Source organism: Furipterus horrens, unplaced genomic scaffold (genome assembly GCF_987537825.1).
Source record: "Furipterus horrens unplaced genomic scaffold, mFurHor1.1.pri manual_scaffold_17, whole genome shotgun sequence".
In the NCBI taxonomy this organism is placed as follows: Eukaryota; Metazoa; Chordata; class Mammalia; order Chiroptera; family Furipteridae; genus Furipterus; species Furipterus horrens.
The window spans coordinates 117095389-117236960 of NW_028327187.1; the positions used below are offsets into that span (position 1 = coordinate 117095389).

The 141572-nt window shown below is 58.9% G+C and overlaps 2 protein-coding genes across 2 annotated transcripts; one reads left to right on the plus strand and one right to left on the minus strand.

Moving 5' to 3' along the window:
• Positions 1 to 33838: 33838 nt before the first annotated feature.
• Positions 33839 to 86379, minus strand: STS (steroid sulfatase). The gene is made up of 10 exons (XM_090265362.1): positions 86271 to 86379; positions 61860 to 61997; positions 59704 to 59825; positions 59496 to 59618; positions 56767 to 57190; positions 55895 to 56031; positions 47235 to 47372; positions 44695 to 44854; positions 39828 to 39949; positions 33839 to 34578 (listed from the first exon to the last, which is right to left on the minus strand). Exons 2-10 carry the CDS (start codon positions 61991 to 61993, stop codon positions 34202 to 34204), a joined length of 1737 nt encoding a protein of 578 aa, XP_090121488.1. The 5' UTR covers positions 61994 to 61997; positions 86271 to 86379; the 3' UTR covers positions 33839 to 34201.
• On the plus strand, positions 85784 to 100577 carry PUDP (pseudouridine 5'-phosphatase). The gene is made up of 4 exons (XM_090265361.1): positions 85784 to 85853; positions 91113 to 91331; positions 95919 to 96148; positions 99351 to 100577. Exons 1-4 carry the CDS (start codon positions 85784 to 85786, stop codon positions 99525 to 99527), a joined length of 696 nt encoding a protein of 231 aa, XP_090121487.1. The 3' UTR covers positions 99528 to 100577.
• Positions 100578 to 141572: the final 40995 nt, after the last annotated feature.

Consider the following 141572-nt stretch of genomic DNA (forward strand, 5'->3'; position numbering starts at 1 on the left):
CTCCTTGGGCTGAGGAGGGACGCAGAGTCTCGGGCCAGTCCCTCATCCGCTGAGTCCACAGGAGAGAGTCCTGCCTCCATCTCCTGGGGTGTGACGTCTGCTCTCTCATCCCCTTCCGACAGGAGCGTGCATGGTGGGGCCCTGATGTGGACAGCCGGCCCTTCCCCAGTCCTCACACGCTGCGTTTCTGTCCGTCACGAACACTGTCTGACGTCGATCGGTCTGTCCCGAAGGTTCTTTGAACACCACTGGGGGCATCCCTGACCTTGCCAGGCAATCGCAGACCTCGGGGGAATTTCTCCCATGACGCGCCCTCCCCCGTATCCAACGCTTCACGGGGTCTCAATACCTGTCGAGCCGACAGAAACAGCAGGTGCCATCAATCGTACACAGCGACAGATCTCTCTGCGGTGTCGCTTCCTCTCGCTTCCATCATTCATGCTGTTATTTATCGGGGCTCACACACGTGTTCCCAGATGCATGGCCACCTGGTGAAAACAAATATTTGTGGTTGCTGTGTGTGATTAAACGCTCGAGGTAAAATTGAGTTTAATGGCTTCTTCGTTTTCGTACGGAGAGGGAGGCTGAATTTTAATCTAGCAATACATCTTCCAGGAAGTTCTATCTGCACAGGAGCATGACACGTATATACTGAAGTAGCTGACGGCAATGAAAAGGATGGCCCTCCACGGTCCTCATGCTCTGGGTGCCAATTTCCCTACAGATTTAACAAATACAATCTCATGGCAAAGGCCTGAAATGATGCTATGCTTTTCCATTAACAGCCTTTACGTGGTTGATATTTTTAGGTGGTCGACATTTTGTTTCTGGTCTTACAAATTAGTATTCTTGCAAGTCTTAAATCCCATGTTCTTACCACTATTGATTAAATGCCATTTTTAATGGAAGAGATGTGCCTGGTAATCCTTTTGTGATAATGTGTATTGTAATTCTATTGTTAACATGAGTATTGTAATTTTATTGTTCCAATGATTATCCAAAAATAGGATAAAGTATAAAGGGATCAACATAAATACATAAATAAATGTACAGATTTTGTTTTTCGTTTTGGCCTCCAAAGCTGGGTACTAGTATAATTCACTCAACACTGCGTTTTATTGGGCACTAAGAGAATAAAAATAAGATATGAGACCCACTTCAAGATCTCACGGCATGATTAAAAATTCACAAAGCAGGATGTGTTCCAAAGAGCAAGCTCTCTGATCGCAGATGACAGAAAGCACCAGAGACAAGAACGGCCAAGAAGGCACCTTGTGCCTGAAATTATAGCTAGCCTTGGAAAAAATGAAGACGTACAGGGGGGCGGGGGATGGAAGGAGACATTTCAGTAAAGGGAGCACGTGTGGCTTTGAAGAAAAGAGCTAGAGCCCACAGTTGCAATTACGTGAGTAGCCCAGAGAGCTCTGATTTTAATTCTAGGGAACCAAAAGGCAGGAGGAGGGCGGAATAGGGAAAGGCCTGTCTCAGTCCCATTTCCTTAAGAACCGCCACTTAAGTCTGCCACTAAACTATGAACGGCACGTAAAGCCGTGGCAAATAAGCCGTGTCCAACCCGTAATCTAGGGACAGAAAACCGGAACACTTCATTACGGAATAAAGTTGGATGAAAATGATATCGACACACGCCCACGGAATCTCTTCCCATTTGCTGCGTACGCATTAGTTCGTATCTTGGCATTTTGAGAAAAATGATAGCGGGAAAAAATGATGGGAAATGGGCAGACGACAAAGGGCGTGAACTGTCTCTTTCCCAGTTTTGCTCTGTGTCACCCGCAGAAAATTTAACTGCAAGACACCTCACGGGGCAGTAGGATCACGCCTCCCTCCCTGGGCAGGTCCTGCTGGGGAGCCACACCCCCGGCATTTAATTCTTCAGTGAAGGCTTCTCTTTGCCCGACGCAAGCCCTGACCATGGTTAACACCTTTGACATGAGCCATCACCAACCTCAACAGAGCACATCACCTTGTTCCCCTCATTGTCCCCCACCCGTGCCGTCTTCCTGAGGCTCCCTCCTTAATCCCGAATGCATTAAAGAAGCTGCAGACCGTCATCCTCGGGGGAATGTGAGGCCTCGTTGCCCAACGCCTGTCCGTTCGGCTCCAATAAACGCGTGACAGTTCTGCGCAGGTGTGGATGTCCTGACGTCTACAGTCTCAGGTCCCTGAGAGTTTGCTTCACCATCCACATCGGCACGTGTTATACACGGATCCCGTTCCTGATGTCCTGCATCTCACATCCCTTCACCGGTGTGATTTTAGGGAAATGAGAAGGAATTTGGTCGTGGCCACCTGCAACATGGAACGATCTTACCTTCTTCTGTTGAGTTGAGAGATGACTTATTGGATGGCCTTTTGAGTGAGCTTTTTTAATTTTAATTTCATTTATTTGCTTTATTACGCTTTGCAAGGGCATGGATGGACCTAGAGAGCATTACGCCAAATGAAATCGAACGAACAAACTGAACTAACAAGCGACATTGAGTGACGTTGATACATGACATCTGCCGGGCGCATTTGTGCCCCTGACTGGGTCGTACCGTCGTGGGGTCTCTCTGCCCCCACGCAGCTCCCCGCGCATGAGGAAACGGGGCAGGAAATGAAAACGGATTGAGACTAGAGGTAAACATGCCTACACAGAAATCTGTCAGAGGCGAATCAAACATGTGTATACAAATACGTGATTCCAACCTGATTCCACAGGCACGGTGTCCAAACTCCCATCACGCTCAGGAACGCGACGCGTTGGGAAGCAGCGGCCACGGAACACAGATCTCTACCCGCCCTGCCTGCCGACTGTGATATTAAAGACGGTTTCTGCGCGGAGCCGTAAGGCCACAGGGAGGTGCACCTTTTCCAGCGCCGGCTGTTTATTTACCAGCCTGCAGGCCGGTACGTCCTGCCTCGTGACTTAAACAAACGGGACGCTACGCTGTGGGCAGCAGACGGAACGAGAAGGAGTTTCTGCTCACGATCAGAGCAGAAAGTGCAAACGCACCCCACGAACAGACGGTTCTGCAGGATCAGAAGCGGGTTCAACGAAATACCGCAGTTTTCGCACTGCAAGACGCATCTGACCATCAGACGCCCCTGGGTTTAGAGGAGGAACACAAGAAAAAAAATATTCTGAACCCAATGGTGTACTCAAATATATAATAAAATAGAGCAGAATAATATTTCAACCACGTAACGTGAACAGCAGTCAACAGCGGTATTAAGAACCATCATCGCTGTCATTAACAAATGAGGAGAGACTTTAAGGTTCAAGTGCTCTTCTAGTTTTCTGGGAACCCCAAGAACTCATCATCGCTGGTGTCAGAATTTACGGGGGCCTTTAATAACAGGTGTTGAAGGAGTGAAGAGGTATCACTGGTTGTAACAGCCACTGAGAGTGTCACTGTCCTAGTTACAGGTGCTGGCGGACGACCCCCAGGGCCTGTCACGGCTGGTGATCCCCTTAGTCCCCTCAGTGCCTGTGTTACTACTAGAACAGTGACCCCACCATGACTCCCTTTATATACACAAACTTCAGCATTCATGGCTGCTCACCCATTCACTGCTGGCCTCCTCACACAGAAACTGGTGAGCACTGGAAACAGTATGGAGTAGACGAGACAGCTGTAGCATCTAAGGGAGCCAGCAGCCAGCTGAGAACACGTTACTTCAGCCCCACCCACCTGCCTCTCGTGATTGGCAGGGCTTCAGACACAGTGATTGGTGATCGGAGGTGGTTCTGCCGACACAGACCCCGCCCCGCGTCAAAGACAATTGGCACCTGGCCCTGTGCCTCATGCCCATTATTAGCCTCAGCTGACTTGACAGGTCAGCGGTTGTAGCTGGGAGCGTCAGGTGGCTCCCTGCACTGTCTCGGGTCCTGGCTCATGGGCAGACGTGGATGGCAGCTGACCAGATGCCCTGAGATTCAGCAGGAAAGCGGGACAGGTAAGCGTCCCCAGGGGTTGCACGTGGGCCCACCGCTTCCTATTCTAACAGCTGTCACCACCGCTGACAGGTCGGGTCATACACATCACGGTCTGTGACGCAGTATTCGCTCCATAAGACACACACACACTTCCGCCCACTTTTTTTTGGGGGGGGGGGGGGGAGTGTGTCTTATGGAGCAAGAAATACAGTAATTATTGGGTGTTTCAGAAAACTTCTCAATCAACCATTTTCAGCGGGTGTGCCGCAGCGCCCTGGTGGGCAAGACTTTAAAACATGCCACAGCTGAGTATTGAGTCAGCGGCACTGACCTCTTTTCTCTTACATTGTGAAATAAAAAATGATAACTGCCAACACAGTAGCCGCCCACTGTGAATGAATTACAATTATACCTATCAGCCAAAAATATGCCTTCTGGTGCGCCGCAGAATTATAGAAATTAGTGTACGTGCACCGTGAGATGGAAGAGGATGAGGAATCACTGTTCGCACTCAACATTGGACGGTTTTCCTTGAACTACAAACAGTTACTTTCGGGTACGGGCTACTGATTCCGCGAGGTGGTAACTCAAGGGCATGAAAAACTCGAAACTCTCACTCTTTCCCGCATCATGGATATGAAACTGACATGCGCAGAGAATAAACCCCTTCCTACGTTTCCTCGGAAAAGCAGTCATTTTGACAGTACACGGGAAGGTTCTGGACATGGGCCCGTAACGTCACTGGACGCGGGTGTTCAGAGAACCCTGCAGTTGGGTAGCAAGCAACACAGGAACTATAAGAAAGTTGACAGAAACAATACCTTTCCTGGACTGTGGCTGACCTAGTTCTCTGTTTTACTGTGATGACACTTTATGTTTGGGTTTATGCCATTTCATTTAACAAAAACGTGCACACGCCTGGATTTTCCCAAGACTCTCCTTATAAAGATTTACTCGGAGCTAAGACATGCCAGAGAACGGGCTAATTATGTGGTCCGTGTCCTGCGTTCATCAGAACAACACCAGATTTTAGTTTTACTGACTTCTTTATTGCGTCCATAATCTACCTGTTTGTCCATCCTTCTATCTATCCCTGCTTTCATGGGAACAACACCGGAATTCTCTGTATCCCTAGTGCCCCTCTCAGTAGCAAACTCAGGAGCAAATTCCGACTCTCTAGCATATTCCAAAGATGTAATAAGTGGTGACATTATTAAGAAACAGTATGCATGTGCTTTGTGTGGACATACAAGTCACCTGTTCTCCAAGGAGATGAGTCTAAAGCAAGCTTTCCATCAACATTTTGTTAGCGAATAGAATCACCCATGAAGCACAGCGACCTCTGTAACTCACATTATACTCCACGTGCACTTTGAAAGGCCGACCGTATGGGCGATCGGTTCCTGAATAGCAATGTATGGCCCGAATTATTTCCCTAAAGACACATACGCTCAAAACGTTTTTCCCATTATCAGTGTTCATGACAGTCTGTTTCAGAAAATGTTTTTGTGTGTGTGTGTGTGGAATCTTCTGAAGCCATTGTATCAAAGTCTCTCTCTGACCTTTATAAACAGACATGGCAAGTTGCTTCTATTCTATTTATAACCCACACCCCGATGAGCTCGCCCTTGCTGAAAATGTAACTCTAGGGTTCTAAATCTCCCATTCCTGCCCGTGGCCCCCGGACTCTGAGAAGGAGGCCGGAAGGGAGGGCAATGGATGAAGAACGTGGCTGCGTGTTCTGTCTGGGTTTGACGGGCAGAAAGTTATTCTGCCGTCTCACGTCCTACGATACTGTCACGAGGGCCCTGCTGCATAATTATGTTTCCTCAGCTCCCAGTATTTTCTCCCTGAGTCTGGGAGCTGGCCTCCCTGCCCTTTATTCTTTGACATCGACAATAATTAACAAGGCATTGGCGGTGTCTCTCTGCAACAACGCTACATAAATTACATCTTGGTGGTGTCGAGAAGCTGCAACGTGACCTAGCCCTTCCAAGGCGTCACCTGATCTACAATTCAAATTGTATTTGTGTGAACGGGTCCCCTTCAAGTGCTGTTAATTGGAAACTCTCGGATTTGCATGGAAATAATGGAAACATATTACTTGTTATGAATGTGGCAGTTTCCAGATGACCTTCCATCCGAGGAAACATATTAATAGGTAAAAAAATAATAATATTTTCTCGGGCAGCTACCAGAGTAGTGGAATCAGTATTGGCATTTCAGAAGCTGAGTAGGTCACTGTCTTGCCTTGTTTTGGTAGCAGGTAGGTCTTTCATCGTTATAATTTCTGGCAATGCTTATCAGACAAAGAGGATTTTGGTCGTTTTTTCGGCAGAAAGAACGGAGGTGGGAAAGAAATGAATTCGGGGCGCTGTAGCAACAGGCTCCAAGGCCTTCTAGAGCGTGCGCAAACATCCCCTCAGACGTGCACTCACGCACCGACTCTTTCTGTGACCGAGTGACACACCTCGGTTCTGTGCTGTGCAGACAAGACCCCAAGTTGAACAGGAGATTGTTTTTTTGTGTGTGACTGAGTCACATGGCCTGGTGGACACCCAAGTCCCACAATCAGAGCGGCAGCAGAAGGGCTGGGTGCAATGGGAGCAGTCAGCCCTGGAGGCCGTGGGCGCACGTGAGAACCGGGCCTCGGCCCAGAGCGCGCGAGGCCGTGAGGATGAGGAGGGATGAGCGCGGGGAACAGGCAAGGAAACGCCTTTCCCAGGAAGAGCAGCAGGCAGATGCGGGCAGCGTCTGGCCAACGCATGGAGCCCGGGCAGCAGTCCCGGACGCGGGGAGACCGCCCGGGGCCCCAGCACCGCGGCAAACAGGCCGGAGTGTTCTGTCAAAGGCACTGGGCGGTGTCTCCAACGGGGCTTTACACGGGGGGCCGAGGACGCTGATGCCGGACCGGAACAGAGCGTCCAGAGGGAACGTTCGTTTCCATGAACGCACTTCAACTAGACAGGAGCCGGGAGGAGAGAGAAGAGGGGGAGGTCCGCGGGATTCTGAGAGCGAGTCTGTCGCCGGCGGTGGTGGCTGATGGGGCTGAGAAATGAAGACAAGAGGGACTGAGGATGGCGGTGCGGTCCGATGGCCACTCGGGCTTAGGATGGGGAGGTGATGCTCTTCATCCACATGGGGGAATGAGGGGGGACGGAGGGAGGGAGAGAGAGCGAGAGAGATAACTTTGTATATAAAAGCGTCTAAGCATAAAAACAAGCCATGAAGCCACCAGACAAGTTCTAACCAATGAGCTACGAAAACCGCCGTGGAATAGGCAGGACATGAAAACCACGCATCAGAAGCCGCTGAGGACACACAGACACCACGGCACGCGCTGGTTTGGAAACGCTCTTCCTTACTGAGACGGCGTGGCACTGGCAGCCCCCCGAGCCATCTCTAATCGGACCGTTGGAAGGGGGGGCAGCACTGGAGAAGGAACCTCCACGTCTCAGTCCGGGAAATAAGGAGCAACATGCAGAGAAGGGCTTGGCGATTGGAGTTAAGAGAAGAAACAGTGTCCGGCCACGGGCGTACGGGCCACTCCGTCTGGTTGCTGCGGATTGGTGACGTGTGGATCAGCACACGGAGTGAGGAGACCCCAAAGTGCCAGTGAGGCCCACGGCAATGACATGGTGGGGTCCCTTCTCCAAATTACTAAGGCTTTCAAGGGATAACAGAACAATCCGAACCCGGGTCCTTCTGAGCGTGGGGCCTGCGGACAGCCCAGGCCGCCCATCCACGCATCCAGCCCCGGCTCGCGAAGAAAGACGAACTTGAAGCACGCTGGCCACCGGTGGGTCCCCCTGCAGGAGACCGCAGCTGCGACAGCACCCCCAAAATACAAACAGATGCCTTGTCCCGATGGACAATTGTTTCGTGGGCATTTGCAGAGGTTGAGGTGGAAAAGGAGAGAGAGCTGGTTAAAAAGACGCATCTGAGACTAATTTCTGAGTCGGAAGATACAGACAACCTGACCATAGGACGTGAACATCAGAACAGGAGCAAAGGGAAGAGGAATTCAGAAATGCAGGCGGTCTGAGAGACAGGGTGGAAGGAGGATTCCCAGGGAAGACACTGAAGAAGCGAGGTCGGGGTCTCCAGGAAACTCAGACGACCGAGGAGAACGGGGAGTGGGTGGGCATGGATGGCAACACGCGTGTCCCACTTTACGTGTGGAACACGGAGGGGAGAGAGGAGGGGCGGGAGTGCGACCAAAATCGAGGGCAAAATCTGCCTTGCCACATGCCGCCTCCCACGTCATTATGTTCACAGCACTGTTCTCCAGAAAAAGAGAGAAAGGCAGGATCTTCATTCAAAACGTACAACAAAGGAGAGAAGCCACAAGTCCCGAGTGAAACGGAGCTAGAATAACGCAGTAAGACAATACTGTCACGGTCCAGTGAAGCAGGGACGCGCTCATTGTTTCAGGGAGAGGCTCTTCAAACCCGAAACGCATCGCGATGCGAAGAAACCATCAACCGTGTCAATAGGCCGATTATAGAGTGAGCCGGGGGTGCTGCTTTGGGGAGGAATGGGGGGTTCCTTCTTCACATTCTTGACACACAGGACACCCATCCACAGTAGGCACGCAACAGAAGACGTTCTCGTAACAGAACGTGCCATGAATAATTCTATACATTGGCTTTAGGTCTCCATAATAAAATTACTACGGAAGATTATTATAAAATTATAGGGCAGAATTCGACGGTGTCCTATTTCTGCTGAGAAGTCTGCCCCTACCACGCACCCCACGAGGTCTGCACCCTCCCACGACAGCGTTCTCTCCTAGGAAGCCCACCCTGATTCTGCACATCCTCCAAGGTAGGCGCACCTGATTTCAAAATAGGGACCAAACCTTCCAGCTGCCCCTAGAGCAGTGTGGAGAGAACTCACGTAGATCAGCACAGAAAGACGGAAAATTCATCAACTCATCACCCTCTCAAAAAGTTAAAAATTAGTAACTAACCAAGAAGAATGCAGAGGAAGAAAATGCAGGGATCACAGCACCATTTCACTAAGTAGAAAACAAATAGGTAGAAGTACAATTTGGCAAAAACACAAATCGGTTATTCAAAAGGACCAAGGAAAGGAGCAAACTTGTGATCCTGAGCCCTAGGACAGGGAAAAGGGGGACATCAGCAACGTTAGGGACAGAAAGGAAATACCTGAGATCTCGCAGCATGAAAAGAAACAATAGGAAAAGCGGACAGCAGTAAGTCCCTGGAAAGATGTAAGCTAAAAAGCGAGAATAGAGAGCATGCCTGCAGTCACACACGTGTGAGGAAAGCTGCGTTCCCAGCCAGATCATCTCCAGAAGGAAGAAGGCTGGGCCCACGTGGCTTCATCAGGGAGTGAGATAAAGCATGCAAGGGACACGCCATTCAAATTGTATTCAAAAACCTCACGGAGAGCACACCAGAGATCGCTCAATCAATCATTCTGCAATGCTCACGTGATCTTCATTCCCATACCCGACAAGGCAGCGGGAGGGAAAAGATACTTCCCAGCGAATCCCCCTCCGCAGATGCCAAGGGAGAAAAAGCACTAAACAGAATTTGAGCAAATATCTCCAGCGGTGTGTACGAAAGGAGACAGACTCCTTCACGCCCAGGCGGCTCTAATCCCAGGATGGCCAACACTGATTTAGCATCTTACTATCGCTCTGCAAACCTTTCGTGACCGACGGGTTTTTCTGGCATATACGTGCATGTCAATATGACATTAATAACTTCACCGGACTTCTGGAATTAAACAGAGGTGGCAATACAGATACAGTGTGCTGGAAAGGATGGGGTTGTCTGGAAAATAAGCGCGAACCTAGGTCGTGCTGATGGTCGTAGCAGACCCGTGGGATTCCTAAGCAAGAAGTTTAAAAGAAGCAAGGCTAATGTATATTTTCTAATAAACGACCCCGTTCCCATGAGTGTCCCTTCCTGATAATATTCCTGACTGGGTGCTATTATTTGGCTGCCACGGTTAACTGGGTTGAATGCACCAACAATGCTTCCCAGATTTCAGGGACACGGAAATGTGCTCCCACCTCCCCCAGGGAGTCCTCCAGGGCTCGGGGGATGGGAGAGATTTCCTGTCTTGAGTCCCGGTTCGCGCTGCCTCGGAGTGTGCGGGGACTGGGGACCTCACACGGATAAAGCCGGGCCTCCTTCTGTCATGCTCGCCGGAGCCGGGGCACAGGGGCACGTAACCCACTGCCTCTTCTTCTTCCTTCTTAAGACTTCTGTCTCTTCGCGTCATCGTGCCCGAGCGGCCACTTCCAAGTCCCCTGCCTGCCCACGCCGCGGACGCCCCTTACATACTCCTCGTCCACGCAGACATTCCGAGGTCCTCTGTCCCGCAACAGCGCCTATCGCATTCAGGGCCACGTTCGGTCTCCGCAGCTGGGGACGCCGCGCGGGGCACGTCCTGACCGCTCCCTGCGTGTTCAGCACTCACGCGCTGTTTCTGCCGATTATACAGAAATAACGTCGACGCTTTCCGCATTTCACACCACGGGCATAACACGATGCTGTTGCTTTGCCAGAAAGAGATTCTCGCCGTCCCTCGTCTAGCGAACGGCCGCTTAGACACGTGGCCACGGCCTCACCGCCCCTGTGAGTCGTCCGGTGCTAGCGTGTCTGCTCATGTCCTCAGCGGACTCTGCCTAGGCTATTCGTCCTTCGAGGGAAACAGCAGATCTCATTCGGCTCCGTGTCCTCGGGTGTTAGCTTCTATTTGTTGTTTGTCACGTCAGACTACGAGACTCCGTACTTAGCGTGCGTCCGTGACAAACACAAGAACGTCTACTTTGCAGAACGTGCTGAAGGGGCGGGGGATGGGGGCAGGCCAGGCATCGGGGGGCGGATAGTAAATGTCGTTCATTGACTTAAAACATGTTACAAACTTTCCGTCTTCAGGAGAAATGCGGTAGGAAACGCAGCTGGATAAAATTATCCGATGAGTCAATGCTGACTTGTCCTTGGGGTTCCCCACGGTTGCATTCTGGGAGAGAAACATCAAGGGCCAGTGAACGCAAAGCTTAACTGGGGGGCTGCCCACAAAACAGAGCCACGTTCTCCTTGTCATGGAATTCTTACCTAAAACCAGAGAGAGAGAGATTTTGAATCAACACTCTGGCCGAGCTGTGGACAGGCTCACCTCCGAGCTTCGTCTACGTGACATTTCAGGATGGATTCTCCCGAAAACAATCGCCTTTAAAGCCGGGGCACCGCTTTCCTCTAAAAGAACAAGCCAGGCACGTCCTCAGAGCACGGGCAGTGTGTTTGACTTGAACGCAGTTGGAAAGGAGAGTTATCAAGTGTCCTTAAACAATGAATGAAAGCCAAAAGCATCGTCATTTCCGCCTACCCGAACACCGCGGAGCAGAGGAGGCAGGCAGGTCCAGACCGGAGGCTCACATTCCAGGTTATCAGTCTGGGCAGCGACAGTGTGTTGTTTATAAAACGGAAGCGCATTTTAAAGGGACTTCTCATGTCTCGGTTGCCAGTGTCCCTTGAAGGTCACGGATACACGGAGCATTTATGCACCAACAGCAAACGAGAAGACACCCCAGAACAGCGGGGTGGGCAGCCCTCGTGATTTCTTCTATCCGTAGTGACCGTGAGGTTGGAAGCCGGGAGGGGCAAGTTCAAGGGCGATCTCTGCTCGGTAGTTACCATCACGTCATGTTGGCTGGGACCACACAGATAAAAAAAAAGAAACAGGGGACCCTCTTAAGTAAATTGCTAAGGAGAAGGGTCCCCGTCCGTCCCGTCTTGCTAAACTGTAGTGAAAGTTGGGATATTTGTTTATCTTGCTGCTATTCATTTTTGTGCACGTTGGGATGTGCTAAGTGAGAGCAGGCTTCTGTGGAAGGTATCCATCTAACATGCCCCCACTCGATAATCTGCCTCCTGATATTCAAGTCCTAGTCTGACCCTCTGCCTTGGGGTGTAGGCTGGGACCTAGTGACTCGCTTCTACATTTTTTATTGATTGATTTGAGAGAGAGAGAAAGAGAGAGAGAGAGAGAGAGAGAGAAGACATAGATTTGTTGTTCCACTTATTTATGTGCATTCATTGGTTGATGCTTGTATGTGCCTTGACTGGGGATCAAACCGGCAACCTTGCTGCATCACGACAAAGCTGTAACCAGCTGGGGTACCGAGTCAGGGCTTTTTTCTTAATTTTTTATTTATTGGAGAGAGAGAGAGAGAGAGAGAGAGAGAGAGAGAGAGAGAGACTCACTCCATCAAACACTATTGCAGAAGACATGGATGTCCCTCCCAGGGCTACGTCCCAAAGGAATGACTTCCGTCTCTGCTAGCACCCTTTCTGGCTGGTACGGATGGCACACGGAATCATGACGGAGACACTCCACTCCGTGGTGGCTGTTCATGGGCAACAGCGAGCAGAAGAGCTGGGGCCCTAAGTCCGACGACTCTCGAGACACTGGATCCCACCAGTAATCACTGCGTGAGCTTGAGAGGACGCCGCTCCTCAGTTTAACCTTGACCCGCAGCTGAGCTTCGGGGCTCCGTGGAGCCACCCTCGGACTCCCGATGCGCAGAAAGGGGGAGGTCACAAATGAGCGTTGTTTGAAGCCACTAAGTGTTTCAACTCTAAAAATCTCGCCTGCTGCACCCGTGTATCTATAGCAACCTTCTACGTCTCCCTGATGCCAACAGATCTTTCAACCTCTGCAAATAGAAGTGGAAACAATAGGATGCCAGAAAAGGACTGATGCCTCTCCGCCACGATCACGTGCGCCGTTGCCCCACATCCTGGGTAACGCAGAGTATTTTCCAGGATTTATGACGGGTAATGCGCAGATGGGAGCCGCCACATAATTTCGATGAAGTCGCTCGACTTCAGGACTTGCAGACATGCCTTAAACAGGGGAAAAAATGAGTTTTCTTTTTTCCTGTACAGAGAAAATAATGAAATTATCTGCAGGCTCCAAGATCTGTAACTGCCCAAGCCCTTTCTTCACCATCGAACAAGGACCGCGCACGAGGCCGAGCCCCTAACGGGACAAGTCCGGTCACCTCCCGTCATCTGTCCTCGGGGATGGGAAAACGCACCGCGCCATCAAAACGGGCTTGGCCATTGCTTTATAATTATTTGCTGCTTATCAGTGTTCCTCTGCCTTGTTTTTACGTTTCAGAGACGCTTGGTTGGTTCCCTCTGAGACTTGGCTGCGGTATTTGGTGCGTGGGCCCACCGTTCCTGTCGTGTGAACACTGATGAAATCTTCGAGCGCTTCCTGAAGTCACGTGACGAGTGGCAGTGACCGTGAATTCAGGGCCCTGTTCAAAACACCCGCTCGAGTCTGGAATCATGAGCCATCTCTCTGCTGCCCAGCATGGCTTCATGAGAGACTCCTCAGCTTCCTGTTACTCAGCGGTTTCTCCTGTCGCAGGTACACTCTGTGTTCCCCACCATCCGCGCGCACGCCAGGCAGCCGTTGCGGACCGCTCCAGCGTGCCTCCGCGCTAGGGCTGCAGAGTTCCTTCCGTGACGGTTCTTTCTTGGCCTTTCCACGCCGACTGCTCATCGGTGAGGAGACAGGACAGACATCGCAAGTCCTGGTTTCTAAGTCTAACCCTGGTCTGTAACCTTTGAAATAATCAGAAACACATAACATTCAATTACATCGGTACTAGTATCCATGACGTGGAAACCTGCAAGCGTTTCGGAAAGTGTCAGAATGTTAAAGTACTATTTCCAGAATCACTGTGCTGCTTCCTGTGTAAAAAGGGTCCTTCTGTTATACTAATGAGCATAAAATGGATGGCGGCCACTGACTCAGCTTTTATACCTTTTGAATATAAACATACGGGGCTTCTAAAAGTTTTAATTACTTAATGGGTGCAAGGCCATGGTCAGATGAGCAGATCTAAAATAGATCATCCCTGGGGATTAGATGAAATGAATGCAGATACCCAGAAGGGCAACTCAGACTCCCCTAAAATAACCCCGAAGAACCCTGAAATGGCACCACTTATTCCTGTCAAGCGTGTTAGATCTGTGACATGACGTACTGTATCCTTGGTTCCTTCCACACGGATCGGCAGAGGCATGGCCATACACAAAATCACACCTCTCCAACATCCGTATGCTGAAGCTGTAATATCCAATGTGATGGAATCTGGAGATGGGGGTCTTTGGAAGGTGATTGGGGTTTCAGTTCTTGAGGCTGGGGCTCCTGCAATGGAACAGGGGCCCTTATAAGAAGAGATACTAAGCATAATCCTCTCTAGTTCCATCCATGTTGTCGCAAATGGCAGGAGTTCCTTCTTTCTTTCTGCTGCATAGTATTCCATTGTGTAAACGTACTACAGTTTTTTGGTTCACTCATCTACAGATGGGCACTTAGGCTGTTTCCAGCACTTGGCTATTGTAAACAGGGCTGCTATGAACACAGGGGTGCATAGGTTCTTTTAAATTGGGGTTTCAGGATTCTTCAGGTATAATCCTAGCAGTGGCATCTATTTTTGAGTTGCCTGTCCCAAAGCTTCGGAAGATGTGAGCAAACAAAGCCCCGGTTCCCTTTTGGCACGTGGATGGTATTTGTAAAATGTGTGGAATCGTTTTAGACTCTGATGACAGGGCCTGGAATAGCATCAGCTCTCCATTCTAAACAGAGAAAATGAATGTTACATCGATGAGAACACAGACCTTTCATAAGTATCTCTAACAGGTGCCACGGACTCTGTGCGCACCCAGCCTAATAGAAGGACTCACTGCCAAGGAATGATACCAGAGGCAGAACCTCAATTTACAAATAATTTCTCTTTCTTAGATGTCTGCGTCCTCCCACGGGTGTCCCAGGAATTTTCTGAATGTCATGCCTTCTCCTGTCATCTTAGAAAGGCTTCTGGATGGATTCCAACATGGAAACAAAGCGGTAAATGCTTGAAAGTGATGAACCACCAAAATAGAGTTTTCAATTGCACGCGTCTCTCTATCCCTGTGGTCCCCCAGGAAAGCTAGAAGATGTAGATTTCTGTTTGCGTGGCTTAAGAGGGGAGCAGGGAAAGGCGGATGGAGGGCCTTGCCAGAGCACTGTTCGCTTTAGAACAGCCATCTGCCGACAGGAAGGGGTCTCGGCGGAAGAACCCCAAGTAGCTTTGCTGCTCCCTAAGTCCCATGCAGTCGTGGTCCAGAACAACGCGGCTCACCACATGGTTTTCCTTTTTGCCCTTATTTTACACTGAAAGCCAACTCTGGCCCTTCTTAGGAGAGTGCTTACATCCCTGCGAGGAGGTACCAGACCGTACGAACAACGCTCCGCATTCCCAGGACGGCAGCGGGATTAAGGGTCCCCACGACACACAGTACGTGGCAGAGCCTTGCACACAATACAAGTGATTCCGGAATCTGCAGACTATTCCTTCCTTTCCTCCTCTCTGCCTCCCTCCCTCCCTGCTTTCCATTTTTCCTGCCTGCCTTCCATTTTTCTATCCTTCCTCCCTCCCTCCCTTCCCTCCAGCCCCACACCCAGGGGTCAGCAGCCGGAGCTGTACTGAGGCGCTGAGATCTGACCAAGCAGCTCAGAGAAGAGAGACCGACGGCCACCGGGCGCTGGCTGAACTCCCCCGCTTGCAAAGCAGTGACATCTCTGTCGTTCACAGGGCGGTGTGTGCTGGACACGTCCCGAGGACCCCATCCTCACGGGCTCGCTGCCCGGGAGTGACGTGCCGGAGAGAAGGGACGGGACTCGGCGTTCCATGCGCGTCTGACCGGGACACTTGGAACGGGTCGTGGAAGGACCAGATCCAAGCTGCGACCCCATGCGGAGTCTCCTGCCTGCTTTTTACTGCTTTGTGTGCATGCCTGCCGGTCCGTGTGTGACCGTGGCCCTCCTCCTCCCTGTCCTGGGAGCCCCGCTGCTTTATTCTGAATCTGGCTTTCACGTGCGTTCCCCATGAGCCGGATACGGGTGTCCCACGAGGGGAGGAACGGCGCAGAGGACGAGGAGCTGCATTACACGTGTGTCATCCGTGACACAGGGAGCGAGTGAGGACGCAGCTCTCCCGGGGGAGGCGGAGATACGGACCAAGGCCTTTCGTGCGGCGTGATTGCGCCTCTCACGGACACAGTCACAGGGACGGGTGCGCAGGGGCCGGGAAGGACCCAGAAGTGACTTCCCAGCTTAGGGCTGTCTAAGGACAGACGGTCCCAGTGAGACGCAATGGCCCGAGGAAAAACCCCACAAAGTTAGCCAGGAACATGGAAACCATACTCTTTTCCGAAGGCCATTTGAGAAAGGATCCATGACCCGCATCCTTCTTGCTGTCCCACACCACGCTCTCCAAACCAGGACGTCCCACGGTAAAGAAACCTCTTTATAAGAATCAGCTGACGAGGGTCATGAAAATAAAACCAACTGTGGTTTGGGTTTTGGGTTCTGCTCACTGCATTGTTTTGGGTTATTTTAAACACGTTCCTCAGGCCCTGTGCTAAACGGCCGGTCAGGCCCTACAGCCTTTCGGCACCAGGTATATCGGCGATCTTGGATGCTCTGGAGAGACGGTGACGCGCTGCCCCGTGGGAGGGTTACTGTGACCGTAGCCGGGAGGTGTGACGTGCAGGGGAGTGGCCCACACAGACCGAGTGCCTGGAATCCGGCTCAGCCTCCGCCTGCGTCGCGTCTGCGGGCGCCCCGGGAACCAGGAACGCGGGCAGGTCCCTGTGCAGCGGACACGGCACGGCGAAGGAGGTGAGCCCAGGGCAGGTGCACCCGCGCGTGGGTCGGGACTGGGCACGGAAGGGCCGACCGCTGGAGTTCACCCAGCAGGAGCAATCCGATACTGGAAAGCAGCTTCCGAGGTGGCGGAGTCGTTTAACAGCAGAAGGGTTTTCGGGTGGCTGGAGACGCTGCCATCCCCAGGCCGGGCAGAAAGAGGAGGCAGCGTGGGCTTCAGAGACCTGGAGTCACGGGAAGTGGGGGGACCGCAGGAACGGGCCTCAGACCTCAGGCAGGAGACGAGGCTCCGCGGGGACAGCGCAGCTCAGGGACAGCTGTGACAGGCTCATCTATCCGAAGGATCTGAACTCGGCAACAGGACGGTCTTGCAACAGAGTGTCTGGCTGTGCCGTAGCCTTTGCTGGGCTTCGGGGTGCAGCTGGGACTTCCCCGACCCGGTTCGCAAAATAATGAGGAAATGAAATTCGGGCGGGCCCTTTGAGGCTCCCCAGCAATTTTGGGTCACTGTATCGGGGTAGGGGAAGGTTTCAGAGCTGGGCACGTATTCCTCGGATTCACTGGTTACCTGAATCCCTCTCCATCCCTCTCTGTCTCTCTCTCTCTTCTGCGTCTTTCTGTCTCGGTCTCTCTCGTCTGCTCTCCTCTCCTCCAGAGCACGCCCTTGGGGTCTTTCCTTTCACCCATGCGTTACATTACACCTTTTAAACTCAAACTCCCGGGTTCCACTAGAACACACACTTTTCCGCCCCCCTCTGCGTGAAAGCCCAATCCCACTAGCGGAAATTGCATTTTGTTTATGGGCATGAGCAGAACGGCCCGGCCCGGCAAGACAGGTGGTCGATGGATTTTTCCACACACGTAACACGTTTCAATCATGCTGCTGTAACCACTGCTCTTTGACACGTGCCCCCCATTCTCCCCTTCGTTAATTGCACAGGCATGATGCAGAAACAGTTGATGAAGCCAAAAACCCTTCACTCTAATCAACCGGCATGAGTCAACGTCGTTCTGCACGGACCTGCAAACCCATGACTGTATTGAGGAATTCACACTGAAATAAAGGTTTGAAAAATAAAAAGGTTTGGGGGGGGATCTGGTTTGCATGTCAACCTCTAGGTCAAAGGACATAGACTGTAAAGGGATGCTCCGTAGAGTCCACGTGGGGCTGACATTGGGGGTCAAGGTCAAGGTGACCTTATCCTGACTATAAATATGTAAAACTGGTTTATTGAATAACAGAGGCAGTACTGCACAAAACACACACATGTATTCATGTAGAAAGGGAATAAATAGCCCCTCTGAAACATTAGAACCCCAATATGTTTCACTCCCATAGATGAGGAAGCCCTGCCCACTGTACCCAGCCAACCAGGGGACTTCAGAGCAGGACCCGGGTCTCCAGAATGAGGAACGGACGCTCCGTGTTGGGCTGCAGAGTGGATGGCTTCCGTCTGTACGGAAACCGTAGCTTTGCACATCGGGGATTGAGTACAAGGGGAAAGGCTGTCTACGTTCCAAAAGCTTCCCTCGGTCAGTCAGGAGCCAGGCTTGGAAGGATGGGCCTGGGACTTTGCTGTCGGCCGTCCAGCAGAGAGGCCCCGCAGCTGCAATGCCAGGGACCGCCTCGGCGCACTCAGGGCAGCGGGACAGCGTCCTGAAGGTTGAGAATGACGTCTAAGGTACGAGAAGCCCAGCAGGACGCCCTGGAGCGCTGCACTGTCTGGGCGAGAACACGCTGAGAAGCGGCACCACACACGCCTCGCAAACATCTGCCGGCCGTGGCTCTCCACACGTCCCACGCTTCCCTCGGGTGAGATCTGCTCGTTCCCTCCCGGCTGAGAGCGGAAAGGGGCGGTGGAAAAGCTTGTCTCCCAGGTGGAGACACAAGTGACTCCATCCGGGGGGACCACGGAACCGTGTGGGCCTCACGAGGGATGAGGGGGCATCGTGACCGGAACGCAGAGCCAGCCGGGGCGGGGGCCCTGAGCAGCCGCCCAGGGGTAGTGGGAAGGGTGGCTGCACCCAGAGGACCGGCCCGGGCTGTGCCAACGCCTGGGTGGGATGCAAGGACAGACCCGTCCGTCCCCCGGGCCACGGACCTGCCTCTAGGAAGCTACGGCGCCCCCCCTGCACCCAGACACCGGTAGGAGACAAGGGTGGCGGGCAGCCTCTGAGACGGAGTCCAGGACGATTCCAGCTGGCGGGGAGTTTGGATTCCAGATTTTACCCACAATGTAAGACTGACGGAGGCTGCGTCACCCCGAAAGGCAAGGTGAAGGCCGAGACTCTTCTGCCCGCAGCACCCCGGCACGTGGGAGTGCAGACAGTGGGGCTGGGTCACAGAGAAAACCATGAAAGCGGCTCCCCTCCCGCGCCCCGGGCTCTGGAACTGTGCTCTGAAGGGCTTTGACGTGTTCTGTCCCAGGCCCCTCGCTGCGGCTATTGGGACAAGGCTTTCTTCAACGTTTGCTGATCGTTTTCTGAATCCATCCAGCAAACTGGCACCCGAGCCGCAGAGCATTGCGGAAGCAGGGGTGGCACCCGGACGCTGCCTTCCCCTCGGACTGGTCCTGAGACTGTCCCACCAGCTGACGGCGATGCGTCTGTGTCTGCCAACCTGGCACCCGCGCTTCGCTGTCAGTCCCTTCGGTCCATTGTGCGCACGTCTGACGGTCCCCGGGCGGCCAGAGGCTGCACATGCTGCTAACACGGGGGTGCAAAGAAACTGGACGTCCGTAGGGAGAGTCCGGCTGTCCCCGCTCTCACGCTGCGTTCCTACACCTGGCACGTACGGACACACCGCTCTGTGTGTCAACGGTGTCTGTGCACATATTCCAGAACCACGTCAATAACCACATGTCTGTTCATAGGACGGCCACGAACGATCATCAGTCATGAGATCCAGATACGATGATCAACACACAGGTGATAGTTTTGAAATTAATTCAGGGGGCAAGATGACGTGGGTTTCCGGATGCTTTGCCCGGTGGCCTAGCTTCTCTCTCAGTCTCCCTGGGGACGCGTAGTTGGAACCAAGCAGCAGACAGCCCTTGGTGTATATGAGAACCCGGCACCGCAGAAGAAGGACACCATGCAATGCCTCCCAAACTCTGCACGGACAACTTGGGGGTGACCGTGGAGATGACCCTGTGGGACACTAGTGACATGTCATACTTAGAAAATACAGGACATGGTGTTTGAGCGCCTTGTATATAAAAATTTTATGTCTGATTTTCAAGGTCATGGGCAACGACGGAGTCTGTAATGAGATAGCAGCCCAGACTTGCCTGTGAATAAGTCTCTTACGGGCAATAAGCTCCCAAAACATCCTGAGCACGGCAGCCAGGCATCTCTGGCTGTGTCTGTGCACGTGCAGACGGCCAAGGTCAAAAAACCCTAATGGAACCCTTTGGGTCATGTCGGGCATATTCATTGAGCATCTGTGCAATCGTGACTCCCCGGAACGGCAATGGCTGCCCGTGGGTTGGAAGCATGGGGTTCCTCTCTACCTTTGCTGCTTTTTGGATGGGATAGAATGGACCGGCTCCTTTCCCATGTGCACGCAGGTCCTGAGTCGTCCCCTTACCCCACTTCAGGGACATCTGAGAACGTGGGATCGAAAAACAACGTGCTCATGAAAAAGCACGCTGAAGGGCGAATTTATAAGATGAAAAAAAGTTAAAATGGCCAGGCTCATTAGTATGAAAAAGAGCTCCCTCATTTCATTACAATTAGGTTACCGAGTTGAACGATTTGACACATATTTATTCCAATTAATTTCACTTAGGAAAAACAAGTGGACATGCCCATGTAGACATACAGTTCCCAGGCGGCCTGTCTGAGGTTATTAGACGTGAGGACCGTGCGTAACTCGGCGCGCCTAGCAGCCGGCACGTCGTGCTCCTCAACAGTCTGTTCTGTCGGGTGCAAGTCGTGGTGTGACGGTCCTTAGATTAAATATCCATTAAGGATTCTAATGAATCTTGACGTGCATAGGATTTTTTGGTTAAGAAAATTAATAACGCAGAGGAATGACAGACACCCAGGGAAGCTGTCTTTCACTCCTCTCGGGACGCTGGCCACAAAGCCAAGGCGAGAAGGCGTCTGAATTGGTGACACAGGCGTTGGTGACGAATGTTCAAGGCAGATGCTCAGCAGAACCGCCCCGTCACGGCACACGTACCCGGGAACTTGAGATCTATAGGAACGGTGCGCAGAAAAGAATTATCGTGGTCACGGCAGCAGGGAGCCCTGCTTCTTTTGAGGGTTCCAAGCTACATGCCATGAAAAGGCACCTAAAAGGAATCCAGATGTGTCAACTCAGGAAGACTTTATCAAGAAGTGACCGTGACACACCATGAGCTCCGGCATGACATCAGGAGCCAGCACGTGGGTCTGAATCACAAGGTGTGTGAAGAGGAGAGGGAGAAGTCACTGCGCATCTCCTGCGTGAGACACGGGATTCCTCGGAGAATGCGTTTTCCAACAGGCGAGTTATGGGATCATTGCATGTTTAGGGAAAAACGTGTTTGAGAGAGCCGTGAAATAAGACGGTTTCTGTGAGTATGCAGATGAGGCCTTACAAAAGCAATGCTACCCGCGCTGGTACCTGGGACACGCAAAGTGTGTGCACATATTCATTCTCAGTTTTACAGCAGGAGCGAGCAGTAGATGCTTCTACGCCCATTTTACAGGAGAGGGAACCGAGGCTCGGCGTGAAGTCGGGGAACCCCCATCATCCGTGCCCCACCCGTGACTGCACCTCCCAGGCTCTCGCACGTCTTCCATACCGGAGAGAAGACAAGCACAGAGATGCCGTGTTACCGACGCCACGTGCAGAGTGAGGTCTGGGGAAGCCGTGGACGGATAACGTCCAGGACAGACAAGGCCCAGGATGGGGACTGCATCCAAGCCTCGCCCCCCCACCCCGCAGAGCAAGCTTCGCCGTGGGACGGTGGCACGCGGAAAACCACAGCCAGGGGTTCGGAGGGCTCCGCTCTGCAAAGTCGACTGATTAAAGCGCAGTTACGACCCTCGCTTACCGGACAGGTGCCCCCAGTGTTGCAGGTCATGGATGAACCACGCACGGATGGACGAAGCTGCAGGCAGGTGAGTTACATTCATGAAACCCAGGAGGCTCTGCAGACCCAGAGGTGGCGGATGAGGAAGGATCTCGTCATCAGCGTCTACCCTGAGAAGTGTTGCTTGGTTCTGGTGCCCAGAGAAGTGGCTGGGGCGGAAGACGATGCCCGGTGGCGTTTTAGCTGCAGCGCGGGTGGCAGACAGAGCCGGAGCTGGGGGAGTGAAGGGAACCTTCACTTCTGTGGTCTCCAAAAGCATCATCGCTCAGCGATGCTGCTTGGGACACCCTGGCTCAGGGCTTCTTGAAGTGGGGACCTCAGACACGGGGGACTGCGGGAGATGTTTGTCAGCCTCCCTGAGAAAACGTCAACCTTCATAATGACACAGAAGTGTCAGTACCGTTTTTGTTTTTCAAACGCTGTGGGGCAGGTACAACGGCTGGCCGGCCCCTGGGCGCCCACCGCGGAGGCGGCTCCGGGCTGTGCCGATAGTCACGCCTGCAGGCACAGGATGCCCGTCGCCCTGAAGAGTGTGGCCGAGGAAGACGTGGAAATTAATTCCCTGGAGGATCTCTTGAGTAGGTCTTTGTGGATATTCCGCATGGTGAGGCGCACACGAAGCCCACGCACGATGAACGTGGATGGCTGTCTCCGGGAGAAACAAGGGCTCCACGGTTTGAGCCGTGACGTGAAACGGCAGCGATCACTTGGACTCGAGAGACCGGCAGGCGATCTGCCGTGACTCAGCGCTGGGTGCTGGGCCGACGTTGTTACGGAAACAAACCAAGTGGGCCTGTCAGCCGACCGCGTTTGTGGTCTGGGGCCAACACCACGACTTCAGGAAGAAATCAGAAATTTAAAACTCCTTGTCTCCCATACTTAAGATTGCATTTAATTATACCTTCTGAGAGGAGAGGTTCTGTGAACAAAACAGACCGAGGGATTAGATCACCTGTCCAAGGTCACGGGCTTGTAAATGCCAACGCTGGGATTTAAGTCTAGACCCCTGGTCTGCACGGCCCCTGCCCTCAGGCGCCCACCCGACATCTCTGCCAGAGCACAGCTCCCCCCCGCCCTGGTGGACGGCACGCTGCTTTAAAACCGGCAACCCAAAAACAAACAAAAAATAAAAATAAAAAAAATAAAACCAGCAACCCAAAGTGGACTGCTGCTCAGGGAACACAGTCCATAACACCGTAATAACCGTGTCACGGTGCCAGAAGGGGAACAGCCTTATTGGAGCGACTGCTCTGCAAAGTGCACGCATGTCTAATCACCGTGTAGAACTCACACCTGCCACCATCAACTTGATGGCCGCCCCACACTGAAATTCTCCCCCAATACAATGAGCGGCGATATTAACAAGCATGCTTTCAATCTTGGATCCTGAAGGGCGCGCATACCTGGACATCCTGTATAACTCTGTGAACTGGTATTTTTCCAAACGGCCGATGCCTATTATGACAAAGCCACGCAGCGGGAAAAGGTGCGTGCCAAGGGCAAGGTAAAATGACGATTTTAATGTTACAGAGAACAAAATCATTCCTGATATGGGTTCAGATTATGCTTTCTAATTACCCTGTAAGAATCTATCGGTGTTGAGTTTCGGTGTAGAATTGGAAAATCTACAGTTCTTGAAATATCTTATTTCGTCCAGTGATGCATGTGCGGGAGGCCACGTTTTCTCTGTCCACAAAACAATATATTGTTCTAGACCGAGTGCACCAGCTGCTGCGAAAATCTACTGTCTACCATTAGAACCAGACATTGAAAGATCTGGAAAAACATCAAGTGATGTTATATTTTACTAATTTGTTTTGGGACATGCAGTTCTTTTTATTAAAAGGTTTTTAAGTTAATGTCAAATAGCTTTCTTGTTTTACTTCCCTAGGAACATGTAAGCACCTTTAAATGTCTCCATGGTAATTTCTAACTTGGAACATCAGCGGATGTGATGTGTGTCAGTAACCCCTTTGTGGGCTCCCCCATCATTTTTATAGCTGAGAGGGAACGCCGAGGCCAGACCACTGGAGAAGAGTTATTCTAGAAGCACCCCGCTTTCTGCGCGGAACTGGGGGTTACGCTGTGCCTTCCTACGCTTTGGAACGGGCAGGTGAGGTTGTTAATTGGGTATCACAAGACGATCAACTTGAGTCCTGAGAAAAAGCATCCGAGATCAGGAATTCTATCTCTTCTCTTCCCATCAACCGGTCACATCCCTCGGAAGAGCAGCCCTTGACAGAACTTACTGATAACCACCCCCAACTCTGCAATCCCCAGCTCTTGGTCTCTCCCCCCGCGCGTACGTTCTCCCACCTGCAGACCGACGTCTCGGGGTTACGCACGCGTGTGTCCCTATGTGGGCAGACTCGGCGGGCAGCCTCTCACGTGCCCAGCCACGCAGCACCCACCCCTCGGAGCGGCACTGTCCTCGCTGGGTGGGCTGATGCTGTCGCTCGCCCGTAACCGACAGACATACAAAGGCGGTGAGACGTGACCGCGCTCACGGGCTTACAGAAGACGGGGACTCCGTCTTCCTCCCGGTCCATCTTGCCTTCTCAGCTCACACGTTTTGACACTGCACGTTGCCAGAGGTGATTCACCCGCAAACACAAAAACAAAAGCAGGAGAGGCCTCTAGTACACACCTGGGAAGGAACCGAACTTCTCAACGCCCACGTCAGCGTGGAGGCAGCTCTGCCCTGGGGTGAGCCTTCAGAGAACACCGCAGTCCTGCTCACACACTGAGGGCAGCTTCATGAGGGACCGGAAGCAAAAGGCCCAACTCACCGGTGCCTGGGAGGTCATCACTGTGTGTCATGGGAGGCCAGAGGGTTGTGGCATCACGTGGCACAGCGACACGCCACTAATACGACGAGCGTATGTGGTCTTTCTGGTTCTGTGTTAGCCAGAGTGTGTCGGGATATGAGTCACACGGAGGAAGATTGACCATCACGTGGCACACTCAGGGGTGCCTCCCAATTCCCTACGATCTGGAGGCCCATGCCTCCGACAGAATAATTTAACACATGACTGTAGAATAGATTCGATTTACGTGACAAATGCAGCAAAGGCACAGGGCTCGATGCTGCACATGAATCTCAGGGTGATGGAGTGCATTTCCTGAACTCATGCGGCTTATCCTGGCTGGTGGGAGACAGATGAATACAATCCTACCATAAAACGTTGCATAGCTCAGGAACGGAATCAGAGGGCATTAAAAGGCAGAACACTAGGGTACTCTCTTGAAAGAAGCAAACTCAGTGAAAGTCACTTTACAGAGAGAGAGTTTGCATTTTGAATAATGACTGAGCTCTTGGGGTGAGCAGAACACCCTGTGAAGAGGTCTACACTCTGACCCCTTGACCTTGTACACAGGTTAAGTTACACAATTACATCTGCAGGTGTAAGTCAGGTGACTGACCTTAAGATAGGCAGATAATGCTTCATGCTAGGGGCTGGTCCGCTGCCGTCACGGGAACCCTACAGACCGGAGGGGTTTCCCTAGCTGGCCCGGGAGGGACGTGGTGGAGCAAACGGCAGTCATATCGGCACCGTCAGAACGACTCAACGTGCTGTGGACCATTTGAAGATAAAGGGGCCATCTGGCAAGACACGCAGGTGGCCATAAGGACCTCAGAATGCGCCCTGAGTGACAGCCACCAAGGAAAGAGGGTACGCAGCCCCACAGCTGGAAGCAACTGAATTCTGCTGACCACCCGAATGGGTCTGAAACGGGGTTCTCTCTCGAACGCCCCATCACCTCGAGTTAGCATCGTGAAACCCAGAGCAGAGAAACCATCCGAGACCCCGCCCCTTACCCTGACCCACAACACTGAGATGTTTGATGGGTGATGTTTTGAGCTGCCACGTCTGTGATAATTTTTTCTTATGGCAGCCACAGAAAACCAATACCGATGTCCCTGGGGAGAGGAGAAAATTGATTCCAGGCGGCAGGATCTGTTAGGAGCCCAGACGCACGGCCATAACCGAGGCGAGGAAATAGTGAGCTACCCAGTGTTGCTAGCACATAAAACATCCGGAGAGACGCGCGCATGGAGATGGGACGATAAGGGCAGGGAATGAGCCTGGAGGAGGACAGTCCTCGCATTTGTCTGTAGAGCCGAGTGGGCGAGAAGCTGTAAGAGGGACCATCGATCTGAAACCACCCGGAGAAGACATGACAAGGCCCTCAGCTCACAGCGGCGCTCGGAATCGATAAACGTGTACAAGTTCAAGAGATCTTTCCAAAGGGGACTCGGCCACACTCGATAAAAATTAAATGACGATTTCTGAAAGAAGCAAAAGGTGACCTCAATAGTTGGAGGCCACCTGGGTCAAACTCTGGTAATGCGATTAACCCAGAGAAAGAGCAGGGGTCTGTGTCCCCCCCCACCCCCCGGGGAAAAGAGAGCTTCATTCATTCTGTCCGGATGCACTGCCCTGACTGTGTCCAGCGGGGAATTTGTAACACTGTGAATTCCAGCAGGTCAGAGCCGGTGAGAGGGCTTGGGAGTCGTCCCTAAGAGGAAGTAGTTACAGACAGGACATGAGCGTACGATGAGAGAAGAAACCAGCATGTACCTTATGGCGTGTTCCCCTGATATTCCCGGCACCCAGCTGGCCCCACCCATGGTTAGTGCCTGCATCCCCTGTGCTGGACTTTACGTCCCTGTGACAATCCTGGACCTGCCGGTTTGTACTTCTAAATCCCTCCAGCATCTTCATCCATTCCATCTGGCGAGGGGCTGGAAGACCAAATATTGCTCACAAGCTGCCTCAAAACTAAGGGCCCAATCGTCGGCAGCCGTCCGTCTCGAGAGACGATGGTGTAGCTTCTTAAGAGTCTATCTGCACCGCCGAGAATGGCTGTGCAGTCCGACTCGGGAGTGACACGGTATCTGTCTCCTCCCGTGTTGAATCGACATCTTGCGATGACGCTGAAGCTACAGAGCCTGGGCAGGGTAATATGGAGGGTCTGCTGTTGCCCATGCAGCAGACCCCCCCTCTCTTCGCAGCTGAAGGGTCCAAGGGAAAGATGGAGTCAATACAGCTTGGCTTCAGGTGCGCCGCAGGAGTTGCCGGTGTTGACTACAACGTCAAACCGCCTTAGGGACTCCGGCTCCGGATTTTCTGTCGGGGTTTACTCCCTTAGCCTTTCCCCTGAAGAGGTATGCCGCAAGGCAGCGGAGGTTTTTTGGAGTCAGAGTTTTCCTTCTCTGATGTGCCCTGACTGGAAGATCGAACCAGCGACACTTAGCTCGCAGGCCGACGCTCAATCCACTGAGCCAAACCAGCCAGGGCTAAGGGCCCAATAATGAAATGGAAATCAACCCTTGCAAGGAAAGGTCTGTTCTGAACCAGAGGCACTGAGTGCCACCTACTCAAAAGGATGTGAATGTTTGCACAAATTAACCACATCCTGTGTCCCTAAGAAATTGTTCTGTTTGACGTCACCAAAATGATGGCGCTCACGCATCGGCCCTCCACATGTCGTTCGTCCTCCCGGGATATGACTTGCGGGTCCATCAGCGAGGGAAAGGCGCTCACGTCATTCCGAAGGCCAGCCTTCGTGCGTGAGCCCAGAGCGCGGGAGAGGGTGGGTCGCTCTCGGGACACCCACGCCTTCTTCAGAACACCCAGCCTTAGGGAAACCATTTCATGCCTCTCGCCCACAAAACGCAAAAGCAGCTCAGACGATAAGGGAATAACGAAGCAATCAATTTGATTGAATGGGTAGAGCAAACGCGTACCACTGTTTTTCTCTTTTTCCAGGCTTTCCTCTAATGACTACAGTTTAATTATCATCGACAAACCCCAAGTATATAATCTCTTGGGTAACGGAGAGTTGAATGGACGTTATAGATCATTTGGACTGATTTTAATTAGGCCAAGGCCCTATTCCTATTATTATTTTCCCACTTCAGTTAAAGCTATTTTAAGACTGCGTTATCTCCAGAAGAAAAATAATTACCTTTTCCTTGGTGGGTGCAGTATTTTATTCCTAGAGCTAGCTAAGTTTGCATTTTGATTTTTTTAGGGCTATAAATCTAGCTTTCCAAAGACACCAATATATCATTTGGGATTTGAGACCCAAAGAAAGTTCCAAATCTGTTGGGATAGGATGCCCCATGAGATAATTTGTTTATTTCCAAGTTGCTGGGACAAAAAAAGAGAACTTGTCCTCTAAAGAACATAGTTGCGCTTGTCCATGACGCAAAACAGTTGTCCCGTTGAGATTTTTAGGTGCATGACGAGTTAAATAAACGTGTTGGAGTTATAAAGGTAGATCATGACTCTTAAGGAACAGTTACTTGTAAGAGAGTGATTTTGGATGGAGGGAATTCACACCTGTTTGAATAATGGCTCAGCGGATGTCCGTCTTGCAAGCGATGGTCGCTTTCTGGCTGCCTCAGAGGAGGAGAGGGCCCCCCAAAGTGGGCTTCTTTGCAAGATCATGTCGCCAGCTGGATGTCTTAAGGATGGGTCCGCAGGGCTTTGCAGAAGTCATCGGATCCTAGGGAGGGGCTCAGAGAAAGACTCAGGTAAGAAGGCGGGGTTGGGGGCGGGGGCAGGGAGGCAGCATCGGGACGGGCAGCTAATCACAGCAGCAGGTGATGAGTGGCGGGGAAGACACATTTCAACGTGCATCCCAGCGGACACACATAACCATGAGCAGTGGGCCCATCTCACCACAGGATTTTGAAGACGGAGCCCAAGTGGGGGAAGCCATGAGACCCAAGGTGAGGGGCTGGGTGAATGATTCGGGGTCACGTCATGAAGGGACACACACAGAAGAGAGGCCGCCATGTCATCTGACGTTATTGGCTGCAGCCTCACGTAGGACGGATGCGACTTGGAGAAAAGGCAGAAAGGGACGCAGGATGTAGTTACGGTGCACACGTGCAGGGGGCACCGCTCACACTTTCCCAAAAGCATTACTGAAATAACGGACTCCGTTATCGGAATAACAGATAGCATTCACATCCCATCATGGCCAGCGCTGGAATGCGCGCCATGGGGTGGCCCCCAGTGCGGTCCCGGAGTTGGGTGAACGCTGCCCCCATCTAATACCAAACCATTCCCATCTGTGCACAAAGAAACCTACTGCAGATCCTCCGCTTCCCTGCCAGCCCGTCTGAGTTTGTTTGCGTTGTTTTCTAAAAAAGCCCACAGCCCGGGTGGTTCAGACGACAGACGTGCGTTTGCCACAGCTCTGGAAAGTGGGGGACCCGGCGTCTAGGCACGGCAGATTGGGCGCCTTCCCGGGTCCCAGACCACCATCTCCTGGTGGTGTCCTCACGTCACACAGGGGAGGCAGCTCTCTGGGGTCCCTTCTACAGGGGCACTAACCCGTCACTGGGGCTCCATCCTCACAACGTACCCCCTCCCCAAAGCCCCGCCTTCTAGTATCATCACGTGGGGGCTGGGGACCAGCCTGCGAATTTTGGGGACATGCAAGCATGCAGTCCACTGTACCCTGGCCACCAGTTTTCTGCTTTCTGTCCCGAGATGCATGTATTCTGCAGCTGTCATATCCATGGATGCCCAGACCGTGCGGTCCCGTGAGTGTGGCCTTCCACTGTGAGCATCCCTTCCCAGCGTCCATCCACGCTGTCGCACGGCTCGCTGCTTCCTCCTCTCAGGGGAAAGGCCTTTTGTGCCCGGCAAGCGCCAAGTCAGGTGCAAAACACACCCATCGACCACCCCTCAGGGGCGAGGAGTGAGCTGAGCTCCCGGCTCATGCGGCCCCTCGGCTGTCTGCCCGGGAAGCTCGGCTGTGGCCCCGTGGAGGCCACCAGGGAGCTGGACAGTGGGGCCCTGCCCAGCCAGCGCGAACACCGCCGAGCCCACTGTCCCTCCCGAGCGTCGGCCACCTCCCCCGCACGGATGCCCCCTGCCTCGCTCCGACCCTTGGGTTCACATCCAGATCCCCACCAAGTTCTTTCTCACGACTTTGCCCAGCAGCGGAACTGATGTTTACGGAGAAGAGAAATTTTGGACGTCCCTACTCAGCCACTTTCAGTGATGCTGACACCATTGTCTTTGGCTTTTATTGATAAAAATGCTTTTTTAATGTAAAAAATCTTATTGGGTTTTAGAGGAAGAGGGAGAGAGAGATGTGTTGTCCCGCGTATTCATGCATCATGGGCTGCTTCTTGCAGGTGCCCTGGCCGGGGATCGAGCCCGCAAACCCCACGTATCGGGAAACACTCCAGCCGAGCTACCTGCCCGGGGATAGAAACGTCTAACTTTATGACCCAGACCGTAATGTTAAGCACTGATTCTCCCCTCCGTCCTCTGCACATCCCCTTGAAACGGGCCGTTGCTGCTGCTCCCTGTAAGGGCCGAGGGGTACGCATCGACCTCTTGTTCCCGGGTCAGCCCGGTCATGCGTCCGGGCCCAAGAGAAAGCGGCCGGTAGAAACACGCCACGGGCCTCCCTGCACACCGGTCCGGAACCAGCTGGAACCGCCGCCGTGGGAACGCACCCAGAGGATGTGCGCGCCGTGGTCGGGGGGGCCAGGAGTCGCCCCGTTCACAGGTGGGGTGCCGCTGCTCGCCCCCGACCAGCACTGCCTCCCCAGCGGACCCGGACGACGGAGCCAGGGCAAGCCTCCGAAACAGGAGCGAACCAAGTGGGCGGTCCACCCCCCGCCGGGCTCGGACACGGTCTGACGAGCCACGAACCCTGACACGGTTCCTGTCTTTGTGAAAGTCCCCTTCGTCACGACTGTCCCTAGGGAAAACGCACACACTGCAGAAACAGCAGAGCCGCGGATGCAGCGTGCCGTGGGGCCCCGACTCGGTCCCCTTCTGCTCACAGATGACGAGGCAAAGTTCACAGGACGGCGATGACGCTGTGTGACGACCGGCACCGCGGGGGCCATTTCTGAGGCTTGGGGGTGCCGGCGCGAAGGGTCCCAAGGCGCGTGCCCTGCCTCCTGGCCCCTGACCCCACTACATGCCACGGGGACTCAGCGTCCGGTCCTGCCACTTCCGTGTCTGTCGGAAATGGTCTACCACACAATGTGTAAACACGTATATTCTTAGCAACGACAACACATTCTTCCTCACGTGCGTTCCCATCTGGAAGGGCAGAGATAAGACTGAGTTTTAAAATTTAAAATTTTAACCCGGGCCTCTGTCCAGGAACCCAAGGACACGGTTTATTCTCAGCTTTCGTTCCCACTTCCCGAGGCTTCCACAGGCAGATCAGAAGCATGTCCCCTTCAACCCAAGTACAACGCAACCCCAGGCAAGTTATACATAAGTGCTGGTCTCTGCTAACGTCACAGGTCACGTACACACGCCCAAGTCACGGGGTCTGCTGTGGACACTTGTTCGATCTTCGTGTTTGATGAAGGTGCCTTGCTCTCGCCACGCCGGAGGTATCGGCCACAAAAGCGGAGCACAGAGCCATCAAGGGACAGAGCTTCGTGCCGGAAAGACGTCTGCATTTCTCTGCCAAGATAAAACGAACTCAGGGGCCACGTGATGACCTCCCCACATTGGCAGATACATAGTTGCGGGTTCGATCCCCAATCGGGGCAGATACATAGTTGCGGGTTCGATCCCCAGTCAGGACAGATGCATAGTTGCGGGTTCGATCCCCAGTCAGGACAGATACATAGTTGCGGGTTCGATCCCCAGTCAGGGCAGATACATAGTTCTGAGTTCGACCCCTGGGCGTGTACGGGAGGCAGCTGATCAATGGAACTCTCTCCTTTCAATGTTTCTTTCTCTCTCTCCCTTTCCACTGTTTCTAAATTGCATGAACCTATCCATGGTGGAGGATTTAAAAACAAATAGGGACCGGCAGATGGTTGCCAGCATGGAAGGGGCTGATGAAGATAAGCAAAGTTGTAAAACAGAGACATTTGGGGGAGCCCCGGAAAAGACCAGAGGCCTGAGGGTGACGGGCGCCTGGCTTTGCCCGGCCCGCTCCTCGCGGGGCCCGTGGCTGCTTGCTTTCCCGCCGACCCCTGCACTTGCCGCGCCCACCCTTCGAGCCTAGAGCCTCCAGATACATTCCTTGTAGCGGACACGCCACACACATGCCGCACGGGGCTGCATTGGAGACATCAGCGCAGGACAGCAGAGCATCTTCACAGCCAACGGCAATTTTATTCTGACTTTGCCTGAACAGGACGAGGTTTTAAGAAACCTCTGCCCGACGAACGCGTGGTACAGACAACATTCTGCAGACGCAGGGCAGACCCGTTCCCCGCGCTCCTCGGCTCCCCTCCCGGCGTGGCCTCCGGCGGCGTGAGCGCGGGCCCGCTTCTCCTCCCGAGGCCGCGCACACCTGACGTGCGGGGTGCGAGTCTGCGTTCCGGGCCGTGTGCCCGAGCCTGTGACATAGGGCCCGTCTCCACGTGCGCGGTTGAAATGCTAGGAATAGGGAGGGTTCGCTACGTGTTTAAAGCACCCAAATCCACTAAGACTTGGACATGGAACCGAAGCATCAATACCCATGTGTGCGTTGAAGGCCAGTAGCTCAAACGAGGTCTTAAACAAAAGAAAAACACACGAAAGGAAAGATCTCAGAGACACAGGCCACCGTGTGGTGATGACCAGAGGGACAAGGTGGCGCAGGGAGAAGAGGGCAAAGGGGGGTAACAGTGATGGAAGGAGACGTGACGTGGGGTGGGGAGCACACGAGAGCACACACAGAGGACGTACGCCAGAACTGTGCACCTGAAACGTACATCATTTTATTAACCAACGTCACCCCCAATACCTCCAATACAACTTGTTTTAAAATAGACTTTATTTTCACAGCAGTTTTAGATTCCAAAATAGAGAGATTTCCCGTCACCCCCCCGGCTCCACACACGCGCGGCCTGCCCACAAGCGTCAGCGTCATGACCTAGATTGGTCAACACGCTACCGCAGACGACCCTCTGTATTCCCCCGAGTCCACGGTTTGCAGGACGGTTCCCTCCTGCTCGTTCCTATCCTGTGGGCGTGGGCCAATGACTCATTGCATGTATCCACCCTAACGGTGCCACACAAAAGTCTCACGGCCATAAACATCCTGCTATTTACCTGTCTGCTGGCCCCTTCCCTCTGTCCCCGGGTAACCACGGACGCTTTCATGATCTCGACCAGTGAGTCTTTCCTAGCATGTAGAGTCATACGGCACGCTGTGTTCTCAGATTCGCTCTTTTCAGTCCGTAACGTGCATTCACAGGTCCGCCACATCTTTGCCCGACGGGACGGGTCATGTCTTTCTAGCGCCGAAAGGCTACTCCATCGACTGGCCTTCCTACACGTGACCCCTCTGTCTAGCGAGGGGCGTCTGGCTCGCTTCCAGGTTTGGGTAAAGGGCGAATAAAGCTGCGGTCAACGGAATAAAACGTTTTTAAAAAGTAAAAAAAAAGAAAAGGTAGGTCTCCCCTGAGCAAAATAATGCAATGTTTCTATTGTGCAATAGGTCTCCTTCATGTTCTGTTAAATTGTGCAGATTAAGCAGTGAGTGCTATGCATACATATATGTTGCTATCATCTGTATACATGCTTCAAGTTATTCAATCCCCCAACACGCAGTCCCACATCATAAAGAGTCCGTACGTCCATACGCGCCGAGCATCTTAAATTCCGGGTGAACAGGATCATCTGAAAAAAGAAGCTCCTAAGAGCAGCTCGCCATAGTTTCTGTACAATAACATCAGCCATAATGCTAACACCTTATCAACATGCCGCTGCGCTCTTACATGAGAACATTTTCTTACACAGTCTGAGGAATTCCCAGCCAGTTCTGGAATGAGAAATCCACATGAAAAGTAAGAATCTATCCTGAATGTCTAATGATTTGCGGTGAATAGCGATAACCATCTAGCGTCAGAGTTTCAACGGCTTCGCCTTGTTGCGGAAAGTAGTGATCTGTGCGTCTGTAAGTGCATGTATTTGGAATACCAGGTTGTGTGCGCAATAATACTGATAGCGCTCGCCTTGCCACCACGAGCCGGACCCGCTCAGCGTCCGTCACTAGGAAACGAGAGGACTCTGCCTTCGTGAGCCCGTCGCACGGGGTAAGACTTGCCCAACGCTTGGTACACGGTGTTCTCCGCCCACTGGCGTCCCGGCAGAGCGGAGCCCCCGTGGAGGCTCAACCCCTGCCCTGCGGGGCGGGGACATGCGCTGCTGCAGCACCCCAGCATCTGCCTGCACGGGAGCTGCACGGGCTCCCGCTCGCGTCCTCGCGCGTTTAGACACGTGCGCGTCCTTGACCGTGGGAGGCGTCCGTCTAGAGCTTGTCCCTCTCCCTGCTGTTAACCTGGACTCCCACCCCGACGGTGTCACTGTGGGGCTCTCAGCGGGGCCTCTGGGGACCAGAGAGAGAGCAGATCCCAGTCTGAGGGACCAGCCACGCGGGAACGGCGTGGTGACGTGCGCTGTGGGCCTGGGTCACGGGAGAGGTGGAGCGGGCGCGGCGTGTCCCTCGTGTCCCCAGAAGCACACGGCTACGGGCTCCGTCCCCGGCCCTGCTTCTCCCGCGGACACTGGCAGGACAGGCCGGAGGAGGAGGAGCAGCACATCTGAAGCCACGGCTTCCAGAAGAGGTTCCGCGGGGACAGCTGGTTGGGCACCTCCTGGACGGTGTGCACATGGCGGTCGGCCGCCCGCTGCATGACGTCGAGGATCTCCCAGAAGCGGGGCTCGGTGCTCGGGGTCACCGGGGCGGTCTCCCGGGGGTCCCTGGAGAGGTCGAAGAGCAGCGGTGGGCGGTGGCGGGTGACGAAGTGCCCGTGGCAGAAGCACACGTGCGTGGCGAAGCAGCCGTTGGCGCCCGCGGGGCTGAAGTTGGGCGTGAAGAAGAAGGCCTTCCAGACGGACGAGCCTGCGGGGGACAAGGGCACAAGACGGTGTCACAGGGAAAGTGTCGTGCGCGGGGCCGCCCGCCAGGCCGTGCACGGGGCTCTCGCTGCCCCAGGCTTGGAGCGGGCGCCCGCCGCCGGGCGATGAAGGACGGAGCCTGTGTGTGGCTCACATGCGGGGCGCAGACCTGCCCAGGGCCCCACGGACGGGCCAGAGCCGCAGCCACCACCGCGCAGACCTGGACACGTGGCGGCCCCGGTGTGCCCTCCTTACGCCCAGTCACGGGCAGGCCCTCCCCCGTCCTCTGCATCTCCCTGCCCCTCTCTCCGCTCCGTCCTTTCTCCCCGTAAGAACGGCCGCACTGGGACGGGATGGTCTGCATGCGACAGCTTAAAGCAGGTGTGAAAGCGTCCACGTTAGCGGCCGTCACTGGCCCCGCGGCAGGACGCTTTGATTGTTTCCAACACGCAGGTTCTGCGTTTCCAGGAAATCCCCGCGTGTGACAACTTTAGACAAAGATGTTTGGAACGACGACGGAATGCGGGTTACGTTTCCCGTTTACTCCCCAGTGTTCTGACTGCTGAGCAGACGTCCCTGGGAGGAGCCCGGCAACGGTCCCCTGGGTCTGCAGCGCGGGGCAGCTACACACGGACCTCATGGGCACGGGCCCCGTGGGATGAGCTGCGCAGGACAAGCGTCCTTTTTCATGTTGTCCCAACTGGTTATGTTACATAAATTGTAGAATGCCACCCATGAGCTAGCGTCACACCCCCACGTCATTCGCTGGGGGATCCGCGTCTATTGCAGCAACGGTGGCCATGATAACGACAGGGAGTTCGCAGGGAACCGATCCCAATGCAACATGGATCCGTGGCATGCACGACAAGCCATTGCTGTGTGTGTGAGCCGTCCCATGCAGCCCGTGACCTCAGACAAGCGCATGCCAGTGAGCGGAGCCTGTCTTGGGCCCGTGAGGGAAGAACGAGGAAGCAGAAAGGGAATATTTTTGCTTAGACGCGGCCGGTCTGGGGGGCGTTCGGAACTTAACATGCAAGTCACGCCGCGGTGCGTTTAAACCCTGAGAGCGCGCAGGCTCCTGGAGCAAATTCATTCCACGGGCCTGCACTGCCCTGCCCACTTGTTTGCAGACCCACGTGCATGGATTCCGTGGCTGCTGATTCAGCGCCGTGATGCCCCGACGGGACGTGGGAGCCGGGCCACGGCCGCGGCAGAAGCCTCGGTCACCTCGCCCGGGAGGGGCAGGCGCTCGCTCGGGGGACGCGGGCAGAACAAAAATACATTTTTCTGCGCCGACGCTCCGTAGCTGGACACAGGTGTTTGCCCTTCCATCTTCCCATTTCAGTGTTTAAAACGCTTTCTAACAAGGTCGCTGGCTCCTTCTCGGCGCCACGTCTGGGCCACTTTGGATCTGCTCCAACACCGGTCATTTGAAACAAAACAAAACAAAACAGGAGACGCTTGTCTGGCTAATCGAGTGCTGTCTTCCAAAAAAAAACCATAATGATGTTCACGCTTACTTCAGACTGGATTTTTCTGCCCACGCTAGGAAAGGTAGATTGCAAACTAAACATGTTCTCCGATGGAACAATCTTGGGCGACTGTCTGATGGAGAAGAGCGTATTTCCCGCCAGCGGCTGTCCTGCGGGTCCGGGCGAGACCCGCAGCGTTTGCACGGCTGCGTTCACGGCGCAGCTCCGCTGGCCCTGCGGTGGGCACTCCCTTCCGCGCCGGGGCCCCACGCCGTGGGCTGAGTCCCGGCTCCGCGGGGCTGGGCGGGGCTGTCAACCCGCCCGCATCCTAGCGCCCTGTTCTGCGTGAGGACGGGGACCCTGCTGGACTGCCCACGGTGCCTTGCTGGGCCTGCAGCGGTCAGGCCGGTGCCCGGCGCACAGTGAGACCACGCGCTTCCGCTGTGGATATAAAACTGCCGTGCGTCTGAGCGAAAACATCACGGTCGCCATCGACGGTCCTGGAGAGGCGTAAGGGCCGCGTCAGACACGGTTCTGTTTTCCGTGGCGAGGGACCCACGCCCACGCGACCCGAACGCGCCTCGCAGGCCTGTTCACGTCATCGAATGAACGGACGTCTGAGAATCCACCTGCGGTGCCCCGGCGTCCACAGCATTGCAGACGATCCCTTATCCTCAGGCAGCGCCCCCGAGGGACTCCCCAGTTCTTCTCTTAGACCCACGGGGCCCCACCTCGACCCGCCCGAGACATCCTGTGTCCGCACACGGGACCGCAGGGCGCGGTGGGCCTCAGTCCCGGTCCTGACCCTGACATGCACTCCCCCTGCGCTCTGCCGCCCAGACACATGAACAGAGTCCGTCTCAGCTCACAATGCCCGTTCCGGGCAACAGAAGCGGTGCCAGTGACAACCATGCTTCCGTGCACGGTCAAACGTCATGGGCACGGTCCTATCAGGTCCGGACGGAGCGAGGCGTTCAGCTGGTGCAGACAACTGAATTACAGAGTTTTTGCAACTGTGGGATTATTCAGTGATGGGGAGACGTGTCACGTGAAAGTTCTAAGGGACTCATGCTGTACAGGCAGACACAGCACGGTGGCTGTAGCGTGTTTGGAAAATAAGCATTTAACGGTGAAATGCAGGCCTCCCAGTGGTCCGGGCCCACGGGAACGGGAACCTGCCACAGGAATTGGAACTCGATCCGGGCTCGCGGGTCGCAAAGCCAGCCCCGCCGGAGGGGAGCAGCAGCCGTGGGCCGACGCTGCCTGCCCGTCGCCACGCTGTGGCCCTGCCACGTGGCGGACTGCGCACTAGCAACGCGGCCCGAGCTGACCCGTGGACCCGGTCCCGCCACGCCCCGCCTGCTCCTCAGCCTGATGCGGGTCCCTCCTCCCTTTTCTCACGAGGGTTGTGAGGGCAGATGGCACCCCCATCAGCTCTCGGACACACGGAAAGAGTCCCGCCACGCAGTCCAGTGATGACGGGCCGCCCCGAGCCACGCGGGCCTGAGAGGATCTCAGCCGACTCCCGCCACGAGCACGTGTTGATCTGTGTTCTCTCGCTGACAGGTGGCTCTGAGCCCACGAGAGTCACCCCTGGCTCACGCTCGTCAGCACGTGCAGCTCTGTCCACAGCTCGGAGTGCAAAGCGACCTCCGAGGGACACAGCGTGGAGATGCGGCCGCTGCTCACACAACCCTTGTCCGGGCCGGAGGTACACGTGCAGGTCAGACTTCCAAGTCCCTCGTGAGACGCAACTGAAACTTCTGCCGCGTTCACAGACGGGGGCCACTCTAGCACGGGGGTGGGGGGCACTCAGTCTTTGCTCAATAAATATCCGTAGAGAGAATACACGTGCAAAATACTAGGTAACGGACCCCAAGGCCAAGGACGATGGCCAAGACCGCCACCGCTGGGCCTGAGCGTCACGGACAACCTGACACGCGCCCCAGGGCCGATTCCCGAATCCGTGGCTTCTCCCGGGACCCTTGGGCTCGAGGAAGGATCCCAGCACTGCCTTCCCTGATTCCTGCCCTTGCGCCGCTGGTTTGAGGCACACGATTCTAAGAAATGACGTAAGAGAAGGGATGTCTTGAAGACGCAGGTTTGATCCCGGGGCAGCTGCCTCTCCGCATCCGGGCCCCCGTTTCCACATTTGCACCTCTTTTCTGCCTCTTCCCCTCCAGCTCCTCTCCACTCCCCCCCGCCACCCCTCGTCTGCAGCCCCGGGACGACCTGCTCCTTCCGGCTTCCCGGCTGCGGGCTGGCCGGACGTAAATCCCGTGTGGCCGAGTTCGGGACCCGATTATCCGGCTTCTGTAAACACCAGAGCATCACGGGAATTTCGCTCCTGACACGTTCCCTGGGTTCCGTGTAACCAGAAGTGTGAAGATGAAGGCCCAGCTCTCCTTTATTCAGCGGCTCCGACCTCAGGGCCGTCAGTTCACCCACAACGCGCGGCGGGAGTCCCACGGCCGTGTGCGTGTCAGGCGCGGGGGCGAGACCGGGCGGCACGGGCCCTCCAGGCCTAGACCCTCGGGCGGCGCTGTCTGTCCAGCCCCCAGCAAACGTCCCACAGGGACATACTCCGTGGGGTAAAGCCGGTGTGATTTCTGGGGGTCCCTGAAAGGGGGCCGTGTTCCACTTTAAAACAAATGAAGGGGACGCTGTTGAAGGAGGTGTCTCTGGAACGCTGGCCGGAGACGCGGGGATGGGAGAAGGAGGTGCAGAAACGGGGGTGAGCCTCCACCTCAGGCTGGGATGCAAGAATGAGCCACTGCTGGGACCCCACAGGGCGTCCTGGGTGCTGGCCTCCAGGAGCCGCAGCCCCAAATACAGCAGGGAAAGGGGAGATGCATCTGACCTCTGAGGAGCGCACCGAACATCTAACAGCCACGCCTGCCCCTCGGAGACAGAACGGCCGTATAACCGGTGTCTGGGCTTCCGCAGACTCTTAGCCGCCGTAGCGACCTGAACGTGCCTGCAGTTCTGCGCTGACGCAGATGGAAACAGCACGTGGCGCCGACCACTGCCTGTGGGATTCCCCCCTGGTCCGTGGGCCCCGTGGGCTTCTCAGAGGACAACCCGACATCAGGAATCAGAAAACCCCAGTTCACCAACGGAGGGCACCACGGGCAGGACACGCAGTGGGGGAAGCCCGAGAACAGCGGAGCGTGGGAACCGGGCGTGAAAGACCCACGGCTAGGGCATCCGCGGGATCCGCGCCGGAACAGAGACGGCCGGGTCCGGGCGCGCCGCCTCTGCAGGTCAGGGGAGGACGCAGGGAAGCATCTCGGCCCCGCTGGGGCTGCAGCACAAAGCGACGGGGCTGCCCCGGCTCTCGGGGAGCAGGCGTAGACGTGGCACGCAGGGGGTTGGGGAGGTCGAGAAGCGACCCCCAGGAAAGAGAGAAGGGAGGGCCTCCCGGGGGCGCATGCCACCAGCACACGCCAGCCGTGCACGGAGCGGAGGGCTGGGCTCAGGGGCAGAGGGAGGGCGGGGACAGGCGTCGCTCGGCAGGTGAACGCAGCGACCGCGCGGAGCACCTGCAGCTCCCTCTCCGGAAGGAGGAGCGAGGCCTGGCACACGCGTGGCAAAGGCCACGTCCGCTGCTTGCCCGCCTGCCCGACTGCGGGACCGGGAGGAAGCGGAGGGGAGAGGCGGGAGCGCTGGGAGTGAAGCAGGGTGGCACCGCAGCCCCTCCGGGGAGCCAGGCCCCGGGCGCGCACCCCCCCACGCGGCGCGGGACGCTCGAGGCCGCGGAAGCGCAGGCGTGCTCACTCACTGTTGCGTGGGTGCCAGCGCACGGCGTTCAGGTAGTAGTTGCAGTAATGGAAGAGGAACTCGTGATCCGAGCGCTGGGCTGTCCCTTGCAGCAGCGGCATCAGGTCGCGGCCGTCGATGACCCTGCGGGATCAAGCGGGCGGGTGTGAGGCGCGGACGGCCACGCTGTCCTCGCAGTAAAACGCCACGACTCCCGAGTCCCCCTTCCCGCGACGGACAGCGGGGCGGGGCACCGTCGCCGTAACTAAGCGACCGGCACGGACACATTCGCCCGCCTCTGCTGGGGGTACTGTCCCAGCCGGGGGGCTGGCGGCGATGCTCACACAGACACCCACGGAACCCTCCCAACAACGCCGTGAGGGGACACCGTGCTCATTCCGTGGTGATGAGATAAAGGAACACGGGCCAGAAAGCACAGCTCCCGTATCCACCGCGGTCCGGGGGCTACCAGCAGCCCCTGGGGTGGACACGGATGGGCGTCTTCACTCTCCGCTGTTCCCGTCCTGCTGCTGCTCAACCGTATCGTCTGCCTACGGGCGTCGCGAACACAGAGCTTCCCTCGGGAACCGCGGGTCTATTGGAAAGGAGACCGTCTGCCCATCGGGCTTGAAGGGACAGAACACAGGGCCTGGGACATTGAGGACCGGCCAGACGCCGGGGAAACCAGACGGAGTTCACTGGTGAACAATGACGTGGGTGTGCAGCTCCCACACACAAATCCCGTGGGCCCCTGAAGAACGGGAGCTTGAGGTGCGCGGAGCCGTGTATGCCCAGGTGTTTTTCCATCCACCTCACAGGTCCACGGGCCAACCTGCACGTCCACTTGGCTCAAGGGTCAACCAGCATCGGGAAAACATGCGTCGTGAGGACAGGCCTAAGTGGCACCTACGTTTTCCGCTGCACCTGTGGCCGGCACCCCTAACTCGCTGCTAAGGAACCGGACGTGCGCTCCCGGGCTGCCGGCCGGAGTCTCTGAGATGTGTGCACCTCCGCTGGTCTCTAACGTGCAAAGGGAGAGTCCTCCCTCCGGGAGTGGACTCCTCGCAACAATTACGATAGGAAGGATCTGTTGCCAGGGAGAGCCGTTCCCGACGTTCGGGTCAGACTCTGCAGCCAGGAGACGCGTCAGAGAACGGAAAAGAGCATGTGTGGGGACTTGCCTCCCGTGGCCGCGACCTCCACGCATGCGCTGTCTCTCTCGCCGCGGAGCCCGTGGGAAAACCTGACCTGCCAGGGGCTCCCCACCTGCCTCTGCCTGGCCCACGTGGGAAGGATCTGGGATCCCAGAATAAGAGGCCTGGAAGAGAAGCTCTGGGGGACTGGCCCAGAGGTTAACTTGGGGCACCGGGCTTGTATGTTACCCGTGTGATATTCAGAACAAAGCCACGAAATCCAAACCACAAACTGGAAAACATACACGCATCCCTACGTTCCCTGCAGCGGCATCTACAGTAGCCAAGATGTGGAGGCAGCCAAGTGCCCACCAGCGGCTGAGCGGGTGCAACACTAGGGGCCATTCATGCGATGGGATGCTGCTTGGCTTCAAAGGAAAAGAGAAGGAAAGCTTCCCATTTTCCACAGCCTGGATGGACCTAGAGACTATTATGCTCAGTGACCTATGCCGGGCAGAGACAGACAAGGACCACATGAAACTTCACTTCTAGGTGGACTTGAATGAACAGAATCTGTCTTTAAACAAGACAGAAACAGACTGGGAGACGCAGAGAATAGACAGATGGGGGTGCTGGGTGAAAACGGGGACGGGATTGAGAACGGCAGATGAACACATCCGTCGTGAGGATGTAAAACCCGGCAGCGGGAACAGCGTCGATAATATTGTCATAACTACACACGGCGCCAGGTGAGGGCCACAGATATCAAATGTCACTTTGTAAAGAAACTACGTCAGCCGGACAATGATGCTGGACACTGGAAACTAACGTGAAATAACGGAGAAATAAAAATAAGCAAAATAAAGCGACTTTTTCCATGTAGAAAGTAACAGGAAAACTACGTTTAGAAGGAAGTACGTATCTGTGATGAAAGGGATCCCCAGTATCCAGAACGTGGTTTCTGTCATTAAAATGTTTCCGCCTGTGCACAGTGAACTGTGAGATTTGCATTTAAAGCAGACCCGTGACACGTGCTTCCGTGGCAGGAAGATGTTTGCGTGTTATCCCGCAAAACACAGGTGACGAGTGTGTGGGGTTTCGCTGAAGGTCTCTGCCCACGTTGCCAGAGGGGAGCGGCACGCGCTGGGCAGCCGGGGTCCCTTCCTCGTCGTCCTTGGACAGAAGCGACTTCAAGCATTAAAGCAATTTCTGTTCCTAACTGGAAAGCTTTTAAACATCACATTTAATTACGTGACGGGAGAGAGAACCTATGTGGTTCTTGCAGATGCGGGACCCGGTTTTTCCCTCCCAGATGCATGCGCTGCGGCCGGCATTTCGACGCCTTGCGACGGGGTCACCCGCTGCGGCAAGCTGACGTCCTCTGGGCGGGCGGGGACTGACTCTAAAAATATTCACTCTTCTCGCAAAGACGGGACGGAGAGGTTTTCCCCGGAATGCATTCACACATGTAGCTGTGACGGGCTTCCCGGGGCCCGCCTTTCCCATCAGAAGAAAAGGCCGCCCTCCACTGATTTCCAGTAGCAGCTCCTTTGGGGGTACAGGGGGAAGGGTGCTCCTGAGCACGCCCGGGGTGAGGGCCGTCAGAGGCTGTCCTGCAAACCCGTGCTGCCAAACACAACCGAATCGCTGCAGAGGCGGCGGGAACACTTCCCTGGGGGACGGATCTCACGGCGGCGTGGCGGGCCCGCGTTAGCCGATGACTGTCACAGCGGCGCGGAGGCTCTGCAGCGTAAGACTCTCTCATAGGCGACCCCGGGATGCTGCTGTTTTGACTGAAGTCCACACCCTGCGTGGAAGGCCCTGCCGCCTCCTGTGGGGCTCCGGGGGGGTCACGAAGGCGCCCACGAGACATGGCCGTGCTTCCTGACAACGGCGGGGCTGCCGGGGACGGCGGGCGGTGTCCTGGACACAATGGCTGTCCGGCCGACAGAATACGCAGGGAGGAGGGCGGGGCCCCGTGAAGTGCGTGCCACGCGGCGTGGGTCCAGTCCTCCGCGTGGGTTTATTCTCCTGAAAAACGCAGCTGCGTGTAGCTTACGCAAGAGACGAGGGACGCGGACGCCCGCCGACGTAGCGGGGACGATCTCGGGCCGCGGTGTGGAGTGCAGGTGCCGGCGCGTCCCAGCGGTGACGCAGGTACGTGAAGAGCATGGTGTGCGGGCGCTTGCCTTGCAAAGCGGCCCAGGGGACAGCCATCTGCGCTTTAGAGGTTCAAGGTCTGCAGGGCAGGCACGAGGGCATCTTTTCCTGCCCCTGTTGGTGACATGACTTGCGTACGACCGTGTGTCATCATTTTCTCTGCTAAGGGGCTCAGAAGTAGACTTCTGTGTCCTCCTCGGCGGTGCCTCCAGAATGATGACCACACGTGACAGGGCGTTGGACCCTCACACAGCGTCCTCACCGCTGCGTGCACTCGGTCAGTAACGCAGCGTCCTCGCCACCGGATTGACGGCGTCCATACACACCATGAGATCCATAAACAGGACCCTCGGTCTTGAGAACGGGCTCCACCGATGACGCAGGCTCACGCCCCAAGTATCCGGGGTGCCCGAGTGGGAGCCGGACTCCCCTTCTGCCGGGGGCCCCAGGGAAGCAGGCCGGCGGCAGGGGGCGAGGGAGCACCCCCGTTCCCCCACACGCATCCTCTCGGCCCGAGAACGTCTTCCTCCCCTCGCCTCTCCGCGACGTGGAAGAAAACAGAGAGATACTGAAAAGCAGAGTCGTGATGATGTTTACTCTCCCGAGCCAGGCGACAGGAAGGGGACCACGCCATCGCTGGAGCGCCGTGTGAGAGCAGAGAGGCCCTGAGGTTTCTTCCGGGGCCGCCATGAGCTCCAAGGAGAGAAGACACGGGCCTCCCACTGGTGTTTCTCTCTCTCCTTTTCTCTTTCTTTCTAACTCTCTACAATGAATACAAATACCCGCGGGTGACGCTTTAATAAAAGAATCGCGCACGCCGGTCCTGAGACCGCGTCTGAGAAGGGCTGGACCATACGGTGCTGCCTGTGTGCGCCCGTGTGTGCGTGTGCGTGTGCACGTGTGTATGTGTGTGAGCTCGGGCGCCGGGAGGTACACCTACAGTAGAGACCTGGAAACCACGAGGGCAAACATGAACCGTGAAAGAAGCCTGGGGACCACGGGAGGCGGGCACAGCTCCCCAGGACGCGGCTCCGGCTGCGCGCGGTTCTGCGCCGGGGTCCACCCCGCCTCTCCGCTCGCGCGACGGCAGCTGAAAGGGGACGAGACTCCCAGCCCGTCCGCTCGCAGGACACACGCCTGGCTGCCGCCCGGGGAATGAAGACGAGCCCTCAGCGAGCTTCCCTGACAAGCCTGCCTGCAGACGGCCCGCACCGCTGCCGAAGAGGCCACCGCCAACGTCACAGGGACGTGGATTTAAACACGAGGGACATGTGTCCTTGAGAGCCTGCTGGATGAAGCAGGGCGCTCAGCTGGGGACCCGGCCACCCTCCCTGCTGCTGCTGCAGAGGGCTGCGGAGTGCAACCACGGGCACCGGTGGCCGGCGACACATGGCCGGGTCCAGGGGACTGTCCCAGGGGACTGTGCGCAGCGATGGGGGGCCCGGACGGGCGACAGGACGCGCTGGCCGTCCCACAGCCGGGCGCGGAGAGGCATCCAGCCAGGGGGGCGTGCACCGTGCGGGGGAAGCGGAGCACAGGCAACCGCGACATCGGGACAGGACCCGCCCGGTGCCCCTGAGCCACGGGCCCACGTACCTGTCCTCGGGCAGCGCCGCTCCCGCCAGCCTGACCACCGTGGGGAAGATGTCCATGTTGCTGGTGGGCTCGTGGATCTGCAGCCCGGCCGGGAGCACGCTGGGCCACCGCAGCAGGCCTGGCACGCGGATGCCACCTTCCCAGTTGTTCCCTTTGCCTCCTGCAATGCAGAGCGGGGGCAAAGGCGGCGTCAGTCCTCGGGGCGCACTGGGGCTCACGTCAGCACACGCTGCAACGTCTGCCGTGGGGCGGCCCGTGTGGAAGCATGGCGTGGGAATGTAGAAAGCATGGTGGGAGACGAGCAGCCCAGGAGGCAGTCAGACTGTGCGTGACGCGTGCCCAGCACGGCCTGCGGTCACGGACGAGGGAGACCCGGCCACGGAGGACTCCCAGCCCTGACCTTGGAGGCAGCGTCCCAACCCCACGCCCGCTGTGCGCCGGCCGCCGTGAGCACTACAGGGGCGGCCACACCGCCCACGCCCTGTTCCCGACAGCTGCACCCACAGCAGTGGGTGTGGCCGCAGGGCAGGCTCCCCAGGCTCTGTGCGTGGGTCCCGGGGCTGTCACGAGGGACAGCGGAGAACGCGGGCGCAGCAGAGGCAGGGGCGGTGGGGGGTACCCTGGAAGAGGCCGCGCGGGTGGCTTTGAAGGTGGAGAGTGGGGAGACCGCCCGGGGCCCCAGGGGACCGGACCCTGGAAAAGGGGAGTGAGGGCAACTCTGAACTCCCAGCCGGCAACACAACCCACGGCCTGTGAGTCCCCCGGTGTGTGTGTGCCGCGTGTGACCACAGCCGCAGGACACGCAGACACCCGCCGTGTGGCCTGGGACCGCCGGCCAACCGTCTGTGCCCCACTTTCCCGGGAGGTTAGGGGTCCGCGTGACGTGGGCGTGTTCCCGAGGACCACGTGTACTGCCTGGAAGGGAGACCGAGCCCGGGGAGCGGCCGTGACAGTCACTGCAGCGGTTTTATTACGTGGCGTTTGCTCAGGTGCCTGACGTCCCGGGAGTGGACACACGCGTACAGAGAACCACTCTGGAGACAGAACGAAGCCCCTGCAGACGTCCCCACCTGTCACACCGCGAGAGGGCAGGGCGATGGGCTCCCCCAAGGTCACGCGGGTTTTGGGAACGGGAGCTCAGGCGCGGACCTGTCCAGCAGGACGTGCCCGCAAGCACCCATTTCCCATCTCCTGTGACTTGGGGTTCCGATGAGGAGCCAGGGCTGTGTTAGGGGGTTACCCGTGCTCGAATGCTGCCTGGTCATGGGCTGGGAGGACGTCCCATGGGGCCCGTGGGTCGACAAAGAAAGAAGCGGCCCCCAGACAGCCCCGGAGGTCGGAGGAGAGCAGCCAGCAGAGATGGTGACCAGAGGCTGCCCCGACTGCACCCGTCTCTGCGAGGACAGCGCCGCGGGTAAACCCCGACTTGGGCATCAAGGGGACGTGGGTGTGGGCTCCCGCCGCCGCCGCACGCGGACGGCATTGGCAGGACGGCAGCCGTGAGCTCCCCGTCAACTGCACGGGGGCAGAGCGGGTGGAGGGTGACGAGCCTTCTGCAGGTGTCGCCGGCCCCCAGACCCGCGTGGCCGGACACCTGCCCCAGGTGTGACCGCGCAGCCTCGCCGCCGGAATCTCTGTGTCCCGGACACGGTCCACGCAGGACGGCGAGGGCATCGGACGTCTCTGGCCACGTCCCCTGGCTAGAGGGAACTCTGGCTTTCTTTGAAGGTGTAGCATGTTCACGTTTCGTGCTGAACTTGACTTGCTAGAGATGGGACACACGGAGATGGCTCGGGCCCTGGGTCGCAGCGGAGACGGCCAGACAGGGCCCTCCTGGGCGGACGGCGTTTCTAGCTCTCACGCCGAAGAGCCTAAAGTGTCTCACACGCCCAGGACATTTCTTACAGAACACAAACGACGGGCGTGCTCCTGGCCTGTGTTTAGGGTTGTAGGGTGACACCCCCGGGGCCTAGACCGTCTCCTTGGGGCCCACTGCACTCGTGCCTGGGAAAAGGCCGCTGTGGACACAGAAAGCAGGGCCCAGGTCCTCCTGTGTCTCGTCAGCCATCCTTGGGGGCAGTGGCCAGGGGCACCGGGTCCCCTGTATCGGAACCGAGGCCCTGCAACATGGGGGTGTCCCTCCCTTGAGCAACGGCTGGCTCCCGGGCGACCCCCGTTCCTGTGACGGACGGCCCTGCCTCTCCAGCAGTGACACAGCAGCCTGGGGACCTCACAAGCCCTGGGCAGGGCACGCGTGAGCCGCCGAACCAGCGCGGGAAACGCAGTCGGGGACGACGATGCCGTCGTCGCTACAACAGAACAAAACCGACTCTCTCCGCGCAGGCCACAACCTCGTGGCCCGTGGCGGGACGTCTGTGTGCTTTTCTGTGCTGTGGGGGCCACCGCAGAAATGGCCACGGTCGCCGCCAGATCGATGTCGGAGACCCAAGGGCGTCCCGAGTGCCCATAGGCGTCAGGGGAACGGCGCCAGAGCGGGAAGACCGGGGACAGCGGGGCCCAGGGCGCAGGCGCGGGCTCACCTTTGTAGATCCCGTTACTCCCTCCGTGAACCTCTCCTCTGCTGGTCACCTCTTCCACGTGCGCGCCTTGGTCCGACGTGAAGTAGACGAGGGTCTTATTGGTCAGCCTCAGCTCCTCGAGGACGTTCAAGATCTGCCCTGGAGGGAAGGGAAGACTCCATGTTACAACAGCGCGACCTTTACCAAAGAAAGGGAGAGCGTGGGCCCGCGTGGGCGTGTCTGCCTGCGTCCTGGCGGAGGAAGGAGACCCTCTTGTACACACAGCTCTCCCATGCTGAGCCCCAGAGAGCGTGGGACGTCATCACAGGGACAACGGGCGGGGGTCTCAGCCAATCAGGGGGACACACGGGCGGGGCTCTCGGCCGATCAGGAAGACAGCTGGCGGGGCTCTCGGGCCAGACCACAAGCAGGTCCGTTCATGGCATCAAGGGACACCTGTCAGCATCACTGGGACCAGCGGGCCTCGGACAGTCACACTGCAGAGACCCACGAAAGGGTTCCGTGAACACCGGGCTCACGGTCGTGCGTCAGGTGGAGGACGTTCCCAGAAGGGAGACCAGGCAGTTGTCCACGGTCCTCAGGGTATAAAGACACCTAGCAATGTGTCCCTACAGACCAGGAAAATAAAACCCAGCCAACCACTGATTTCCCTCTCGTACGAGAACATCCGTCTACAGATATTTTATGATGAATTACTTGGCTTAATACTTACAGGAGACACCCAAGTCCAAAACCCCCCAACATGGGCATCCATACTCCCATACGTGGCGTTTTCTTGTCCTCACCGTCTTTCCCCAAACCTACGCTTGTGTTCCACCCCCAAACCACAGCACTTCTACACAACAATGCCCACGTGAGGAACCGCTGCCGCCAGCATCTGAGCTCTGTCTACGTGCACAGGGCATTATTCCGTGTGCCCTTGTTTCGACCACATGGAAGCCTATGAGTCAGTAGGCGTTTTTGTCATGCATCTGACAGGTGACAGCAGCAACGCCCTGCAAAGGTCACACAGCGATGCACGGAGAAACCAGAAAGCAAGACGGAAGTCTGACTCCAGCACCCAGGCTCTCAACCCTGCATGGCACGTGGATGGACTCACTGAGCAGGAAGAAAGGCATTAGGGGCCAAAAAACTCAGAGCTATGCACGGGATTACCGTATAAATGACAGGATGGCCACCGTGTTCTTCCCGTCCATGCAGGACGAAGGCCAGCGTGGGGTATGAGTTACCTAAGTGTGCACCAAGAGCCCATGAGAGCTTTTCAACTTTCCTGCCTATTTCCACGGAAGCCTACAACTTCCCCTTTGGGAAAGACAGAAGCCAGACGAAGACCCAAGAACGGGGTGAACATGGCCTCTCTGACGGGGACGCTATCACCAGGTCTCAGACCAGACGATGAAGATCCAACTAGAGGAACACAACGTATCATTTCTGCAGAGACCGATACCCTCAGAGGTTGCTGGTTTAATTTGGTCCGGGGAGGCACGCAGGTAGACATCGGGGTGTTAGACCCTGACTCCGTCTTTGGGGGACGTGTGACAGCGAAGAGCTTTTCAGCGTCCCCTGCCCTTTTCCGCTTGTGCTCCATCCGCCAGGAAGAAGTCTGAGCGCTGCCTCCGGCCGTGACCGGCAGCCCTTACGTGCCCCCGCTCCTACCCACCGCTGGGCGCAGTCAGTCACCTTTCCCACGGCTCTGAAGCTCTTTTCAGACCTGCTGGGTGCCACCCTGCTGTCCCCACAAAGCCCTGCTCCACGAGTAAGAAACCTGCTCACATCCCCGCGGCCTCGGGACACCCCCAGCGATGGGAACTCTGCAAGAACAGCGGGGGGCCTCTGCCGCAGACATAGTGACTGATGTCCTGTGCGTCCTACCCGACACACAGAGCGTGTGCCATGCAGGGACTCCTCCACCCACGCCCACCTGCCCCGACCAGGAGAGGAGGAACACGGAGGGGCGCTGGTGACGTCCGATGCCACCACAAGACCACGTCGCTGATGGCAAGACGTAGCTTTGCTCTTTTCCTGCCAAGGCCGCCAGCCGGAGTGCGTCCGATCCTTCTCCGTCGTTCACCTCCTACCGCAAACATTCCTGGCAGGCTCACCATGTCCGTCCACGTCAGGCTCAGAACCACGGACGCAGACGCACACGCCCAGGGGAGGGGTCCGTGCCCTGCGCTGCTCCTCACCAGGCTCACGGTCAGTGTGCGGTCGGTGCAGCTGAGCAAACCCGCCGCGCACCCGGGCTTGCTGGGCTCCGATCGGATCTAAGACCCGTCCCTCTGAGGTCTGCAGTCCGTTCAATGACATGAACGAGGAAGAACCAATAGGGCCATAGGATACTTACATTTTGAGGAAAAAGTGCCCCTTTGGGCTCATATATGTGTCATTTCTAAGCGAAATAGCAGACGAGGCAAGGGGCAGAGTACTGAGGGTCTCGCTTCCTCGGGTTGTCACCAGTATTTTGCAAAAGGGCACTCAGCCAGGTACTTCCAGGTCCGGTGGAGGCCCCTCCCGTGTATCTAGAAGCATCTTAGCGTGCGCAAAACCCCGGGAACAAACGCCTTTCTGACAATTGTGGCGTCCGCGATAATGTCTATAGACACGGAAACGTGCCCACAAATATTTATAGCAGGCTTAGTCTCCATTGCTGAAGCCTTGGAAGCAACTAAGATACGTTTCAGCCCTGGCTGGTGTGGCTCAGTGGATTGAGCGCCGGCCTGTGAACCAAAGGGTCGCCGGTTCGATTCCCGGTCAGGGCACACACCGTGGACCGCATTCTGCTTCGCTCTCATGCCAGAATCGCATCCATGAAGCCCCAGGGCCTGTGAACCTTTTCATTCTTCCTAAGATGGATCGCGTGGGGTGGGGCAAAAGCAGGCGGACGCTTGTTGGTAGGGAAAATAACGCGATCAATGCCAACACAAGAACCAAGCTGCCCCAGGGTCTAACCTATTTCTCCTCCGAAAGCTCTGAGCAGAACTCCCGTGGGAGCAGGTGCTCCCGTGTTATTCTTGCGTCCGGAGCAGCGTCGCGCAGAGAGGTCTGCGAGCATTATTTTCCAGGAAGGGTCTCCGGGTGTAATGATGCCCATTTAGCCCGGAGGATAGTTCTGAATTATCCGTGGCGGGTGGCAGCATCGCTTATCAGTGAGATGCTTTCTTTCCAAAGCTTTCTCACCTTGTTCCCCGAAGGAAACCCACACAGAAAATAAGCCATTTCGAGGGCAATTTGTGACTTAACTGCAGACAAAGGGAGCAGGCGGATCAAAACATGAGTCTTTCTGACGAGACGTCTGCGATCCTCAGAGAAGAAAACTTGGAAATGGGAACACGGGGCTCCTTTCTCCTCCAGGGCTGGAAGGTTAAATTCTGGAGCGTTCCCTGTTCTCTGTGGCCGTGGGGCCCACGGGGGTTCATGAAGCCGTCGTGGAGGGCCCAGGGTGTGCGCAATTTGCCACGCAAAGGGCGGGTTCCAGGTCTTGGCTTGGGGGATGGGGGGCGCAGCCACAGGAAACTAAGGGCTCCCACCGTCTCTGGGGCCTGCTAGAATCTGCCCGGGTTTAACTGTGGGTCCGTGGCTCGCTCCCCGGGAATATTTGCACCCACGCTGCGGACGGTGACCTGTACTAGCAGAGGGGCCCGGGGGAAGAGAGAAGAATCGCATCTCAGACACGTCTCCCGTGGCCTGTACGGGGAGCCTCCCGCCGCAGCTGGCCGCAGCAGCCCGGCGCCCGTTCCGAGACCCTTCGGGCCAGGCCGCAGGCGGACGGCGGGCTGCCGGGCGGAGCGGGCGGTCCGGGGGGCACGGCAGAGACGTCAGGTGCGATCGCGCACACAGACGCGTCTCCCGTCCGTGCGTTTTCTGCTCGGGATGACGGGCCTGGCGCGCGTTTTAGGCCAAGATGCCTGACTCATCGGGCGGAGGGAAGACAAGAACAGGGACAACGACCGCCTTTGCCAAGCACGTGTTGTAGGTCAGGCTGCGCGCTGACGACTCCATACGCGGCTTCGTCTCAGTCGGACCCGTTAACTCAACTAATTCCAGCAGGGGCGGAAATCTGCGCAGGGGCTCCAACGCCTTTGATTTTGGGGGTGCACCCCGGCTGGGCCACGACTTCACCGCAGGAGGTCCTCCCATGTCCTCCTGACCCCCAGTTGTGACCTCACCATTCACAGATACACTGGTACCCAGCGGAACGTGATCTGCACACGGCTTCCATGTCATCTCTCAAATCCTAACATATGTTTTCTTTCTAGGCCTTGAAACACGTCACGAGCAAGTGAGCTGTGTTCTCCGGAAGAGGCCGAACGTGGACGGTCATCCAGAGCCACCCCGTCGCGGCCCCATCCTCCTCCCGCCGTGCCCTGCGCCGTGGGGACGTTGTCACGCAAACGTCCTCCGAGCCGCCGAGGCTGACGCAGGGACACGGGACAGGGAGGAATCCCGGAAGCTGGAAGAACAGCTCAGGGGGTCCCGTCTCCCAACAGCCTGGTTTCAGAGACACCCAGCAGCTGGGGAGCAGCGGGCAGGTCTGGGGACCCCGAGTGGGAACAGCCCGGAAACCTCGTCCCGTGCGGAACGGCCACGTAGCCTCTCCAGCGTCCCTGTCGCACCTGCAGGCTGCAGGGGATCCTGACGGTACCCCACGGCATGGCCAGGGCAGGGAATGAAGTCACGCACCTCCCACGTTTCCACAGGCGGCCAGAACATGCCAAAGGCTCTTAGGGCCCAGCCGTGTCTAGGCCCCACGTGTTTGACTCTTACGGCGGTGACGGTGGCTGCCAGGCTGTGGCAGCTGTGACTCTGATTATTAAGATGCTCCAAGGCAGCTATCTCGTTAATGCTGTTCGCATGGATCGGCCAGCTGCTGCTTTGATCACGTAGGACGCTATCTTCTTTATGCAAACGAGGTGTACACCAGCGCTCACAACGATTCGCTTTCCTTGGAGATGTGAATTCAAGGTAAAAGAATATCTGGAGCCCCCTCGAGACCCTGAAATTAAGCTCCAGGCTTTGTAAAAACGGGAACGTTATCACTGAGTCTGTGAAACCCAGACGTGGATGATTTATCTGCTGTGCTCGGCTGGAGCCCCCAGATCAATATTCCGCGCAGGCGATTTCCAAATACACATCACGGCCCCATGCAGGGACCGGCCCGTCCCCGCTCCCAGTCCTCTTTGCCGACTTATTATGGGCCGCAGCATCTCCAGGCGAACGTCGCAAAGGCCTCTTTCTGCACAAGATGCACCATTTTGTCCCAAACACACATTGAGCAGAAACTCACGTTTAAAAAATAAAAGAGAAAGAAGAACATACAAAACGCCCGCTGCCTTCCTTCTCGCTGCCCCGCCGCGGAATCGCCTGAGACCCCAGTTTCTGTACATGTTTCCAGAGGTGCGCACGCGAAGGACACGCTGAAAACCAAGAAGAGGCCGACGGAGGAGGAAACACATGTGTGAAGACAGGGCTCGGTCTGTGAGCACGGGCAGTTTACACGAAGGCGGGCGCGACCCCCGCCCGGGACTGACCCCGTACGTACGCCGCGCGTCAACTCCAAGGGCACGCGGTGGGTCAGACGGGGGTTGTGCAGCACCAGAACGGAACATGGCTTCAGTGCTGATGGCCACACAGGACAGGACAAGGGGGCAATGCATGCAACACCCTCTCCTCTCCACGTCCCTGTGGCCCCGACTGGCCTCTGTCCTTCACCGCAGACGAGTTCTGGGTGTCGTCTCGGCACGAGGAATTGCGTTCTCTACGCTGGACAGCATTTTCCGCAGCACGCGTGGGAAGAGGTGACAGGACCCCGCCCGGGGACCGGCATGTCCGGCGTCACCGAGACCCGTCCGGCAGCAGCAGAGAAGAGCAGTCCTTCAAGTGAAGAAGGGCTCCGCGGGGGACTTTGGGGCGACGGGAAGCCGAGGACCTCAGAACCGTCCTCCAGGAGAACGAAGACCCCCCCGCAGGCGGGGCTGCCCCTGGCGTGTGCGCAGACCAAGGTCACACAAGACACGCAGGAGCATTTGGGGTAGGTACCCAATTATTATTTCTGTTTGGAGCAAAGACGCAGGAAGAAGGATGTGTGTTCTGCCATGTGGATGCTGAGCACACTCACAAACACCGTGGCCACACGGCCATCGGTGCCGTCCCGGTCAGGCCATCCCTGCTGTTCCCAGATCTCACGGGCTGCGACGCTCCCCGACCGAGGACTTCTTAGCCGCTCACACTCCTGTCTGGCAGAATCTCACGTGCCACGAGGACGAAAGCACAAAGAACCGGCGAGACAGAAGTGTGCGCCTCACTGGTGACGATGACCGTTCCTTCTCCTTGAAAATAAACCGCGATGTCCTTTCCCGTCTGTCTTCCCCTTCGCCGCTCGGAACGCATCCGAAACGTCACGTTCCGGAAACACGGCACAGCGTGCTTCGTCCACGCCCCTCCCCAGGGCGCCAAGGACCGTCAAAGGAGTGTCTTTTCGGCAGGTACTGCTCTTGGGAACCCCTCGCAGGCTCTTTTCCGAGAGAAACGTCTTCCCAGGCAGGGCGAAGCTTCCTTACCACGCGAAACGCAGGTCTGCCACACGGCCCAGCAAGCCCGCTGCTGCGTGTGTATCGGAAGCTCTGATCTGGAAAGACGTTGGCGAGACCTGTGTTCATGACGGCCTCATCCACAGGGGCCGAGACCCGGGAGCGACCCAGGCGCCCATCCACAGAGGAGCGGAGACGCGTGGGGGGTGTGTGTGTGCCATGAAATAGTATCAGTGACTGACAAGAATGAACCCGCGACGTGAGGGACGGTGTGCACGGACCTGGTGGGGGGGTGACACTGAGGGAAGTCAGCCACACAAAGGCCAACACCAGATGGTGTCGTGTGTACGCAGAACCTAAGAGAATACACAGCAAGTCAACCAGCAACACAAACACACCGAGCCACAGAAATGAGAGGGAGGGCCCGTGGCCAGGCGGGGCGGGGGATGGGACAGGGCACGCAGTCCATGTCCTGACACGCTGGACGGAGGACAGACGGTGCCCGGGTGGGAAACGGAGCGCAGCTCACACATCGCTGGCTCTGCCTTCGAGAACGCGCTACCGACGTCCTCCGACGGTCCCTTCCTTATCGTCCCTCTTCCCACTGCAGCAACCGCCAGAGCGTGAACACTGGTCTCAGCAGAGTGTGGCAGCAAGAGCGTCACGCCCCAGCGTCCGCTGCTGACCCTGTCCCAACTCTGCCTGCAAAGGGCCGCCCCTCACCCAGGAGGAGCGTGACTGACCAGTGCCCGTCAGGCGCACGCGGCGTGGGCCGGGCACTGACCTGCAGTTTGGGGGTGCAGGGGACGTCCCATGGCGGGGAGCAGGGCACCATGCTGCCTGGACCCGTGGCTCCCCTCTGCCCACGGAGGCATGTGGGAGCAGGGCAGGGACCTCTCCCCAGGGGCTGCAGGGGCGTCATCCCTGGGAACGCTGCAGAGGCCGTGCAGGAAGGCCCTGGCCTGACACCGGCTACCCAGTCCCCAGCTGCGCCACCAGGCCACCGACATCCGCGTCCCTCAGCTGCTCAGAGGCCCCAGCCGCGGAGGGTGTGACCGACCACGGCCAGCGTCCAAGGAGCGGAGCCAGTGGCGTGTGAACATGGAGCTTGTCTGTCCCCTTCTCTCTCTCAACCTCTCTCTCCGACTGTCTAAGCCTTTGCGGTTTACCGGAAACTAAAACGAACACAAAATAACAGCAAACGGAAACTACCGTCACCAACAAAAGCAAGGTGGCCACGGTCATGTGTTTCTGTGACGCTGAGATTACAAAGTTAAAAACAATCCATGCCGTCCACGGAAGCAACTGGAAGGAAAAGCAAGAGAGAAAAAAAAGGGACAGAAAGCAAATATCCAAAGCTCGTCAGCAGCCTGGGCAGCTAGTGACATCTGGACCTTTTTTCCAGATGGATGGAGCCCTGTGCACACACGACCGTGTCCCTGCAGAAGGCCGGACCGCAATGGGACGGGCGGAGCCCACGGGTTTCCATGGCTGAGCGTAACCCACCTCCTCCTGCGTCCCGGACACGATGGAACCGACCCGAGACCGCGGCGCGGCACGGCAGAACCCCCACGGAAGCTCGGTCACGGCTCCCCCTCTGGACGTACAAGACGCGTTCCTCAAAAAGCCTGGCTAGGAACTCCTCCCAGAAGCTCTGGGAAAAAGCGCCCCATCCCTCGGAAACGGGGCCTTCGTCCTCGGCAGGAGGAGCGGGGACGCGGAGAACAGGGCTCTGCAGCCCTCGGAGACGTGCAGGAGGAACGCCAGCTCCGGAAGACGGAGGTTGCCCCGGGCCGTCCTGAGGGCAGGCCTTCTGCACCCCGCATCCACCCCACGTCTCCAGCTTTGTGAAAGACAACGCGCCACTGTCCCTCGAGTCAGCGACGATACAGACTACATGCTTCGGCCCCTTTCCCCGTGCATCTCCTGGATCGCCCGCCGGGAGACCCAGACTTGCCCCGGCGACGTATGCATCCCCGGTGCCTTCGGGGTTACCCTCTCTGGGGGAATAAATCCACAGTCGCTGTTTAAAAAGGCCCCAGACACGAGGCTGAAGTCCCCAGGAATGCCGCTGGAAGGACGGCCAGATTCAGGCGCATCTTAAGGACACAGTGGAAATCAAGACTCACGTACCAACGCCCCAGTCCATTTCCTCGGCTGCGTCCCCGTAAGCTCCGTGCTGACTTTTCCCGGCAAAGTCTTTGGAGGAAAAGAGGGCTGTGTGCACCTGAAGGCAGGAAAACACGAGCAGGAAGGGCCTCTCGGCGTTCCTGGAAAAGACCCAAGAGCCGTATCAGCCCGTGTGCGTCACACCGAGCAGCGTCCAACTATTATTGCGTGGCGGCACGCGACAGTTCAGAAAACCCCAGCAAAGGAGGCGCACGGTCGCCAGTGTTCACGTGGGGGACGCAAGTCTGCAGAGCGTCTCTGCGGAGAGACTCCCCGTCACCGTGTGCGGATCAGCAGAGTGCAGGGCGGGGCGGCTCCCAGGGACATCCCCCAGCGAGGAGGTGCCGTCGCGGAGAACGGCCCGATTCTGTCCTGGATTCCTCGCTCCCCCGTCTCTATGGCGACGAATATGAATTCAGACGCCTTCCAGAGCCTGCTCTTTGTGGAACACACACGCACGCACACCCCTACTCCCTAGCCAGGAGGGCACCTGCCCTTGTCACTCTTACATCAACAGCTTCCTAATGTCCATCCGTCTCTACCTTCTACCACCGGACAAGCCCTCACTGCAGCACAGACCTCCGGGAATTAACACTCGGTTGTCAGCCCTGAAACTCAGGAGGCTCCACGGGACACGGGCGGACGTCCACAGCCTAGAGTCTGTGGTATCGCCAGCGTGCCATCGCGGCGACGGCTCAGAGCTGTGTCAAGCGCCAGGAGCGGTGCGTCGGACAGAGGACGCGTGGATGGAGAACGCAGGTTCAGCGAGAACCGGGAAAGAGCGGAAGCGACTTTCCGCGCGGCCCCGGCTGCGGGAGCCCCGCCGCGGTACCCACCGTCGGATGAACCGCGCGGCGTCCGCCGTCAGCATCTGCGTGAGGTTGTCGTAGGACAGGGGCTGCTGCGAGATGGCGCGGTCGCGCATGAGGAAGCAGTTGAGGGGCCGGAAGAAGTGCAGGAAGGCGAGCAGCGCGCCCAGCAGCCCGGCGGCCAGCAGCAGCAAGCCGGCGAAGGCCAGGGCGGGCACGTGCACCAGCCGCAGCCAGCGCAGCAGCCCGAGCGTGAGCAGCGTCACGGCGATCACCTGCAGCGGCAGGAACACCAGCAGCCGGATGCCCGACGTGAACACGCTGCCCTGCCCCGGCTTGCAGTCCCGCAGGTTGGTCACGGGGATCCCGTGGAAGTAGTCGAAGCCGTGGCTGGACGGGTGGTGACAGAAGTCGCTGTTGTTGTGACAGTGGGTCCCGAGGTGCCACTTCCCTGAGAAGACAAACCGGGGATCTGTGGACGCCCCAAACACACCCCGACGTGAAGGCTGGCCTCTGCTCTCCGCACACTGAGCGGGACGCGCTCTCTGCCTGCGGGGCGGCCCCCACCCGCCTGCGGGGACCCCACAGGTTTCTGCCCCCTTTGCCACCAACACTAGAGAACTCACCGGTCGCTCTGCTGGAAATCAAGGAGCATTAGTGATCGGGGGAAAAACGGAAACAAAACCAAAGACAAAACCTGATACGTTTAACAAACAGATGTCAATACATAGAAGACGTGCTCTTCTGAAATTTAAAAAGGAAACAAAAAACCCATTTCCTTAAAATTAAAGTCTTGGACCTGCCTCGATGGTGTTCCCTGAATGCTGAAAGTGCAAATGAATTCTTCAAAGAACTGCCCCCGAGGCGTGAGGAAATCATACTCCTAACTCAGCAAGTACAAAGACCTGGGGACGGTTCTTATAAAATGGTAATCACACCACCACATGCGTGAGCGCCGCCCACACAGGAACGATGGCTTTATGACCGCAGGTGAGAAGAAGGACAAACGTGCTTCTGCTCCCGTGAGGTTTTCCGGGACTCGTCTCACGGACCCAGCTTCTCAGGCCGAAAGGGAGAAGCCACCGTGAATGTCAGCGGGATAAAGTCGATGTGGGAACAGCGAGGGGGGCAGACTGTTCTCTGACAGAGGTGTAACATTGCAAAGCAAAAGGAAACTCTTTATGCACAGCATGGTGTGTTCATGGGGGTTTGCAAGCTCTGCGTGGTGTAATTATGCATTATTTATCGTCTGTTCCACGTGTCTGTCTTACTCAGCCATGTCCCTGTCATCCATTTCTCTATTGATCTACCTATTCTGTGTGTAGTACTTATCTATTTTTTCACCTACCTGTCTGTCTATCCATTCATCCATCATCCATCCATCCATCCACCCAACCATCCATCCATCCATCATCCATCCATCCATCTGTCCATCATCCATCCATCCATCATCCATCCACTCATTCACCCATCCATCCATCCGTCCATCATCCATCGATCCATCCATCCACCCATTGATCCATCCGTCCATCATCCATGCATCCATCCATCCGTCCATCATCCATCCATCCATCCATCATCCATCCATCCATCCACCCATCATCTATCCATTCATCCATGCACATATCCATCCATTCATCCATCCATCCATCCACCCAACCATCAATCCAACTATCCATCCATCCTCCCATCCATCCATCAACCCGCCCATCCACCCATCCATCCATCCACAAATCCATCCACCCATCGATCCACCCACCTATCCATCCATCCATCCATCCACCCATCATCTATCCATTCATCCATCCACATATCCATCCATTCATCCATCCATCCATCCACCCAACCATCAATCCAACTATCCATCCATCCTCCCATCCATCCATCAACCCGCCCATCCACCCATCCATCCATCCACAAATCCATCCACCCATCGATCCACCCACCTATCCATCCATCCATCATCCACTCATCCATCCACCCACCCATCCACCCACCCATCCATCCATCCATCTACTCATCCATCCACCCACCCATCCATGCATTCACCCATCTGTCCATCCACCCATCCATCCATCCATCCACTCATCCATTCACCCACCCATCCATCCATCCATCCATTCATCATCCATCCATCCATCCATCCACCCATCATCTACCCATCCATCTATCCACATATCCATTCATTCATCCATCCATCCATCCACTCAACTATCAATCCAACTATCCATCCATCCTCCCATCCACCCATCCATCCATCCATCCATCCAAATATCCATCCATCCATCCATCCACTCATCAATCCATCCATCCATCCATCCATCCACTCATCAATCCATCCACCAATCCATCCATCCATCCATCCATCCATCCACCATCCACTCATCAATCCATCCACCAATCCATCCATCCATCCATTTACCCATCCACCCAACCATCAGTCGAACTATCCATCCACCCATCCATCCATCCATCCATCCATGCATCCACCCATCCATCTTCCATGTAGCAATTCATTCCTCCTCGCATCCACAAACAGACACATAAACACACACACACACAATGGCACGTATCCATCTACACGTCCACCTAACCCAGGAGGGAACACTGAGCTTTCACTAAGAACTGAAACCATTCTGTTCATACGTAAACGTGTCCCCACTGTCTCGGCCACGCCCACCCTACGAGGCTGCCCCCCCTGCCCACTCTCCCCCACAACCCGCCCAGGCCCGCCGCGGCTCGGCCGTTGTCCTCACCGATCAGAGCTGTTGCGTAGCCTCGGCTCTTCAGAAGTGTGGCGAACGTGACCTCACTCGTGGGGAGCCCTCCGGACGAGGCGGAGAAGAGGAACACGCCCACGCGGGACTGAGAGGCCATTCCTGCGGCCGCAGAAGCCGAGCGTTAGGACCGGCGCCCGTGACGCCCGGAGCCAGAGGCCGCCCAGGGACGCGGCGCGGAGCTCACCTGAGCGGATGGGGTAGCGGCCCGTCATGAAGGCCGCCCGGCTCGGGGTGCACAGGGGCGACGCGGCCAGGTGCTGCGTGAGCTTCACCCCGCCTTCCGCCAACCGGTCGATGTTGGGGGTCCTAGGACGAAGGAACAATGCTGTTCACGGTGACGCTGAACACGCCGCCTTCTCGGCGGCCTTTGATGACATGTCACCCATCTGTCATACGGGTGCGTGGCGTGCAGAGAGGGGAGCGGAGCGGGAGAGGGGACACAGAGCCGAGACCCCGGACGAGGAAGCAGCAGCACATGCCGAGGCCGCGGGGCCGGGTCTGACTAGCTCAGGGGCCCCCAGCGGCCCACGGAGCGTGCCGAGCGCACGCCGCTCCCCCAGCCCCGGCTCAGCACAGGGGAGCAGGCGCGGAAAAGGGGCTTCTGTGCGGAGGGGCTGCGAGGACTCGCGCCTCACTCTGTGTCCCCCCCACGCCCCCAGTCACCGCGTGCTCCCGCGCAGGAAAGCCTTAGGGACAGCTGGGCCCGTGTCCTTCTGCCACAGCCTCCGGGGAGAAGGGAGCCGCGGGCCGCGCGCACCCACGGGTCCCCCATCCGTGAGTTCAGTTTCTGGACTGAACGGCCGGCATTTACACTTGGCTCTTGCCGGACACTGCACGGCGCAGGGAGGACCGGACGGTGTGTGGACCTCGCCTTCCCGGTGCCGACGCGGGCCCACGGGAGGGTCTGGCCGCTGCAGGCGTGATGTTAACAACACAGAGTGGACGTGTCATCCAGGCACGACCGGAATCTACCACGGACAGCAAGACAGATCCCGGCTGCCCCCCCACGCGGACGCCTCCTTGGGAGTCTTACAGACTTTTTCTCCTTCTCGTAACTGGTAGAGACTGAACCTTAAAGGCCGAAGGGCCCCTTGTTAATTAAGACGTCACGGCAGGAACAGGGACCTCATTACCGCAGGGAACTTTAGGAGCACTATATCACACCCTCTATTAATAGTTGCCATTACAGTTAATATTGTAGGACGTTAGAAATAACACGACATTAAACACGGAAATTACGACGGGGATGAGAAAAGTTAAATGACTAAATTAACTAGACGTGTGGCCCGGAGGTCAAACAGTGACGTTTACGGTTTCTACGAAATGAGGCAAACGCGAGGGCGGACGCGCATCCACGCAGGGAATTAACACTTTCAGAGACCACGGGCCACAGACACTGTCCTTGCCCGTGAGCGTGAAAATCCAGCAAGGGTCCCAGGAAAGCACACGTGTTGAAAGCAACGTGCGACTTCCGGTGCAAAGACTCAGGGCGGGACGGAGACATGGGGGGCCGTGTCCTGCCGTCGGATGTTTCTCCGAAGGGAGATGCAGCTAACGTTTGCTTCGTCTGGCACGGACGGATCAAACCCGCTGCTGCAGGCGCCGGAGGCCTGGCGTGAACAGCAGCCAGGTTCCCGTGGCCCTGAGCGCTGGGTGCGCCCCGTCCTTCAGCTCCGTCTGGGAGGGCGCCCTCCCCAGGCTGCACCCCGAGAGGGCCGCGCGGCTGCCCATGTGGCGCCCAGCAGGACGGAGTTTCCTCGTTAAGCCAAAGGGACCTCCAAGCCCGTGATCTGTGACGCCAGCTTGGCGCCGGGGCGGAGAAGCCAGCGCCCCCCTCCGCCCGCCTGTGGTTCGCGTGCGTCTGTCCGCCGCTGCGGGCAGCCCTGGCCCTGCAGAGTCCTGGCACCCGCCCCTGGGATGCTGTGCCCCTGGGGCGTCGGTCCCCGGCGGGAGGGGCTGGCTGAGGACCCAGAACAGCCGGGACAGGAGGGGAAGGCAGGTGTGCACGTGCGGGCCGGAGCGGCAGGTCACACGCTGGGCTGGGGCGGGGGCAGCCACCGAACCGAGCCAGAGGCCGAGAAGACAGGATGACATGCGGGCGAGAACCAGAGGGAGGGAAAACCAAAGATCCGGGGTGGGGGGGTCCGCGGGGGAGCAGGAGAGACGCGGCCGGTAAGAAAGGGCGGCCGTGACCTGTCCCGAGTGCGCTCCCCGAGCGCGTCCGCCTGGGAACCCTGGTGCACACGCAGCCCGTCTGCCCCGCTGCCGCCACGGCTGTGGGCACCTACGTGACGACGCACACCGTGGAGGGTCCCCAGAGCCACCGCTGCAGCGCCCCACCTGAGGGTCCTGTTTCCATAGCAGCCGGGGTCCCCGGTGCCCAGGTCGTCGGCCATGATGAGGACGAAGTTGGGTGCCGCGCGGCTCCGGGCCACCCGCAGCAGCAGCAGCAGCAGCAGGAGCAGGCGCCTCATCTTCCTGCGAAGGACAGAGGCAGAGGTGAGGGCCGGGTGCCGGCCGGGCGCGGGGCGGGCGCTCCCCCGCTTCTCCACTGCCCGCCACCCTCCCCGCGCGCGGGGCAGACGAGGCCGCCTGTCCCCAGACACACCCGCTCAGAGACGTCGCTGAGCAACAATCCGCCCTCCCTCTGCTGCGTGTCCGTTCCCCAAACAGCCCTCTCCTTCCCCCTGGACAGCGAACGCCTCCGCTCGAACCCAAGGCCGAATGTGGCCTCTGCTTAGAAGGGCACCCAGCCCGCCCACCCTCCCGCCGTCTTCTTATGGAGGGGCCCTGCGGTCCGCGCCGCGTGCTCTCCCGGAGCCCCGGCACGACAGCCGTTCTGAAGACCCCACGGCCGGCGGGCATCCTTTCTAACGTCGGCTGGCAGCGTCGGCGCAGCGGCGTTTGAAAGGTGGACATAGAAACACGGGCGCATCTTTCAAAACGCAAGGAGCCAGGTGTCCAGAGCCCAGGGGGGTGGCCCTGGGCGCCGGCAAAGGGGTCCCAGGAAGGGAGTCCACGTCCTGCGTGGCTGCCACCAGCACACACGCTCACCCGGTGGCCTTCTGTTCAAGCGCCCCGGCTGCGGGGCCTCAGCCAGGACGGCGCATCGGCACGCGGGCCACAAGTCCCTCCCCGGGGATGCCCGCGGGGGTCGCCGGCCACGTATTAGAAGGGCAGCTGGGGGCACGAGCAGCCGCAGGCCCTGTCACCTTGGCTGCACAGTGACAGCACGGATGGGCCGGAGGGCCACACAGACGGGTGCGCCCACGCGAGTGTCGTGCCCCCGGGCAGCGCGCGGGGACGGCTTTCCGGACCGCATCTGCTGGCCTGGCTCCACGCAACAATTCCTGCTGGTGACGCGCATGCACGGACGCCCGGGAAGCTCACGCGACGTGCGCGGGACCGGCTGTGCTCTGGAAGGGAACATGGTCTCAGAGGCACCTTGATCAGTGGAACGGAGGACGAACACTAACGGATGAAACCCAACAGGGAGACGCTGAATGCAGACGCAGCATTGCCCTGGCCGGGGGCTCCCTGGGTGGCAGCGCCGTCCCGTGTGCCGAAAGGTTGCGGGTTCGATCCCCGGTCAGGGCACACGCCGGGGTTGCGGGTTCGTTCCCCACTCGGGGCACGCATGGGAGGCAGCTGATCAATGCCTCTCTCTGTCTCTCTCTCTCCCCCTTCCTCTCTGAAATCGATAAACATGCCCTCCCGTGGGGGTGACACAAACAGTCATTGGCACGCAGAGGCTATTATTAATTATTCCGCGGTGGCCTAGCGGCAACTCTCTGAACAACATTTTAATGGACGGCGAGGTGCAAGCCAAGGCAGCGGCAGAGGGACGTGGGGTCACCAAGAGGAAAATCAGGGCTGCCGTGGCGCACGGCCACCGGGAGGCACGTTGGAGACCAGGAAGATCGTTCCAACGGACTCCGCACGCCGCTGGCCACGGCTGGAACGTTTTCAGCTCGGATCACCGCGATGGAAGAGGGACAGACGCAGATTAGCTCCCCAAGGACAGAAGACACGCCATGTCTGGGGGGGAAAGCATGATGCACACATGATCACGGTTTTCCCTGAGAGCACGGGGGCGTGCTCAGTGCCTTTCAGGCGGCCCGACGGGCTGTCTGCAGGATGGAGAAGAGACGGAGCTCCCGTCTCAGGGCCTGGAGCCAGGACCGTGTGCAGAATCAGGAACACGGTGTTCGCAGGGCCGCCGCACGGAGCAATCAGCCCGTCCCGCCGCATGTGTCTCCTGCCAGCGGGACTGGGCAGCAGCAGAGACCCCACTTGTCCGGGGCTCGGCAAGGGGGTCACTTCTCAGCGAGGCAGGGAATGCGAACCAAATGGCCGCTGTCCTGCTTCCCAGCCAGGGGTTCCCACCCGCGCCCCGGCCAACGCCTCCTCTAGCGTCTACGGAAGCAGAAATGAGAAGCAGGAGCGCACGCAGCGAGGAAGCCACACGGCCCGTGATGCGTCCTCAGCCCCGCAGCCGCCTGAGCCCATGACCTGGCCGCGTGACCTGGGCTGACATCGCCCGACAGACTCACCGTGATGGGAAGTGATACTTAACCGATGCCGTGGCAGGCTCACGTAATGACGAGCCGTTCCCATGTTTTGAAACATCCATAAAGAGCGTGTGCACCCCACTAATTAGTTCCACTTATGACCCCTCTTCCGCCTCGCCTGGCTGACCCCAGAGAAAATCATCATCGTCCACAGAACGGACCCGGCAACCACAGATTTGCCGGCGTGGACACAGTGGTCCCACGGAAGGCCCCACGTGCCCCGGGTGCATTGAGAGAGGGTGTCTGATGCGCGGCGAGGTCGCCGTGAGTGACCCGTGAGCCCCCGAGTCCGGGCCCTTTTCCTGAGCACGTTGGCTCCGGCCCAGACAGACACGCCACCTGCCCTCTGGTCTAAAACCACGGAAACAAGGACGGGCACCCCCTCCTTGCAGAACGCACGGATCTTTCTCAGAGGAGTAAGCCGACGACGGTGCAGGGGCCTCCGGCTCGGAACGCTGGGTCGGAAGCCAGAGCTGCCTCCTGCGCAAATGGGAACGCAAGGATGGGAGCGGCTGTGTAAGACGCGCGCAGGGTTGGCTTCTGGGACGGAGAGAAGGCCCTCGCGACGCTTTTCAGGAACCCGGGACAGCGACCCCGGGGGCAGGGAGTCGGGTCAGCGGCTCTCTGTGGCCAGCAGACGCAGCTGGGGGGCAGGGGGGGGCTGTGACCTCCGCCACCCCCCGTGAGGGTTCCCGGGCGGCAGGGCTCCCGCGTCACCGGGACACTACGCCCTCGATGCTCACTCTGGTCTCTGCGTCCAACGCCCCCACCACCCCCTGGAAGTCGGAGCCCGCGGACTGCTCTCAGAAGGAGACGGGGAAGGTCAAGTCTGCTGCTCTGTACGTAGGGTGTCCCCGCCTGAGCACTGTCCACCCTTGGTGCGGGGCTGGGGGGTCTGGGCCAGACGTGCGGGGAGCTGCGGAGACCCTGGGCCTCCCCCCACCAGATTCCAGGAGCAACACCCGCTGAAGCCACGAGACCCCCACTGCCTTCAGCCTGGGCCCAGCTCCCCGGGCGGGGAACATCGCCGTCACGCAGCGCTGCCATCAGCGACCCCGCCGCGCAAGGCCGGCGTCCGACATCCTGACATCTCCCTGAGATCCTCGCTTTGTTCCCGGTCCCCTGGCTGGCAGGCCCACCCGGGAGTAGATACGTGTCCCCAGGGACGGTCACGCAGTGCTGTTCCCACCAGCCTGGGCGCAGAGGTGCAGGTGCTGCCTGAGAACGTGGGGCCGCAGCCGGGGACGCGCACCCACGGCTGGGGGCGCCCTGAGGCACCGGCCTGGCTCCCCCTCCGGGGCTCTGCTGACAAAAGGGAGCCCCTGCCTCCTCTGGGCGTGTCTGGGGGCCCATGTCTCCCAGCGGTGGCCAGGGGAGTAGAGGGTGTGGCCTGGTGACAGAGGCGGCCACTGTGACATCACAGTGACTCACTGTCCCAGAGCGGTGGCCCCTGCTGAGGGAGGGGTGAACCGCAGGGTTCTTGCACCTCAGGCTTTTCAGCCATTGCCCTCCTGCCGTCCCCAATACCACACACACACACACACGTACATACAAATGCGCACACACCTCCACAAGCGGCAGGCACTCCTCCTCCAGGACGTCCACCTGTTCTGCTTCCCCGACAGCCGCTGCCAAGGCCCAGGGTAGGCACCCAACCGTGTCTGAAGCACCCACCCTGGCCGTGCGTGGCGTCCCGGGCTGTCCCTCCAGCACCGGAACCTCCCAAGCACATCCCACAGGCGGCCTGCCTCGCAGGTAGCATGGCCGGTGAAGGCCAGCACGCGGGGACGTTTTCAGAGTGAGGGGACCCGCGCAGGCGCCCCTTCCACTCACACGGGTCCCAGGGTGGAGGTGGTCTTGGGCCTTGTCCACAGAAGGTCTGAAGCGGCAGAGACCAGCATGCGTGGAGACAGCGAGGTGCGTGCTTCTCGGCGGAGACGGGGGATGGCGGCGGGTTCGTTCTGGGAACGCACGTGAAGGAGGAAGGATGACAGCCTGGACGCGCAGACCCGGAATGCTGCAGAGAGCTCTTCCGTGCCCACCGGACCCCGACGCCTGCAGGCTGCTTCCTTCCAATCTTGGCCGAACTCCTGCCGATCTGCAGGTCTCGGCTGCGCGGACACCACCTCCGTGAAGCCCTCCCTGATTGCCTGGCAGAAACACACCGGTTCCTCCTTATTGGCCCTCACAGTGCCTTCCCCCTTGAGAGCCTTATCACTCTGTGCAATTGTGTATTGACTTGCTTTCTTATCACCTGACATCTGTCTGTCCCACAGGCTCTGAGGATCAAGAGGGAGGTAGACACCGTCCCCCGCTGCAAGCCCTCCATAGTGACTTTCTTCAGAGAGCTGGGGTCACAAGCACCATTCCGTAGGACCGGGCGCCCGGCCACCACCACCCACCCACGTGTCCTTGTGGCCCAGGAAAAATGTCTTCCTTTTGTGTTTGAAACGGTTCAAAGAAACCTAGTTTGCAACATGTGAAAAGCACAGGACATGCATAGTTCCATGTTGGTAAACACACGGCACCGGAACGCGGCCACACGCACGGCGTCCTTGTCATGTGTCCATCTCTCCGCCGCCGTGGCAATGCGGTGTCCCTGCGACACACGGTTTGTCCCGAAAGGCTGAGAACTCCCGCTGCCTGCCCCTTCACAGACCGACGTTCTCCTCGGGCTGGCAGCCCCGCACAGCCATGGAGACCGAGCTGAGAAAGAGCCACCACGGTGGCTCTGGACATTTCTGTGGAGAGCACCGCGTTTAGCCCCTGACATTTACACAGAACCTCGCACGTGCCTTGAAACAGCGTATTTGTGTCTGAATCCATCGCTGACACTTTCCAAACGCCACGTGCAGTCCCGTCAGGTGAAGGTGTGCACGAGAGAAAGGGACGTTTTGGGGAAATGGCCGTGGTGTGCTTTCAGAAACGTGGGTCTTGCTTTGCTGCCGGTCAGCTCCCAGCAGCCATGCCCTGGGGTCAGTGTGTGTCCCAGAAATGTGATCCCACACACCCCGCCCCCGCCCAGAGGTGGCATCTGAAAGTGGAGTTCATCCTCCGGCACAGCCTGTCACGGTCAACCCGTTGCAACGGAACGGCACGCTGTCAACGTGGGCCTGCACCCCCGTCCCCGGGCACGGTAGCCAACACGGAGCTCCCGGTGGGGCGCCCTCTTCTGTCCCTCATCACACCCCTCTTTGTCCCGATTAAGACCCCACGGACGTGGATGTGAGCCACCCGGCGGCTCCCGTGGTGCAGCAAGAACAATTCCAATCGTGACCCTTGTTCTTCCTCGTGCCTTTCATTTACAGAAAACAGGCAGCAGAGACCACACGGCGGCCTTGGAGGGATGCCTGATATTTTGCCCTCACCCCGCGCCCCCCAGGCCAGGCAGGAAATGAAGCAGGAACACGTCTGTAGGGATCCGGTCCCCACGCCTGTCGTGTGGGTGTGGCCACGAGAACCCGTCCCTGCAGAGATGCGAGCACACAGGAAAACGCACAGGCCCGTGCTCCGGAGACAGCCGCCAGGCCCGTCCTCACAGCCTTATTGTTTTACGCCAACCAATGGCAGCGTGTTACGCACATAAAACGGTGCAGAATCTCAGGCGCACAAACGGCACTTCTGTTGGCGGCTGTACCAGAGGACGAGTGCCCTGTGCTTTGCTGGGCAGAGCCGTTGGCGCCCGACGAGAACCGGAAGGACGCGCCTTGGGGACCATCTGCAGTCCCCTCTGCAGGCTGCAGGCCCGGGGTTGCGGGACGGCACCGGGAAGCACGCCCCCCCGCCGGGGGAGACCCCGGCCTTCGGACCGCGTGGCTGGTTACGGCCCGGTAAGTGGCGTCTGACGTATGACAGCATTTGTCAACTTTGGGGCCTGGGTGTTAAACTATGATTTAACGGCAGGCTCGTAATGACTCGCGCTCCGCGTAAAATGATTCATCTTGATAGCTGGGGGGATTTACGGCGCGTGCTGGCTCTCTCCGGGGAAGACGTTTATAAATGACCGGATCCCTGATAAACAAGCCCTCGCCCCCACGCCACACTGGAGCAACCATGGGACGGACATCTGTCACCGCCGCAGCAAAGCTCGGGACACCGCATCTCAGGTCTCAGCCAGGCAGCCTGGGACGAGACGCGCGTGTGGCCCAACCCGCAGGGCTGACCGGCTGCGTCGGGGGGCGCCGTCCAGGAACGAAGACCTGACGGCCGTGACGTCCAGTACAGAGGCAGCCAGTGGCCGCCTCGCGCCAGGCCACCCAGCCCCGCAGCGGGCACCCCAGCAGAGCGCACGCCTGCGGACCCCTAGCCCACGTTGTCCGTGTGACCCAGACCGCCCTGCCCACAGCGCGCACCGTCACACCCGCTACCGCGCACCGGGCACACGGGGCGACCCATCCCTGGGGCCCTGGGTGGGACCTCTGCGGCCGTTCCCCTGCGGAAAGCTGGACGTCTCCTGCCGCTCGGGGAGCCACGGGATTCAGAAAGCAGCGCCTCGGGGTGAGGGGCCTGCGCGGCCCCGGGGGACCGGGCGGACGGCGAGGAAGCCGGAGGTGCTCACCGTGCCTTCCCGCAGAAGTTTCGCCGCTCGGGGACGGGGACAGAGGAGGAAGGGTTTGCTGAGCTGCTTCGGGACCAGAGCCCACGGCCCCGGGAGAGCAGGGCGCTCAGGCCCCGTCACGGTGCCCACCGCGGACGGCCTCCCGCATTCAGCTCAGCTGAAAGTGATGAACAAACGCTCCGAGCCGTGTCATTAAACAGAGGGCGCACCTGTGGCCGTCGACGCTCCAGTAGAAAACAGGAAAGGGCGGAACGTCTCCGTGTTTTGCTGATGCCCAACGAGGACGGGCTTTCTCGTTCCGCGGAAGGGTTCTGCGCGGGCAGAACGCATTCGTTTACCGTGCGATAACACTCCGTCTCTCTCGGCCAGCAGCCCGTGTCTCTGCACCGGCTCAAGGACACGTTCAGGAGGGGAAAGAAGTCTGTTCTGCCGTATAAACAATCAGGACGGGACGAGACCGCCGGTGGGCTGGACACTCACGCAGCTGGTCAGTAGACACACACGTGTGATGAGTTCTACAGTAACCGTGTCACGGGAGCCGGCCGGCCGTGGCTCCGTGGTGTGCGCGCGGCAAAGCCCCACGCAGCTCTAGTTTCAGGGCGACCTCAATGGGAGGGGCCCCCGAACACGGCCACGTGCTGGGCCCCAGCAGCTGTGCATGTTCCCTCCCGGGACGCAGGGACGTGGCAGGTGCCATCCATGAAGGACCTTGAGGTGAGCAGACAGCGCGGATGACCCGGGGTGGGGTGGGGGCCAAGGTCACCCGCGGTCCCTTTACGCGGCGCTGGTCAGCCAGAGCCCGAGACCGGGGTGTGAGCCCCGCAGCGGCCATTGGAGCCGAATGAGGACAGGCCTGGACGCCAGGAAGGCAGGAGGCCTCTTGGCGGTGGGGACAGCGAGCCAGCAGGCCGTGCCCTAGAACTCCCAGGAAGGACACGGATCTGGGGACACCCTGAAGTGACCACGTCTGCCCCAAAGAGGGCCAAGATCCCCGCCGTCGGCAGCACGGAGCCGAATGCCCACGACACTCCCAGTTATGGGAAGGGTGACCGGCCCCGAGAAGGTCACTGTTCCGGACGCCACTGTCATTTTTATCAGGTCCGTGGGTCCCAAAGCAGCGCCTGCAACCATGTGTATCCAACAAGGCGGGAAGGAGGATTCCTAAGCCAACGGCTGAGTCTTCCAGCGCCCGCGTCTGACCCTGAAACACGAACCGCGCCGTGAGTTACCGGCAACGGCTGAAAACCGCCTTCTCTGCGTCCGTGACGCGCGTCTACAGCTGAAGGTCTGACAGCTCCCCCAGCAGAGGCCGCCCCTCCACGGGCGTCTCGCGTCCCTTGTAGCTCAGCTCCCGGGACAAGAGGCGCATGGCCCCTTGCAGGCGGCCGCTGGAAGGGGGCGCAGGGCCTTCCGGAGAGCGTTCCTGGCGTCGGTGAGTGGGCAGGCTGGGCGTCCGGGAGGCTGGGGTCCTCGAAGGGAAGGGTCCCCGTGGCGGGGGCGGCGGGCAGGGCTGATACAGGCAGACACGGAGGGCCTCGCGGGTGAGGACAATGTCCTCAGACGGGCGGATGGGGTGACCTCACCAGGCGTCCTCACGGTCACGTTCACTCCCACTACCCTGCGGGCCGCCGCGTCCCCCTCCGGTGCCCGGTCCTCCGTTTCACACGCTCCGCGGGACACGGTGCACGGACGTCACCCAAGTCGAGCTTGACATCAGCCAGCTCCCTTCAACGGCTCTGCAGAACTTCAGCAGAAGCAGATGAATGTGTGCAATTATTGGAACCGTTTGATGGCCGTGGAATATGTCTGTGAAGAGACATAGAGATCGCGCCCAGGGCAAGGGGACCCACCGTCTGTTTCCTGAATTCAAATGTCCCGTGGAAAACATGTCTAGGATCTGTATCGGAGCCTAGAATGTAGCATGAGCCACGGTCACAGGGCGTGTTTTTGCATCAAAGCACATTTTCCTTAGATAAACGTTGCCGGCAGCTGTTCCTTCTTTTCGACCCCATGCTCTGACACTCCATCATTCCCGCATCATACGTGGACAACGGACGGCCCGTTTTCTAAACGTGTCTTCACGGACGCGCAACGGCGTAGCAGCTCTGATGTTCAACGGCATTGGGACACCTTCCACGCATGCAGCCCTGTCCCTGTGCCATTCCCAGAGGAGGAAGCGGTGCATCTCCTGCTGGAGAACCAGAAGCGCTCCTGCCTGGGATGATGACGATGATGAAGGTGAGGGTGTCGTTAATCATGTGCTCCAGGCACACTTCTTTCCGGGCATGGGTGCCACATAACACTGGACACGTCTGTGATGCAGGAAAGCCTAAAAAGCCTTAAGAGGTTTCTCAGAAAATCAGAAATGGAGCGGCCCATGGCCCGACCATCCCACTTCTGGGAGTAGCTCCGAAGAAACTGCAAACACGGATTCCAAAGAATAGGGGCGCCTCTGTGTTCGTGGCTCTGTTAGTTACGAGAGCCAAGATCTGGAACCCACCCAGGTGCCCACCAGCAGGCGTGCGGATGAAGGAGAGGCGGTACGGTCGCACGGTGGAATAGTACGCAGCCAGGAAAAGTAATGCGATCTTACCGGCTGGGACAGGACGGATGCATCGGGACAGCGTTCTGCTAACGGAAATGAGCCCGTCAGAGAAAGGCAAACGCAATATGATTTCACTTCTATGTGGCATCGAAAGAGATGCAGAGACACAGAGCGATGGTCACCAGAGGGGAGGGGGTTGGGGGCCTGGGTGGACAAGGGGAAGGGACGGAGAAGCACAGGTTGTCGTTCCAGAATCGTCACAGGGACAGAATGTGCAGCCCAGGGAAGAGACTCAGTAATAGGGTCGTAACTGTGGCTAAGACCAGGGGGGGACTAGACTTATCTGGGGGACCCCTTTGTAAAAGACACGATGGTCTAACCCCTAGGCTGTGCTCCTGAAAGTTACACAAAATAATATTGACCGTCACCTGGAACTGCAAAGTGAAATTAAGAAAAGCCAGCTCTAGGACGAGCGTCGCCAACTGCAGGCGCCATCCCAAGCACATTCAGAGAGCGTATTAATGACCAGCTGTTAGGGAAACAGGGAAGGGCCCCGGGAAGGACCACTCACACCCCCGGACGCACGCATCACAGGCCCAAGGGGCCCTGGCTTCTCCCTTAGGTCCCTGTCGGCGCCGAGAGAAGCTGCCGGCGTACAAGGGACGCGCTGCACGAAGACATTGCAGGGGCGGACGTTCCGTGTGAGGACGCTGGGGGCAGCTGGGCCCTACGGGTCCCTGGAGCCCTTTCAAGGCTGCCAGGGGTCTCCGAAAGGACCTGTGGAACGTGGGTCCCCCCAGGGGTGTCGTGAGGTACGACCTGGCCTTGTCCGAGCGTGGAGGGCAGTGCCCTTGCCTGACCCACAGCTGGGCAGTCGCCAGGCGCGGTCTCCTTGCTGAAAATGATTTCTCAGCTCTCACTGGGCCTCTGCGGTGCTGCTGTTCCGTCCCGGGAATCCCGTCCTGTCGGAGCCTGTCCCACAGGGCAAGCTGTTTACGGAGGCAGATAAGGCAGGACTTGGAAGGGAAAGGTTAGCATGTGCCGCCAAGCCAGAGATAGCGGCTCCCGATAGGGCTGGAATTCCAAACATGCCTCCGTTAATGCATCGCTGACTCCGCCACGGGCCCTGAGGCCCCCCAGCTGCCTGCCGACCACACCACGGCAGGGGGGGCTGGGGCGGGGGGCAGCAGGTGACACTGGGGGCCCGGTCCTGCAGAGCAGGCCGGGGCGGGTGACCTGGCCTGCAGACCCCGCCTGCTCCTGGCGCCGCGCCCAGTCCGAGCGGCGCAGCCGGTCCCACTCACCACGTCAGAGGCTCCCGGGGTGCTGGCCAGACCCCGCCACGCGGCACGGATCGCCGAGCCCCGGAAACCACCTTGAGACCCTCGTCAGGCGGAGGGGCTGCAGGACGGCGGGACAGGCCGGCTGGCCGAGGCCCCGCGCCAGCTCTGCACCTTGGAGCCATGTGACCGTAGGTGTCAGGTGACCTGCCTGCGGGGGACTCCCCCGCCCTGGTGTGACATTGAGTCACAAGGGCCTCGGCCGCGCTGTTCTCCAAGTGCCGCAGGGCACGGAGGAGCTAAGTACCCAGGGGACCTCCACGCTGAACGCACGCCCCTGAGCACAGCGTCCGGCAGCGGGTGCCACTTTTCCGCCTCCCAGGGCGGCCGCCAGAGCAGACACCCTCCTCCACGACAAAGGGGACACAGAGGAACACCTGCGTGCACAGCAGGTCGGGGGACCTCAGAAAGTGCAGCCAAGGGGGCCCGTGGCAGCCAGCCCATCTACTGCTGGGTAGCCCCCCCACCCCGAGCTCAGTGGACGTTCCCCAGACATGTGCACACCCACACTGTTCACGCGTGCCGAAGGTGGAAGCAAACAGAGTGTCCACCAGCAGCCCGGGGGTCTGTCCCTACACAGGAGTACTATGCAGCCGTGAAAAAGGAAGGTGCTCTGATGCCCGGGATGAAGTCGGCAGTCCCAGGCGGCGTGGCGGGGGGCCAGGGCCATTCCATGACCACAGAACACCCAGAACAAGCAAGTCACGGCGTCAGAAGGAAGGGGTCCTCCGAGAGCGGCCCCCGCAGGCTGCGTGCAACAGCGCTCGCCCTGCAGAGACGGGGCGGACGGCAGAGCCGGTCTGCACACGCAGCGCTTCCCGCCGCCAGCCGGCCCAGGCGGCAGCCACGGCTCATGCCAGGCAGGCTGGCAAGGACCTCACAGCTTGTCTTGCAGGCCGGCCGCCCGGGGCGCCCGGCCTTCCCTTCGGTGCCGGGCCCTCCCCACACACGCAGCGGGAAGAAAGCCCCCTCGTGCCCGTGAGCGGGGCGGCGTGCGCCTGCTCTGCCCGGCAGCCCGGAGCCCGTGAGTCAGGAACCCTCCGGCTGCAGGCACGCGTGGCTGCACCCTCCCCGGTGAATATGCATTTGTCACTCAGGCTGACTGGCGATGACACCTCCCTGGCAGCCACCCACGTTGCTGACGGTGGCTCCTGATACGTCAATCATTTGCTATGACCTGGGGTGCCCGCGGAGCCTTTCCACATCCATGTCGGTGACTCACCACGTGCTGTGTGGCAATACGGCGGGGAGGAAACGCTGTCGGCGGTGACCCTCTCTGAAGAAGGTCGGCATCGTTCCCCGTCCCCTAACATGGGACCCAGCGTACAGACAGCCCAGCCTCAGCCTGCGCCGGCTGTCACGGCAGCGTGACTCGGCCTGCCGGGCACACCGGCAGCCCCTGGGGGCCTTTCTGACTGTCGCCGCACTGGGCGGTGTCCCTGCACCCGGAGGGTAGAGGCCGGGCACCTCCTCACCACAGAGCAAGGCAGCAGCCCATCCGTGCCCGGAGAACGCGCCGGCCGCCAACATCAGCCAGGCGGACCCGGGGACACTGCTCTCCGCCCACACCTGTCTTCCCCATGTTTACATGCTTTCCCACACCAGCGCTCGTGCACGGGGAGGTGGGGGGTGGGGGACTCCGTTCGCTCCCCGCCCGCGCCCAGGAGATATTCCAGGCAGCCCGGAGTCATTTCCGTTGTGACAACGGGCAGGAGCTCCGGGCATGTCCGAGAGGCTGCTGCAGGGTACACTAAACGTCCTACTATGTGCAAGAGCCAAGCCCCAGGAGCGCATGCTGCAGGCCCAGGACGCTGGTGCTCACGGGCGGAAACCACTCCCGAGAAGCACTCACGCTCCCCAAACCGTGTTCTTCCTTCTCTGTCAGACACGGGCTTGGGTCTGGCTTGCTGTTTTGAACTGAATTTACGGGAGACACGTGGGTGAATCAAACCACCAGGTTTCAGGGGTACAGTCTGTAGCACGTCACCTGCGTGCTGCGCTGTGCGTTCCCCTCCCCCCGCCAAGTCTCCCCCATCCCGGCGGTGGAGGGCTGACAAGGCTCTGGGCGCTGGGGGCCGGTGGGGGTGGGCGGCACCTCTGACGGTCCTGCGGGTGTCCGGGACACTGTGACCGCACGGCGCGACTGTCCTGTGCGGACGCGGTGACTGGGGGCCGTCCAACCACATGCTGGAACCGTCCTCGGATGCCCAGAGTGACAGGACGCAAAACCACGCCGCTTCCTTCCTGCCACGACCGTTGCAGGTGCGCGGCCGCAAACGCCAACTCCTGGGGCCAGAATTTTCTGGACTTGACAAGGTGATGGCTTTAAAAAAAACACCAAAAAACCTCCAAAGCAACGTCTGGAAAGTATTCAAAGACCACGTCGCAGCCTGACTGCTGCAGGACGGCTTCTGCCACGGACAGCGCACACTGTGGCTTCCTCCACCACGGCACGCGTGGGCGCTGCTCCCTACGCCGTGTCATGCCTCACGCCACAGCATGTTCTGGAACGGTGTGGCGTGACACGCGTGAGCTGGACTCAGTGTGGTCAGCGCCTCCCGCTCCCTGCAGACGTCCACGATGGGCTGTTGTACGTCCTTCGAGCCCAGCCACGTCCCAGGGGATGCACAGGCTGACTACGCCCTTCGTTTTCCTATGTTCTCGGTGTGGGGACAAAGGACTGTCCGTCTGGGCTGCGAAAGGCAGTGCTTGGGAAGCAGCGTGACGTCAGGCAAACCAGAAGTAAAATGAGGCAGGTCGGGATATATATGTAACATACATGTTACACACATGGGTGGCTCTGCCCTGAAAGGACACGGACATTCATTCACCTTGCGTGGGATCTGGGAGGCCTCAGCCCTGGGTTCTGGGGGGCTGGGCCTGGCTTTGGCAAAGCCCCCACAGCCACTGCTGGTCCCAGGGGCCGCCTGCCCCCCAATAAATCTGCTGCCTCTGCCGCCTGTGACCGCCTGCGGCCTCCAAAGGAGTCCTCACCTGCAGCAGGAACGGAGCCCCTTCTCCGTCCTCAGCACCCACTCCCGCTGCGCCCCGACCTGAGCCTCTGCAGAAAGCCCCGTCCCCTCCCCCGCCCCCAGCTGCCCGGGGCTCAGGCCGCTGTCAGGAGGTGGCCGCTGTCCACCCACCAACCTGCTGGCTGTACACGGGGCGGCGTGGCCCGTCCTGTGCTGCAGACGTACCCCAAGCCTCAGGGCTCCTTAAAGGGGCCCCCTGCCCCGACCCCAGCCCGCCGCGGGGCGTCCTGAGTACCCAGCTTGTTCAGCACGTGGCTGCGGGCCCCTCGCCCTCCGCCGGCCCCCGAAACCTAGCAGGCTCCGCAAGGGTCGCTCCAGCTGAGCTCCGTTTCACACTCTTTGACTTAGAACCAATGTCACTGCCCAATGGGTGACCAAAACAATCAAAAAAACCTACCTAGTTTCCTATCTTCTCCTTTCTTTTCTCCTTAAGGGTCTGCACAAAGGGCCGGCAGCCGGTCCGCAGAAACCAGGCCCAGAAAGGACGCGTGCGGCCCAGGGAGCCACGTGCACGCTGGAGGGCTTCGTGGCCAAGTCGCTTAAAGATGCGTCCCTGCAGCGACTCGTCCCAGGGGACGGGGGTGCAGGTGAGGACCCAGGAGACCGCGCCCAGGGACCCAGGTGGACTAGGCTCTGCCGCCCAGCCGAAGGGCCGAGCCACGGGGAAAGCTGGAGGCAAGAGAACGGGGTACGAGGGGCGGCCTTCAGGCTCCTTCCTGGTCGGCTCGGGATGGTTTTCCCTCCAGCATCCACATGCCCGCGTCTGGGGGTAACTGCACGGGGGTGGGGCTGAGCGGGGGCACCCTGAGGGCGGGGAGAGCCTAGCATCCCGCACGTCAGCAGTGCCCAGCCCAGGACCCTGCCCTGGGTGGGAGCTCGGTCTCACGCACGTGACCTGCTTGTTCCAGGTCCCCGGTGTCCGCGCGGCTGAGGGGACGCGTGACATCTGGAGACCCTTCTGGTTGTTGCTCTTTGGGAGGGGGTCCCGCTGGCTCCTGGCGGGTGCATGCTAAGCGCCCCGCAGTGCCCAGGCCCGTGTCTCCCGGAGCAATGGGGCCGCTGGGGGATTACCGCTGAGGATGTGAACTCCGGGACAGACGGAGGAGCGACGGAGGAGGACCCGCCAGCCGCCCTCTGCCGGGGCGCCAGACACCCCAATCCTGGAACCACCTGGAGAAGCGCGGGAGCCCGAACGCCCGCCTCCCGTCCAGGCTCCCTGTCGGCCTGGAGGTCAGAGCCCGGCCCTGAGAGTCCCCGTGAGCCCAGGGGAGCGCGTGGTTATTACTGCCACTGGCTGCCAGTGTTTAACGACAGGGAGGGGTTGTGTTCCTTCCGGCACAACTGGGGCGGGAGCCTGATTTCTGGGTCACGGCTGCTGCCCGTGTGACGAGCTGGGGCGGAGGGGAGGGCTCGCTGACTCAGGGGCCCGGCTGTGCGGGGTTAGCGTGCAAACAGGGCAGCCGTGCTCACAAGGGGAGCAGACGGGAACAAAGAGCGGAGATAAGGGGCCGGCTCTGCGGAACCGGTCTGAGGGACCCACCCAGAACCGTTCCCTGCCCGCGGGGCTCATCCGGCCGTGCCGGGGACCTTCTCCGGGGAACCCCAGGAGGCGTGCTCGGTATGCTTTCTGTTCATGCACTGAGAGCCTGCACACGTCTGGACCCTGCTGCCACGGTTGTGACGCCACCCTCTCAGGGTACACGGCTACTGGGCCGTGTGTCCGCTGGTGCATAGGAGCGCCCTGCACACCCCGAATCGCAGACACGGAGTGTCCTGTCGTGTGGAGCGAGGCCAGAAGAGGGCCTCTGGTCCGTGGCCATACAATGGGCGGTCCTTCAACACAGCAGTCTCCCCGTGTTTAGTGACAACCCTTCTGATGGCCAGTCTGTTCATGACGCCTCTCGTGGACCCTGTGAGCTTAGCCCAGAGCACGCCATCCGTGGGGACGTGACAAACGAGCAGGAACGGGAGCCAGAGCGGGACATCTTAATTAACGAGCATCAGTCACGCGAGACCATGGGAAGGGTTTACCCCCAGACAAGCTCACCCCCTCTCTTGGGGAGGACAGAGCTGGACGTCTGGGGGGCTCCCAACACGCAGCGTTGCCACGGCAGGCGGGGCACCGTGAGTGGTCACAGGGGGCCCTCCCTTTGCACGGAGGCCCATTTGCAGAACAGAGAGGTTGTCTGTCTCTCAACCCCATCCTCACGGCTTGCTCAGCGCACCCCCTTTACGAAACTGGTCTATACAGCCAGACAGCCCCCCCATCAAACATGGGGTCCCACACACGCCTCTGAAACAAAGCCCACGCAGGCCGTCCGGAAACGTCCCACCGCGCGGCGTGTGAGCCTCCAGGAACACGCGTGTTTCACGGCACACCTTGGACGTGGCGTGTATGTCTTATGTACACTCACTGTATCCAGCTTCGGAGCAGGGGGTCTAAGGGTGGTACCTCAGTTTAACAACCTCAACGGCTCTTCAGCTGAAAGTCAGCCAAAGCCTCCTCTTAGGGCCCCTGCCCTGTCCGGGGTCTGCTCCCCGGGGCCTCCCGCGGCCTCAGACTCCCGTTGTCCTCCAGACACAACGGGGGCCAGAGCGTTTCTCAGCCAATTAACCACGAAGAGCATATGCAGCCAATGGCTGCAGGTGGTTTTAAACTTTTTTTTTTCTTTAAACAAGGGACCCGGAAGGTAAGAAGGCACCAGCATTCCCTGGGCTGGCGGCTCAGTGGGTTACGGCGTTCCACGCTGAGACACCCGGGCGCTGGGTTCCATCCCCAGTCGGGTCCCCGACAAGAAGCCGCCCACGCACGCACGTACCAATCACTGAAACAATACATGATGTTCCCGTGTTCCCCCCTCTCTCTCTGTTTCTCCAATCAATCAATAGCAGTTATGGAAAGAATGTGCAAACTCTTCTTCTTCCCGCAGAAGAGAGTTGAAAACTCCAGCTGCCAAAGCGAAGACGTGGCCCTTCCCTTATTTTTTCGTGAACCCTGACTGTGCACACGCCTGATTCCTGTAGGACAAACACGTACAAGCCTCTGCAGCTACGCCTGCACCGCGTCCACGCAAGCGACTCTTCCTTCCCAGAAGCCTCTGCCCGCATTTATCTGCACATCTCGGCTGCCGCAGAGAAGAAACATACACGAACCCTACTCACCGGTTCCTACGAGGGGTTCAGACGGGGGGCTCCTCCTGCAAGGCCCGGGCCCGGCGTCCAGCTGAGCAGCCCTGGCACAGGTCCTGGGGTGTGAGCCACCCTGGCCCGGCCCGGGCGGTTATATGGACCGGCGCTGGCTGTGCGGTCATCGCTGGCTAAGGGGTGAATCTATCATAAAAAACTTATTTCAGTGCCTGCGTGTCTCCGCCTGGGCTTCCCTCACTCCCCACGTGTTTCAGATATAAATCAGAGGGCAGCAGACTTCCTGAACGCAGTCATCACGGCGGCAGACACGTGGCCGCGCGCTGCCTCCTCCACTGCGACCTTTCTTTGCCCGGTGGAACCCGGACAGGGGAGCCACAAAGAGGGGAGAAGAGGCCAGCTGAGGGGGGCGCTTTTCTGAGCGCAGAGAACGGCACCAGCCTGGCCCCCAGGGAGCCGTGGGCGGGGCGGGGGGGTGGCTGGGCGCCTGGCCATGAGCACTGGGGCCCAGGGGCGGGTTAGATCGCAGGGCTGATAAGAGGTTCTGTTTGGCAGGCGGCCGGGCAGACGCCCACGGGTGCAGCACACAGAGCCCCGAGGAATTCCTTGCTTGTCAACAGCGAGGGCTGGGCCGTGAGCAAGGCCTCCGGTCAGCCCCGTGGGTGGCAGGCCTGCGGCCTGCGGTCCAGGCTGGCTGACGCAGGCGCCGACGCCCTTGGGGACCTCCGGCCCCAGAGGAACAGCTGCCGGTTCCCTCTGTGTCTCCCCCGACGGCGCTCCTTTTGCTGTGTTTGGGGGCAGGGCCAGCGGAAAGCCGTGCTCTGCCTCTTTGGCTTCCGAGAATCCGTGTCTAGGAATCCAACGGGGCTTGTTTTTCATGGTCGGGAGGCCCTCCGGGGATGCACACCTCACGTCGCGGCTAACATAGTTCCCACCGTTCGTGGCAGATGCAGCGACGTGGAAAGACAGCGCCTGGGTCCTGCAGGGTCTGCAGAAAGCACCGACCTTTCTGGAGATCCCGGGCCTGCAGGGTGCCCCGGCCGCGCCTGCCGGCAGCTCCGAGGGGAATGCCGGGGGTGGGGTGGGGGGGACCCTCGGGGCCTTTCCTGGCTGCTGCAGTGGTATTGGAAGGAAGGGCCTTTGGGGGCGGCTTCCGGCTTCCTCAGCCCCCTCCCCCGTCTTGCACGAGCCAACGAGGAGCGGAGATGAGGCCAAAGGCGCAGGAAGTTCTGCTCTTGCGAGTTGCTTCAGGCCGACGGACCCGCCTTCAGAACGTCGCAGGGGCACCTTCCCATGTTCCTGGGAGTGGCCCCCATCGAGTGCACCCCGCTTACTCCTCCTGACCCACGGGGGATGGCCCTGCTGGCGGAACCCCCACGTCCTCCTCCTGCTCCAAGGACACCTTCTGAGCAAACAGCCGATGGCTGCAAGTGGGTCCCCCCCACGGGTGCCCATGGGTCGCCAAGGCCACCTGTGATGTGTCTTCGTGAGAGTGGGCCTGGGGCGCAGCCTAGAGCAGCAGAGCCCCCTCGTTGGGGGCCGCAGCTAGGGAGGGGGCAGCCCCGGGGTCCCTGGAGAGGCAGAATCAGGCCGCGGCCGCTTGGAAGAGCGTTGCAGAGGGCTCTCCGCTGGGCCGAAGGGGGCAGTCCGCAGCCCTGGGGGCGCGGCAGGGTACCGGGACCGCAGCCACCTCTTCACAAACGATGTCCTGTGTCCTCTGCCCCCTAGCTCGCGGGGCCACGCAGCCCACAGTGCGGCCGCCTCCCTCCAAGGCTGCCCCGGGGCTTCATCCCCAAGTCAGCCCGCACCCCGTTATCATAAATATCCCCCGCTTGACGCATCTCTGTCTGTGAGGGAGGCCCCTGCAGCCTGGGGTCGTGACCTCCGTCCCCACTGGGCTGCCTGATGACCTCATAAGCACTTAACTCTTGGGGCGCCGGCCTTGCCCTTGGCTGCTGCAGGGCTGCCAGGGTGCCAGGTGCAGGCAAGGTGACTGATTGCAGGTGAGGGCCCGTGATCCCAGGGTGCTTTCGGGGGCCCTGGCAGGTGGGGTTGAACGACGCGCTCCCTCGGTGCTGCTGCTTGTACCCCGGCCGCCCGGCAGCCCGGCCTCGCTGGGAACGCGCCCGCAGAGGCGCAGACGGCCTTGGTCGTCCCTGTGTGACTTCCCTGCCGCCCCTAACCTGTGATTTGTCTCCCCAGCCTGTGCAATTATGTCTGCACACACACACATGACGTACACGCATGGCACATAAAGACCTACATTATAGGAAGGCCTTTCCTCTTAAAGCTACACACATATCTATTTACATGTATGCTATGGGCATCTATGTCCATTAAATATGTTGACACTGTATTTAATGATCTCTCAAGTCTCTTAAAGCCACACACACCTAGTTCCATATGCGATATCTGTATATGTTTCCATTAAATGTGCTTAAATTGCATGTAATGACCTTGCCTGCGTTTCTGAAAACCACCACACGTTATTTACTGGGTGGATCGTATTCATGCGTGTGCATGTTTGACTTACTAAATGGCCCACAAAGATATTTCCTCGTGTTTCTTAAAAGCACACACAGAAATGTTTTACACACAGAACGTGTGTGTGTGTGTGTGTGTGTGTATCTCTGGACCTCCATGGAGACACACACGTCTGACCCCTGCTGACCTTCGTGATTTGAGTCCCTGAGGCTCCCGCTCTGCACGATGTGCCGTGTGAACAGACCCCACAAGCTCAGCGGGTCAGCGCCCGGGGCCCCGCTCACGTCCCGCACGGCCCCCGGGGGCTCCAGCCGGCACAGACGTCCGCCTTTACAGACACCACGCTGGGAGGAGCCGACCTCACGGGAAGGTCACGGAGCTCCCTTCCCTGGGAGCGCCCGTGGGTGGCGTGTGTGGGAAATGGGAAACGCCCCGTGGACATAAGCAGCAGCAGCGTGCCGGGACCGTGGACGGCAGGTTCCCACCGGGGACCTGGCCGGTGATCCCACGGCCTGTGGGGGAAGGCGGGACGGGCACCGGCCTGTCCCCGGTCCTGTCGTCGTGGGAGGGAGCGCAGCCCGCGGCCGCAGGGCCAGCCGCCGCTCCCACCTGTTGGCTGCCTGGTGCGCCCCGCCAGTGTGGCTGCTGCGGCCTGGCCCCGGCATTATTGTCGTCTGCGTCCCAGCAGAGAAAACCTGTCTCTTCCTCCGGACTCTTCCCTCGCTGGGACGTGGGACGGCGCCCAGCCTCCATCCCCACCCGTTCATCGTTTGGTTTCGGTGCAGTCATGAATGCATTTGATTTTCACATCCATTAGCTATTAGGAGTTTGGTCTGCATGACATTCTAAAGCACAGAAACAGACAGCTGTGTCGGCCGGTGCCCCGGCGGGAAGCACACCCACTGAGGATCGTGCCTCCCACCCCCGGCGGGTGTGTGTGTGGCCTGGGGCCAAGCTGTCCTTCCTCTCGACCTCTGTGGCCTGTGTCCCCGTTCACATACCGAGAACGGTGACATCGGCCTCGCGAGGGCCGGGGAGAGCGAAACAGTGAGTCTGCTACAGAGGGGAGCGCGTCCTCGTCATTGGGGGCCTGGGGGCTAGCACTGTGTCTGTTACCAACCAAACGCCAGCTCCCACCACCAGCAGCCCCTGGCTCTCCGCGCTGCACCGCTGACAGCTGGCGGGAACAAGCACCCCGAGAACCGCGGGGAGCCCTGCCCAAGCCTTTGCGACAGGCCCGGGGGTTCTGTGAGGTGCCAGCTGGGAGCCAGGTGAGGCCACAGTGACGCGTGAGAGGCTGGAGGCTGGAGGACGTGCAGGCAGGGCCCTGGGCACCGGGATGGTGACTCTGGGGCAGGAGACCCAAGGGACCCGGGAGGCCAACGTCTGCAGGGACCCCTGCCACAGACACTGCCCCCCGGAGAGGTCCTGGAATTCCTTTATAAAACGCTGTGCGCTTCTCCTGACATATTTAAACCTCAGGCACCTTCCAGGCGCTCCCCACTGGGTGCAGCCCACCGAAGTCCCACCGCTCAGAACAGTGCCGGACGCCTTTTAGGGCTTCTGCTGTGTTCTGTCTCAGCTCTGCCGCAGCAGCAAAGCGTTTCCCTGTCAGAACGTTTTCCATCCGGGAAAACCAACCAGCAACACGTTGCCCAGAATGACATCAGGCGGATAGGGAGGGTGGGGCACGAGGGTCATACCTGCTTCTGGTCAAACACTGACGAACGCTCAGCGCAGCGTGGGCAGGTGCACTCGGAAATCGTCCATCGTGAGATGGGCAAACACACTGAGTCTTCAAAACATAAAATCCCCTGAAGCCAAATGCAGCCTCTCACAACGACACCAGCTGGCGCACGGATACACATGGCTTCCTACTCACGCACCCGGAGGGGGAAGCCTGTCCGACAAAGGGCCCGCCCTCCAGAAGATAAAGGTTTTGTTGGGCTGTTCTCTATCTACATATTTTTTTTTGTTTTACCATAAATGACATGTTTATGTCCATACATTGGCGAGAAATTATGCTCTTTTGATCAGTGCCATCCGTGGTCAGTGAGCTTTTGAGACCACTCTCGACAGGTCCCTGGGTCTTCTCTGTTCCCTTCATGTTGTTCAGAAAAGTAAGCAAAAACCAATCTTGATGGCCCTGGCTCAGTGGCTGACGGGGCTGGAGCATCGTCCATACACAGAAAGGTGGCCAGTGTGATTCCAGCTCAACGCACCTACAGGCGGTGGGTTCGGTCCCTGGCCGGGGCGTGTGCGGGAGGCAGCTGACCGATGCTTCTCTCTCTTGCGCGCTCTTCCTTCCCGTCTGTCTAGAACCAATGAAAACATCCTCGGGGGTGGATTCAAAGAAATAAATAAAAATAAACCGTGATTCTTGGAAGGAAACCCATCCTGTCTCTTCATAGAGGAGAGAATAAGGAATTCACGTTTGCTGCACAGAAGCCACGAGGGCGAACACAATTCCAACGCTTTCTGGCGTTGCTTGCGGCCAAGAGGCCTCCGTGCTCCGTGTTGTCTGTACGTGCAGGGGGTCTCCCCCCAGGCAAGAAATGTTTCTGTCGCATGTGGAAAGCGACGTCACAGTAAGCCACGGCTGTACGCCACCGTCGATCGGGGCGACGCACACAGCTTCCTGCTGTGTGTCGTCCCCAGTGGCCCTGCGCTCTCAGCAGCTCTGTCCGTGGAGAAAGGGCAGCATGCAGCCGGCCGGCACTGGGGTGCCTGTGAGGACACAGGAGGGGCCGTCCGACAGGAGCGGTGCCGGAGCTGCAGGGCTGAACCAGCGCACAGGGGACGTCTGCAAGGATCTCCGCCCCAGCACATCGGCTGCCTTCCTCACCCGAAAGTCTGTGTTTGCTTAGCTTTGCACGGCATCCCCGGGAGGCTTCCAAGGCCGGGCCGCTCCCTGAGGTCCTTCCCAGGCACCAGCTCTATGCCTCCCGCCGCGAGGTGAACCGGAGTGTCGGGATCGTTGCTCGGTCTCGAGTTCTGAGGGCTTTTGTCAAAGGCAGCCACACACATCGTGACGCCACTGGGCTAGGAAAACAGCTCTGGGGGTTGCAGATCTATTGTCCTGCAGACAATGCACAGAAACCGGGCGCCAGGGAGGGTCCGCCCACATCTGTGCCATGCATCGCTTATGGGTGGTGTCCTCCCCGCCCCCCACCAAAAAGGTACGTTGGAGGTCAGACTCCCAGGGCTTCAGAATGTGACTGTGTTTGAAGAGAGAGCCCCTCCTTAGGGGCTCGTGAGGGTGGGAGGTCACCTGCTGTGACCGCTGCCCGTACCCAAAGGGTCCGTTTGGGGACAGGAACAGACACATCGGGAGGAGACAGTGGAGAGCCGGGTGGATAAGAAGGCCACGTGCCAGGCAAGGGAAGAGGCTGCAGAAGGAAGGACATGAGCTGGCACCGCGCTCGAGGGCTGGGGCCGGCGGACCCGGGAGGCCGGGCGTCCCTCTCGTGTCCGCCGCCGCTGCCCTGATGGCCGCTGGCACCGCAGCCAGGCGCATTGGGGTCACAGCCCCCCGAACGGGCTGATGAATGTCCTTCCCTGAGGTCCCCAGGCCTCAGCGGAGAACCGGGATTGGGTGCGATGGGGGAAGCTCTCCTATGACAACGGCTATGAAGACACACGCACACGAACGGCACGCGGGTGGTTTGTGGGCCTGAGTCGGACCCGCGTCCTCGCCTCCAACAGCGCGTGTCCCAGGCGCGGACCTGGAGGCGCAGAGGTTTCGGGGCCCTTGGTCGTGGGTGAGCTGCCGCATCCAGGGCGCAAGGCCCCGCACGTCCCCGCACACACACCCTGCCATGGCCAGCTGTCTGCGCCTCTCCCGTCACCACTTCCTGCAAGGGCGCACCCTAACGCTGAGACGCGCCCACGCCATGGCAACGAAGGTGCACGGAAGCAGGGGCAAAAGGTGTCCCTGAGGGGGCAGAACGCCTTGTCGGGCTGCACGCAGAAAGGCTGGAACAGGGGGACACTCAGGGCCACGATGCTCGCGACACGCTCTGGACACGCAGGGGCCACGGCTGCGGAGCGCGCGCCCCGCGCACGCGCCCGGCCTCGGAAGCCCCCAGCGCGGACACCCCGGCACCCCTCCCCGTGAACCCGCGTCCGGGGCCTCCGGCCTCCCTCCCTCCGCACGTCACGCCCTTTCTAAATTCACGCCGTGCCTGCGGCCCCGACACTGGGAAACGGGCCCCGCGCGGACACTGCGGCCCGTGTGCGGATGTTACAGGATCGGGGGCGGGGGGGCGGGGTGCACGCGGGCGAACGCGCGCGGTCCGCTCGTGCTGCAGGCAGGCCCCGCCGCGGCGCCGCCCTGGAAGCCCACGCGCGTGCGCGCGACGTGCCCGTGATTTCAGGAGCGCGCGGCAGCGGAGGCCCCAGGGGCGCGTGCGCACAGCGGCCGGGGCGGGCGGGGCGGTAAACAGAGCGCGGGGCGGGGCTCAGGGCGCGTGTGCGCGGAGCGTCCCGGGGCGCACGGCGAGGCCCGGAGCGCGCGTGCGCGGGCTGGAGGCCGGGGCGGGCGCGCGCGCGCCTTCTCCCCACCCCCACCTGCCCGACAACAGCAACAGCATGGCGGCGCCCGTGTCCGCACCGCGGCCGGTGACCCACCTACTCTTTGACATGGACGGCCTCCTTCTGGGTGCGTAGCCGGCGGCCGCATCCCGCGACGGCTGTCCGCGGAGGGCGCGGGAAGGGAGCGCGGACGCTCAGGGCCGGGGGCCGCGGGGTGGGGGTGGGGGGCCGTACCCGGGACCCCGGGGCGGGCGGCGGGGCAACGTGTGGCCGCCCGCACGCGCGCGCGAGCGCGCGCTCGCCGAACCGAGGCGCCGGCGCCTCCGCCCGGGGCACCCACTTCCGGTGGCCGCGCCGCGCGTGGGTCACGGCGCGGGAGGGCGCAGCGCTCGGGGACCCCAGCGCGGGCGTGTGGTGTGCTTCAGGCCGCGAGCGGTGCGCGCGTGGCGCCCGGCCTCCGTGTCCCCGTCGGCACCGGGGGTCGAGGACCCTCAGCCTGCCCGCCCCGGGGCTGCAGTCGCGGGCGCCAGCGCGGTGCACGCACCTGGCCTGGAGCCTCCTCCCGGGCTGGTGTCCGCAACCCGCCGCTTTGGGGACCTCGGGCAATGTCCGGAGGCATTGGGCGCGTCCCTCCTGGAGTGGGGGTGGGGGGTGCTGCCATCCGGGGGTGGAGGCTGGAGCTGCTGCTGCGCCGCCCGCACTGCAGCGCCCAGCACCGCCCCCACCACGCACGCACCCACCCGCAGACGGCAGTGACCGCGCCGCGGGGCATGGCCCGGGAGCCGCCGGCAGCGCGCCGCCCACGGCCGCCCACGCGAGTGCGCACGGTCCCCGACGTAGCCTGCCAGTGTGAGAAGCGGCCAAGGGACCTGCCGTCCCGTCTGCGCACGGAGCGCCCCGCAGTCGGTCGGCGTGGGTGGGTCCTACGTCCACCAGCCCGGCGCCGGCCTTCCACGAGGGTTCTGAGCAGGAGACGCTCACCCTGGCGCTCCCCCCAGCCTGGACGGGTCAGGCTTCCCGGCACCTAACACAGGCCCGCGGACTGATGTAGGTCACTGACCTGGCGGGGTGCGCGCAGGTTCCTCCTGCATCCCCTCGCGTCCTGGAACAGTGACCCGTGAAAACCCGCGACACTGCAGCTCAGACGGGGAAGTGACCCGCCCCAGGGCACACAGCTAATGAGGACCAGCGCTGAGAAGGGACGCCAGATCGATCCGAGTCTAAATATAAGGGTGTTCTCATCCTCCCGGGCCAGTGTGACCTTGTCCCGCGCAGGTCGCGCTGCTGGGTGGCCCTGGAGGCACGGGAAGTGAGTTTTTAAAGGCACACAGAGGAAGCAGTCTTTCTGTACGGACCCAGGGAGAGAAGCAGGCGGGTTCCCAGGGCAGAAAACTGTCCCGGGAGAGGTCAGCAGTCGGGGAGCACGCTGCAGGCAGCCACGCGTCCTGGCAGGACGCAGGTCCACACGGCATCTGGGGGTCGCGGCCGCAGCCTGTGCGCGCATTTTCCCGCTCAGGGCGTCCAGCGGCTGGGGATCCAGGTCCTTACCCGCTCGTGAAAGGTCCGGACAGCCTGATGTGGGAGGCTCGTGAATGTTAACGCAACCGCGATGTCTCATTAACATTACGTTCATTAAACTTCTAAGTGAGCTGGAGGCTTGCTCGGGGTGCTGGGTGCCTTTGCTCCTCCCCGGAGCGATGAAACGTGCCTGGCAAGGCCCTACCTGCAGGGCCTCCTCCGCCAGGGTCTCCTCGGGGCCAGGTGACGCAGGTTAATGGTGCCGCCCCTGGCCGTCTCAGCGAAGACCCAGGAACGCGCGTGCGTTCGCGCAGAGGAAACGGACCCCTCGCGCACTCGCCTTTCCTGGTAACATTTCTGAGAAATCCAGCTTCGACTTTATTCTCTCTCTCTCCCTCCAAAATGGATACAGCCCCAGGGTCTGGAATGTGCTAGTTTATCCCCGCTGGAATTCTTCAGAACCTCCCTTCCATGTATGTGTTCCGGGCGCAACAATGTATCCGTGTGTCAGGCCTGCTTTTGCAGTCCGTCTGCTTTGGGGGGTTGTGGAGACGTGTCCCCAGGAAGTGCTCTTTCTTCGTGGGGCCTCCTTGCTTGATACTTGGTTTTCTTTTTTTCTTTCCCTTTGGTTGCTTTTCATTTCTTTTTTTTTTTTTTTGTTTTTTTTTTGTTTAATTTTCTAAATATGTTTTGGGATTTGAGAGAGAGAAAGAGAGACATCAATGGGAGAGGCAAATATCAACTGGTGGGTTCCCATACGCGCCCCAAGTGGGGATGGAACCGAAACCCAGGTGTGTCCCTGGCCGGGACTTGAACACCCCGTGTTCCTGCCTACAGGACAACGTGGCCACCCACGGAGCCACACCAGTAAGGGCCCAAGACTTGGTGTCCAAGGAAGGGAAGCTGAACACAGACCGTTTCACGGGAAATGCACACACGATAGCAGAAGTTTGTGTCACCGCAGGGGGATGAGGAAGTCACTGCAGGCTTTTACAGGAACGCCAGAGTGTGTTTCGCTGCGGTTTGAAACGTATGAGGCCGTGGTTCCTTCACACAGAAAAGACACCCTGGGATTCCATTTTTGGTGACGTCACATAGCAGTTGGCGAGGGTCCAGGTCATCATTGGGGTCTCAGGGCCGTGTAGGCAGAGGGAGAAGAGGACAGAGGTGCTTTAGGCGCCAGGACAAGATTTGGGCGGAAGAAGAAAGACAGCAGGTGTGTGAGAGCAGGTCAGCTCCTGGGCAATAAGGAGGGAGATCTGCTTGGCAAATAACGGAAATGAGGGGCGCAGAGGGGGGTCTTTAAAGGACAAGGATGCCTGTGGTCTCGAGCAGCGCTCGTAGAAATAACACCCCATTAACTTTTCCAGTAGCAAAGCACGCAGATAACGCCTGACCGGGACATGTTTTCTGTTCTGTTCTGATATCCAAAGGTGGTCATTCAGCACGGCACCAGTCCGATCACGGAGGTCTTCTCCATTGGCTTGGACAGCTTGTCTTTGACCTCTGTGCGTTTTACGCTGGAAGCACCTCCAAGGTCAAAGCGCGAGCTTCCCAGTGTTCCGTGGCCACACAGGTGAGGGGCCGTGTCCTTGGGCAGGGCCGGGGCCGAGCACGAGGGAGCCGCAGCCCACGATGCCCGCTTTGGTCACGGGGCCAGGCGGGGGTGGACATCAAGGCTGATTCAGAACGAGGAGCGTAGGTATTTATAAAGTATATGGTCTCACGTAACCGGTGGTTTCCAGGTGCCTGGTGCGGGATTATTTAGGGTCTTTAAGAAATCAGCCAAGAAAAAGAAGCTTATTCTCAAATCCATAAAAGAGCCCCAGAAAATAGGAGGGGCATTATCTGCAGTGTGGATTCTAAGTAAACACATCTCTGTAAACGCGCATGGATTGCGGGGTTTTAACGTGCGACCTGGGGCTTCGCCGCCGTAGACCTGGTTCCGTGGCCCGTTCTGTGCCTGCCCGACTCCCCAAGTTTCCTCCCGGCCCCGTAACAGCCCTCGAGCCTGGAAGTGGCCGCGTCTCTGTCTGGGGCCAGGACACCCCGGGAGCCCCGGGAGGGGCCGGGACTTTGGGGTCCCGAACCAGTTTCCGGCCACGTCTCGTCTGGGGCCGCGATCCCACCTCACGCTGCCCTCCTGATGCCCTGACCGCGGCGCGTTTCCGTGGGCCCGGGAGCATCCTCAGAGCAGACGGCAGGAACACGTGATTGTGTGAGACTCGCCCACGGCCCAGGTTACCTGTGGAAGAGCCGCACTCAGGGCGGGGCAGGAGGAGCGCACAGGTGTGAGCACGCACGGCCCGGTTATTCTGGGCCCCGGCGGGCTTTCCCCTGGCCGCCTCCCCGATGAGGCCGTGCGGGGTCTGGAAGCTGGGAAGGTGTCTGGAACAGGGCCTAGAGCGCCACAGTGGGAACACAGGTACCCCCTGTTCAGGGTCCCCCACGATGTGATGTGCGAGGCCGGTGGGGTCGGGAAAGGGAGAAGAGGCAGCGTTGCGTGTCGGGGAGAACCCACGCCTGATCAGAGGGCCGTGCAGTCGCGGGCTGACGTGGGGACGCACACAGGACGCACTCCCGGGGGCAGTCGTCCTGTGTTCTCTGGAGCCCAGTTTTTCCCCTTTGCTCTTCCCTTCTCCTTGGAAAGCCGCCTCTGGGGGTTCACGGGGCCCGTCTGTGTCTCTGATTATAATTACTGGCTGTTTCACCTGATTATTATTATTATTACTTTAACAACCCTAATCTCCCTGTCAGCGGCCTCTGTCATTTTCCCGGGGCAGACGAGGGTTTAGTGCCTCGATAATGAGCCGGGAGACCAGGCCCCAGGCCCCGTCGCCCGACACCCCTCCCTGCACGGACGCCCAGGGGCCCGCGCCAGCTCCGGACGAGACGTGTGCACGGTGGGCCCGACCCGGCCTGTAGCCGGAACGTCCCGCAGGGCCGCACGAGGGCGGGCTGCGTGGGGCAGTAAAGTGTCTGCTGCCGGTTTTATGAGGATCCGAGGGGCGGGTAATGACAGCCTTTGCGCCACGGAAGCCGTCATGCGTACCTGTTGGCATGGGAGGGGCCCCCGTGGGGTTATGATGCAGACACGTGTGGCGTGACCTGGCCTTCCGGGGTCCGATGGGACGTTTCGTGACAGCGTCACCCTCGTGGGGCACAGACCTGCCTGCTTCGGAGGGTGTGCGCAGACCCCCCGGCGGGGTGCCCCCTGTTCGCGCTCACCGGGCGTGCCATGCATATGTACGCATGTCTACAGGCTACGTGTTCTGCGGGTTCTGCTTATTTGTTTTGAGGTCTAGTTGTAGTCCTTCCTGGGGGTGCGCGCGGAGGTGAAGCGCGTCTGCCTGCACCTCCCTTTTGGCCAGAGGTCTAGATGGTTATGAACCTGAGCTCCGTTAGCCCGTGGGAGCCCTTCCTGGTCGGTCTTTCCTGTCCCAGAGTGGAAAGCGGGGACCCCGTCCTGTCTGGGGCTCTCGCGTCGTTAAGCAGAGACGCGCACAGTAGAAGTAACGGTGAAGCCGGGGGCTTTGCCTCTGCCCTGTGGTTTGCCAGCCGGCCCGTGTTCATGGAAGGGGACGTGGCTGAGGGTGTGCGGAGACCCCGGGGGCAGGACACGGCTCCTGCCGCCTTCCATGGCCTGCGTATGCGTCTTTTTACTTTGGTTTCCTTCCCCTGTGACGCGCCATCCTCCCGGGGGCGTGTGGGGGCCCTGGCGGCAGAGGGCGCCCACCACACCGTGCGTGCTGCGGCGGGAGGCACGCGTGGCCGTGCCAATGGTACGTGAGCGTGCCTGCGGGAGACGGCGTGTTCCCGCGGCGCGCCCCTAAACGCCGTCCCCCCTTATCCCCCGCGGTTTCTGCAGACACCGAGCGGCTCTACTCCGTGGTGTTCCAAGAGATCTGCGGCCGCTACGGGAAGCAGTACAGCTGGGACGTGAAGTCCCTCGTGATGGGCAAGAAGGCGCCGGAGGCCGCGCAGATCATCATAGACGCCCTGCAGCTGCCCGTGACCAAGGAGCAGCTGCTGGAGGAGAGCCAGGCAAAGCTGCAGCGCCTGTTCCCCACGGCGGCGCTGATGCCGGGTGCGTACCCGCGGCCCCGCGGCCCTAACCGCAGCCCCGCGGCCCTGCGTCCCCGCGGCCCTTTGTCTCATTGCCGCGGCCGTGCCCGGACGCACGTGCCTACCGCACGGCACGGTAGGCGCTCTTCCTGTCCACGGTCTCAGTCTCTCCGGAGAGCCCGTGGGCGCGGCCTCAGCCCCGCTGTGCGCGGGCGTCTCAGAACCCACGCGTTCCTTCCGCTGGGTCCCGGGGCCCGAGAACACTTGACTTGCGTGTGTGTCCATGCTGTGTAAGCGTTGTGCTCGGGACGGAATGGCCGCAGACCGGGGCTTGAACACACGCCGTTGCTCTTCACAGGCAGGTGCAGGACGCAGGTTTCAGCCGCTATTCAGACGCGGACAGATTGGTCATCAGCTGGCAGCCAAACATCCCCAAACAAGCTTCAGTAAAAAAAACGTACACACAGACTTCATTCTTACCGTGCCCGGCTATGCGCCCTGTCTCTCTCTCTGTCCTTGCTTTCCCCGGGGAGGAGAGGGGACTGTCCCCTCTAGGGCTTTGTGAACAGGAGATGGATCAGAATTGCCCGATGCTTCTCATGAAAAGTGAGAACGTCAAGAATGTCCTAGATTATAAGGCCCCCCCAAATGCTTAAAGATCAGCTACTCTTTAGTTGAAGGTCCTTCCAGGAAGAAAGGTGAATACTTAGACTTTAGAATCCCTGGTGCAGGGCAGGAAACGTGTGCAGTTAGAGCGTTAATTGTGGATTTAAAATTGGACGACCAGGAATCACAGGTCGGTTTTAATCATGTGTTGTTGTATCTCTGTGCGTCTGTGTGTGTCTGTGTGTGTCTACACACACACAGAGGGGCACCCAAAAAACCTGGAATGTATTCATAAAAAATTGTGTGTTTATTCTCACATGTATAAACTTCACTCACCTTCAAACTGCTCTCCATGGGAGGCAATACACCCATCAGACTTTTTTCCACTTTTCAAAACTGTTTTTGAGCGCATCGATGTTGATGCCTTTGGGGCTTCTGCTATTTTTTGTTTCTGCTCTTGCAGTTTAGCAAAATGTTTCCCTTGGAGAACTTTTTTCATCCAGGGAGACAAAAACAGGTTGCTTGGGGTGAGATCAGGTGAATAGGGAGGGTGGGGCCCAGGGGTTATGCAGGTTTTTGGTCAAAAAGAGCTGAACACTCGGCGCAGTGGTGGGCAGGTTCGCTCGTAAGTCACCCCCCATGCGATAGGCAAATGCGTTGGAAGAGTTAAGAAAACATTCACTGAGGCCGGATGCAGCCTCTCACAACGACACCTGCTGGCACACTGACAGACGGGCTCCTACAAGAGTCACCCAGCTGGGGAAGCCTGGACTCCGAGGGGCCCGCCCTCCAGAAGATCATCCCGGGTGTTTTGGGGTCCGCCCCCGTATAACTTGCAATATTTGGTCCCTCTAGGGGCCTCAAAGGAGTGGGATCCCGCGGTATTTGTCCTCCTGTGGCTGCACTGAGCACAGAGTCCTCCGGCTCCTGCGACGGGAGTTTCTCCCTTTTCAAAGCTGAAGACGATTCCGTGCTTCGTCATTGCGCCGTTTCTGTGGCTGGACCATGTTTCCTTTCGGCACTCGTCGGCGGGCCCGTGAGCCGTTTCCGTGTTTGACGGTGTGAATAACGCTGCTCTGAACACGGGCGTGGAGGTCGTGGTGGCGGAGGCGGCTTCCCGTTCTTCTGGGCGTCCCCCCAGGAGCGGGGCTGCTGGGTGGCGGGGCCGTTTTGTGTGCAGTCTCCTGAGGAGGCGCCGCCCTGTTTTCCACGGTGGCCGCAGCGTGTTAGTCTCCCAGCAGCAGCGCACGGGGTCTCCAGTCTCTCCGCGTTCCGCAGCCCTTTTTATTGTATTTACGTTTTATCGCGTGGGAAGCGATGTCTCGCTGCGGTTCTGATTTCCGCGGCCGATTATTAACGGTGTGCCGCGTGGTCTGCTTGCCGTCTGCGCGTCTTCTTTGGAGACGCGTCTGTTCAGGTGCTTTGCCCATTTTTGCAACAGAGGGTTGTTGGTGTTTCTCCTGTTGAGACCTGCGGACCCTTCTGTATTCTGGAGATGGAGCCTTCTCAGCTGTGACTTGAAAGCATGTTCTCCGGTTCCACAGGTCGCCTCTTCCCTGTGGATTGTGCGTTTGGACGCAGAAAGCCCTTTCAGTTGGCTGTGGCTCCGTTTGGCGCTTCTGACTGTCGTCTGTGATGTCCGTGCCCCGTGGGAGACGTCATGACCAGGTCCCAGGCCGTACAGCCTTCTCCCTGTATTTTCCTGGGGGAGTTTTATGGTTTTAGATCCTACGTCTCGGTCTTGAAAGCATTTTAGGTGCCTTCCGTAGAGGGGCTGCGCCAAGGGCCCAGCCTCGTCCTTCTGCACGTGGACGTCTGGTTTTTCCCACGTTTGCTGAGGGGACCGTCTGTTCCCCCAAAGGGCCCAGGCCGCTTGCGGGCCCATGTGGGACTGCGCATGGCAGGGCTTCTTTCCGTGCGCTCCGCCCACAGTCTCTGCGTCTGTCCTTACGCCGGGGCGCGCTGAGTTCTTTCCTACAGGCGGGGTCAGAACGTGGGAGACGTCCGCTTTGTTCTTCGCTTCCCATGTTGCTTTCTCTGCTCAGGGTCCCTCCAGAGGCCTGTAAATTTGAGGATGGATTTCAGTATTTCTGCGGGAAAAAAGGAAAAACCGCCTCTGGGGTTTTGGTAGGAAGTACTTCCAATCTGCGTAGAATGGACATTTCTATCCATTTCCGGTCTTGCGGCCCGTGAACGTAGGACGTTTCCCCTTATCCCTATCTTCTTCAGGTTTAGCCACGGGTCCTAGCTGATGGGCACGTATCGTTCACCTCCTGGGTTAAGCGGATGTCTCTTCGATGCTATTGTACATGCCACGACTTCTAAGTTCTTTTCAGATTGTTCGTGGTTGGCGTGTAGAAATGCACCTGAGGCTCCCCCGCCGGCTTTTTGTAGACGGTGATGCTGCAGAGCGTGCCCACAGCTCCCGACCCTTCTGTGCTGTGGGATATTTAGGGTTTTATGCACGCGAGCTCATGTCCCACGTCAGCAGAGATCACGTCACGTCTTTGTTCCAGTTTGCATGTCTTCTGTTGACTCATTGCCCTGCCCCGTTGCTCTGGCTGGTCCTCGTTACACACAAGTGATCGGTGAAGCGCTGTGGCCGTAGCGGAGCAGCGTTCTGCTGCTTCTGCGCCGCGTGACGTTCGCTGTGGGCTGTTCCCGTGTGGCCTTCAGTCTGGGGAGCTGGTCTCCTGCGTTCCGCGTCTGAGTGTGTGTCTCCTGCCGCCGTGCCGAGTTCCGTCCGGTGCTTTCTCTGCGTCGGGTGTGGTCTCCGTGTCAGTGCGGTCCAGCTGCCCGGCGGGGCTTTGGGCGTTCGCCCTCTGCTTATGGGTTTTCTGTTCACGTGTCGTGATCATTCCTGAGAGGGGGACTTGACATCTCTGTTTCTGTCTGTGCGTTCACTGCCCCTCAGGCGTTTGGAGCTCCACGATGGGAGGTAGTCGCCTTCAACGATGACATCTTGCGGAGGAGCGGGCCTGTTTGTGACGGTGAAACGCCGTCTGGGACAGAGGCCGTCCGGGACAGAGTCCTTCCTTGTTCTGAAGCCCGCCTGCCTGTGACGCTCAGGGCTCCCCGACTGCCCTGAGCCGCAGTCACAGGACGCGCGGTCTTCCATCCTCTTCTTTCGAGCCCGCGTCCTCGGGTCCTCGGGTTGCGTAGGTCTCTTGTAGACGGTGCGGAGCTGGGTCTCGCTTTTGTCTCCGGTTCCGTGTTTCCTCTCTGACAGTCTGGGGCGTGGCCACACGGGTCACGTTCATCAAGTCGTCGGGGAGCGTCACCACCATCTGGTCATTGTTATTCTGTGTCTGTCGGTCCGCTTCTGCCGGCCGCCTTTGCTCCGGGCACCGGGTTGTGTTTGTCCACGGCTGGCCCGCGCCGTGATCCTTGGTGGCGTGGGGGACGTGGAGCACTGCATGCCTAGCGGAGCGCTCGGTCTCCCTCTCCTCTCTAGAGTTCTCACCGTGTCCCGGCGTGGGGCGTGCAGCTGAGAGGCAGCCCTGCCGGGATGGCGCTCCCCGTCCTCGGCCCTCGCGGTGGCCGACGGTGGGACGGTGCCTCCACCCGGGGGTGGTGGACATCCGGCCCCGTCACGCCAGCTGCCTTTCATCCTGCAGCCCCTTATCGGGGCCTCTGGGGGCCGTTTCTGCTGCCCTCCCCCGGCACGGGGAGGACGGGGCCAAGGGCTGTCTGTAGAATAGTGTTTCCTGGAAAATGCCAGAAGCATGTTTCCTGCTTCAGAAAGCAGCCCCGGTCCCGAGCACGTGTCCACGGGAGAGGCTCTGCACACGCAGCGTCCCTCCTCAGCGGTTCTCCTGGGACACGCGGGGGCCCGGATCGCTTTGCCGAGGGTCCCCTAAGACAGCGTGGGTCCCCTCAGACCAGTCCTGGGCAGAGGCCGCGACGCGGCGGGGCTCCCCGGCCAGCACAGGGGCCACCCGTTTGCGGTCAGGCCTGTGGCTGGGCCTCCTGCCCCTCACTGAAGCCCCCGCCTGCTCCCCAGGGGCCGAAAGGCTGATCCGCCACCTGCAGCAGCACCAGGTGCCCATTGCGGTGGCCACCAGCTCCGGGGCCGCGTCCTTCGAGATGAAGACCAGCCGGCACGGGCCGTTCTTCAGCTGCTTCCACCACGTCGTGCTGGGCGACGACCCCGAGGTGCGGAAGGGCAAGCCGGACCCGGACATTTTCCTGGCCTGTGCTAGGCGCTTCTCCCCTCCTGCCCCCGTGGAGAAGGTACACGCGTGTGGCCGTGGGGAGGGCGGCCGTGGCGTCTGCTTCGCGTGTGTCACATGCATGATGGGGGGGCAGGGACTGTGTTGGGGCGGGACACCCGTGTGAGAGGGTCCCGGCGGCTTCCGTTCGGGGCTGGGGAGCATCGGGCAGAGTCACCAGGACGGCGACACCGCACGTCGCCCGGGGTGCCGGCACGTGTCTGGGGCAGCTGAGTTTGACAGAGCACGGCCGCCCGCACGGGCGTCAGGGACGGGGCCACAGCCCCCCGCGTGTGCACACAGACGCGCAGGCACGTGTCCGCGGCCGTGCGGCGTGCGTCCCGCGGGCTTCCCGTCGGTCGGCTGGCGTCTGCGGCCTCGCAGCTCCTGCTCTCCGTGACCTTCGCACGCTTTCCGTGGCCGGCTTTCCTGGCGCAGCGGGGGCTCCCAGGCCAGAGACCCCTGCCTGCGGGCTGCTCCGTGGCGCCGCACCCCAGGAGATGGGGCAGGCAGGGTCTGCACGTGGGAGGAGCCCTGGGCTGCGGTGGGCAGACGCTGTGCGGTGCTGAGCTCCCCGGCAGACGCAGACCCTGGGACAGCTGTGAGGGGCGGCCGCCTGCGTGGGCTCAGCCACCCCCAGGCTCAGGGACGGTGGCTCAGCCTCCTGCCCAGGACACCGGGCGGCTGGGGCACTTCTGAAGACCTGCTCTTTCTGGTTCTCGGCCCAGCGTCTGCATGGAACCTGTCAAACCAGGTCCCCCATGTCCCTCGAGGGCCATCCTCTGGCCCCCAGCCCCCGCCGGGTGCCCCACAGAGCACGTCCATCTGACACGTTCTGCGCAGTGTGAGTGCAGACCCGGGGGCCAAGGCTGCAGCCCCAGAGCCGTCCCCGTCTCCGCACCCCCAGCTGCCTGTGCTCCCAGGGACGCATGTCCCCAGTCCCACCCCCACTGCTGCCAGACATGCTCTCCTTCATGGGACGCCTCCGTCACAGGGTCCGTGAGGACCCACAGGTGCAGCCCTTTCCCTCCCCGGCGGTTCTGTGAGCTGCGGGTGCAGAGCTCGGACGGGGAAGGCCAGCGCTCAGGCCACCGCTGCGCTCTGCAGCTCCGGAGAGGGAGGTTCGGCCCCTCCGGGGATGCGCCCCTGGAACGCGTGCCGTCCCCGGTCGTGGGAAACGTCACTCTTTGTAAATTAAACCCGTCAAGCTGCAGTGTAATTACGCGCTTCTGTTCTCCTGCAGGCGGAGTTGAGGTGTGTGTTAGCCTTCCGCGCGGGAGAGGGAGAAGCACGTTGAGTTCTGGGGGCCTGGGCTGTTCCACACGCTTCTGCCCCGCCTGCCCCGCTGACCTTGCACTTGCCTCTGAACCTGCACACAGGACACCGGGCTGGGCTCCCCCGTTCCAGGCCTGGGACTCTTGCGTTGGCTTCTGTGCGCGGCCAACCCGCTCCCCATGTGCAGGGGGCCTGACCCCGTGGGAACCGCAGACCCAGGAGGCCTGAGCTCAGCCTGGGGGCGGGGGTGGGGGATGCTCCTGACGTTCGCGTCCTCTGGGGTGAGCAGGGAAGCTGTCCACAGCACGTCCGTCTGCGTGGGCGTGGGAAACATGTCTGGCATCTGTGTGTGTGAGACAGAAGCCGTGCGCTTCCCCTGCTGCTCCCTGCGCCTCCACGGCCTGGGGTTCCTAGGGAGAGCCTTTCCGGGGGGTCTCAGAGAGGGACGCCTGGCTTTCCTGCGGGGACAGCCGTGCAGTGAACGTTCACGCCCCGTCTGGGGTTTCCCAAGTACGTTGCACCTGCGGCATCGAGACACGGACCACAGCGGGGACGCACGCGCCCCGGAGAGCCCTGTGCAGGGGCTTCACAGCGAAGCGCAGCGCTGTGCCTAACGGGCGGGGGGACCCAACCCCGCAGGTGCCCCGCCGTCCCCGAGGATGCAGCCCCGAGGCAGCGTGGGGCCTGGGGCGTGGGTACCCACGTGGTGCTGGGTGGCAGGCCTGGGCTTGGTGTGCGGCTTCCGTCCTGCCGGCGGCTGCTCTGTTCCGGCGATGACGGCGCACGGGCCGGTGTGCTCCCGGTCGCGGTCCCTGCAGATGTCAGCTGCAGACAAACACAGGAGCTGCTTTCACAGTCAGTGGGGGGGTGGGGGGGTTGGTTGGGGGGGCTCCGGCTCTCAGGGACGCTCTCGGTGCCTGTCACCCAGGAGTGGAGGGGGACACCAAGCAGACGCGCCGGCCTGCCATGGGTACACTTTGGGACCCTCGCTCGGAGCCAGAGGTGCCGTGACAGCTCGCGTACCAGGTTCCCGGGGTGCACACGCAGGCGCTCCCCGATAGTGTGGCGCACAGACACCCCCCTGTAAACGGGGCTGCGCGGAAAGAGAATCCGCGCGCGTGACGGACCCTTGGCGCTGAGGAGGCAGAGCTTCGTGGCCGGACTCCGGCCCCCACGGGCACCGACGTTCTCGGCGCTGAAGTTACCTACGCGCATGTTTCCCCTGCAAAACCCGCCCCGCCCCCAGCTGCAGCGAGTGTGGCTCGTGCGTGGGCGGCCGGTGTCCGCCAGGCGGTGAGAGCCGCGTGGGAAGCTGCGCGCCGTGCGGGCGCCACCGTGAGCTGGCGCGGTGCAGTCCGTCCTGGGGGCGACCCAGGCGCCCGCCTGTGCGCACTGCCCCCGGCGCGGTCCGGTCCGTCCTCGGGGCGACCCAGGCGCCCGCCTGTGCGCACTGCCCCCGGCGCGGTCCGGTCCATCCTCGGGGCGACCCAGGCGCCCCCCTGTGCGCACTGCCCCCGGCGCGGTCCGGTCCGTCCTCGGGGCGACCCAGGCGCCCGCCTGTGCGCACTGCCCCCGGCGCGATGCGGTCTGTCCTGGGGGCGACCCAGGCCCCGCCTGTGCGCACTGCCCCCGGCGCCGTCCGGTCCGTCCTGGGGGCGACCCAGGCGCCCGCCTGTGCGCACTGCCCCCGGCGCGGTGCGGTCCGTCCTCGGGGCGACCCAGGCGCCCGCCTGTGCGCACTGCCCCCGGCGCGGTGCGGTCCGTCCTCGGGGCGACCCAGGCGCCCGCCTGTGCGCACTGCCCCCGGCGCGGTGCGGTCCGTCCTGGGGGCGACCCAGGCGCCCGCCTGTGCGCACTGCCCCCGGCGCGGTCCGGTCCGTCCTGGGGGCGACCCAGGCGCCCGCCTGTGCGCAGGCCACCCCCACCTTCTTTCTCTCGCCCACCTGCAGTGCCTGGTCTTTGAAGACGCTCCCAACGGGGTGGAGGCGGCGCTGGCAGCCGGCATGCAGGTGGTGATGGTGCCCGACGGGAACCTGCGCCGGGACCTCACCGGGAAGGCCACCGTCGTGCTGGGCTCCCTGCAGGACTTCCGGCCCGAGCTGTTCGGGCTGCCGCCCTACGAATGAGCGGCGCCCCGCTTCCGCGGCGCGGTCCCCGCCCCCGCCCCCCTCGCCCCGCCCCCCACGTCAGGCGGCAGAGGAGGCCACAGCTGCCCGCTCGTCAGGTGACCGCACGCCCAGCCTCCCGGCTGCGCACGGCCCCTAAAACACTCGTGACCCCGACTTCACGTGCAGACCACGCAGACTGGAGCAGCCGGGCAGAGGTCAGCATCACTCCCGGGGCCATCCCATCGTGACTGTGCTTCAGCCGTCATGCGAATCGTGTACAGTGAACACGCAGAGACACATGCGGACACATGAATGCACATGCATGCATCGCTGTGTGTATGTGTGTGCATGCATACATTCCTGTATATGTCAAATGCATCCTTTGAAATTGTTCCTGTTTACTTTTTTCCTGCATCCGGATGGGCGCATGTGCAGTATGTATACATGTATGTGTATTTAATGCATGTATATGTGTGCACATAAGTCTCGACACACTCATCGGTGTTGACCATGCCGTAGCCACTGGCGGGAGCGAGGGGCGATGGCCTTTGGCGTGTCATCCGCGTGGGCAAGGCATGTTCAGGGAGTGGCTCTCCTCATCAGCAAACACTGGCCCCCGTTTGCATCCTCAGAGCGTCTGCGGGTACCGCTGCTCCAAGGCCACCTCTGCACCCTGTCCTCGCCGTTCCTGTGGCGTGAGCACCGCGGTGGCCTGGATCTCACGCCTGGGCTCGGAGCCCCTCGGGGCGCGCTCTGCCTCAGAGAGACCGCCTCTCATCTTGGATGTAAATGTCGTTGGATTCCAGGTGGGACCTGGAGCCGCAGCCCCGTTTGGGGACAATTTATTGGCCACGACACCTTGGACGTGAACCGCTCTCTGATCCTGACTCACCCTTCCGGGACGGGAACGGCGTGGAAATGGGGAAGATCCAGTCGTGGGGCGCCGCGCTTCCTGGGCCCTTCCCCGTGGCCCCTGTCCGTGTCCCTGAGCTGCCTTTCTGCTCTTTACGTCGGGGACGCACCCTGGCACCGCGTGTGACGGCGGCCGGTGGGGGGCCCGCTCTGCCCGGCTCGCACAGGCTGCAGAGCGTTCCCGCCGGCCTGTGCGCAGGTCCGTTCTCCGGGTCCCTTTCCGCGGGCCCCGGAGCACCTGTCGGCTCCCGCTACGGTTAATGGGCTGGAATAACCTTTCCCAAACCTGTTCCTGTTATATTTGTATGGAAGTATGATTTTACCTTGAAAAAAAGAAGTGATTCTCTAATAAACGTAAAACATAAGTGGGACTGATTGACCTTTTTTAAAACCTCAGACGGTGCTCACACTGTCAAGTGTCATCTCCATACTTCCAGGAAAACTTTGCACGGAGCGCGGGAAGGCTCTCGATGAGGTGGTCCCTTGTTGGACTTGGTAACCTCGTCTTCAGAAACATCGACAGCAATGTTTTCTGATCCTTCAGCGCGGTGGCCTGCAGAAGGCGGGGCCGTGTCATGTGTCTGTAGGGGACGTGGGTCCTGAACCAGGCAGAGCTTTCTGCGGGGTCCGCGTGACTCAGCTGTGGCGGTGGGGGGTGCTCTTGTGGGTTTAGCCAACTGCAGGCCAACGCTTCTGTTCCCCCACCAGGAGAAATTCTGGGGCGTCGTGAAAGCACGCGTGTGCTTCCTGATCCTTCCACAGCGGCTGGAAGGCGACATTCCATTCCTGTGGGTCACCTGGGGGACAGCCCATGGGTCTCACCGAGGGGGAATGCACAGTTCAGAACGCAGAGGCTCACGCCGGGAGAGGCAGATGACGTGCTGTGCAGCGGGTCTGCTCAGGGCCAGGCACGGACTCCACACGCAGGGCCTCGCCCGCGGCTCCCGTGCGCTCACGTGCTGCCCTGCCAGCCTGCCCGGGGCCCTGTCTCTGCCCTTGACTGCGCCTGAAGGCAGCACGCCCACGCGTGCGGGGTGACGGCCTGCCGGAGTTTCCCCGGCCCCGACGTCCTCGGTCAGAGCCGCGCGCTCCCATGGCGCTTCTGGGAGGCTCCTGCTTCCCTCGACGTCACGGGCAGGACTGCTTTGTGCTCGGCAACAGGGGTCACTGGCTGTTTGCAGTTTTTTGACTCTAAGGGCCATGCCTGGAACACTGTTTCCAAACCTGAGAAACAAGCTTGCTCACGATCACGCGTTTTTTAACAAAAGCAGTGACTTTTAGCCTCTTTCTGGGAACGTGTCTGCTTCCCAGGGCCCACGCTCTACAGGGGGACGTCCGGACCTCCTGTCGGCAAAGGCGCTCTGAGCGAATCTGGAGCCGTCTTTCAAGGTATTTCATGATCGTCGTCTGTAAAGATACAGCGAAGTGTTAAAAGGCAAACGATGTCCGGGTGCCCTGACTTCCGTTCAGACCCCGGCTCTGCTAGGAAGAGGTTCACCCCTGTCTGCCCCGGGTTCCTTACCGCGGAAATGGGGGTGATCCGTACTTTGTGGTGCTGGGGTCAAGAAGTGATGGGACTCCCAGAATACGGAACACACCATGAGCCGTTCACAAAACAGCAGCCACAGTGCTGACGACCTCGGCTGGCATTGTTCTCCCGTGACTTTGTCGATGGCCGGTAATGGGCTGACAATGGATCTTGGGAGGTTGAAGAGCTCCCCCGAGGTCTGGAAGCTGACCTTCAGGGAGCCTCCAGCTCCTGCAGTCTCTCCCGACTCTGTCACAGACGGTGCCTTACACCTGAAGTGCTTGCTTTATGCGTCCTTCGCGCGTCTCGGGATGTTTCCGCGGGTTGTAACTCCTCCTCCCAAAAGCTCACCCAGATCGAGTTTCCCAAGAGCCGCTATTTGCCTGCTGGGTACCAGGCACTGCAGAACATTCTCCTGTCCCGGGAGGTGGTAGAGTGTTGACAGAATGACTTACGTTGTCCGGTGGGACAGGAGAGTGTGGACCACATGGTTTGTCCTGTCCTGTGCCGTAGGAGAGCGTAGGCAACATGAAGCGGAGGAGCTGATAGCGCACGGGACTAGAACAGAACCCAACGGGATAGATCTTGGGGTACTTATCCGGTTCACCTTGAATCCTACAACTGTAGGAGTTGGCTCTAGGGCTTTTTTTCCGCAGTAGGGCTCACATGGGTGTCTGCGACCAGGGCCCGCTGCAGGGGGTCCTTGCCCCCAGGGTGCCGCGTGGCCCTGTCTCCTATGAGTGCTCCTGGGGCCCGCGGACACTTCCTGGGTGTCTTTGGCCCCACGTTGTTTCTGAAGGATGAACGAGTTGCCCCTCCGTTCCCGGTTCTCCGTCCTGTGCTGGGCGCCCATCGCAAAGGCCGGTGCAAGCGGCGACCCCGTCTCCAGACCGATGCCCGCGGGCGGGGATGCCGCACAGGGGATCGGAGCCCAGAGAGTCCCTCCGCGGTCAAATTCAGCCTAAAATAGCACCGCGCCCGTGCCGTGGGACACTGCTCTTTGCTCCCCTCCTCTCGGGGGCTGTCGGGTGCAGAAGAGGCGACCCCGCAGAGAGAAACCTGCCCACTCCATTGAGCCTGGAACGGCGGCGGGTCCCCCTGCGCCTCCCCTTGGAGAACGTGGTAGGCACACTCCCCTGGGCACCTGAGTGCGTGCAAAGCTTCCTCTTCCTCGGGTCCTGGTGGCTTTGCACAAAGGGCCCGGTCAGAGGCGGAGCCGCCTCGGTGGGGGAAACGTCTATGTCTCATGCTGGCCAATGTCACCAGGGGCCCCTTCTGCAGAGAAGGCTCCGTCCGAAACCCTGCTCGGCTCCCGGGCCCGTGGGCGCTGACCCGCGGTTGTAACGACGCCTCTTCCAGGTCCGCAGCAGGAGAGCCGGGATTGCCTCCTACTCGGCCGCTCCTTCTGCCCGCGATTACCCCCCTCGGGCCCGGCACTGTAACCGGAACAGCGTTTTTGAATGAGCTGAGCAACGAGAGAACCCCATCCACCCCAAAAACAAATGCAGCGAAGTCGCCCGCTTTAAGGATTTCTCGGATCGCGTGCCCAGCATCGCTGGAGGGAAGTGGTTTTCTCTCTGTGTGCCCATTATGCTTTGATGACTGTTTAAAAAATGACACTTTTTCGTGTTATGTTCAGATAAGCAGTTCATCTGTTCTCCAAGCGGGCGGCGCGAGCACTGCCCTTCCTACGCTCAGAACTTCGCTGACCAGCCTCGTGAAAACTTTTATGGGAATTAACAGAGGACCTGCCTCTTTCTACAAAGGCCTGTCTCTAGAAAAGCTGCAATAATACGAGTTTAAAAGGAAATAGCCTTAGAGTTTATTCTCGAAAACGACTCCGCGTAATGCAAACCACACCAGGAGAAGGAGCTCCCTCTGCGGAGGGATTTCGGGGTAGCTGTTTACCTGACAGATGCTGCTGGCCAGGCACCCTGACCCCGGTCTCGCGTGGACCACTTGTGTGCGTCTGTTTCACGGGAAGCCCGAGACCCAGTAGGTGTTTTTCTTTTGTAAACAGAAAAACAGTGGAACTTCAAATCTCGGAAGCGTTAAATGATCATGTATGCATGATCAAAAGTCATTTCATACATTCCTAGAAACGTGATAGCAACCTGCAAGGAAAGTGTACATACCCGTTTTTAGTGAGTTCCGTGGGTTCTGAATAGTACGGCACCCACGGGACATCTGATGTAGTCACCTGCCTTTTCTTCTGCGATGGGATGTACTGCTGCTGGGATGTACGGGGGCCTGGCCTCGTTTCTGGCAGATTCACAGTCACAAAAGATGTGACCTCACAGTGCTCCACTGATAAGGTCTGGTTTGTTGGTTTACGTATTAACTTCTTCCTCTGCTAATAGGGAAGGTTCACCACAGAAGAGAGCCCAGTTGTGTGTAAGACAAGTCAGCATCTCCCAGTGTCTGGTAGTTCATCTGTCTCTGTTAAACGGATGGACGGGTGGATGGGTGGATGGGTGGATGGATGATGGGTGGATGGATGGATGGATGATGGGTGGGTGGATGGATGGGTGGATGGATCGATGGATGGATGGATGATGGGTGGGTGGATGGACGGATGGATGGATGAGTGGATGGGTGGATGGATGGATGGACGGATGGGTGGATGGGTGGATGGATGGATGGATCGATGGATGGATGGGTGGATGGATGGATGGATGGATGGGTGGATGGATGGATGAGTGGATGGATCGATGGATGGATGGGTGGATGGATGGATGGACGGATGGGTGGATGGATGGATGGGTGGATGGATCGATGGATGGATGGGTGGATGGATGGATGGATGGATGGGTGGATGGATCGATGGATGGATGGGTGGATGGATGGATGGATGGACGGATGGGTGGATGGATGGATGGGTGGATGGATCGATGGATGGATGGGTGGATGGATGGATGGATGGATGGGTGGATGGATCGATGGATGGATGGGTGGATGGATGGATGGATGGACGGATGGATGGATGGATGGATGATGGGTGGGTGGATGGACGGATGGATGGATGGGTGGATGGGTGGATGGATGGATGGATGGATGGACGGATGGGTGGATGGATGGATGGACGGATGGGTGGATGGATGGATGGACGGATGGGTGGATGGATGGATGGGTGGATGGATGGATGGATGGATGGGTGGATGGGTGGATGGATGGATGGACGGATGGACGGATGGGTGGATGGATGGATGGACTGATGGGTGGATGGATGGATGGACGGATGGGTGGATGGATGGATGGACGGATGGGTGGATGGATGGATGGATGGATGGGTGGATGGATGGGTGGATGGGTGGATGGATGGATGGATGGACGGATGGGTTGATGGATGGATGGATGGGTGGATGCATTACACAGTGAATGGTACGTGGCCAGGATTGGAATTCTAGTCATGTGGCATTAGACAAAGTCCTGTGTTATTTTACGGTTCTCTCTCTCTCTCTGCTCATTATTTATAACAGGCATCTGTTTTAAAACAAAATTACTTTTTAAAGGTCCACATTCATATAGACATCTCTTCTTAAAAAGGTTACAGACTGTCAGAATGCTTTAGATCAGACTTAGGATGCGAGAGGTAATTTAGTGGCGAGCTGCCTGGGAAATGTGAAGTGGAAAAACACTTATGTCAAAATACGTTTCTTTGTCTCTAGTGTGAAAAAATAACTAAGGCAATAAGATTAGAAGGAGGGCCATTTCGGCAATCTGAAATTCTGGGCTGGGCAGTATTTTAAACGATGGCCATGTCTACAAAAACAAAACAAACAAACAAAGCACTTCAAAGCTTTCCTTCCCAGTGGACTTGCATTGCAATCCGTCTGTTCCTGGTGAGGAAACCGAGGCCGGAGTCCTGACAGCACTTGTCCCAGGTGACGCAGTGAGCATCGGCGTCCTGCCTAAACCCACGTCTTCTGACGCCCGCATGGCTGCTCTGCCGTTGGACTGAACACGTGTGACCTACACGTGTGCCTGTGACGTTCTCTGTCCTGGACTCAGCTCTAGAATGCCTGCCGGATGGCACGGGCAGAGGGACGTCAGTGACAGAATTGCAGCCATCTTATTCAGCCACGCATGTGACCACAGCTTCATGGGACTGTCACCCGACCCGGGGAGGGGCTCCCGGGGTTTCTCCCAGGCACTGCTGTGCGGACGTGTCTGAGCTCGCCTGCCGGGGCCACCGCCTTCTTGCCTTGTCCCGTGCACCAGAGTGGCCTCCGGGGCTGCGTGAGCCGGTCACAAGGACGGCAGTGACACCGTGTCCCGTGACGGAGGGCCGGGAAAGGCCATCTTCTTGTTCTTGTGGGAGGCTCTTCGGGGGACACCTGGCACCATGAGGCTGACTGCAGAAGAGGATTTTCAAGAGCCTCAACCTGTTCAGTCCCTGCGTCACGAGACGTACCGACCAGAGAGAAGGCTGTCGCTGAGCGGCCAGGCCGCCTTCTGAGCAGCAGCCGTGACAACGTGCACCTGACCCCGGCGATTCTGTGCCGGGGGCCTCTTCCTCTTTCACGTGGCACAAGAGACGTCACGAAGCTGCAGGAAACGGCTCATGGTCTGGGATCGTGAACGACGTGGAATCCCTCCACTTCACGCCTGTCCGGGGCGGGGATGGGAGCTGTGACCTTCATAGTTCGGAGGGTCGAGGTCACTCACTGTTGACAGCAGCTAGGCTGCCTGGAGACCCATTTCCTTTTAGGCTCGGCCCCGGAAAGCTCTAGAACAGCCGGGAAACCTGCTGATGTGCGTGGTAACGGGCAGGTTTCCTGGAAGGAATGGCGTTCTTCACCCCATTTTGTCTGGGGACCGAGAGCCATGCTCCCTCATTGTGTGTCTTGACGCCTGACTGGCTGTAGGGAACCTACGTCTCTTCCTCATTTAGTCCAGAAACCGCATTAAAAAGACGCGGGGAGAAGATTCTTCCTGGCTGTGTGTGTGTCTGTGTTTTTTAGTGCGTGCCATCGTTTCAAGTGCGTTTGAATAGCCAACAGCCTTGGAAGAGAGGGGTAGTGTCTTTCTCTGAAGACGGTGGCAGGTGCGCGTTGTCACCGTAAAGACCGTGTCTTCCTCCAGAGGGACGACGATGAGGCAGGCAGGCAGCCCGTGACAGGCGCTCAGTTCAGGGTCCCCGAGTCCCTCATTGCTGGGATTTCGGTTCAGGGACTAGACGGAGACAGAACGTTTACAAAGGGGGCCTCTGATCGGGCGTCTGCTGTCCTCTGCCACCTTCCTGCAGCTGGATCAGGCCGACTTTGGGGCTGGGAACTAAAGGGAAACCTCAGCCCCTTTGCGGTTCGTCACAAAGACCCCCCACGGAAGAGCGAGGAGCCGTAAGACGGTCCGTCCCGTGTGAATAGAAATGTGCTTTTAATTCAGCCCCCCTAGAGGAAAAGCACATGCCCTCACCGGGGAGCGTTGCCCCAGCGAGGCCAAGGCTGGTCCCAGCGCCCCGTGGTCCCCGCGGCCGATGGTGGGGAGCCCCCTGGCCCCAGGAGGGTGGCGGGTCGGGAGGGGAGCCGGCCGGGCGCGGGGAGCAGGAGGGCACGCGAGTACTTACGTCCCTGGGGTCGCAGGCTGCCCCCTGCCACCCTTCTGCATTGGTTTGCTGGCTGCTGCCTATGACGATGCTGTCTGGCTGCCTTCCCACGCTCTGGGGCGGCGTGTGTCCCAGACACGCACGAGGCTCGGAGGGGCGCACCCACGCAGTGATGCCGAAGAGGGCAGGACGTCCACGTCCCGTCCCCCGTTCTGGGGCTCAGGACTCGGGTGCGGGTCTCGCTGGGCACTGCAGGCAGCGCTGTGTTGCTCGGTGCGGTGGAGGCGTTAGGAAGAGTCTGATATCTCCCTGACTTTCTGGTTTCTGGGAGCAGCGGGACGTCTAGGGGCTCCCCTTTCCCTCTGCCAGGCCCTGCTTGCACCCCCCCTGCGTATGCTTCCTGCAGAACCCACGCGTGTCCCGCTCTGTAAACACTGCTGGGAGCTCCGTGTCTCGTGCACAGCCGTACCCAGGCCTGGGCCCTGACCGGGACTCGAACCCGCGACCGCGGAGCCACGCCGGCGGGGCAGGTATTTCTAACCAGGGGCCTCCCCTGGAAACCACGCACTGAGCTGCTGCTGCCCCCTGAGCCCTTGCAAAGCAGTTCTTGGAATCCTGGTTCAACCAATAGGAGTGAGGCTTTCCCCGTCCAATCAGAGCTCTGCCGCTCTGGCCAATCAGAGCGCCTCTCGTCTGACCAATCAAGACCTTCCGTAGCTTTTGCACGCATGTAACTGGCAGGACGGGGAGCCCTCATTTGCATGAGGATGTTGCAAAGCGGAGCAGCTGCCCCCCCACCCTGGCTCAGGGACCGCGCGCTCCGGTGGCGCCAACACTGGGGACCGCGTCTCGCGCACGCGGAGCAGAGCCGTCTGGCCCGGAGGGTCCCTGCCCGGGGCCACGTCCCAGCCCTGCCGTCCCTGCGCGGTGACACGCTGAGCGGGTGCACAGCGCCCTCCTGAGCTGGAGCACTGGGTGCTGCCCTCGGGCTGCTCCCATCCCGTTTGGGGTGGCGTGCGCCGGTGCCCCGCGAGCGCGCGCATCGGGTGGCCCACGGCACAAAGACCAGGGCGTTTTAATCACAAGATCGCGTAGCGCAGGGCGCAACGCAGGGTGCCCGTCGTAGAGCTGGACAAGCAGGACCGTCTCCCGGGATGACACGTCCCCCGTGGAATAAAGACTTGGGCACGCGACGCACCTTGTGGGTGGTTGGCACGCACGCCCCGGCTGCGCGCGGTGGGCGCGCCGGTGTTTCTCCGTCTGCGGAGCAGGCGGCCCGAGGTCCGAAGGGCTCCTGTTGGCCTGCGGCCGCGCGTGGGGTCGTCCCGGACGCTGCCATCACACACAGGGCGTTTGATGGGTTGCATTTCAGGCTCTTCAAGGTTCCGACAACGACGCGCGGGGCGACTCCCGCCGGGACGGCTCAGCAGCCAGCTCCTCGCATCTGCGCTCGGTCTGCGGACATGGAGCCTCCCACGCGAGGGAACCGTGCAGAACGGGCCCGCGGTGCGCGGACGGGCTGTTGTGATGATCTCCCGCGGGAGCGCGGCCGGCACTGGGGACAGAGTGAGGAAATGGGCGCACAGCACGCAATGCGCCTGTATCCAGTCGGTCACGGGGTGGGGGGCTGTTACTTGCTGTTTCTGACAGATGCATGTTTCCTTTGCTGCCCTGGGATGAGCACCGACACGAAGGCACCCGGTTTGCTCTGCAGCCCCCCTGCTGCCTGCCCCAGCAGGACACCCATTCATGCTGCCCACGCGTGTGGAGCGCCCTCTGTCTGCGGGGCTGTTGGCGTCATTGAGGAAACATGGGTTTGGCTGGAATACACGTTTCTGTCGACTTGGGAAGATTGGGGCGCTGTTGGTGGAGCGGTGTGACACCCCAGGGCAGAAGGGATCTGGGGACAAGCGGGTGTCCCTGAAGGCTGGCTGCGCAGGGCCGGCGCAGGGAGGCTGCCGTCGGTGCGGAGCGAGGGAGGCCCGCCTGTCAGACGGGCCGCTGCTCGGACCTCACGTGTGCAGCCACACAGGACACACGGCTGGGCGACTCCCACGGCGCTCCCCGCTGATCCTCCGTGTTGCAAAGAACGCACGGAAGACCTAGAATGGGAGCTCAGTCTCTAGACAACAGGACGGCAGGAAAGCAATCAGAGTCTCTACGGGGCAACAAATGATACGTCTCCAGTGCCCCCCAAACTCCCACTCTCTCTCTCTATCTGTCCGCTTTTCTTTAATTCTTTCTCTTTTTTCCATTGGGGTAACTTCTGGTCATTTCCCTCCGAGGAGATGCAGCCTGTGTAAGACAGGCCCCGTCCTGTAAGGTATACTGTCTTAGGTCGATGCTGCTCTTATGAAGGGGGACTCCTGATTGTAATGAACAAGCCCCTCCACTGGGCGTCTGGTTCTCCTGCATCTGGGTGGCTCCTCCTTCCAACCTCAGACTGGGTGTCAGAGCGAGGCCGGCCCTTCCTGCCCGTGGTCCGAGGGGTCGGGAGACGGAGAGGGGGTTTCGGAGGCGCCCAGGGCTCAGAGATGCTCCCAGACCTTGGTGACTGCCCCCCCTGAAAACTGCTGCTGTGCAGGAATTGTTTCCCCAGGACTTGGGGAAGCAGCCGAGCAAGTACTGACCAGGGCGGACGGCATGTCCTGGGAGTCCCTTCTGGGCACCTGGGACCCACATTCCTGTCTCCGGACCTGAATCAAAAGCCAAGTCAGGCGGCCGGGGGCAGGCAGCCCTGGGAGGTGCCTGGGCACCTGCAGAGGGTCCGGGAAGAGGGCACCTTCCTTTCAAGGAACCCGGTGTCCATCCCTGCCTCTCTCAGAAGTGGGGAGAGGAGCTGCATTTGGGGAGCCCCAAGGGGAGCCCCAGAGACACCCACTTCATCATGTGCTAATGACCTCTGAGAGGGCACAGGGACGGGAGACCACTGCCTGTGGGGTGGGCGCGTCTCTGCAGAACAAGCCACGTGGCCACGGGCTGCATGTCCTGCCGCATGGGGCGCAAGGCATGGGGCGTGTGAACCCTGCAGTTGCGTAGCAGGTCGCACCCGAATGCCGTCTGGCCTCCTCGTGGGATGTATTGGTGTGCGTGTGCATGTATGCGTGTGTCTGTGTGTGTGTGTGTGTGTGTGTGTCCACATGCATTTGGCCCCCTGTCCCCTCCTCCCTAGGTGAGACAGTTGGGGGCCATCGGTGGCCACCATTAACCCATGGGGTCCTACCCTGCAAGGACACACCACGGAACGTCAGCATGGCAAGCTTTCCTCGCCCGCGTCACGCGCTCACCGCGGGGATGCGTTAGAAGGCCCGGGAGCGGCATGTTGGCTGGGGAAGCCACGGGTCCCTCCATAGCGACAGGACCGGTCCCGGGGCCATTGAAGCGCTTGGGATCTGGGGTCTGTGTTCTGACGGGCAGTGTACATATGAGTGACAGCAACGTGGCAGGAGGGGGGCTGGCCCCCTGGCTGTCGGCCACGTAGGTGCCCCCTAGAAGGTGAGGCCCGGAGGTGCCCCTGCTCCCAGCCGGGCCCCACGCCCAGGCTTCCGGACAGAGGCAGCACCTTGGTGCCCTCTGCCCTCTGCCCTCCAGATTCTCAGCAAGGGCCTCGCCACACGCGTGGTCGCTTGAGTCTCTTCTAGGCCGACCCCCGGGGCAGGGAGCGCATGTCCCCAGAGCCCTGTGTCCTGGGCTCGGCCTCTGCCACGTCTCTGGGCACAGGGATGCTCGGCCCACTCCCCGCGCCCAGCACGCACGTCCCCTTCGGTGGCAGCCTCGGAATCGCTGTGTCGATGCCGACCCGTCCCAGGGACGGCGCCGTGACCCAGCCTGGGCCCCGCGTCTCCTCCCCCGACACCCGCCGTCCTGGGCGCGGAGCAGCCGGCGGGGAGGGAGTTCCGAACGCCTTCAGCACGCGGGCCAGACGCCGTCCGTCAGTGTTGTTCCTGTCTCAGCACATACGCTGCCGGGAGGACGGTCCCCAAATTGTCCGCGCTCACAGGGACCCCGTGTTCCTCTCCTGCTTCTTCCTGGAGCTGCCGCCTCTGCCCTTGGGTCCCCATGTCCTCAGGGTCTCCGAACCCCACTGTCGGGACCCCTTTGCGGTCCTATTTCTCTGTGCTCTCAGGGCCTGGCTTCTCCCAGCACTCGTGTCTTCACTGCCTTTCTCCTTTTGAAAGCAGTTAACAGTTGTAGACGTTCTGCTTTGCCCCAGCTCCATGTCCGCAGAGCTGGCCGGGGGCTCCGGGAACCCCGAACAACGCGTGTCTCCTGGGGTGCTGACCGCAGCCTGGTCTGCACTGCGTCTCCAGAATGGGAGCGTGGGACGTGGCCGAAGGCGCTCAGAGGCATCATTGTCGTCAGCAGTGACGTGATGGCGGCGGGGCACGAAGGCTCCGTATGAAACCTTCAGGGTCAGACGTAAAAGAAGCTCCCAGGAAGCTCAGGATTGTTCAGATCCAGGGCCTGAGGGTGCTCACAGAAGTGACCAAACGATGTGGGCGAGGTGCAGATGCTGCCCCTGCGTCGGCACGCCCGCGCGGGGGTCCCACCGGGCCACGGCCCCGGACGTGTAGATGCAAGGGGACAGGCCAGCTCGGGCGCCTCTGCGGCCCCCTGTGCGTGGGCCCCCGCCGGTGCACCACACAGACACTCCATTCCGAAGGCAGGGCTGACGAGAGGGAGTCACTCCCCCTCCAGGGCTCCTCCTTTCCTTCTCAGCCGGGCACCTGAAGGTCACTCAGCCGCTCAGAATGGTGAGCACGCCACTCTTCCCACGCGTCCGCCTCGTCTGTTCTCCCTGCGCCTGCTGCAGACCGCAAGACGGGAGGCTAAAAATAAAGATGCGTGAAGATTCAATCACTACTGTTCTTTTATTTAAGGCTCTGGACAATTACTGTGAAGAAGAAGAGAAAAAAACCCCTGGGGATGAAAAATAGAGATTAGGAAAACTGAATAGGAAAGTCATTATGGACAATACATCACTTCGTCCGCAGCGCTCAGCGATCTTGGATTTTAATAATGAATCCGAGGGTGGTGAGGGTTTTCGTGGAGGACGGGAGGGTGCTGCACAATTACTCCCGTCAGGGCGGTTTCCTGAGCACCGCACAGATTACGTGGGTATTTAAAATATACCTTCCTAAAGCGCCTCCCGTCCTCGTACTTCCAGAAATGATCGTTGTTGTCACGTGAACATTAGCCAGCGATCGATATGCTCATTGCTAATTGGGAGTCTCCCAGACAATGCGTGTCATTAACGGGGCAGCCACACAGTCACGTCTGTGGATGTGTAAAGAGCATGTACACATTGGCAAGGGTCTTACACACACGTGGGCACCGGAAAAGGTCAGGGTGAGTTACATGTCATCCTGTTCCCTGAGGATAAGGTGGCCATAGATGGGTCATGCATGTGCATGTTAGTGAGTTGGAAAAATGTATAAAATGTGTGCATGTGGAACTTCTCCAGCCTGCGGGTCACGCTGACAAACTCAAGCCCAGACGCTACCTGCATAGTGAACCCAAGGGGACACAGAATAACCGTCCCCAGAACACGACTCCTTTATTCATTCATTCTGGTGCGTGTTGACAAAGGTCCTGGGGTAAGTGCCGATTCAGGAGACGGAGTTCCCACGCACTAGCCAGCGACTGCCCTGGGAGGAGAGATGGAGAGATACAGGCGTGGCCCGAAATACAGTCACGGGAGGTACTGAAGAGGCATAAGCCGTGGACTTTGGTGCGAGACGTGGATGTGGGGCAGCTCAGATGGACTGTGTGTTTCTAAGGTGTATTATGGGATGACTGTCTATCATCTGTCTCTATAGATCTGTATCTGTCATATAGCAATCAGCCATCCATCTATATGCATCTATATTGGATCTCATCTACCTATTTCTACGACGCGTATGTGTGTGCATACACACAAGGGCACATCTATGCACAACAACATTCTTGTTGACATCACACCCACACAGGCATGTGCCCCGGGAACCATTTCTATATACACACGTGTGGCAGTACATCTGGCGACCTTCCACTTGCCGATGAGCCTCAGAAGCGGCGAGAGAGAGACGCAGAGGGAGGGCGCTGGTTACAGATCGGGGTGTTGGCCCACCGCGGTGCGGGGCTCCGATATGGGCAGGAGGCCGGGCTCAGCATCCGTGCCAGGCCCACCCAGCGTGTCTCCGTGTTAAAAGCATTATTCTGCTCGCTAGCTTCAGCGTAGCCTTGCGGCGGGCTAGGGAAGCCGGTGACGCAGCAAAGGGTCTTCACCGTCCTGCTTAGCTGTCTCTGTAATCATGTAGGGAGTTACGTACAACGCCCGAGGGCTGTGGGGACCCAGGAGAGGGCAGAGGGCAGCACCCATGTGCTTCCAGACACGGACCGCGATCCGAGGGACAGCGCGTTCTACAAGGGAACGGCGTCACTGTGTCATTCCCGGCCAGGGAAGGGGAACCCTCCGTGCCAAGGGGTTCCCGTGTCCTCCGTGAGCCAGCAGCAGAGCAGGACAAGCAGTCACGGGTCCCCACAAGGAAAACAAACCCCAGTGTCGGAGAGGGCCGCTCCGACTGGCCTCCTCTCTTCCTGCTCTCCCCGAACGAGGCCCTGCCGCAGCACCGGCCCCCCGCCCAGGCCCCAGCCCCTGTCCCGCCCTGTGCGGACCCCGCGTGGGACCTGCACCGGGTCTGTGGTGAATCAGAGTCTGCCCTCTGCCAAGGTCACGGCTCCATAGCTGTCTCCGTCCCTGTCCCTGAGGTCGGGCCCCTGGCGTTGGCTCCCGACACAGCCCTGCAAGGCAGTGACCTCCGAGGCTGCCCCTGGGACCCTCGCTGTCCCTGACACGTGCGCCTGTGGCCCGTGGTGGCCGCAGGTACCGGCCATCGGTCCCGGCAGGACCCGCGGATGTCCCTGAAGTCGTCTGCAGAGCAGGGAACATTGGTAAAAATAATCGTAACAAGAATGATCGTAGGAATGAAAACCAGGTGTGTGCCGTGGATCACAGCACTTCCAAGACTGATTTGTTTGTTAATCCATGGAGCTGCGGACGGGCCTGGGAGCTGAAACTTCCCACCACTCGATGTAGAAAGCCTTTTCCCTCCCCCTCCCCTGTGCCCCTCCCCCTCCCTCCCCCGACCCTCCCTCCCCCTCCCCCTCCGTCCCCCGCCCCCACTTCACCTCCATGTCCTGTACGATGCGGTTCCTGTCCCCGTGAGGATTCTGTGGTTCCATGTACCCGTGTTTTCAGCGGCGATGGCCAGAGGCAGGCACCCACACTCACCTGCCGCAAACGTCTGCAGCGTCTACGGAGCGAACACATGGCCGGACATGGAAACACCGCTGTCTTCAGGGGTGCAGCTGGCAGGAACGCCACCTGTTATATCACGCCCCCCAAAATATCCCCTGTAACTTACAGGAAAGAAAACGTCCGTGTCGATGCCTGATTTCCTTTTTGCAGGGGGTTCCCATGTGGGCCGTTTTCACGGTGGCGTGTCTCCGTACCCACCTGGCTCTGGGAAATATTTTCATAATGCCCTTGTGACAGACGCGCCATTTTCAAGCCATCAATTTTCTCTCTCAAGCTTCCAGAATAAATTACGGGCGAAATGGATTCCTCAGCAAGCAAATGGATTAGCCTGTGGTCAGAGGTTATCAAAAATGAGCCCATTAAATTTTTCATGACATGTGCCAAAAATAACGACTTCTCTTCACCAGTACGAACCCATAAATCTGTTTTTTTTTTTCTGACAACGTTGACTGGCCAGGAACAATGGTCCGTGCCGGCAAGTCTTAATTTGGTGCGGCAAGATCATGCCTTGCACGTAGGAAATTTCTGGAAGATCCCAGAAAACATTTTCACATCACTAACATCGAATGGGAGGCAGGAGTTTCGAGATCATTCTCTGCTGTTTTTTGCTACTGAAACATCGTTTTGAAAAACATTTTACATGTATTACCATCTGCTCAGGGGTGTTATCTTTCCACGTTCCTGTCCGTGCAGAGTTGACATTCAACGTTATATGTTTCCGGTGTACGGCGTAGTGGCTAGACTTCTCTGTGCCTCATTGATACCTTACTGGTCAGTCTACGACCTGCCTGATGCCACACGTAATTATTAAAATAGGATGGACCACGCGCTGTATTCTGGACTCTATATCCCTGGGACTTTTTATAACTGGCACGTTGTGCACCTCAGTGCCCGCCCACAGCCACGTGAACCAAGAAGATGCGGTCGGTATCTGTAGGGGAATAGTACGCAGCCGTCAAAAAGGAAGAACTGCTCCCACTTGTAACAGCACGGACGGACCGCGAGGGTATTGCGCCAAGTGCAGTGTCAGGAAGGGAAAGACAGATGCCGCCTGACTTCCCGGGTGTGAGGAATCTGAAATACAAAACCAACTCACACACAAAACAGAACCTGAGGCACAGATACAAAGACCATGTGGATGGTGGCCAGAGCGGCGGGGCGTGGGGTGGGGGTATGCTTCCTATTATATATAAATTGGTATGTACGTGACCTGGTCAAAGAACGTCATACAAGGGCAGCCAGCAGAGAGAAAGAAATACTGCCTCTGGGACGTGGGAGGGCCCTGGGAGTATCATGCGAAGCCACGTCAGTCACACGGGAACGGACAGAACCCACGTGACGTCACCCCTGTGTGCGATGGAAAACAAAGTCCCAGCAAAGGAAGTAACACGCAAACGCAGGGGCCCTCAGAGGGGAGCGGGGCGCGGGAGCTGGGACAGGGCTGTGAACCGATGTCCCGATAAATCCCCCCTTTTACCAAAGGGGGAAAGTGTCTCTGAATCATACACACCTATGTCAGGGAACATAGCTGTTGTGTCAGAATACAGGCGTGTGCACTAGCGCAGAGCCCGCCTAGCAGACACGGCAGCATCGCCTACACGCATGTCCTAAAGCAGCCCACGGGCGCTGAGTGTAGCTTTATCACGTCACGGGGAGCAAAACCATGGTTCATCGTGCCGATTCTTCTCTCCGTGTTTCGCACTGTTTGCAACGCCGGGTTTCTGCGGCATCTCTTTCCCTGGCAACCCTCGTGCGTTTCTGAAATGCGTGGACATCTGACCTTTGAGCCCGGCTTCGGCAGCCCGTCCCATTAGCCCGGCTGACCGTGCGCAGACACGGGGATCTGAGGCCCGTCCTTCCGCGCTTAGATCGTCCTTTGAACAGCAAGATAAGAGAGCTTTGGAACCGACGCAGGCTGGAACGATGGAGCGTTAAAACGGGCTGGTGTGCCGTTGCGGGCTGGGGATGAAACGGGGTAGGCTGGCAAAAAAATTAAAAAAAGAAAAGCCTTCTGCACAAAAGCGGTTACTGCATTAAAAAAAAATTGCAGGCTCTAAGTGATAGGAAATCCTCCATGGTCCCTGTGTAAGTTAATGAAATTCCATGCCGTCCTCACCCCTGGCCTACGGGGGACACGTTCCCAAACCCCCCATGGACACCTGAAACCACAGAGGGTGGGGAACCCTACACATACCTTTTTTCTGCACAGACACACGTACGATAAAGAGTCACGTGTCCCTCGGGTGCCACAGGAGGTGAGCGACCACCACGAAAACTGCAGTGGAATGATTATCACACTGTCTTGTATGAAAACGTATGTGAATGTGGCCTCTCTCTGTCTCTGTCTCCAGGACCCTGGGAGCTCACACAGAGCTGAAGGGCTGCCTCGAAGGCAGGTGAGTGACGGGCCCGGTGACGGAGCCATTGGTCCCGGGAAGGGGGACGTGCCCACAGGGCCTGCGGCTGCTCCGTGACTCATGGCGGGAGTGGGCGGGGCTTTTGTGCAACAGCGTGGACGCCGTGGACAAATCCATGATTCATGTCCGTGATGGGCGGGGGGGTGGTGTGAGATTTCATCACCCTCCTCACACTGACCTGCCATGAAAACAGAAGCGTTGTCCATATCTGTGATTTTTCCACTTGATACTTTTCAATTCCAGTGGGTCCCTGGTCACGAAAACCTCCGAGGAGCGGTGACTGCTGTATACATGTTACATGTGGCCTCATATGTGTGTTAATCACACAGACACACATACATGAGATGGTGGTCAGGGAACACAGGTGTCCAAGGGCGACATGGTCCTGTGATAAACGACCTTTTCTGTGTCCCCTTCATGGCCGTCTGTCGTGTTAACTTGCGTTCCGTCTGTGCAGCCTCCCTGTGACGAGTCGGGAGCCACAATCCCAGGTTCTTGGGCCAAGGCCACCGGAGACGCGTTTGAGGCACATCCAGGTCGGGGGGCGGGGGGGGCGCGTTTTCTGTTCTGGCCACTTGGCAGGTGTTGTTGGCTCCGCGGATCGTGCGGCCGATCGGTTCCGTGACTGCCGTGCGCAGGGAGCCGTAGGCGACACTGAAGCGGGCACGCGGGGCTGTCCTGCCCTAACGGTGCGTTTACCAAAGCGGGGCTGGGCTGGCCTTGGCCCCCCCGCTCACAGTGCGGCAGCCTCTGTCCTGGGGGATGTTGTCACTCTTGTTCACAAAGCCATGATCGCCGCCATCACGATCATCCCTGGGCTTCTCTACGTAATAAGCATGTCGTGGAAGACAGTGTGTGTCCGCTCTTCCTGGAACGCACAGTTCCTCCGTCCAAAGGCCCCGTTGTGGGTTTCCTACAAGGCCACGTCCTCACGCCAGCAGCGAGCGCTCTCCGCGGCCAGCTCCCCATTCGGGGGACACGCCAAAGGGAGCAGCTGCAGTCCCTGCGCACGGTCTCCCAGCTGAGGGCCACATGCGCGTGTTATCAGGGGACGTGTAAGGAGCAGGCAGCTGTGCTGGGGTTGGCGACACAGGGATGATGCAGCAAGTGAACATGCCCACAGACAGCGTCGCGGCGGGTCAGGGACAGGGACCGCGTGTGCAGCCTGGGCTGCGGCCCGAGAGCACGGGAGCCGCTGCGGATGAGGAGGCTCGCTCACGGTCACCACGGCCAACCCCAGCGGCCGCAGTCTTACCAGAGGGAGTGCGATGCATCGTAGCAACTCAGCGAACGCTCACGCGGGTGGTTGCAACCACACGCACTGTTTGTTACAGCGGACAGGAAGGTCTGCAGTGGGGGATATGTGTGGTCTCGGTTTTACTCAAGATGCAGGAAATAGGCTGTCTCAGTTCTGAAAATACAGAGAAGGTCATGAGAAAGAAGAGTTTCTCAAAGAAAGGACACCCATCCATCTATCCATTCAGCCATATTATGCATCCGTACATCCACCTGTGTTTTATTTGTCTTTCCATCCACTCATTTGTCTACCATCCATCCACCCGTCCGTCCATCCATCCATCCATCTGTCCATCCATCCGTCCATCTATCCATCCATCATCCATCCATCCATCATCCATCCACCCATCCATCCATCCATCCATCCATCCACCCATCCATCCATCCATCCATCCACCCACCCATCCATCCACCCACCCATCCATCCATCCATCCATCCATCTGTCCATCCATCCATCCGTCCACCATCCACCCATCCATCCATCCATCCATCCATCCACCCATCCATCCACCCATCCATCCACCCACCCATCCACCCATCCATCCATCCATCCACCCATCCATCCACCCATCCATCCATTCACCCACCCGTCCATCCACCCACTCATCTGTCCGTCCATCCATCCGTCCATCCATCCATCCATCCACCCATCCATCCATCCACCCATCCATCCACCCACCCATCCACCCATCCATCCACCTTCTGTCCAACCACTCATGCCCCCGTTCATCCATCCATCTATCCATTCTCTGACTTTTTCCACAAAGGTTTTCAGGTGGCTCAGAAGGACATATAAAATGTGTATAGAAAATAAATAAGTGACCCAACAGGATAAGAAACAAACCCAGGCAGGTGAGAGAAAGAGAGAACTTGGACAGGCACCCAGATGGAACCGGGGACCCGACATATAGAGGACCCTCCCGTGTGGCCCCGTGTGTCTGCCGCGTGAGGGTCCGCAGTAGGTGTGTTACGGTGCCCAGCTGCTCATGCCCCTCTGGTGGCCTCTGTGCAGAAATGCCTGCTGCCTGAAGTCTAAACGGGGGACCCCGCTGAGGCATCCACTGAACTCTGCCCCACATACCTGAGGGCCCTTGAATAGACCTTGAGGACACAGTGCACCCCGGGGCTCACCCTCCATCAGCCTGGAAAGGAGACGAGGCCGATTAAAGTGGGGTCAGCTCTCACCTGGCGTCTCCTGGAAACCCGCGTCACGCCTTTGCGGTGCGTGACATTCAGCCAGAAATGAAAACCTCTGCAGGAGCCCTAAATATAGATCGCGTCCTTCCCTTCTGATCAGCGCGAGAAGAACAGCGGCGACAGAAGGAATCCAGTGCCCGGGCCGCGCGGTGCCACCTGCCGTGGGAAGGAATCGCAGCCACCGCCGCGGGCGCCAGTCCTGCAAACCCAGAACACCGGGCAGCCACCGCTAAGTCCCATCACAAAGCAGAACAGCCGGGATTACGCCTTTCCCCTCGCCGGCGGAACACGAAGCATGGGCGACACCACGCCAGCCCCGGACCGTCCTCCGAAGCAGGGGCCTTATTCTTGAGGGCGTCACTGAATACACTCGTCACTGTGGGACTCCGCCATTCACCTTGCAGACACATGGTCTCTCCCCGCCCCCCACCCCGTGCAGAGGGACTCCGCCTTATAACAGGGCTTCATTCCCTGTCTTCAGTTCCCCCCTCAGGGCGTTGGGGGCGGGTAACAAGGAGAGGCTTTGGAAGAGAAGCACAGCCCAACCAAGCCCTGGAGGTGTTACCGCTCCCCGCCTGCCTGCGTGGGAAAGAAGGTGCCCAGCAGTTACCCCTCTGCCCTGAAGGACAGGCCCCTCACTGTGTCCAGAGAAGGGCAAAGCTTGATTGTCAAAACGTCCCTCTTACGTCCAGGCCGCTGTCCTCACGCAGTTTACACGATGATGAAAAGGACACCATTGCAGCATCTTCTTTGGGCTCCGGACAGGCTCTGAGGACGGAATGGCCAGTCCGCGCTGGCAGGGGCAGACGTCCAGGAGGGGGCTGACTGTCCCGAGTGCCCCCTCTTCTAGCGCAGGCCGGCCTCAGCTCGCCTGGAATATTTCCTTCAGGGTCTACCCTGGGCTCCCTCCTGGTTTGCACCCACAGAATGCCCACCTTCACGGCCACCCAATGAATATTCATGAAACGTCACGGAAAGGATGAGTAAGTCCATGCCTCAGCGCTTCCTGAACTCGGTACAAACCCCTCGAGATCATGGAACGGAAGGGTCCGTCATCCCTCCCTCCCAGTGCATATCCGCGTAAGAAAGGGCGACCGGAGAGCCCGCTGTCAGGACGGGGTGATTTCTAGGTGGACGCCCCGGAAAGTGGTGCTTTTTTGTGGGTCAGAAACCGATGAGCATCAGCAGCACGCTAATGCTGGCTTTCTTCTGCGGATGTGCGGGACCTTTCTCTTCTCTTGGGCAGACCAGACAAAAAGTAGTTTCAGAGGAGGCGGGTTTATATAAACAGCATTTCCTCCTGGGAAAGAGCTACGTGAAGATCCTATCAGCAGCGCAAATATTCCGTTTGGAAGTGCGCTCTGTGGATTAAAAGATACACCTTTGGCACTGACAGACGCTGCTCTCCGAGCTCCTGAGGCAGGAGGAGGCATTTGAAGTGGAAAAGCGGGGAGGTTGCCCTTCCGCTGAGGGAGCCGGCGGAGCTCACGTGCGTCTACGAATGGGGGGCGCAGGGTCTGAACAGTCTTCCCCAAAAGGACAGGCAGCGCACCATCAGAGGTATGAGAAGATGCTCTACGTCACCAGCCATCAGGGACACGCGGATCACACCCCAGTGAGATGCCCCTCACCTCGGTCACCATGGCCATCACGGACAAATCAGCAAACAGCAAGGGATGGAGAGGATGCGCAGAAAAGGGGTCCCCGTGCCCTGTGCGTGGGAATGCACCCGGGACAGCCGCTGTGGACAACGGGACGCGGCTACCTCAAAAAAGCTGTCTGTAGTGTCTGCCTGTGGCCTGGTGATGTCCCGTCTGGGTATTTAGCTGAAGGAAATGCAGCCACTAATTTGAAGACACACGGGCACCCCCCATGGTCACAGCAGCCAAACACATGGAAGCAACCCCGCTGTCCACCAACAGACTCCTGCGTGCAGAACACGTGGCCTTCGTTCTGATCCTCACACGGACCCGCACACGGGGGTAGCGTTCGACCCTGACAAGGAAGGGGATCCTGCCATTTGTACCACCATGGAGGGACCCGGAGCACGTCCTGCTGATTCAAACACATGGAACAGAGGAAGTCCCCTATTGTACGATCTCGCTTCTATGTGGAATCTGTACCCCAGAGAGAAAGAGGATCAGAACCTGAACGCGTGCAGAGAAGAGCTGGGAGCGTGCAGAGGCTGAGGGGTGTCACGACGGGGGACAAGGGAGACCGAACGGCAGCTCTGCCGGCACCCTCCCCGGAGCCCAGGGAGACCCCTCTCCGGCCTGGGACTCCCAGAACAGCGTGCTGGTCCGTCCCCGCTGTCGTCAGCCACGGAGCCGGTGGGGACGGGTTGGCACAGCGTGGGGACGCCGGGGCAGAACCCTCCCGGGGCGTCCGGGGCTGGATGCAGACGTGCAGGAGGGTGGGCGGCCCAGCGAGGATACTGGGCGTCCGAGTGGACTGGAGAGACCGAGGAAGAGGGAGACCCTGTAAATACGCGTCTGGTCCAAGTTCACGCGTGTCTGGCCATTAGGGCTTGGAGACCAGACCGTCTCTCTTCGTTCCTCCTTCGGGCGCATTTTTCTCTAAGTCCACGGAGCCCCCTGGGTGCCTGTCGCTGGGTGGGAGGAAACCCAGGGGCGTGTCTGCTGCTGTGGGGGACAAGGTGGAGCCACGTGACCAGGAGCAGATGCGGTTGTGCAGGGGCCATGGCGGCAGCAGGAAGTCAGGAAAAGGATGCAAAGCATGATCTTTCCAAGGAGTTTCACCGACCACGGGCACCCGCGCGACGCGGGGCTGGGCGTGGACGTGGCGTTTCCGCGCTGACCCTCAGAACGTCCTCTGCAAACCGGAACGCGTGCGTCACCCTGTTTCCAAACACCCGTGGACGTGTTCCGGGGACACGGGGAGAGATGGGAATGAACGCGCTGGAGCGATGAACGAACCCGTTTGTTCAGCAGGTCATGGGGCCTGTGTGATGCTTTCTTCCTGTGTCAAGTGCTTTCGATAAAACATGGGACTACAGACAACTCAGGAAATGTATTTTCTATTGGCAATAAAATCTATACGTTAGAAACCCGTGCATTGTGTATTCAGGCTCACGGGAGAGAGACGGAGAAATCAGAGAGCGAGAAACAGAGATTCAGATAAGCTTTCAACACGAAAAGCAGAAGCGGGAGGTTTTTTATATTTTCAGTGCAAGGTAACCAGGCACCGTTTTATGTGTCTTAGAAAGCTCCGCGGGCTCCCTGACCCAAGGAGGATGCTGCTAAAATAGATCAAACACCGGGCGATGGAAACAGATGTGCTTCCCCACCTAAGTAGGCCACTTTTGTTCTGATAACTGATGGGGCTCCTTCAGGACAGAAACCCCCAGCAGGGCGCGGGGAAGCGACCCAGCCCTACATTTGCCAACGGACAGAGGCGGTGTGGACCCCTCTGCGTGCCGGAGGGATAAAACGGGCTTACAAAGGACCGTGTTCAATGTCTGCTTCTTTCATTGTTTTTCGCCCCTTTCTTTGCCAAGAGCCAGCCAGCCTGAGTCTGTCTTCTTTGGGAGGAAGGGGGTAGGTGGGAAGGCAGCGCCCCGACCCTCTGCACCCCCCCAGCCACAGCCCACCTGCTTGCTCCTCACTGGTGCCTCGTATAGAGACGTCATTTCTTGGCACACCTGCGCGCAGAGAGCCCTGCCAGGAATTCCAAGTTCTCAACGGCCGTCGACCTAGATCGCTGGACGTCGCTTGCCTGTGGCACGGCTCTAAGGACACGTGTGTCTCAACGTCTCCGAGAAGGGCACAGCGTCCATTGTCATGGGCAGTGAGAAGGAATTTAGGGAACCCGGGAGAGACATCAGCGATGGCTCCTGCAGAGGCCACCTGGAGAGCCTACACGGCGCACGACGCCAATTTCACGGGCCCCGCCACGTTCCCGACCGTGGCCAGATGCAGGTGTCGGAGGAACAAAGCACACCCTGAACCCCGTTTGCTAACCAGGGGAAACTAGAAATGGGCTCCTTCCCTGCCTCTCAGCAGGGCAGGGTGGCTGTTGCCAGATAAGACAGCCTGAAGACTTGCCGGAGGACGTGGACGTGCGTGAGGACCCCGTGGCTACGATGATGCTCTTGTCTTTGTCAGACGGGGAACAGCTGCGCGTCTGCTTTCTGAATCGCTGCCGCTGAATTCTCTGTCCCTCGCTCTTCGTGGACGGCTGACGGCCCGGTGCTTGTAAGAGTCCACATGAATATTTTCCATGACCTTCACGTCGTCAGTGTTCCTTCGAAATGGCGTTCACTTCACAAGGGATGAAAGAAAACAGAGAAGTGGACGTCACCAAAATTAAAAGCGTTTGCTCTTCCAACGAAGCCATCCAGAAACTGAAGAGAAAATGGATGGACGCAGAGAAAATAGGGAAAGCGATGGACCCAATGAGGGACCTACGGGATCTTATTCATCATGTGTATAGATAGATCTTATACCTCAATAAGAAAAGAATAAGTAATCAAATTAAAAATGCAAGGAGAAAATGTGGACCGTCATTAGCCCTCAGGGATACGCAAATCAAAACCACGGTGAGAAAACACATCACTTCCGCCAGGATGCCGAAAGTACAACACGCAAGAGCAAGTATTGATTAGCGCATGGAGGGACTGAACCCCTCACTCGTTTTTGGGGAGCAAAAAACGGTTGCAGAATGTTAAACACAGAAGTACCCCCTGACCCAAGAGCCCACTCCTAGGTATGTGCCCAGAAGAAATGAAAACATCTGTGCGCAAAAGCAAAAATCGTCCGTGAATGTTCACGGCGGCCGTTATGCACAAGAAGGCCCCAACGTCCGTCAGTAGACAGAAGCGGTCTGTCCACCCCGGCGACGATTGTTCGGCCATTAAAAAGCAATGAAGGGATGGCTCACGCCACCGCGTGCACGAGTCCCTCTGTCGCTGTCGCCCCTATATTATCGGGATGGCGCGGATCACGGTTACGACAGTTTCATTTTGCGAGAGACGGAAAGTTCTGGGCGTCGGTAGTTCTGATGGTTGAACAACGATCACGCCACTGAACTGTCTGCTTCGAGATGGTTCCCGATGGTAAACTTAGTCGTGTGGGGACTTGGCCACCGTGAAAACGAAGAATATATTTGTTGTCCTGACTCCGCCGCGGCAGGAGGAGGTGGGAGGAACGCGTGCCGATGCCCGCGAGTTCTTCTTGCAGGGGTGGAAACGTCCTAAAAGTAGATGGTGCCCCGGCCACACAGCTATAAATAGGCTAAAACTCTTGAAACGGCGCATTTAAAGTGGGGGAGTTGTCAGGCACGGAGGTTAGACCTCCATAAACGTGTTTTTAGCCAGCACAACCGTTTCTGTGTTTATTAAGCCAAAAGCGTCAGCCACCATCCCCTTGGCCTGGTAGTTCATCGCGGGCGCTGCGTCACGGAGCAGAGAGCCTTTGCCCCCCCAGGACAGGGGCAGGGAGAAGAGCAGAGTTCGGGGCGCGAGGCTGGGCTCGCGAGGAGGGTGGGCCTGCCGTGACGGGCCACCCCGGGGAGCAGCTACGGAAGCGAAGGCAAAATGAGTCCGCTCAGTGCCCGGGGCAGGTGAGGGAGACACTGGAAAAGAAGGTGGGGATGGGGGCGTGGGCCAGCGGAAACTGAAGATAAATAGCCGATTTTGGTGACCGCAGGCGCACGCAATGGGTTCCCAGCGCATACACCCGCCTCCGGAAATGGAAGGGGTGGCTCCCATTCCCGCGGTCCCGGTCAGCCCGTCCCCCGCCCGCCACCTGATGGTTTTGTGCTCCAGGACCCTCGGAAGAAAAGGGACTAGGTCCTGCTCGCGTCCTGATCTCCGCAGCGCAGAGCGCAGCTTTGACGGGACGACCCTTTTCCTTTCTGCACGTGCAGAGCTGTCCTCACAAGCCGGCACGGCCGCTGCTGTCGCTGGCCCGCCGGGAAACCTGCCATCTCATGGCAGCAGCCAGGGGTCTGTTTGGGACAGACCAGGTGTCTGAGGGAGCAGGGTCGGCACCCCCACTCTGGTGTCTCTTATTGAGGGCTCTTGTAGTGCCGGACCCAGGGCGCAGTTTCTTAGAAACGGCCCCGTCCTGGGCTCGGGGTCCCTGCCCTGAAAATGGAACTCCCACCCCAGGACCAGTGGTGTGTCGCTGACCAATGGTATGTTTGTCACTCTGGCCAGGTGGCCCAGTGGGTTGGAACTTCATCATGTGCCGAAAAGGTTGCAGGTTCGATCCCCGGTCAAGGCGTGTACAGGAAGCAACCGATCAATATCTCTCTCTCTGTCCCACCTCTTCCTGTCTCTCTAAAATCAATAAACATATCTTCAACGGGTGATAACAAAAAATGGTATTTTTCCAGTAGATGCAGGGACGCTTACATGCGGTTCCACTTCCCCCACTGTCCTGAACAGCATTTCCCATTTGTTTTTCTTCATTTACCCCCGAAACACGCAGATTTCCTCACGGGCCCGAATTTACGGATTCCTTTATCTCTAAACGTGCATGCCCGTGAAAACCTCCGTGCGGTGATACCGGACAGCGCTTCATTCGGTCTTAAAAGAAGTCACCGATAAAGCCTGTCCCACGGCTTATTTCTCCCTCGTCCTTTCCCTAGTGGGAGGTGGGCCCCTACGGGAACATCTTTGGTGGGCTCGCCATCTGGGCAAAATTCACCGAGACAAAAACATGACCCGTCCCCCCTTGAAAGAGTTCCCGATGGGGCCCTACCGTGGCGTCCCTGAAGCGAAGTCCCCAAGGCTGCAGATCTGCGGACGGCTGGTCTACCAGCCACGGACGCACTCGGGGACAGCCCGCTGCTCACGAGTCCCCTCTTTTCGTTGGAAGAGCTTAATGCTCTCCGACCCGTTATAGCTCCTGCAGCCAAGCTGCTAAGGGCAGGCCATTTAGTCTTCCCAGGATCGTGTGTTAACAAAGACTCTGAGCTTTGAAGTGTAGCAGCGCGAGTCCGGACGGGGAGCGGTTACGTGCGGCTTTAAATGGTGGCTCTGGAACGTGCTAATCCCAGTGACAGCGGCATTGTCGTCTCTTTAAACCTTATAATCACATCAAAGTGGGGCTTCCGGGCTGGGGCGTGTGCGTGTGCATATTACTGTCAGAACTCCATGGATTTCACAGAACCACGGGCCTCTGTCTCCTCATGGACGGTCAGTGAGTATTAGCTCATCCTTGTTTTCTGTTTATTGCAAAGGTTACGTCACACAGACAGTTTCAGCGGGGTTCTCGAGTCAATACGATGACGCTTCTGGCCCGAGGAGCTCCTGACGTGACCCTGGAAACCCTCCCCTCCACCCGCGCGTGTCAATCCAGGTCCGCACGGAGGGTTTGCATGCGGTGGACTCAGGAACGCAGTTCCGTGTGCTCGCTCCGTTGCATGTTATTTATTTGCATACCTCTAACGGGGCTAGTGTTCAGCGCGGCTGCAGTGATGCTCCTGGTTTGGCGCGGCGTCTCTGGGGACACGGGGACCAACGATGGCACTTTCTAAACGAGTCTCAGTGACACATGGGTCCTGCGTTTTTGGTGCGGTGACGTACCGGCGTTGGGCTACACAAGACGACTTGAACTTGTGTGGCGTTCTTATGGCCACACTGGACTTAGCACACTTTCTAAAGCAAAGTGGGGGACAGTCGTACGGAGGGAAGGCAGACCTAGGGGCCCCGTGTGATGATGCGCCGGCTTTTGCATCCTGAACGGATTGGGCTTGTGACGAGTTCAGGGGCCTGCTGCCCGCTGATGCCCCACTGGAAGGCGTCATCCTGTTTGCGATTTCACAATCATCTCCGTGGAAACCGCGGGGGCCCCACACGTGGGGTATGTCGATGGGGATCAAGTGACCACAAATGGGGCCCAGAGATTGGGAAAGAAATGTCAGTCCTCCCGTGAACGTCTAAACCTCCCCTGCGGGCAGCGGGCGGTTAATCCTCGTTGGCCTTCGCCGCGTGCCCGGTCCTGAGCAGCATCCTGGGAGGGGGTCTCGCCCGCCTGGCGCTACCCGACCCGCCGGACAGGGAGCGGCGCTGCAGCCTGATATGTGGCGGTTTTGCCTTTAGACATTCATAAGCGCTGGCAGCGCATCTTCCGTTTTCCTAAAGCTGTCCCCGCACAGCATCGCCTTAAATGTCAGCTCCGTCTCTGCGCGGCCTGAGGCTCCTTTGATCCCCGGGGGGTCTCCCGTGGTGCGGACAGACCCCAGTTCATGGACGCGATGCACCCGCCCCGGGAAGGGCGGACCGGTTGCTTCCACATTAGGAGTGAAGCTGCTGTGAGCCGGTGCAGGCAGAGTTTCGTGTGGGCCTGAGCTTCATATCAGTCGGGGTGTAGCTACACGCTTTGTATTTGTGTTTTTAAGTTTTAAAGGTTTTAGTTAGTTATTTTTAGAGAGAGGGGAGGGGAGGGAGAAAGAGAGGGAGAGAAACATCAGTGTGTGGGAGCCTCTCACACGCCTCCAACCGGGGACCTGGCCCTCAACGCAGGCACGTGCCCCGACTGGGAATCGAACCGGCGACTCTTTGGTTTGCAGGCCGGCGCTCCATGCACGGAGCCACGTCAGCCAGGGCGTGATATTGAGATTATATGTTAAGACTCCACTGACATACTTAAGAAGCTGCCAGAGTGTCTTCTGAAGCGACTGTCTGGCTTTGCTTTCCTTTCCACCATTTGGGGTTCAGCATTTCAGCCGTTTCACGAGGCGGACGGCGGCCTCTCATCTCTGTTTCCATTTGCATGTCAGTCATGACAAGTCATATGTAATGAGATCTTTTCCAGGTATTATGTGTATGTGCACATGGATGTGTATTTTGAGAAAAATATATTTTACAATATAGAATAATCCTGCCCCATGTGTTCCCTTCTTTGAGTCTCTGTGTCTGGATTCTTCAGGACGTTTTACCTGTTTTTGAAGGAGAGTTCGTGTTTTTTAGAAAAGAACAAAGGAGAACAAGGAAGGTCATGAGCTGAGGACTCAGTGGGACGACTCCCCCTGCCAAGCAAGCTTTGCGAAAAGGACCGTTCGTGTCCGGCCTACGTGCCGCGGGGCCTCCTGACTCTAAGCTTTCCTCACCACCTCCTTCCTTCACACGTGTTTGTCTGTGACCTCTCTTTTCTTTTCATAGAGCAAATGGGATTTTTTCTTATATGGACAGTGAATAGCTAATCCCAACCGTACAGTTCCCAGAAATAGACATTTTTTGCGCCATTATACTTTGAATATTAAATACTCTCATATGCATTTTAATAGGAAAATGGGATGGTCTGATAACATACAACAGTGAGAACATTCGTCACAAATGAAGAGAAACGGACGGACGTATTAACTCCGTGACCTTGTGCGATGTTGAGAGTGTCGTTCCCTCGGAAGCCGGTACTGAAGTTACGGCGCTCAGCTCTGGCGGAGTCATTGCGGAAGAAAAGCTATGGTGCTTTTTTGCATTATTTAAGACGATTATTATGCAGACCGCAGGAGCAGAAAGAAAGAAACGGAAAAAAAAGAATTCTACCAAAGGGCCCGGAGCTGATCTCCAGCTTTCAGGATCACGGAACATCCTCTCGAACACGGATATCAGTTAGAAGCCGCGGCGGAGAGGTAGTCACTGGACCCTCAGGAATGAGAGCTATCGCACCGATACAATACAGCGGTCGGGCCCGGCGTCCACGCGCCGGCGCTTTGTGCCACATACGTCCCGGGCACGTTCGTCTAGGACACAGCAGGCTATGTTCGATGTCTTCCCATGACAGGTGACACCCTATGTTATTTTATATTAGTTCCGGGTGCCCAGCCTGGGCTTAGACACGTATATATCTTACCAAGTGTCCCCTCAATAACCCCCGTCCCCACCCGGCACTGTAGGTCTCAGGAACATGTCACCCAAAGGCCATTTTCCTAGAAAGCCTGGCGTGCATCGTGTTAAACTCTATCAACCAACGTGAAAGGAAGTGGAAACACCTTTGAAGTTTTCGTTGAATTTATTGGGGTGAGGTGGATTCATAAAATTATGTGACGAGTGTACCATTCTGCAAGACACGGTCTGGTGTCCATCTGTCTGTTCTCTGTATGTACGAAGTCTGTGTGTGTTTCGTTTATTTGTTAGATCCCTCGTGTAAGTGACATCCCAGGGTACCCGTCTTTCTCCGACGGGCTTATGGGCCAAGTGGGGCGCCTGAGACACAGAATGAGCGCTGCCTCGGACCAGAACGCACCCCCGTGGCTTCAGGGCAGAACGCCCTGTATCTCCGGTGCTAAAGGCCCGGCAGGCGTCATCCGATGCGGGTGCCAGAACAACCTTTCCAAGAACAGCAAAGGCATTGGACGCAGGAAATTCTCGGAGGAGACCGGACTCAGAATCGTGGTATCAGTTCCGACGTCACGGGGGCTGTCGGCCTGGGTAGGTGTCCGCACCTGGCCGTGCGGGCCCCCCTCTGCGGGCCGGGACGGACGGAGTCTCCCCCGTGGAGTGGACGGAGCTCATGCCTCCCGTCCGTTCTCCCTGCTCTCCCCACGGCCTGTCTCTTTCCTCCTGCTCTTGGTTCTGCACGAATCCCCTGGACTGGGCTGCCTCGTAATTGCTTAGGTGCCCAATGCCCTGTTCGGCCTGGGAATAGGAAACCCAAACCTGGAGCACTGCTCTGCTGCACTGTCGGCCGGACAAGACCTCCGCCCTCTCACGGGTGTGCAGACAGCATCTGTGAAGGGCACGTGCGGACCACGTCAGGCTCCAAGGGCCGGAGAGTCTCTGCATCGTCTCCCGGCCCCAGGGGGGCCGCGTGGAAGCAGCGCAGGCAACGCACACACGGGCTCTGGTCATAAGCCCCCTACAGGCACGGCGGCTGCTTGGACGTGGCTGGCCAGCGTGGAGGAGCCGCCCTACATGGCCACCAACAAGACCCGAGGGACTTGCATTCAAGTGCATGGCAGGAAACCTCCCGGGGCGGGGGGGGGAGCGGGGGCTGCATTCTGAAGACGTTGGCCAGGGCCACCCGATAAAAGATGTCTCCCGCGGAGGTGAGAACGGGGAACCCCATCCGTTTCCGTCCCATGAAGACAATGACTGTACCCGCAGGTGGGCGTTCCCAGAATCACGGTGACGACCCTGTTTCCTTCCGAATCTGTCCCCAGAGAGGCAGGCTCATGACGCCCGCGGCCGTCCCCTGGGCTGCCCTGCTTACGTGGCCACGGTCAGTTCTTCCTCCCGAGCCAGGACGCGTGTCAGACCACCTCTGCTGTTGGGAACGAAGCACAGCGTGGCTGCCACCGCCTCCGCCTCCGCCCGCGGGGCGCACGGTCTCAGGACACCCCGTAGACATGCCTTTGTTCTGTAACTGTGTCCCCAAGAGCCGAGACCATCTGCCCGGAAGGTGAGCCCAGCAAGCTGGCCGCGTGTGGCAGGCAGCCCTTGTGTAACGGCGTCGCTTCAGTGGCCACTGTGAAGAGGGACCTCAGACACGCTCTGCCATGGAGCTGGCTCCCCGGGCAGGGACCTGTCCCCAGTGGCAGCAGCAGAGGGCCTGCTCTTTGTGGTAAGAGCTGCGAAGCCCAGCAGGCAGAGCCGGGGCCCGGGACGCCGTTCCGAACCGTCGCTCCAGGTCCTAACCGTCCTCCTGATTGCAGCCGCGGGCATGCGACCCCTCACACTGTGCGTCACCGGGCTCTCTAGGCAGGTGGCCACGGGCAGGGCTGCCCTGTAAACAGCACAGGCGGCCGGGACAGCAGACCGGCTCCTTCCCACTGCTGCGCGTCTCAGCCCTTTGTGCTTTGGCACGAGGCGAGAGCCCCACAGAGAAGTCAGGGCCACCCTATAGCTCGTGGAGAGGTCCCCCCCATATTTACGTCGGCAGGAACCTCAGAACGCGGCCGCATTTGCGCACAGTCTGTGCACTCTGCGGTGCTTACAGGAGTAAGGCAGGAGAGCTGTGGACGCCAACCAGAGGCGGGGACCGTGGGAACGTGGCGGCGGAGGTTGGCGTGATGTGCCCACGAGCAAGCCGCACCGGATGCCGCCGGCCACCGAGCACTAGCATGACGCAGGGTCCTGCTAACACCTTCCCGCGGGGCTCCTGGCCTCCGGTCACGCAAGGGAGTCCGTTTCGCTTGTGGTGAGTCACGCGGGTGGTGGCCGCCCATTGTGGGAACCACGGGAAACACACCCACGCCCTGCGGAACGCGCCCGCATCCCGGAGACAGGCTTCATCCCAAAGGACAAAAATCCCAAACCCTGACAGGCTCTTTCCTTCCCTCTGGGCTGGTTTTCCTTGGAACAGATCCGGTCCATGTCCCACCGCGGGGACGCTGCCAAGTGTCCCTGAGTCCTTCCACCATCGGCAGGGAGACCGAGAAACGTCACCGGAGCTGCCGACCCAGGACAGCCCGGGGGCTTCTTGGGGGCGTCTTTCCACGGCAACGACCTTAGCGGGTCCCGTGCACGACCCGGGCAGCGCAGGCGAGGAGCAGCGCTCCGCCGAAAACAACCAGCTGGTCCCCACGACTTTCTGTTTTTATTTTCTGGCATTGACCGTGCGGGAACAGCAAAGACAAGCATGATTACGTCATCCCTCACGCCTCATGGTAAGTGAGGGCTTTTGGAAAACCCGTGCCTGTTTGGGCCCCGGCCCCGGCCCGGAGCCGTTGTCACTGAGGGCCACAGCGTGGCTGGGCTTCAAAGTTCACACCGTTCTGTGCCCTGACTGGGAATCGAACCGGCGGCCCTGTGGTTTGCTGGCTGGGGCTCAATCCACTCACGGAGCCACGCCCGCCGGGGCTCAGAGGCTCTGGTTTCTTCTGGGCCGTGGGGATCTTATCTTTCCCAATCACCGCCTTCTCTGGTTAAGTCAGACCCACCCAGGATAATTGAGTGACGCCAAAGGGGACCGACGAGGAACCTCATCAAGAGAGAGGCCCGCAGGGAAGCCAGGCGTCGGCCGGGATCCGGGGTGCATCTTAGAATTCAGCCTCCCACCCCGATGTAAGTGCTTCTCCCGGAGCTGTGGCCGGCCCGCCGTGGGTTCATCTCTCTGCTCTTGGTGGCGGGCCGGCCTCCGCCCCCCACCACGTGACGCTGCCCGGAGGGTCCCATCGGGAGGGGATTCACCGCCTTTCTCCTTGTCTTGGATTTTGAAACAGAGTCGAAGAGGATTCGTTCCCATCGGCGGCAGGAGAGCGCGTGGGTGTCTGTGACTCTGGTCACACGCCTCCCTCCCGGCTCGGGAGAGGAAGACGGCGAGAATCTCCCCACTGTGCGCCGTGGAGAGGACAGCGTCGCCTTCCTGGGGTGCCTTCCGACAGTGTGACGCCGCAGCCGGAGGTGTTTCCCCGCAGAGGGAGCCCAGCGCAGGTGCGTGTGCCTCTGGGGAGCTCTGCCCCCGGGGCTGGGAGCAGGGGCGGAAGGAACGTCCCTGCGCGCTGGAGTTTCCCGTCCTTCGCTCACCCCAGACCCCGAGTACTCGGCGTCTCTGCTACTCTGGGAGCTGCAGGTAAATAACTCACTGCTCCTGGCGCTGCCACGCTGCCTTCTTGGGAAGATGGAAAACACCGGAATGCAAAGCGTGGCCCTAGAGTAGCCCCCGGCGCAGAGCAAATTCATTCACTTGACTTTTGGGGGCGCGCGGGCGGGGGGTGGCATTTATTTTGCAAGACCGTGGTGAGCTTTACGGGGATGATGGTTTTCACGGAGGGGGCACGGTGTCCAAGTCCAACAGGGCAGGAGTGTGCTCTCCGCAAACCCACGTGTGGGTGTGAGCAGGAGGTCACGGGCCCACTGCTGTCTGCGGACCGTAAGGGCGCCGCTCTTGATGACGACTTCAGCCTTAGAGAAGGTGGGAAGGGCCCTGGCTGGTGTGGCTCCGTGGATGGGGCACCAGCCTGCGAACCAGAGGGTCGCCGGTTCAAATCCCGGTCTGGGCACATGCCTGGGTTGCTGGCTGGGTGCCCAGCTGGGGGCGCATGAGAGGCAAGGAATTAGGATGTGATTGTCAAACAGGCCCATGAATGCCCGTGACATTGTACACACAAGCACACACACACACACATAGTTGTACTGACACACATGCACGCATTCATACGTGCACAACATTATTTGTAGGGTGAGTGGAATCACTGAAATCCACGTTTTCTACATCAGCGCTCCCCAACCCGTTTGGCAGCAGGAACCGGTCTCGTGGGAGACAGTTTTCCACGGACCACGGTGGAGGCGGTGGTTCCCGGGTGATGGAAGGGCATTATATTCAAGCTCCCCTCCTGCTCTGCAGCCCGGCCCCGAGCAGGCCCCGACCGGTACTGGCCCGCGGCCCGGAGGGTGGGGGACCCTGGTCTATAGCATCATCTGCCGCCGGAAGGTGGGGCTGAAAGGCAGCCTCATGGGACGGTCCCCCTGCTGCCTCTGCGTCGTGGGCGGAGGGGAAGACGTGATGGTCCCCGCCCCTTCCCGTGAGCTCCTCCATGGGTGCATGAGGACGCTGCACCCTGCCTCGGGGAGCCCACGGTGTGGGCTGGGTCCTGGGTCCACGGCCATGGCCGTGAGAAGGGCGGGGCACGGGCGGCGTGTCTGTCCGTTCACTCCGTGCTCCCGTCTGTGCTGAAATCCCTTCTTCCTTGGGAGACCGGAGCTCCCCATGCCGCCACCTCGCGGGCCCTCTCCCACGCCACGTCTCTGCAAACAGATTAAGAAAAAGAAAGAAAAACACCGTCCTTGCTTCTAATATCACTGGGACACTTCAAAAGAGACCTTCAGAGCTTGAATTTTCCTACAAAACAATGAAACCGAGGGGCACTAGAACTCATTTGTTTAAAATAAAAAAATTGACTTCCATATAATACGGGGGAAAGCATTTGAATATTTAAATGTGTGGGCTACACATGTAAAACTTAAACGGGGAAAACAGCAGAGCGGTGTTTTTATGTAATTTGACATATGCTTTATTGGGAGAAAAATCACACTCTTTGCTAATTACCAAAATGACTGCTTCTCAAATCCTCCTAATTATTTCACGTGAAACATGTCAGGCCGGCCCCGCTTTTTCAGCAGAGATGTTAATGTTTTCGTAGCAAAACTGCCGACCGTGCTGTGCGTGGAGGAACGTAATTAGGCTCCACTCAGGGAGCGGCATCCCTGCCGCGCATTCGTCCGTCCGTCCGTCCCTGATGGAGCTGCTCACGGGTGCCCGCGGCCTGGCCCACACCCACGTGGCCGCGACGTCTGGGCGCTGGCCGTGACCCCGCAGTAGGCGGCCGTACCTCTACGTAGCGTTTTCGTTTTCAAAATCCTGGGGTGAGATTCTTACATCTTGTCAGGGGGGCGGGGGCTCCCCAATGTCACGGTGACGCAGGCTACGCTGGGTTGCGGTGACTGGTGGGGTGTGTTCTGGCGTGAGCCATAGTCCCCGAAATCCGTAAATAGACAGACAGACTTCCCAACGTGTGGCCGAGGCGGTCTTGTCGGAAGTTGGTCAGGGGGATGAGGGTACAGAAGACAGGCAGCAGTCATCCGGGCCTGGCTGGGCTGCACTGGGGGGTCCCGTCAACAAGACGATGGGCACAAGTCCTTGGGAGAGTCGGGCATGACAGGAGGTCCCAGGCATGTCACGGTGCAGCAGACCCCAATACAAGACGCAACACAGGCCCCACGTCTAACACGCGCATCGTTCACGGCATCGTGGCTTTGAATGCCGCCTTGGATCTAATTCAAACTTGAGCTTTAATACACGCCTAAGAGGGAGATCTGCCCTGGAGACGCACGCATGCCTTTGGGTTCCTACATCCATTCTGGTTTTCTTCCCAACGCCGTTCCTAGGTGCCACGTTGCCTTGACATCTTGAGAGCAACTCACGTGATCCCCGTCGGCTCGTTGTGACGGACAGCTGTCAGGCACGCACGTATTTCACCGAGGAACGTGGAAGGGGCTTAATGAGCCGGATCAGCGGGCGGAGGGGTGTGGTCATCAGGGAACTCACGATTCGGAACTGCTCTTTAGCAGGCAGAACGCATAAGATTCTTCACACACGCACACGACACTCCCAGTAGGACGCAGCAGACAAATACGTTCATGCATCCTGTGACGGGCACGGGGAGGTGTCAGGTTGTTCATTTCTTCCCCGTAGATCCCTAATTAATCTCCGCGTTTCAGAGTCATTGAGTCTGTACACCTGAGTGCTTCTTGCAGAAGACGCTCCATCCCTGAGAAGCACAGTCGGGTGTTTGCGTGTCTGGTGTCTCTTTGAGGGGAACGGTCCTATCCCACGTCCTCTGGGCTCCACACGCCCATCGTCTCATCGACCATCTTGTCTTGGTCAGTCTCTACACGGGGGCCCCAGAGACGAGAGAGCGAGCTTTCGGGTCACCCTAACATGTCCCGTGACCGTTCCCCAGACAGCTGTTGCATCAGGATACAGAGCTCGCCTGGGGCTAGGTCTCATACAGTCGACAAGTGAATGTTTTCACAGCCCTTGCAGTTGGTGAAAGAGGGGACCTAAAAGGAGACCTGGCTTTTAAAAAAAAATAGTGACCACAGAAGAAGAAAAGCAGGGATGTCTCCCTGTCCGGGCAAGAGCAGACACAGAGAATGGAAATGCTCCCCCTCAAAGAGACCTGTAGGTGTACGTCCTGAGTGTGGTATGTCCTCGGGCCGGGACAGAATGGCGCTGGGGGCTGTGATCCGTAAGAACACGCCCCAGGCGAGCGACGAGACCCAGCGTGCGGTAGTGGGACACGTCGGTACCCACGGAGTTCTGACGGCGTTCCCGGGTTTCTTACCAGAAAAGGAGGTTAGGCAGAGGAAATACTGCGATCATCCCCATTCCGTGCCGTTTGCCACAAGGTCCTACAGCCGCTCCGCGCCAAGGCTGTGTGCACGGTCCGGGGCTTCTGCATGCGTGTGGAGCACCGTGCTCTCCAGGCCCGATTTTTCTCCGGCGCAGAGAGCAAGGACGCTTGCTCAGAATCACACTCCCTGACGGGAACCTTGCATGAACGTGTTCCATCTCAGGTCGGCACGGCTCTCTGGTATGCGACGCGGAATGGCTTCCCTGACGTTGGAATCCCAAAGAAAATGAAGCAAAGCTGATAATGCTCAGAAAGGAAAATAGTCAGAATAGAACCCAAGAGTGTCCACCGGGCGAGGGGGAGATAATGAATGAATGTTTTCCCTTGTGTTTCCAATGAAAATGTCCAAAGGGGTCTCTTTATAAAGACGCCTTCTAGACGCGTCGTCTGTCCCGTTGACTCGGCATTATTTAACCTAAACCACTTGGAATATCAAAATACCATATCAGCGTGGGGAGGCCGATGAAAACAATTCCTTCTAATCGCGTTCCTATTGGACAGAAAGGTCAATTGGTCAAAGGTCTCCATGGTCGGGCGTCGTTCTCAGGCAAGAATACTTAACGGCACGTGACAAATATAAGCGTCTGCGCGCGTGAGAGGGTTTGTAGTTCACCATGAATGTAAATAAAATCTTAAAAAAAAACCAAAATCAGCTGAACAGCAGTATCTCAAAAGGCATGTTTGCAGAGGCAAAACTTCGGACGCCCATCAAAACCACCGTTGTAAAACGTATTTCTCACATGTTAACGGAATTATTACAGCCACAAAACGAAACAGTTCTGCACTTTGGAGCCCTGGCTCACGGCGACGCATTGCATGGAGACAGCTCCAACACCTTCCCCATTCATGATCCACGTCTGGGCATTTTAAATAGGGTCCGTCTGGCCTGGAGAATCGTCACTTTCAGAATAAAACCCACGCGGGCGTCACTCTGCTGTTTCCGTGACCCCATGATTCCCCCTCGGACCCTCGTATGGTAGCGTGTTTCTGCCCGTGTGAAGATTAATTGTAAAAGCCCTTTTCCCGTGTTGGCAAACAGGCTGGGCAGCGCTCTGCGCACGCCCGTGTTAGAGACAGGCACTGCCCCGTTCGGGGGCTCACAGGAGGGCTCTTGTTTGCTAAAGGCCCCGTGGAGGTCCCCTGTCCCCTGTCCCCTGTGCTCCTGACCCACGCGGGCGGGCGGCCAGGGGCCCGTCTCCCCGAACCACGGGCAGGTGTGTCGGGTGTGCTGAAGGGCGGGCCCTTCCCAACAGAATGCCCCCCACCTGGATGGCATCCCCAGCCTTCCTCGGGTTCCTGAGACTTGTCTTAAACAGTTGGGGGTGAAAGGTCTGACAGAAGCACCCCTGAAAGAGGTGAGGTCCTGCGGGAACGGCGGGGCGGCCCTCAGATGCGGAGGCCCTGGGTTCCTGTCCTGCGGTAGCAAGTGGCCGCTCACTAGTAGGTTCACAACTGTGGACACTCGGTCTCCCTCCTGGAGACCAGACGTCTGGGCGCCGGGGCTGCCCTCCCTCCACAGGCTCCGGGGAGGGTCCCTCCCACCTCTTCCAGCTCCGGGGGCTCCAGGCGTCCCCGGGCGGGGCCGTGCCGCTCACCTCCCCCCTCCCAGTATCTTCCCCCACCTGCACTTGGCTGCCTTCTCTCGTCTCTTCTTTTCCAAGTGAATCCATGGCCCAGGGCAATCGGCGCAACGCGGCACAAAGCAGGCAACGCCCCGCAGTTTCCTGAGCCCTCGGGGTGAGAAGAAGGGCCTTTGTGAGTCCTAACGACCCCTTTCAGCCGCACCTGAGTTTATGCTAATGAGGGGCCTGCACAATGGGGCGGTGGCAGGTGGGGACTCTGAGCCCCGCCCGCAGCCCCAGGGAGCGGCGGGGGATTGGAGTCAGTCAGCAGCTCCCAGGGATGAAGTCAGTGGGGCCCTAAGGAACCTATAAAGTCCCCTACCAGGGGCCCCGAGAGCTTCTCGGTGGGGGAGCCGTCTACGCACCCACAGTGGCACCCCTAAACTCCACCTTTGGGGGGGCAGAAGCTCCCGCCCTCTGTGAGCCTCTGCAGCCGGCAGCGCCTCTCGTCCTCTGTGAGAAACAGGTAAGGATGAGCGCAGGCTGTCCTGAGTCTGGGAGCTGCAATGGTGAAGGGGGCTGTGGGGTCCCCCGGCACGTTGCCGCGTTGGCAGACGTGGGGGTACCCTGGGCCCCGTGCCTCGTGACGGGCGTCTGACGAGGGGGCAGGTGCGAGGGGCTGAGCCCTTCACCTGGGGGTCCGCGCTCCCTCGGGGCGGCGTGGAAATGAATCCCATGGGGGTCCACGCCGGGGTGCCCGCAGAGACGCGGGGAACGGTCTGGTTGGGAAACCCAAGGATTGGGGGGCTGACGTTGCAGGTCGAGAAGCAGGTTTTCCTGTAGCAGCCGAGCGGCTGTTCTCCTTTAGGGCAAACACCTGCTCCGCCGCGGCCGCTCCGGCCCCTGCGGGTTCGTGTCCGTCCTCATCCCCTTCCCTTTGGTCAGAGAGGTTTCTCTGCAAACCCCGATGGGGTTCGTGACCGGCCGCGGAAAACCCGCAGGGCCTTCCTGGGCTCCATTGCTCTCTGTTACGCTTCCTGAGGACGGCTTGAAAGTATTTTCCTACGACGTCTTTCTCATGCGCAGCAAAGGTGTGAAAATATTGCAGAACCGGCCCTTGTGCCCGGCCGCCTGAGAAAGAGCGGATCCTCTGGGTTTTACAAGGCAGACCGGCCCCCCTCTCCGCAAAGACACCCCCTTTTCCCGCGCCTTCCCCTAGCTCACCCCTCCCGTCCACGCCCGCGTTGAGTCTGATGTCCAGAATTGCCAACGGCCGCGCCGCCGCGGGCCCCGTGTCTTCTTCCCGGCGGCGAGAGCCGGCCTCCGTTTTGTGGATTCATCCTCGGTTTGGGGTGCGAGACCCGTCGTTTCGTGATGATCAAAGTTCTGCGCGGGAACAAGGTGTAACCTACACACCCCGCGGGTAGGGCTTCAGGCCACGTGGCAAGTACGGTCACCGTGGGTGCGCGCCGGGTCTTACCACAGCAGACGGGTTGCGTTGCGTTCCAGTCAAGGGGACGGGAACGTACAGCGATTCCAGCGTGTCTGTGACCTGGGAGGACGGGCCGCCTCTGGGCTCGTCCCCTTGTGCTGTCCAGGCTCTGCCTGCTCCCCTGGTGTTAGGGACCAAGCACCCCGGGCCATCCCCGCGTCGCCAGACTCCAGGTGCCCAAGCAGGTGTCTGCACATGCGTGTGGGCTGTTCGTGTCTGGACAGAACCTGTGGCCTCCCTGACCTGGGACGTGCCAGGCTCTCGCCTTGGATGGGACTTTTAGTCCCAAATGACACGAAGGGATTGAAGGAACGCTTATTCCACAACTACGCCAGCTGCGCATGGTCTGTCTTGTTCGTCTTTGGTTAAAGTTTTATTAATCTATCTATTTATTTATTTTGTTCATAGAGACTCTGTCAAAGACTCATGTGCTGTGTATTCAGAGAAACGTTCGTTTTCTAAAGGTTCACTGGGTGGTGTGTGTCCGTGGTTCCGACCTTTATCTTTGGCGACGCTGGTTTCTCTCCCACGACGGGGGTGGGCTCTCCCGTGGCGTCCTGCCTGCTGCACCCGGAGCGACAGTCCAGCTTCGGAGCGGACAGGAGCCGCGTACAGGGGCCTGGGCTTCCGCCCGCTGCGCCCCAGAGCTGACTATGGCGTCAGCTCCGGCGTGGCCGTGGGGGCACGCGGGCCATCGTCAGAGCGGAAAGACAGGAGCAAAATGCCACCCCTAATTGGATGCACAGATGGGGAGACTCATCCCGACGCTTGTGCTGGTGATAGAATAAAATTTCTGATGGGGTACGGTGGTGCGCGCCTGCTTCTGTTCCCGTCAAAGCCGGCAGACGTTTGAAAAGGTCAGGGGGACGCCAGCCCGCGAACGTCGCGCGTGGTTGGGTTTTATTGTCACTGCCGGACCCGACGGGATTCGTAAACAGCGCTGCTCGCGCCGCCAGGTTGTCAGAGGGAGAAGGGCCGTAACGAGGCTGAACACACGTCCGAGAGACGCGGCGGATGGAGCAATTATCTCATGGTTTCTTTTAATATCAACACGGTGAGTTAGTTCCCCGTGAAAACATCCTCATTAGCCCAGGCGACCAGGTCACCCAAGTCCCGCCTCCCACACGACACCAAATACATGGAGAAAAGGTGAAAACATAAATGCGTGTTGCGTGAGATGCACACAGATACACAGGCGTGTGGGAGGCAGAAAGACATTCTTAGCCTGGCTCTGAATACGGGGTTCAGACAGGAAGGGATCTGGTGCTTCCTGAAATCATGCAGGTCTGTGTCCACCTGCTTGTCCCCCTTCAGCCCCCTCGTGCCCCCCACCTGCGCCAAGTCATCCTTCAGATCAAGCGTCATCTCCTGCCCCCAACACCCCCTGCATAGGTCAGCTCTCCCCGACCCCGACCTAGGGCAGCCCTGCCCGCCCCTTACCGAAACTGATAACCGCGTATTTATTTCTGTATCTTCTTAAATTAGCATCTTTCTCCACTACATTAAGACACTACAATATGAAGGGAACGTACCTGACAAATAGAGAATAGCTCTTTAAACACATGGCAGATCTATCAGTGTAAAAAGCTCTTAAAATTGATAGGAAAAATACTTTGGCAAAGGCTCTGAAAACTATTTACGAAAGCATTTGTAGAGTTGGTAAACAGGAAAAGACTAACTTCATCAGAAACCAAATGCTTATAGTTAAACACTACACACTTTTTTCAAGAGACTTACACATAATAAATACAATAAATGAATAAAAATGGGTAATAAATAATAGAAAACATAGACAACAATATGTGGGCAAGAGCACTCTCAAATACTTTGAATAAATGTTTATAACCTTTCCGATAGGCTATTTGAAAATTATAATAAAAGCGCATGCAATGTCTTAGCTTTCTCTGATAAACAACATTTTAGGAACTGAATCCCCCACAAAATATCAGAAAGCGGGAAATGATAACCCCAAAGATGTGTGTAATA

Excerpts from the sequence above, each read along its gene's own strand:
- STS (XM_090265362.1), bottom strand. The coding sequence starts at position 61,993 with ATGAGGCGCCTGCTCCTGCTGCTGCTGCTGCTGCTGCGGGTGGCCCGG. Across the intron at positions 47,373-55,894 it reads GGAAATGGACTGGGGCGTTG|GGCAGATCTTGAACGTCCTC; the intron begins GTACGTGAGTCT and ends CCTTCCCTCCAG. Across the intron at positions 34,579-39,827 it reads GCGCTGGCACCCACGCAACA|GCTCGTCCGTCTGGAAGGCC; the intron begins GTGAGTGAGCAC and ends TGTCCCCCGCAG.
- PUDP (XM_090265361.1), top strand. The coding sequence starts at position 85,784 with ATGGCGGCGCCCGTGTCCGCACCGCGGCCGGTGACCCACCTACTCTTT. Across the intron at positions 85,854-91,112 it reads CATGGACGGCCTCCTTCTGG|ACACCGAGCGGCTCTACTCC; the intron begins GTGCGTAGCCGG and ends CGGTTTCTGCAG. Across the intron at positions 96,149-99,350 it reads CTCCTGCCCCCGTGGAGAAG|TGCCTGGTCTTTGAAGACGC; the intron begins GTACACGCGTGT and ends GCCCACCTGCAG.